The 120,982-nt window shown below is 35.9% G+C and overlaps 2 protein-coding genes across 2 annotated transcripts; one reads left to right on the top strand and one right to left on the bottom strand.

The window, feature by feature from the left end:
- The first annotated feature begins 255 nt into the window (after positions 1-255).
- GTF3C3 (general transcription factor IIIC subunit 3) lies at positions 256-28,043 on the top strand. Its single transcript, XM_081051002.1, has 18 exons — positions 256-507; positions 1,432-1,543; positions 4,517-4,704; positions 5,629-5,752; positions 6,058-6,249; positions 6,741-6,906; positions 10,606-10,753; positions 11,271-11,343; positions 12,348-12,451; positions 13,371-13,542; positions 15,972-16,174; positions 16,503-16,604; positions 17,238-17,373; positions 19,429-19,666; positions 20,237-20,427; positions 22,060-22,184; positions 25,310-25,462; positions 26,740-28,043. The coding sequence occupies exons 1-18, from the start codon at positions 406-408 to the stop codon at positions 26,860-26,862; spliced, it is 2,652 nt and encodes an 883-aa protein (XP_080907128.1). The 5' UTR covers positions 256-405; the 3' UTR covers positions 26,863-28,043.
- Positions 28,044-49,624: 21,581 nt separating this feature from the next.
- On the bottom strand, positions 49,625-117,401 carry CCDC150 (coiled-coil domain containing 150; the record flags this gene model as incomplete). Its single annotated transcript, XM_081051817.1, is given in 28 exon segments — positions 49,625-49,982; positions 50,273-50,392; positions 52,591-52,677; positions 54,306-54,467; positions 54,563-54,631; positions 55,268-55,462; positions 62,389-62,515; positions 63,629-63,798; positions 64,594-64,687; positions 65,791-65,960; positions 66,838-66,966; positions 72,045-72,104; positions 72,548-72,655; positions 73,426-73,509; positions 80,480-80,593; positions 89,478-89,546; positions 90,093-90,270; positions 91,017-91,141; positions 92,983-93,063; positions 93,067-93,090; positions 94,962-95,054; positions 97,905-97,948; positions 100,176-100,305; positions 101,417-101,533; positions 113,380-113,448; positions 115,413-115,591; positions 115,710-115,930; positions 117,244-117,401. Coding segments are annotated over 28 exon segments (3,294 nt in total). The 3' UTR covers positions 49,625-49,865.
- Positions 117,402-120,982: the final 3,581 nt, after the last annotated feature.

The following is a 120,982-nucleotide window of genomic DNA, read 5'->3' as shown; positions in this document are numbered from 1 at the left end:
AAAAAAAAAAAAAAAATCACTACCGCCAAGATCAAATTGATTTACACACACATTCAGAAAAGGAAATGGGTTGGGAGTGAAAATCTTAACGGAGGGTTGAAGGAAATGATCTAAATTAAGGAAAGTCTGTTTAAGGCACATTTTGTTTTTTCACCTTCCCAGTAGGAAGAGGCGAGAGCCGGGCGCGAGGAGGCTCCGCCCCAAGGGTACCGCCCACTCCACCCGGAAGGAGGCCGGGCGGGCGCTCCTGCGGAACCCGAGCGCTGCAGCCGCGGCGCAGGCCGGGCCGGTTTCCCCGGAGGACGCCGGGCTTTGCTCTCGGCTCCCCGGTGCGGGTGTGAGTCTGAGAGGCGCTGTTCTTTCACTGTCTGGGTTCCTGGGGCTACATATCCGGACCCCGCAGACATGTCAGGGTTCAGCCCGGAGCTCATCGACTATCTGGAAGGGAAGATCTCCTTTGAGGAGTTCGAAAGGCGGAGAGAAGAGAGAAAAACCCGCGAGAAGAAAGTGAGGAGATGCTAGGCCCGGATGCCTCTTTCACCCAAATACGCTTAGAAAAATGTGGGGGACCCACCTGCTTCTTCCCCTTGTTACCGAAACTCCAGTTCTTACCTGTCATGCCTGTGCCAGGCTCCTCTTTAAAACATTTCCCCACTAAAAAAGCTTTTGTCTTGGTTGTGACCTCTTCTCTTTTTTTCTTTTGCCAAATTTACTAATTTTTACTTGCAAGTTGCTTAGCGCTGGTGGGTTAAATGGGGAAGTGTGTGTGAGTGTGTGTGTGTGTGTGTGTGTGTGTGTGTGGCCGGGCGTGTCGAATTTGGCGTCAAGAGTATCTGGTTCTAACCTTAGCTTTGCCACTAAGCCTTTTTGTGACTTTGGGTGGACACTCACCTCTCTTTAGTTCTCAGTTTCTCTAGCTAAACTGGGGGATTTGAGCTCCTTTTTTTGAGGAGTCTCCCCATGGTGTGATGTAATCGTCCACAAAATAAGTGAAGTTTCTTGTCTGGTAACAAAATCTTCACTCATACATATTTTTTTCATACTTAGGAAGAAATACTAGAATTTTCCATATGTATACTCGCTTATTTGAAGTCTGATGGAAAATAAAAGTGCACTTTTTGAAATTAGTTGGTGGATTCTTTCCTAATTCATGCGACTAGTACTGCCTTATTTCTTTTCACTTAAAAAACTAGGATACAATGTGTAGGTTAACGAAATCCTCAAGATATTTTTTAGAAATGACTGAGTGCAAAGGATGAGACCTAAGAACTCTGAAATGCTTCGACAGTATTCAAATTTAGATTCCACATACTATATGTGTGGAACGCCAAGTTTTATAGAAATAGAAAGTGAGGCAAATGCCCTCTTCTCAACGGAAGAGAGCTAAATCTACATCAGTTTTCGGACTCATTTATCAATTTTCAATCACAGAGTCTTCAGGAAAAAGGAAAGTTATCAGCTGAAGAAAATCCAAATGACTCTGAAGTTCCATCATCATCAGGAATCGATTCTACCAAGTCCCAGGAAAAAGATGCCAGTGAAGGTATGTTAAGATCATTTGTTACCTGTATGAAATTTTAAGAGTACCTAATAATTTAGTGAAAATGTTGTTTTTTCATTTCAGTGACATTCTGTTGTTGATTATCTGGTTTATTAGGAGCATAGTGCCTAGTATGCAATAGGTACTCAATACATACTTGTTGAGTTATTGAATTTGGTGGTTGTTAGTCTTATGGGTTGTTTTTGTGGAAAAATGTTTCAAATTGACATCAGTATTTGGGAGCCTTTTTAGAGTTATTTTTTAAATTTCTTCTCTCAGTTGGTTACTAATTACTTCCAGACTATATTTCAAAATTGTAATGAATTATATACCTCTGTACAAAGTGGCTTCCAAAACACTGCTTTAGCTATAAGAGATGAGACAGAAATGTCAGAGTGCAAGCCCAGTTGGCTGCCCAGATGGTGCCGCACACACAACATAGGTATCTTGGTATGTTACCTCATTCCAGGATTCAGTCCTTAGCTCTGCCTGTCCAGGTATTAGATTTTGTTAGTGCATCCAGACTAATTAAACTCATCAGAACTTAACTGATGAATTAGTCTGAAGACATTTATTTCCAGTGATCTACGTACTATTTCTAATGATCAGAATACTATTAATAATCCATGTTATCCATTCCCCATATCAAATTTCCTGGGGTAATGAACTGTCAGTTAGAATGCAGCTTCCTGTATAGGGTCTGATTGAGAACTAAATTAAACTTTCTAGTCCTAGAAGGTAGAAAAGGCTGTTTTTCCCCCTCTAACCAAATAAGTCTTTACACAGAGAAAACACACTAGTAGGGTGGACAGAAAACAAACAGGCTTCATCTGTCTCCTTGGACCAAGTTGGGAAGAAATGGCTAAGAGGAGAGAAAATTAGGGTTACTGTTTCTTACCTTGCCCTGCACGTGGGGTGGGAAAGCGTACTGAAATTGTTTTAAGAACCTGTGGGTCCTTCCTTATCTGCTCAGGTCCTTCCTTATTTGCTCTTCCATTATCAGGTCCTTGGAGGTGCAGCCACAGGTGCCTGCTAGTCCTCTTGCTTAAAGCTGCCCCTGACAGGTGGCTGTGAGGACCTCCCAAAAAAGGGGGTAAATTGAATCTTAATTCTAGCTCATCATGAGAGCAGTCAGGCACAGGAGGAATGGATGGCCTCAGCTCAGATAATTCCGTCAGACTGCTTAAGATATAAAACTCCCAATTTCCCAGGATGAAGTTGTTTCAGAACTTTATCAAGACCCTTGGTGAGCCTGGGCATATATTTGGAGCAGAAGAGATAACTTTTGAACAGGCTTATGCAAAGTCAGTTAATTAGATTATATGGCCATTGGCGTCATTTTCCTCCTGTACATTGTTGAATAACACTACTAAATTTTTGCTCTTAAGCACCTTTCCTGAACACCATGTAAATAGGACCTTATTTTAATTATAATTTCAGTTCATTGTTGTTGATATAAAAACTATTGTACAATTAATTTTTGTTTATTGACACTGTATACAGAAACCTTGCTAAGTTCGTGTATTCTGACAGTTTATGTGTAGATTCTTTTGGATCTTCTATGTACATAATCATATCTGTGAATAATGATAGTTTTATTTGTTCCTTACCATCTTTATCCTTTTATTTCTATTCCCTTATTACATTAGCTAGGACTGCCAGTAAAATGTTGAAAGGAGTGGTGATAGCAGGCATACTTGTCTCATTCCCAGTGACTGAATAATTCACCATTAACTGTATTTATGGGGAAAAAAATTATATCCTTTATCAAATTAAAGATATTCCACTGCATTTCTAGTTGACTAAGAATTTTTGTTAGGAATGTGTAGGATTTTATCAAATACTTCTTTGTGTTTGTTGAGATGATCATATGATTTTTCCCTCCTTTTTTCCTGTGACTATAATAAATTTTATTGATTGATAGTGTTTTGTTTTACACATTTCTGTTCATATTTATTTTGGATGTTCAGAATTCTTGAAGATGATTCTTAAGACTTCATAATTTTAATTTCTTATTTGTTGTTCAGAACATGTGGGTTTTTTTAAACTCTGTTCTTTTGTAAACATATTGACTATCTCTTTTATCCAGCATCTTTGGGGTTTGAGGTTTTTCACATAAGTGAATAAGCTTAAGAATTTTTTAACACAAAGATGCATGTATTTTTAAAATTTTAACTATTTTGTTAGAACTCTGTAAAATATGTTACATATCTCTAAAAGAAAATTGGCTTCTAAACTTAACTTTTTTGGTCATTGAAGATTATCATTATGGACTTACAAAAATCATTGTACTGTAGTGGTATCCTTAGATAGAAATGAAGTATATTATTATTTTGTTACTGAAATAATAATAATACTATTTTAATATTAATAACATTAAATTCTTACTACATGTTGGGCATTATTTTAAGTGTATATAAATAAAAACTTATCCTTAGAGTAGCACTATAACACAGACATTATTATTAACCCCTTTTTACAAATGAGGAAACTGAGGTACAGAAAACTACAGTAATGTGCCAAGGTCACGCAGCTAGTGAGAGATGGAGAGGAAGTTTGAAACCAGACAGCTTAGCTTTAGAGGCCTCACTTTAACCACTATGCTATACTACCTGGTTCTGGACCACTAGACTTACTTGATTCTTAGGTCTTCATCTTACAATTTTTAATTTTTTTCCCTCTCTACTCTTAACTGTTTCTGTGTGTACTTCTGACTTCCTATTTAATTTTACCTGTATGTATATCTAGATGAGGATGTATCAGTAATTCCTACAGAGTAAAATACATGGCTTTGCGAAAGCTTTCTTTTTTGGGTTGTTTTTGGAAGTGTTCATTTGTTTCTTTTTTACTTTTGAGTTTGATATTGCTGGGGTAGAAATTTATATGTCAGAAAATACTGGGTTTTTTCTTTTCTTTTGACTACTGAGCACTCTAAAGCTTCCCCTCCACCCCCAATTTCAATGTGTCTTTCTTCAGGAGAAACGTCAGATGGAGTTAGTAAGTCAGTTCACAAAGTCTTTGCTTCCATGCTTGGCGAGAATGAAGATGATGAGGAAGAAGAGGAAGAAGAGGAGGAAGAAGAAGAAACACCTGAGCAACCCACTGCAGGCGATGTGTTTGTATTGGAGATGGTCCTTAATCGTGAAACCAAGAAAATGATGAAAGTAAATTGTTACTTATGTTGGTATTAATAAAGAGAATGTAAAAATGTGACATTGAAAAAGAAATTGGGGACAGCCGGTTAGCTCTGGTGGTTAGAACGCGGTGCTCTTAACAACAACGTTGCTGGTTCGATCCCCACATGGGCCACTGTGAGCTGTGCTATCCACAACTAGATTGAAGTAAAGTAACTACTGGACTTGGAGCTGATGGGTCCTGGAAAAACACACTTAAATAAATAAAACAGTAAATCTTTAAATTATACATATATTTGGAAAGAATTCAAACTGTAAGAAAGGAAATACTATGAGACAACTGTTACTGGTTTCTTATGTCTCATTTTAGAGATTTTTTTAAAACTGTAAAACCTTAATTATTGAGATGTACTATAGTTTTGCTATTAAAAGGTCCATATTGTAACTTGATATTTTTTAACATACTTCATTCTTAGTAGATAAATTTGAAAGGAGGAGGATCTTCAGTAGACTGCGTCATAATAAGTTTCCTGGCATATAAATTCATTTTGAATCATCCAGTTGTATATTTGTTTTTACTCCAATTAGTAACTTACTAATTCCTGACTGCGTTGGTTTACTTTCTTTATATATTTTCCCATGCTTTAAACTCTCTACTATAGGAAATTTTCTCATTTTTCGTCTTAATTTCCTGAGGTGTGCCCTGTTTGGAGAGTTTCATAGATTAATCTCTGTTTCCTATGATTGAGTTTTAGACTTTTTCTTGAAATATGGACTCTAATGTAAATGAGTCAGTTGGAATTGCAGCCATTTAGTCTTTAGTTCTGAATGTAGATCTAAAAGTTTTAAAGAAAAATTTTAGTTTCATTGTGGTCTGTATTTATTAATATAGTTGGAATTGAAATCTCAGACATTACTATATTTTAACCTAAATGTCATTTTTATTCTGTACAGGAAAAAAGGCCTCGGAGTAAACTTCCCAGAGCTCTGAGAGGTCTCATGGGGGAAGCCAACATTCGCTTTGCTCGGGGAGAACATGAAGAAGCAATATTGATGTGCATGGAAATCATAAGACAAGGTGCTTTCTGTTTTATTGACAGTTGCAGGTTAGCATTAGCAAAGGGGGATTTCCATGAGGGGGCGTGGTGTCGAATAGGGGTTTCCATGAAATTACATTTTGTTTAGAGAAGAGAATGCTATAGAAATAATACAATTTAGTGCTTAGTCTAAATTCCATTTAGCAGTTTGTATAATTCTGATAGAGTTATTTAAAGACTTGAAATATTAAAAATGACCCATAGTCTGAGCCATAGGATTGACATCAGTTCAAGCCTCTTCCGTCAACCAATAGAATTTGGTTTGTTTTTTTTAACTTTGTTATAGCTCCGCTGGCTTATGAGCCATTCTCTACGCTTGCCATGATCTATGAGGACCAAGGTGACATGGAGAAATCACTGCAGTTTGAGTTGATTGCTGCACATTTAAATCCCAGTGACACTGAAGAATGGGTTAGATTGGCAGAAATGTCTCTGGAACAAGATAATATTAAACAGGCTATTTTTTGCTACACAAAAGGTAATTAAAATGTTTTTCTCATTTGGTAACATTACATAATAGGTTTTTTGATAACTGTACTTGTGACTTTGGGGTGATGTTAACTGAAATATACTTATTCGTTATATTCTGTTATACCAGAGTTAAGTTTTTGGGGTTCCTCGGTTTTCATGTAAAATCAGCAACTTTACTTGTATTGTGAGATAATGTAGCATAAAAGTAAGAAGAACAACAGTACTTTAATTTTCCCACTGAGGTCAGTGTCAGTTCTAAGCTGTTCCTTGAGGTTTAATATCAGACTAGAGTGATCAAATTAAGATTAATATGATTCAGTTTCTATCTGGTTTTAGATCAAACCTTGTTGAGAATTCCAGTGAAGGTAGATATATTCCTGAATAACCCACTTGGTTTCATAGGAGAATTAGAGTGTTTATTAAATTTTCTGAAGACAACATGGGGCACACCCAGGTACCATGAACTCCTTTTTATGTAAATCTTTTTTTTCTTTTTAGCTCTTAAATATGAACCCACTAATGTCCGTTATCTGTGGGAGCGATCAAGTCTTTACGAACAGATGGGAGATCATAAAATGGCAATGGATGGCTATAGGCGTATTTTAAACCTTTTGTCTCCATCTGATGGGGAACGATTTATGCAATTGGCTAGAGATATGGCAAAGTAAGTTCGGAGTGAAATGTGTACAAATGTTGTTATTAATCATATTTTGGAACTCAAAGCATATTTGAACTAGAATGCACTTTTTATTAAGGTTCAAGGAAGTGTTTTGCTTCCTGTGTTTGTGCTTAAATGTAGAGGTGGGGTTTTTGTTTGTTTGTTTGTTTTAGTACTTTTTTGTTTCCAAGTGAACTGTATGAGTGCTTAGAAAAATTTGTATATACAAATACCTTTCAAGTGCTCAGAAGCTGAAAAATAAATTATACTCTGAAAGGATGACTAGATTCTCAGGTTTCTGTAACTTATTTGAAGTTAGGTACATTTGCAGTAATATTATTATAAACTATTGCAAATATGCGGATGAAATGTTTGGGATCTGGGGTCTTCTGTAATCATTTTATCTTGAGCCAATACTAGAATAACATTTTAAGATGAAAAATTTTCTTTGTAGTTGGCACATGTGACTGACTTTGGTATATATTTTATTCTAAAATATTATGCCCAACTACATTTATTTCTCTGATATACTGTGCAGCAAAACAAAGCAGGAAACATTTTGACTACGTAATGCCTTGCGGTATGCTTTCTATTTTAGAGATATCTGTTAACCGTATTTCAGTCTAGGATTAACCATCTTGATAGAGGTATCTTAGGGTTAACCCTACTAATTCCATGGCCATTGTCATGAAGATGTTTAGCTGTAAACATTGTGCTGCCTAGAATGCGTTACGTAGGATTACTGGAAGCATTTTAGGACATTTGTTGAGGCAAGGCAACCCTAAATTGATCCTTGATGTATATAATGAGCATTGAGGACAGGTTTTTCTGTTAATTAAATCTCTAGTTTTCATAATGGTTAGCCCAGTGATCGTCTACTTTATGAACTACTAGATAGTAAATTTGTTTTCCACTTTATAATTTATAATCTTACTGTGGGGACAGGATAGGGCGGGACAGTTCTGCCACTGCCCCAGAAGTCTTTCCTATATGAAATTCTGTTGCTGTAAATTCTGATTTATTGGGCTTTCTCTTTCCCTCCAGAAATATTTATTGAATAAAAAGTATGTGCTAGGCACTGTACAAGGTACCAGGAGATCCAGTATTGAATGAGTTTTAAAATTCCATGCCCGGTAGAGCTTACATCCTAGTTGGGGGAAGATAGGCAATGAGCAAATGAACAACTGAATATTTAGTATGTCAGATGTTGATAAGTGATATGAAGAAAAATGATCCAGGGAAAGGGGGATAGGAAGTTGAGGAATAGAAGTGTGTCATTTTAAGTACGGTGATTAGAGAAGGACTTAATTCCCTATGTTATGGTCATACCGACCTGAAAGTGAACGGGAAATGGGAGCAGATACCAGAGAAGAGTATCACTGGCAAAGGAAATGGTAAGTGCAAAGGAGTGCTTGAGAAACATCGTGGAAGTTGAAGGTCTAGGGAGCATAGCGGGAATAATGTCGGGTCTGAGGAAAAGATCACTTGGCCCTTCTGGGCCACGGTAAGAGCTTTGGTTTTTACTCTAAATGAGTCGGTAAGCCATTGGAAGATATTGAGTTGAAGTGTCACATAATCTGACTTAAGTTTTAAAAGCATCAATTCTGGCTGCTTTTTTGAGAGCAGATTAAGGAAAAGTAAGGGTAGGAGCAGGGAGAACAGTTAGGAAAGTATTGCAATAATCCATGGAAGGGATAATAATGGTAGCTTAGATCAGGGTAAAAGCAGCAGGACGTGGTGAGAAGTAATCAGATTCTAGATGTATTTTGAAGGCTGAGCTCTCAGTGTTTTCTGATTGGATGTGAGGTGTATTATGAGCATGTGTGTTTGAGAGAAGAGAAGAGGAGAGAAGGAGAGACGGGAAGAATTCTGAGGACTAAACCCTGATGTACAACAGTGTTTAGAAGTCTGGAAGATGAGGAAACAATAGAAAAGCTGAAAGGAAATGGGCAATAAAATAGGAGGAAATGAAAAGAACACAACATTCTAGAATTTTATTGAAGAAAGCACTTCAAAAAAATAACGAAGGCAACAAAAAAAAAAAGAAAGAAAGCACTTCAAGGAGGAGGGATGGTCGTTTGTGTGAAATAGTGTAGATAGATCATGTAAAATTAGGACTGAATATTGACATTGAAGACAGGTGGGGCTTCTGGAGGATAGGCAACTCTGGAGAAATTTATAAAGGGAGCAGAGGAATGGGAAGGTAATTGGAATGGGTTGTAGGGGTAAGAGATAATTTCTAAGTTGGGAAAAATTGCAATATATTTGTATTTCGATAGGAATGATTCACAACTGAGGGACATATTGAAGATTCATGAGAGAGGGTACTATTTGCTTGAGTGATGTCCTTGAATAGATTGGAGGGAATGGGATCTAGTTGGGAATCAGCTATATAACGGAGAAGGGAGAAGATATGGCTGTGGGTATGGGTAAGTAGGTAGATTTAATTCTCTGTAAAATAAGCAAGGGCATTAGGTGAGAGTGAGGATAGGAGAGTGTTGGAGTTTTAGAGAGGAGAACATGTGAAGTAGAGTCTAGATCCGTAGGACCTTGCTACCTCACAGACCAGCAGCATTTGTATCACCTTGGAGCCTCTCACAGTTGTAGAAACTCAACCCTGACCCAGCGCCACTGGATCAGAGTAAGCCTTTTTATAAGATCCCTAGTTGATTCGCACATTCAAGTTTCAAAAGTACTGGACTAGGTAACTGTCACAAGATTGCTGCTCAGCACCGTGGGCCCATTTGAGACTAGTGGCCATTAATTTAGAATGAGTCCAGTCAGTATGGTCAGCTGGGGAGCTGGTCGTGAAGAGTAGGCATATTTGAATTAACTAAGGCTGGAGTTTTATCAGATGATTTTGATAAAGGGAGAGAGGGGCAGGAGAATTGAGGAAGTAATTATAATGTTGGAGCATGGAAAAGGAGGCGAGTGAAAACAGGAAGGGTGCAGAGACAGTGAAAAAGTGGTAGGACCAATGCCTCGTAGATCCTATTGAGGTAGAAGAGTCGTTGCTATTGTGGTACAGAGGGAATGAGCTGGAATACTATGAGGTAGCTCTAGAAGAGTGAGATGCTTTACATTATGACGTTGTTGAATTGACATTGCACATTTTTCTCTGGATAAGCTCTGATTATGATTTTAAAGAAGAATTTCTTCTCTTCCCAAAATTTAAGAAAGTGAAAATCATAGTTAATAGCTAAAGGACCTAAGCAAGGAAATGCATTTTATAATCAGAGTTAAATATGCACTCATCCATTTTGCCACTTACTTTTTTTTTTAATAGCAATAGGAAGATTTTTTAAAAATTAGTTTCAGGTGTACAAAACAATGTAATGGGTAGACATATACACCTCTCAGAAAGTGATAACCCTCCTCCCCCAATCTATTACCCCTCTGACATCGTATATAGCTGCTACAATTCCATTGACTATTCCTTATGCTGTACTCCACATTCCGTGGCTACATATATATTAAATTATAGCTGACATTCAGCCTCTGCTTCAGGTGTACAGTGCAGCGGTCAGGCATCTACACCATCCATGAAGTGGTCTCCCTAATAAGACAAGTGTCCATCTGACACCCTACAAACTTTTTACAACATTTTGATTGTATTGCCTAAACTGTCTTTCATATCTCCGTAGTAATATTGTGACTACCAATTTGTGTTTTTTAATCCCCTCACCTTCCTACTTACTATTTTAGGAGTTACTATGAAGCCAATGATGTTACTTCAGCTATTAACATAATTGAAGAAGCTTTCTCAAAACACCAGGGCCTAGTCTCCATGGAAGATGTTAACATAGCAGCTGAACTATACATTTCTAACAAACAATATGACAAAGCTCTGGAGGTAGGAACACTTATGTCTTTCTCTGTTAGGTTTTAAACACACTTCTGTGTTCTAGAAATTCTTACGAATTAACAATTCCTCATTTTAATTATATATATTAAATTACTTATGTACTAAATTATATATTTAATATTTATATATTTAAAGTCTACATGGAAACATTTCTACATTCTATTGTAATTCCTTGTGAAATATAAAATATAGTATCACATGATAAAACTATCACCATTATCACAGGTGTCAGCCATGTCTGTACTTCAGGGTAGCAGGACTTAGCAGCCAGATTAATTACTACGATTAAATTCTTAATCTGTTGATTAAGCATTAGTTAATATGATATAAAAATGTTGACATATCACAGTGCTTCCTTATTTTAAAGAGACTTACTATTGCTTTTTATAGCCCATTTATATGTTGTAAGGAATATTTGAATTAACTATAGAAATCTTTGCATTATGAAAAAGTTTTTCACATATACCTGTTGTATTATTTTCTCCCCCTCCCCCTGTGCTTTTAGGTAATTACAGATTTTTCTGGAATCGTGCTAGAAAAAAAAACTGCAGAAGAAGGCACTTCAGAAGATAATAAAGGTTGTAGTTTTCCTCTGCAGAGGAAAGTGCATCTAATCCTGTCTTTTTATAGTGTAGTATTTTGAAATTGATAGTTAATGTTTTCATAACAAGTTTTCCCAAGAAGCATTTTTTCCTAAGAGAGATGTCACATCTTTTTGTAATCTTTAAAAAAATTATTTTTCAGTCCCCTTTATTCCTCAATTTGTCCATTTGAAATGGCATTTCTCACTGACCCAGGGTCTTTTTAGTGCTACGTGACAAAAGAATGGATTACTGAACAGTGTATTAAAGCAATTTATTTTTCAAAAAGGACTTAAAATGCTCTCTACTAATTTACTTCAAATTTATGCATTGAAAAAATTCTACTTCAAACTTAAGCATGCACATAAAATGGTCCTTCAAACTTAAGCATAGTATTATTTTATTTCTTTTCAGCCTCTTTGTAGTGAAGACTATCAGAGGCTTGAATTCAAGAAGAGAAACGATGGTGTCATTTTTGTCTTTTTAGTTCTTTGTAGTTTTGATAGAAGGTGTGGGAATTTGTGTAGGTTTTGGGTAAGTAGGTAAGTGTAAGTACCTACCGTGTTTCCCTGAAAGTAAGACCTAGCTGGACCATCAGCTCTAATGCATCTTTTGGAGCAAAAATTAATGTAAGACCTAGTATTTATATAATATTATAATATTATATTATATTATAATATATTTTACATTATAATACAAATATAATTTTTTATATTATAAAATATAATTTTATATTATACCCAGTCTTGTATTATATTAAAATAAGACTGGGTCTTGTATTAATTTTTGCTCCAAAAGATGCGTTAGAGCTGATGGTCCAGCTAGGTCTTATTTTCGGGGAAGCACGGTAGTACTAGAGTTGGCCAAATTAGAATTGACTATGGTATCATTTCCTTTGAATTAAGTAAATGAGATCTTACAAAGAAGATAGTTTACTCCATTTGCCCCACATTCTAAGCTTGCATATATGAACTGCTGTTTGTCTGTCTGCTAACGCACAGCTGGGGAGAATGTTACCTGTGCTATACCTGATGGAGTGCCGATAGATATCACAGTGAAGTTGATGGTCTGCCTTGTACATCTCAACATCCTTGAACCACTTAATGTAAGTGACATTAAGATCTGTACTTGAGATACTTCAGAACAAGTCCACAATATTTTCTTTAGATGACAAGAAGTTGACCCCAGATTTCACATTCCTTAATAACCAGGAAGTTACCATAAGCATCTTTGTGTGAATGTCTTATAAAAGCTAAAAGTATTTTGGAACTGGGCTTGTAATACTTTGTTTTTCTTTTAAAATCAGAACAACCGAGGGATCAGAATTTGAGATTGGGCTTTTAGACAATTGGTAATTTCTCACAGCTAATTCTCTCTTGCCAATTTCCAGTGAAATATTTGATTGAATAAAAAAATGGAGCATTTACTTTGCAGACGTTAGGATAACGTATTTAATAAAATATACAAATCCCTGCCCTGGTGGATCTTGTCCTAATGTAATTAGATAGATAATAAAATAATATGTAAAATATCGGGTGTTCGTTGGTGATAAATGCTCTGGAGAAAAATCAAACAAGGAAGAATAGGGAACATTGGGAATGGGAGGAGTTGCAGTTTCAAATAGGGTGGTAAGGAAAGGTCTTGAAAATGGGGCATTTGAATAATGACTTGAAGGGAATAAGCCATGCTAATATTTGAGGGGAGAGCTTCCAGAAACACTGCAAACACAGAGGCCATGGGAATGTTTGACTTGTTAGAGAAAGGGCACAGAAGAGCAGTGTTGTCTTAGCTTCTGCCATGCCAGCCTTATAACAGGGCTTCAAAAGTAATGTGTTGAATGAGTGAATAACGGCTGAGTTCTTTTAATAGAGATACAAAAAATGAATAGAAAAATTATTTAAAGCTGTTTTTATTAATTTTTAGGTTTGCCCCAGATAACTGATATATATGTTAAAAGAGAAATAGACACAGATGTGCATGTTTGTAATAAATGTTTGACTTCACGCTTTAATTTTGCGGTCTAGCCTCTTTTGACAACACTAGTGGAACAGAATCCTGAAGATATGGGAGACCTCTATTTAGATGTTGCTGAAGCTTTCCTGGATGTTGGTGAATATAATTCTGCACTTCCTCTCCTTAGCGCACTAGTCTGCTCGGAAAGATACAACCTCGCAGTAGTTTGGCTTCGGCATGCAGGTAATACTTTTTTGTGGGAGGGAGAAGTTTTAATCACATATTAGGAGACAGGAATTTAGTTTCACAACATAGTAATAATTATGATAAAATATTAATGTCTTAGAGAAAGTATTTCTGGTTTCAGGGTACTTTTTTGAAGTTTAGTATATGTTTTTAAATTTTTTATTGGGAAATATTGGCGAAGAGTATGTTTCTCCAGGGCCCATCAGCTCCAAGTCATTGTCTGTCAATCTAGTTGTGGAGGGTGCAGCTCAGCTCCACGTTAGTCTCTGTTTTCAATCTTAGTTGAGGGGGTGCAGCTCACCATCCCATGCGGGAATTGGACCTCAACCTTGTTGTTGAGAGCTCGGGCTCTAACCAGCTGAGACATCTGGCTGCCCCTGAAGTTTAGTATTTTTAATTGGTATGTCACTAAATGATTTATCCCTCACTAATGCTTTGGATGAATGATTCATTTAATAGTAGCAGAGTGAAACAGGACCAATGTGTCCCTGTTAAAAATACCTTAAATACCTATCTTTTACCGGTCTTAACCATGGACTCTGGTTTCTTGTAATAAGATTGCCAGACTCGGGATGCAATCTAATTTTTGAAGCGCTTTTATGGATTTATATTTAATATGTTATTTTGGAAAAAAAAGTATTTTCAGTATTCTTTGAGCTAAAAATATGATCAAGATTGGGTTTTTTCTGTCGTTTTATTTCTAAGTCTACAGTAATCTGAAATGAATCATAGAGTAGGAAAAATAGCTTAAGAAAAACGACTACATCTCTCAAAGAAACATATGAAAGCCAAAAATACTCTAATAGGATTTTCTATTGAATCAACATAAAAGATGCATTAAAATTTGAATAGTCTTTAAAATACTACATGATGGTAGAAAGTTCTCTATAACTAGAGAAGCATTGATTGACATTTTGGGATATTTTGAGATGTATCACAGATAAAAAATAGCAAAGAGTGCTTCATGATTAATATAACACTTTGAGTAAATATGAATACAAATGTAATTAATATACCATCCTAAAAAGTTATATTATTTGTGGAATGTGACTTTTAAAGACATGAACAGAGAATTGGAATTATTATTGCCTTCCTAAGGCTGTGATACTGAACCTGCTCCTGTTACTAATAGTAGGTACTTTACAAATCCTGTGTAATTATGATCATGATGCTGATAGATGCTGTTTCCATTTTGAGACTGTGTAGCTTGAGACGAGTGTAAGATAAAACCTTAGAATCATCTCGACATCATAAAGAAATTTGGGATCATGATATGAGAAAGATCATTAGAGGAATTTAATGCTTAGCATAATAAAATATTTTTAAAAGTGAAAAATAAAAAAATATGAGAAATGTCACTGTGATGATCCATCCATATTTAGTAGTCTTCCCTTATTATCACAGTTTAACCTAAACATGATGGTCAGGAAAGATTTGAGAGAGCAATTGGAGGCAAAAGCATCATTTTAGGAGATAATTGCAGTGAAAGAGAAAAGTGATGAAAAGGGCCTAGATTAGTGTTATAGCTATTAGGTTGGATAGAAGAAATGCTTATAGTGATGTTTTCCAGTTCAATAATTGATTAGCATAAAGTTTGAGGAATAGGGCCCAATAACCTCACTTCTGAGAATTTATCCCAAGGAAATAATTGAGTGAGGGGAAGGGAGATAGTTTATACTGGAGATCACAAAACTCAGGAGCCTGGCAGGTAACAAAAATGAGTAAAGTGGGCAAAGCAAATGAGAGGACTGGGGAGGGTGAGAACTGGAGAGCCCTGTCTGAAGGATTCTGCTGTTTCTCAGATGTTCATGTGCCGTGTGGGCATGGGGGACCCACTATTGCCAAGTGCAGATTTTTCAAAAGAATCGAGTAATTTGGATTTCATAAAAATCCTAATTTTAGAAAATGTGGATAATTTATTGTTTTTAACAGCACTGTGACCGAACAAAACACATCGGTGGGTTAAACTGGTCTTCCAATTTGTGAATTCTGGCTTAGATACATGAACATGTTTACTGAAGTATTGTTTATTAGAATGAAAATTTAGAAATAACCTAAATGTCAAAAAATATGTTTAAGTAAATAATCTATTTAATTGGATATTATAACATTCAAAATGCCAATGAAGACATGGAAAAATGTTGAAAGCATAATGCTAAGTGAATAAAGCAGACCCCCAAATTACATTAATATGCAGATTACATCCTGATAGCAATTTGAATTTCGTTAGGGGATTTAATAGAACAATCAATCAATAGATAGAAGTTAGAACCAACAGTTGTTATAAAGTACTGGAAATATGCATACATTTATTTCTTGTTATAATTCTTTTGATATTGCTATAATATGTCTGTAAAAATTGGATAAATAGTTTCGGCACGCTTACACATCTGCAGTTCATATTTGTACTTATTTTACCGTCTTAGACTGTTTAAAGGCCTTAGGCTACATGGAACGTGCTGCTGAAAGCTATGGGAAAGTGGTTGATCTGGCCCCTCTCCATCTGGATGCAAGAATTTCACTTTCTACCCTTCAGCAGCAGCTGGGCCGTCCTGAGAAAGCTCTGGAAGCTCTGGAACCGATGTATGATCCAGACACTTTAGCTCAGGATGCAAATGCCGCACAGCAGGTGGGCGTGTCTTCTGGAAGGAGGTTTCTGTCAGTGGGTCACATTTTAAAACTTTCTCCTCAGTTAAGGATGTCTGTACAGTTTGTATCCAAGTGTTTTATTTTAGTGTATTAAATTCAGTGTTTTTGAAAAATGATTTTGACTGTTAAGCCACTCATTAGACATCATAAATTATAGTTTCTAAAAGATTGGATCTTAATTATAATGAATGACCATAAAACAAATGTGCTTAAACTTTCGTTTCTAAGATAAAACTTTTCTGTTGGAACAAAACAACTTACAGTAAAGGACTCTTGTCACACTGATTATCATGTGCTTATTTATTTAGGAACTGAAGTTATTGCTTCATCGTTCTACTCTATTGTTTTCACAAGGCAAAATGTATGGTTATGTGGACACCCTACTTACCATGCTAGCTATGTTTTTAAAGGTGGGTAATGATCTTTCTTTATATTAACGCCGTCGCTTTTTAAATGTTTAGAATTCTATTTAAACATAGATTGTAGCTATTTTGTGACTGTTTTACTCTATTAAATTCAAACTTTTTAAAGTAAAAGTCAGATACAGGCAAAAGCCTTAGAGATTTTGGTATGTTATTGAAAGTCTACATGAAAATATATAAATTTGACTGTAGATGAAGTGAAATAAAATCCTTGATAGTACATATTTAGAAAAGTAAGAAGCGTCGTTTTATGTTATTGGCCCTGCAGACACTAATAATGTGTCAAAAGTTTTCACTTTGCAAAAATGTTTTCCAGACTATGACATCCTTTCCTAGTCTAGTTTTTTTGCAGGGAGGTGGTTATGTATATGTGTGTGTGTATATGAGTATGTTATAAAATTGATGTGAATTGCCTTCTTTGTGAGTAGTGTAGTGTAACCCAGATTTCTTTGATAAGAAAAAATGTCTATTCAATCTTTTTTAGATGTTCATATACACAGTAATTTGGTCTCTTTTTTCCTTATGTCAGAAGCTTTCAGGCACTACTGTGGTACTTGTGGCCCGTAGACTTTTTAAAAAAAGTTGTATGACTAAAAAACCCTCACTTTATCTTTAATGTAGGTAGCAATGAATAGAGCCCAGGTCTGTTTGATATCCAGTTCCAAATCTGGAGAGAGGCATCTCTACCTTATTAAAGTGTCAAGAGACAAAATATCAGACAACAATGACCAAGAGACAGCAAATTGTGATGCAAAAGGTAACTACTTTTCATTTGCTTTATTATGTAAAACTTGGCTGAGTTAGAAAAAAGACTCAGGAAGTAATTAATACCTGACAGTAATCTAATGGAAACTATACCCTTTTCAAGTAAAATGAAATTTTCTCATCTAAATCCTTCGAGTATAATAAAGTTGATATTTAAAAAAAGAAAAGAAAGGTCATATGTAAATAATTTTTACAAAATTAAGAAAAAAAATCTTCTTGGATCTTTTTTGTGGAAAAAAACCAAAACTTTTAATTTGTACTTTTAAGAAGAAATTACAGTGGTACCTCGGTTTTTTAACGTAATCCACGAGTTCTGAAATGTTCGAAACAGCCGACAGCTAGGCCTCAGGATCTTGCACTCAGCGGAAGGCTTGTGACATGTTCAACTTCTGAGTCGTGTTCGAAAACCGAAGCATTCACTTCTGGGTTTACGGCGTTCATAAACCAAAGTGTTCGTCAATGGAGATGTTTGAAAACCGAGGTACCATTGTATATCTTATTTTAAGGAATTTGTGAAGATTAGATGACAGTACAGATTACCCTATCTGTCCAGTCACTTCAATTACATATATTCCATTCTCTGTTAATTTCATTTTTGACAAATGTAGCAGTAGTCATAGAAACTCTGAAAATAAGTTGATCCGATCCAGTCTCAAGTAATATGACTTTAAAAACCATTTGTTTTTAGTTGGAAAATCATCAAGTGTGCTTAGGTGAGGTTATTACTTAGAGAACTTTAGAAAAGACCTGGGCTATAAACTAGAGAGATCAATCTGGTAGAAAATTATTTTATTGTTAATTCAAGAGACATTTATTAAATCATTGCTATAGGCATTGCACTGTGCAATGGCTAGGGTTTTAGAATGCAGAAGAGCTGAATCTCTATTAGCATGATATAAGGATGTAAGAGATAGGTAAGGTGTGTGGGAAGAGTCAGAGGAAGGGAGTGAATGCTTAGTTGCTCAGTGCACTGATTCTGAGCTCCTCCCAACAGCCTCTGCCTCTGCAGCTTGTATTTGGACTGTTTCCTGAAGTCATATTTATCTCTATATCTGATCCTGTCTGTTTTCTTTTCAGTATTTTCTCATTTTAGCTCCATTGCCGGTTTTTCATAGGCTCATAAGGTGTTTGCCGTTTTGCTTTGTTAGTTAATTTTACCACAGTGAGGATCGCATTATACCAGGACAGGATGAGCTAGGCATCTTTGCCATTACATATGTCTTTGTCCTCCGGTTTTTTTTCACTTAACATTTTCTCATTTTGGTCTATTCTCTTGATAGCTATTATAGTTAAAGAATGTGTAATATTCCATTGGATAGCAGTGCCATAATTTATTTAATCATTCTCTCATTATTTTTTGATATATGGTTGCTTCCAATAGTTTTCTTTTATAAATAATACTGTTGTGAGCATCTTCATGCCTATGGTTTTATCCATATTTTTGACTAGTTGTTTAGAAAAGATTCCCAGAAGGAGAATTACTAGGTCAAAGATTAAAACATTTTTATGGTTTTCAAGGGCTATAAAAGGGAGGCTTCTTACAGACAAATAAGGGAAGATTTTTGAAGGAAAAGAGAACTTTTGAGGCAGACAAAAGAAAACTAAGGTTATAAAAAAGGACAAGAACAATCTGAATCTCAAAGTTTGAAGTTTTTTACTGAGCAAACATTTGAATGCCTTATATGTGCAAAATCCGTATCTGACCTCAGTCATGGAAAGCACACTCATTCTGCCTGGAGGACCATGTATCCCAGCTCTCACTGAGAAACACAAATGAGGTAGCTGGACTTTTTAGAGAACAAATCAGCAGTGAGAATCACCTGGAATTGCAGATTGTTAGGCAGGCAGAGCAGAGGGGTGGTGTTGAAGGAGTGTAAACAGGCAACTACCCCCTTCTTGTCATTGTTAGAAGAGTGTTATTAGGACCATAGTTATTAAGTTTAACCTTAAAATTTAACCTTGAAATCAATTCTGTGAATTTTTCTTTCTAATATTGCTGTTTCTAGAAGTATAGTATCCTAACTGTTTTTCATTGGTCTCATTGTAGCAATATTTGCTGTACTCACCAGTGTTTTGACGAAAGATGACTGGTGGAACCTTCTGTTGAAGGCCATATATTCCTTATGTGACCTATCCCGATTTCAGGAGGCTGAGTTACTTGTGGATTCTTCATTGGAATATTATTCATTTTATGATGACAGACAAAAACGCAAAGAACTAGAATACTTTGGTCTCTCTGCTGCAATTCTGGACAAAAATTTCAGAAAGGCATACAACTATATCAGGTGATTTTCTAATAACTTATTAAGTAGGTTCTCTGATAGAGTATGTATATTTACTTTTACTTTGTCTCTCTTGCTTAAGAATTAATGAAGTATTTTACTTTAGCTCTCCTGCTAGTTACTGATTAATTCAGTTCATTGGTGATTCTCAGAGGTAATATATGAGAGCATGCATTCATATTGTGAGGGCTGAATGAGTTAACATATACAAATCCTTTTAACAATGCCTGACACATGTTATTATTCAGTGTTCATTGTATTGCAGCTATAGTGGGCAGGGAGAAAAGGTAAAATTTAAATCACTTGATTCTGTGTTTTGATTTAAATGTTTTGTTAAAAAGCAGAGACAAGCTGTAGAAATACTAACTACAAAGCAGAATTTTCTGGGAAAAATCTTTCACTGTATAATTGGTTTAAAAATTATAAAAAAGGAAGAAACAATCTGTTCTTCTTTGGTCGGGGATAGTATATTTCAATGTTGATAGGATAGCACTGAAGGGTTTCATTCTTAGAAATCAGGAAGGTTTTCTTTTTACATTATTTTTAACCCCCAACCTCTTTCTGCAATTTCAGGGTAATGGTAATGGAAAATGTCAATAAACCCCAGCTCTGGAACATTTTCAATCAAGTTACTATGCACTCTCAAGATGTACGCCATCATCGCTTCTGTCTCCGTTTAATGCTGAAAAACCCAGACAGTCATGCCCTGTGTGTGTTAAATGGACACAATGCATTCGTGTCTGGTAGTTTCAAACACGCCCTTGGTAAGTTCTGGGACATGACTTTGTCAAGCAGGAACAGTGTGGTGCTTAAGAGCCTGGCCTCTGGATCGGAGAATGCCTGGGTTCAAACAGCAGCTCCAGCATTGCAAATTATCTTACCTCCTTCTGCTTCAGTTGCTTTACCTCTGAAATGGAGATAATAATTGGACCTATCCTGTAGATATTGTGAAAATTAAGTGAGTTAATATAGAGTACTTAATATAGAGCACATATAGTAAGTGGCTGTGTTAGCAATGATGATGATAATTATTTACTTATGAAGCTTTGTTTTCAAAGCTGAAGTAGGTCTTATAATTCATTTTAAAGGTCAACCATTCTCCCTACTTAGGCTTGTGTTTTTAAAAAATAATTTTTATTAATTATGGATGATTTCCTACCTGATTTTAATGTGCTATACAACAAAGGATTTAAGATTTGCTGATAGTTCATTCCTTTAGGAGAAAAGTCTTTATATCAAGATTTATTTACAGAGTGCTTACTAATTCTAATTAAACTCAGGGAAAATTTATTAATCATATAGAACAAAGTTCTGTAATAAGAAATCAGAAACAAACAAGTAGAAAAATACCTAACCAAATGTTTAAACTTAAAGTGTGGTATATGTTTCCTGCTGTCTAGAAGCTAGTGTTGCCAAGTTCACTTCTTTTGAATAAACTGTGATTCGGCTATTTTAATACTTTTGTATTTCTTTGTGTATGCGTGGTGTTTTTAGAATTGTTCAGCCAGTAACCTTGAACATCAGATATTGACACTTTCCTCCACTGTATGTGCTTTTGAAATTATTAATTTATATTAAGAAAATATAAAATGGAGATTTATCGTATTTTTTTATATTAGAAACTTATAGGTCAAAATAGAAAGTCCAAATGGCAGTCTACCATCTATGCTGCTAAAGAGATTTTAGTCCTTTCTGGAATAGAAGCTTTTATCTATATATGATAAATCATAGGTCATTCCTTTGTAAGAAAAATTACTTAAATTCCCCTATCTCATATGGGTAAGCTTTTGACATGAAATGGTTACGAATGCAGAATACATGGAATTCACAAAACTGCAAATTCTTACATTATTATTACATACATTTAACATTTCTAAGGAAAGACATAGTAGCAGTACTTTTGGGGAAATACCCAAAAGTATTTGAAATCTGAAAAACAAAACTGTTTTTCTTTTTTTACCTCCATGATCCATTACATTTGAATTTATAAGACAAATCAATTAATTTTACAAAAGAATTCAACAAAAGACACATCCCTCCATTGTTTTTTAAATAGATTTAAGATCATAAGATTTATGATCACAATTGATAAATTGCTTATTTTGGTAGTAGTATTCTACATGAAAATGACTCGCTGTGCCTAAAAGAATATTACTTTTAGTTATTCATATTTCATCTTCATGGTCAGGATACATTCATGGGTAAATCTTTCTAATTTTGTTGTATGTTATATTTTAAAATTCAAATTTGCAACTGGTTGGTATTTTAGAATGTACACCTTGCATTTGTTAATATCAGTAATGTTTGTTTAGCCTTGAACTATATTTGAATAATTGTTGAGGAAATAAGGAACTATGTTCTTGTCACACCATCTGACATCACTGTTTATTTTTCAGGCCAGTATGTACAAGCCTTTCGCTCCCGTCCCGATGAACCTCTCTATAACCTCTGTATAGGCCTAACCTTTATTCACATGGCATCTCAGAAGTATGTATTAAGGAGACATGCTCTTATTGTGCAGGTATTTCATTTGGATTTCTCATTACTTGATTATCTTTAAAAATGATACATCTGTTATCCTGCTTCAAAAGTAATAACGGCTTAGTACTTGTGTTGGGAATCCCTAATACGTATCCTTATGTTCAGCGCTCGTGGACACGACACCTAGAGTACTCCTGGCTAAGACTTATGCAGCTGTGTAGAAAGGGAACAAAGCCAGATCATAAGGGAAAAAGACTCAGGCAGAATCTCAGGGACTTGTGTGCAGTCTTCCTTATACAATGGACGCTCTAAGCCCTCCAGCCTTGTAGGTCTTCAAGATTGATTTATTTTAAATTAGTTTTTTAAAATACAATAATATATATATATTGAACATGTGAATATGTGAATAATGAATATGTGAATGTGTGACTATTTCCAAACATCATCACCAACAAATTGCTCTTTTAAAGTTTTCCTGGTTCTTATATAGCAATTTGAGATTACCTTTTTGTTTTCTTGTTTACTTTTTATATAAAGTTTCCTCTAATAAGAATACACACTCAAGCGATCAGAGATCTTGTTTGCCACTGTATCATCAACACTTTTATTTTTATGATTGCAGTTTTTATGTTTATATGTTTGATGCATGTATACACATGTTTTGTTAAGTAGAGAAAGAGAGAAAATGTTGGTTGGCTTGAGTGGGATAGTAGGATTTAGTAAAGTATTTTTTAGTTTAAAAAAAAATTTTTAAATTTCAAAAAGAAGAAAAGAATGCCTAAATTAAAATGATGATAATTGTTGTATTGGGATTCATTATAATGTTCTTTTTACTTTTATGTAATTTACAATGTTTATAATAAAAAGTAAAAAACAAAACAAAACAAAAAAACTCCAAACTTGAATTTTTCCTTTTCTTGGGTATTTACTTGTAATATTTTGTCCATATCTTCCTCTAAGCTTGTTTTTCTTCTTTAATGGATACTTTGCTTTATTAAGTAATATAGGATTGTACAAATTAAACAAATATGTACTGAGCACCCACTGTAGCATTACTGGGAACATGGCATTGAGTGAGCACACAGGCAGAATTCCTTGCCCTCATAAAACTTATATTCTGGTAAAAATTGACAGTAAAATTTTGTGGAATAACTTAGGCCTGGTAAGACAAAAATTTACGTGTAGCAGGTCCTTGAATAACATCATATCATTAAACATCATTTCGTTATAACACTGATGAGATGCTGTAGGAATCTAACTCGTGTTTCTGTCAATTAGCTTACAGTAAAATTGGTTTTGTCATATGTCATTTTGCTTAAAGTTGCAGAACCTATCAATGACATTAAGTGAGGACTTACTGTATTTCAGGGTAATTTGGAAGCTAAATTTCAAGTCACTTTGATAGTTAAATAGTAGGTTTTAAATGGTTTGGGCTAGAGATGAAACAAGAGGTGATCAGTAGATGGGAATTTGTCGTACTAGTCTCTTGTGTAGGTTAGACATTTTCCATTGAAAAAGGTTTCTAACAAGTAAGTTTTGTTGTAAATAGCGTGATTCTTAAATTGTTTTAATTTCTCATGAATCTATTTCTTCATGCTACAGGATTATAGTTTTCCTTTGCACTAATTAGAAAAACTAATTTCATATGTTTTACTATCTTTCCTACCTTTATATCATATTTTAAGAGTAAAACCTTACATTTCTTCATTTCTACCTTTATTTATGATTATATAAACAGTATATACTTGAGCGCTTTACTGAGTGATGTGATAAAAATGCTTGAAATGTAACATAGTTAATGTGAAAAGAACGCTCTTCTCTTTTCCATTTAAAGGTTTTTGTCATTTTCTGTAGTTTTATATTTGATGATTCAATCTAAGAGATAAGTGGATGCCTATGTTACCTAGTTTTTTAATCACTGAATATTTGAATAGTCCTTCAATTGTCAGGGAGATTATCCTCCTCAATTTGTTAAAAATTTCTTAAAATACAGCAGATAACTCCTTTTATTGTATCAGAAGACGTACAAGTTCATTTGAGTTGCAACAATTCATCTGGTATTTTCATTCCTTCTTTCTCAGATTTTTATCTTTAAATTTGTCATTTTAAAATATAAAGATTTGATATTTCTCTGAGATTAATAGTTTGTCTTCTATTACTTAACAGAACCATGTTTTTCAGTAGAGTAGAAGTCATATTTACGTACACAAATGGGTTCTTTTATTATGCAGAAGTATGATTTGTTTATTGAACATAACTATTTTTGTCCCTAAAATGCATTAATTCTAAAGAATTTATTAACTTTATTATTTATTTACTTATGAAGAACAATTGTGGCCGTTCATTGTATAGTAGATCACCAGGGAATAATTGCATTTTAAATTTTATACTCACAAATTAGTGGATTTACTCTTAATTCTCAGTGACATATTTACTTATTTCTTAGGACACTTGCACCTTTGCTGTGTGTAACTTTCTGTGGATGATAAAAGTTGCAGCTGCATTAAAGGGGAAAGTGAAATTAAGGGAAGAGGCAGAGGAGCAAGTTGCTTTCGGGATGCTGTGACCCACATGGAGCCTGTATTATGATTATAACCGTGCTCTGAAATAATCATTTTCTCCATAAAGCTTTGGAGTCAGAAGCTTTCAGGGGAACAAAAACCAAGTTTTTTTGGGTTAGAGGTTGTTAAGGTCTGAGAAGTACCATTTACCCAGAAATGTTAGGTATTCTCAAGTGAGTTTGCTCCAGAGGATAAACCTTTCTAAGTTAACATCATAAGGGCTCAGATTTTATATTCCGCTCAAGTTTTCAGACATTTATTTCAAACCAAAAAGTTTACTGGATTCTAATGCCACAAAAGCCAATTTGACACGATAAAAAAATATATCCTGTGTTCTTATAGATTACAGATTTTTGACAGCTAGTTGTAATATTTGACCTTGTTTTCATAAATATTTCTGTCCTTAGCTTAAAAAAAATCTTTAGTTCTCCAGAAGAGCTCTTGACTATACTGTGATATGACACAATAGTAGAGACGCATGTTCTTTTGAGATGGGACCATGTCCCTTTTTTAAATATTGGTATTTCCAGCACCTGGCACATATGGTGGTTCATATTTGCCAAGTGAGTGAAATACTGAATTGTTTATCTTTTTCTTTTGGTAGGGCTTCTCCTTTCTTAATCGATACCTCAGTCTACGTGGGCCTTGCCAGGAATCTTTCTACAATTTGGGCCGTGGCCTTCACCAGCTGGGGCTGATTCATCTCGCTATCCATTATTATCAGAAGGCCCTGGAGCTCCCTCCACTTGTGGTAGAGGTATTGTGTGAATTACTTTGAAAACTGAGGAGTCACTTCATTTCATATATACTCTTAGATAAGTATAGTTAGCTCAGTGTTATGGTCCAGACAGGGAAATAATATCAGCTTATATATTAAAATATATTTTTCCCTTATTGAATGTATTAATGTAATTATGTTCAGCAACAAGTCAATCTTTGACATCTTGGCTTTATGACTAGGTCAGCAACCACGTGGACATACATGACTTGTGGTTATGACCATTTTAATTATTCTAAGATAGCCCCTGTAGTTTACAGGTATGAGCTGGTAGACATGAAGCCTTAGTTTTGAGTAATATAGTAGTCATTGTTCATTTCCAAGTTCAAGTGTAATTAACATACTTCTTTCTAAAGATGAAAGACCAGTATAGATGTAATTTTGTTTGTTTCAAGATAATACAGTATTGGGTAAAGTTTATTTTAATTTCTGAAGAAAAGTATATGTTTTCATTGTTAAATTTTTAAAATTACACTCATAATCCCCACACTCCCTCACAACTGTTTTCTAGTACCCCTGTTTAACTTTAGTTGTTAAGCAAATAAATATATACTTTTATAGTTACTCTAATGAAATACATACACTTTGGTGTTATTTATTTCATAAAATACCTTTACATATTGCTCCTTAAGCTTTACAGGTATCATTTTTCATTGTTGCAGATGTTTTTTCTGTTAACCTCCAAATTTTGGGTAATAACACCCCTAGGGGAATCATAATCAATTTGGTGTGTGCCCTCCTAGACATATTCTGTATATGCCTTTTTGTTATATAGTACATGTATTTTGCCCCCGTCTGGTTGTTTGTGTTGTAATTTACTTATTTTTTTCCATTTTTATGATGTCACAGCTATTAATCTTTCCTTTTATAGTTGCTATTTTTGCCATTATACTAAAAGGGCCTGTCCTATCCAAGATTATATTATATTACCCAACTATATATTTTTCTTTTATGATTTTATTTTTTATTCTTAAATCCTTGAGTCAGCTGTGGCATGTGGGACAGACTTTTTCTTTAACTTATTGGTTACACAATTTTAAACATTTGATGGATACAGTTGCTATAATGATTAACTGAATCAGCATAATCTGATAAAAATTTAGAATCCAGGTCGATGCATAATTTTATAATTTTTTTAGTATTATGAATTTTAATATCTTGAACACTTACGCTTATGATTTAAACTGTTTATTTGCGATAAAATTGTCCTGGTTGTCAGTTTGAAATATAACTTATTTATGTATTTTCCCCTCTAGGGTATAGAAGTTGATCAGATCGACTTACGAAGAGATATTGCCTACAACTTATCTATCATTTATCAGAGCAGCGGGAATATTGCAATGGCACAAAAACTTTTGTATACCTATTGTTCTATATAGGGCACCTCGGCTGAAAAGGAGCACAGAGAAGCTGTTGTGCATGGACCAGTGTTTTCTGTCTCAGGGCTTATTATTAGCCCCAAAATGGAAATGATAATTTCAGAATTATCTAACAGTGTATTTCATATTTGATATGTGATAATCATCTTTTGGTAGATGTGCAAAAATTATCATTCCTATAAGAATTTGTATATTGTTCTGTCATTTTCCTTTGAGTTAGCTTTGAGTCAACTACACTAATTTTTCACTCATACCATTTATTCACCTGTGCATTTAATACTATATATTAAATACCTACTATATACCAGGCACAGTGATAGGTGCTAGGAATACAGTAGTAAGATATATGTGACCTCTCAATACAATTCCTTAAATGCAGGACTTGAGCATATACTTATTTGTAAGAAATATGTGCTGCATTTCTACATCCATCATCATTGTTGTCAGTCATGCATTTCTTAGTGCCCCGTTACTATTGCATGGATAGTTTTTCAAATACATAGAAAATGAGGTTGCTTATTAAAGGAAAGACAAACTGGGACTCTTTCTAATGGTAACACAATTATGTAATTCACTTAGCTTCTAACAAAATTATTTAAAATGGTTATGTGGTTGGAAGACAAATAATTGAGTTACTTTTTTACTTTTCATCTGTATGTATCTTAACTATATGGACTATGACCTGGGAAGCTGGACTTAATTCAAGGACCATGTTCAATACCATGACCTGGATTCCATTTCAAGATCACTAAGAATGTAGGAAGAATGGGGGAATTGTATGTGTGGATGCAGTATTGCTGATAAAAAGAATAGATAAAAGCCTTTTACTTATCTCCAATATTGTATGTTCTTTAATCTAAAATAACAATACTTGTTAATATACTATTGGTTTAATAACAGCATCTTAGTTTCTTTTTAGGGAAAAATGAATGCTATATGTGCATATGGATTGTAAAACCTAGTCCAATTGTGGGAGGTAAGTAGGTATGAGACATAGGATCAAAAAAAAAAATACAATGGGGGCTTTTCAGGAATTCTTACCACTATTTAAATTGTATATATAACTTTGTAATTGAGAAGCAGAATTTGTATGTAATAAGTAAATGTATTGTTTCCTCTGTATGTATGTGTGTTTACATATATGCATAGATATTTAAATAAATTTTATTTTTATAATGAAAGTGAATTGTTTCACGTGCTTGTATATATTTTATTTCGTGCCATTTGCAGGCAATGATAAAGCTAACTGTGATAGAGGAATGAGTGACATTTGTGTCTTGGAATCCTGTGGAATTGAGTATCCTGAGTTCAGAATTTCTCTCTTCCATTAAATTCATGGGATTTGGACTCCAGTATCTGCTGAACAGCCTTGAAGGAAACAATAAATCTTCCTAGCAGTCTTCTAAGAAAAGAAGTTGATATGCAATTGCATGAGTTTGTTTAGCATTTAAAATCATAGCCACCATTTGCTGAGTGTTTGCCATGCTACTATGCGCTAAGTGCAGCGCCAGATACAGATGTGTTAGCTCCGATTCTCAGAGAATCACCTGCAAGGTAGGTGTTATGGGTGTTATTTTTATTGTCTCCATCTTGCATATGAGATTAAACAGCATGTTCAAGATCACTAGCAGGCTACTCCTTACTCAGAGATGTTCCTTCAGGGGAACATACTTGCTCCAGTTCAGAGTAACAACACAAAATTGTGCATACATTTATTTTAGAAAGATGAGGGAGACTTTCAGCCCGTCAGCCTATTAAAAGCCCCTGTAGAAAACATCTTTTGGGGTGTCTTCTAAAAACTGCTATTCCCTTCCGTACCCATCATCCTCAGCCCAGTCACGGATAAGATCCTGACATCCACTTTATACAATGAGATTCTTTTCTACTGGTCACTGTTGATTCAGCAGGGAGTCTGCTCCTGAAACAAGCTGGGCCAATCAAGAGTTGCCTCCCTCCTTCCCTGGGACATTTAAAAGAGAGAGAGAGTCTTTCTGTTGAGCTAGGACTTGAGAGTTATGAGGCCATTTTCTGCTTTCCCTGTGAGCCAGCTAGCACTTAATCTACTCTGTTGGGAAAGAAAAAGAAAACCTATACATTAAGAGAAGCAGAGATGAGAAATGGAGAGAGCACTGCTTGGGTTCCCAGAGATTTTTCCAGTTTTCCATTTCCGTCCTTTCTAAGGCTGCATTCTTACCCATAGGTTCTTCCTATAAGGTATCCCTGATTCTATAATAAATTGCACTTTAAAGTTTACAGTAGCTTGAGTTTTTCTGTTATTTGCACCAAAAACAAAAGTCCTAACTGATCCCCTATCATTCCATCTTCCTTTTCATTTAGCGTCGATGCTTTTTAGCTATTTTCACAAGAAGGAAGGGCACAAGTGAATTCTTCATTTGATTCTCTAAGATAACTGTATCCTTCCCATACATTTCTCTTTCATACATAAGCTAGCATACTGGTTGGTTTTTTTCCCAGGAAGCAAGTGTTGGGTACAAAAGGTGCTTTGGTGACTAACAGGAAAAGAGCAAAACAGGTCTGAGGAAAGCCTCTGAAATGACAGATCCATATAAGCACATGGGTGGGCGTGGGGGCAATCACGGAACAGAACTAATGCGGTAGTAGAAAAGTAAAATGTAATTAATATCCTCAGATGAGAAAATACTGTACACATGAAGAATGCTATGAAAAGGAATATTCAAGTAAGCTTTACGAAATTAAAAATGTAACTGCCACAATTAATGGAAGGGGTGCAGTAACTAGAATTTTAAAAAGACAAAATGGAACATTGTAGAGATGAGAAAATTTCAGATGAGAAAAATGAAAGGTTACAAAATAGTCTAAATTACAATTTCTTTGTGACAGTCTGGTGTGACAGTCACCATACCTTATAAATTAATTTATAGTACTTCAAGGTGTTTGCTTAATTATTAGTAATTCCAGTGGAAGAACAAACTCCTGCCATGAATTCTTTTTATGCAGTAGATGGCAGCACATTTCTGTAAATTTAGAATTGTACTTCAAGTACAGTTATGCCAACTTTTAACATTTTCCTAAAAAATGAACTTAATTTTGGGAGGGATTAAGTTTTTATTTGGATTTATGTGGGCGAGGCATGATACTGCATCTTCATTTCACATGGTCCTCTTATCAGACCAAGGAAGGAGGAGAAAGGTAGTGACTGGCCACTTTTGTTTGTGATGCTAGTTTTTTCAAATAAGACCAACAGTAAGAAATGTGGCTCAGAAAAGGGTAACACATGTGGGCCACACGTGCTGCCCCTCAGGCCTATGTGAGCAGTACACTAGCAGCTTCCAAATGCAAGGCAGGTGTCACCCATTTTTCATTTGGATAGAAAAATTCAGTTTGGAAAATCCTGGGCGTTTGAGCAATAACATATAAAAAGCTCTGTCCCTTTGCACTGATCTCCAATAGCATTGAAAGGACAGCCGGAAATCTAATGTGTGTTTTTTGTCCATTTTTCAGCCTTCACCACATGGTGCACGAAAAGTATCTAATTCCACCCTGAAAATCATACCCGAAATTTACCGTGTGCCGACTCAAGGTAAACAAGCTTAGAGTGACAATTAGCAGGAGCATTTGGCATTTTAGTAAAGACGGGTGTTTATATTTCAGAAAAGAGAGTTCAAACAAGTGAAGAGAGGAAAGAGAGAGCTAAACAGATACCTCCGATTCAGCGACCCACAGCTGCGTATACGTCAATCCTGATAGAGCCAATTCTAAGGGTTCTTCGTTGTTCTAAAGTTAAAGATTCTAATTTCAGGTTCTAGTTTCAGAGGGGTTTGAACACAGCAAAACGAGTGTTTCTTATTTAAGCACACCTACATACATATAGACAGCTGAAAGAAATATTTTCCTAATCTCTTGCTTTCCAGTATTAGTTCTGTCTTGTTTGGATAGAGATGCTTCTTTTACCGTGTTTCCCGGAAAATCAGACCTAGCCAGACCATCAGCTCTCATGTGTCTTTTGGAGCAAAAATTAATATAAGACCTGGTCTTATATAAAATATAATACAATACAATATAATACTGTGTCATAATATAATATAATATAATATAATATAATATAATATAATATAATATAATATAATATAATATAATATAATATAATATATAAATATAATATAATATATAAATACCGGGTCTTAAATATAATAATATAATATATAATATTACCAGGCCTTATGTTAATTTTTGCTCCAAAAGACGCATTGGAGCTGATGGTCCGGCCAGGCCTTATTTCCCAGGACACACGGTAAGGTTGTGAGTGGCTGAGGCATGCTAGTGCAGCTCCGCTACAGATGCTCCTCTCTGAGCAAAGGAAGAGAAAGGTAGTGACTCTGACCACTAGAGGGAGCATGACACGCACAGAATTTCCCAGAGGCCGAAGGGCTTCCAGCTAGGAGCAGCCTGCTCTCCTCATCAGGCCCGCGGAGGCCGGCAAATCCTAGAGCCGCTGGGGTACCCTATAAATAGTGCCTTTTTAGCTGTGTGCCTCACCCCGAAAAAGCTTTGAAAGTACTACCTTCGACTCTTTCTCCAGACACAGAGAACCAGTTTTGGGGTGAGTGAGAAACAATTCACATTGCCTCCGTATTTCCAGGAGAATATCAAAGCCTAAAAATATCCTGCTAACTTCAGCAGTATTAAATGACAGGATGGTTTTTCTTCCCCCTCTCCTTAATCTCTTTTCCCTTCCCCACTTTCTCAGGGTCTCTGGTAAGCTTGAGAAAAGAGATGGGTTGCCATGTTGACACGCTGAAGTTCTATTCTGTCAGTCAATATTAACAACATAAAGGTCTGTTCGTCTTGCATGTGATTCACGCAGAAAGACCTAAAATTTTCCTCCAAGGATGCATGGGAATTGCAGGAACTAATTTAGCCCTAACAGGGGAAAAAGAACTGTGCAAGTCTCTCTGTGTGCAGCAGAGTTAGCGGATTGTAGAGTAGCGGCGTTTTCATGCATACTGCCAAGGTGCCCTCCTGTGGCTGTATCAACGGTGTGGGCATTCCTGCTTCCCCATGCCCACTTCAAACCTGATCTTTTCCCCCCAATTGACAGGTGGAAAATAGTTGTTGCATTTGCATACTAGTAAAGTTGAAATCTATCTTCTCATGTTTAGAAACCCTTTGGATGTTTTTTCTTCTCTGAATTGCTTTTGTCATATCCTTTACCCATTTTTTTTTCTAAAAGTGGGTCCTATTTTTCTGATTGAATTGTAGGCATTCTTTATTTAATCTGGAATTAAGTCTTTGTCTCTTCTTTTTTTCACTTTATTTATGGTCTCTTTTTGTAAAACTCACATTTTGAATTTTGGTATAATCAAATTTGTCAATTTGTCAATCTCCCCCCCTCGCCCCCCTTTTTCTGGTCACCATGAAACCTCAAAAGGAAGTTGGGTTGTGTTTAGGAAAGTAAGGAAGATCCTGGAAGATCTTAGGAAGATCCCAGTGGAAGGTAGAGCAGCCTCATCTCCACCTGGACTGACAGGAAGTAGGAATAAACCTTAGGACCACTGAAATAGCCTGGGCGGAAAGCTAAGGATCTGGAAGCAGAAAGTGGGTCTGAAGGAGGGAAGAGGCAGCTCTAGAACTATGGCTGGACTTCTCGGAAATTGAGGCAGAGGTGGATTTTGAAGCATTTACAAGGCCCTCTTTGAGATGTTGTAAGGACTAAAAATACACGGCCTGTGTGCTTGGCTGCTGCGGGGCCCTTGCAGCGGGCTTCTGGCTCTGCCTTACACACGATTCCAGTCTCATCCTGAAGCCAGAAGTCTTGTCTAGGACGAGTCAAGAACTTACCAAATATGTGTTTAAAGGCAGTGGAGACAGGGAGGAGTCATGTAAGTGCTGGCATCTGCGGGCCAACTTCAGGCAACTCAAGAGGCAAAAAACCCCACAAAACACCCTTGAGATTCTTCTTGTTGATTCTGATGGAAGAAGGGAAAGCTGGAGCTAGAGAATAAGAGAAAACAAAGGGTAGCTCTTCTCAGCTAATACAACCCCTTGAAGCAGTTGAGGCAGAAGTGGCCTTGAAAGGTGTGGGAAGAGTTGTTAACACCTGCGTAGCGTACCAGGCAGTAGAAATCAGAAACCTCACCTGTGGAAGAAAGCTCTGTCTGAGATCCCAGACTGTCCTTTGGCGGGATCCTTACTATTGGTGGCAAACTCTACCTGCCTGGCCGAAGGCGCCTCCCTTGGTACTGGAAGGTGCACAAGGGGTGTCAGGAAGTGGACTGGGGTCCTGACCAATCCACAGAGACTCTGCTCAGTAATCACCTCAATCTCCACTGGACTCCAGGCCGTAAGGCTACTTCAGCCCCTTTTCTACATTGGAGGGATGGTGAAAAGCTGTGTCACCATGCCTAGAGTTGCTGGTCCCAAGTAATTATGTTTTATTAGTCATTCTAGACGTTAATACTTGTAAGGTCTCTGTGGCTTCAAAACAGAAAGTTACTTATAGTTGGCATAGCGTGTGATGAGCCTACACATTTCCAGAGCATGTTGTCGGGTAAGAGAAGAAGCGGACGTGGTACACGGTTGTGCCAGAGATCCTGGCTCACCGCAGTAGGTGAGCCGGTTCCAGCCAGCTCCTGAACCCGCTACTGTTGGCAACAGGCTGAAGAAGGTCACACACACATGCCGATGCACCCTTTGTATAACACAGCCCTCAGTTCTGGCTGAGAGACTGACAGGAAATAGGAATAAACCTTAGGACCACTGAAATAGCCTGGGCGGAAAGCTAAGGATCTGGAAGCAGAAAGTGGGTCTGCCCCTACGCTCAGTGTCTCCAGGGCTCCTGGGAGGGGTGAGGTCAGGGCAGTGCTTGGCACTCCCCAGCATCCACCCGAGAAGGGGAAAGGAGGGGCGTCTGGAGGTTGAGGGCTAGGAACAGGTGTGTTGTCTGCACCTGGGAATAACAGAGTCATAGAAGTGCAGACAGTTAGTGAATGTCGGCAAGAGTATGCTCAGAGGTGCATGACTTAGGTGCCGTCCAATAGAACTTTCTGTGATTGTGTAAATGTCGGTGATATCTAATTTGGTGGGCACTGGCGACGTGTGGCTATTGAGCCTTTGGAACGTGGCTAGTGAGACTGAGGAACGGAATTTTAATTAAATTAAAATTGCCACGTTGGCTCCCATATTGGACTACATAGATTTGAGGGACCACATTAAGGAATTCTTAATTAATGGCATTATAGCTGAGTTTTAAATTCCTTGTGCATTTCCAATAGTCCCCAAGAGGTGGAGGCTGTGTGCGAATCACAGGTCACTGAATACGCGGACTTAGACTGCTCAGTTCACTGCACCCCGAGGCCAGGATGTTCTGGATTGCCCAACGGGGACCGTGTGTTAGAAAGAAGCGGTACCAGATGCTCATGGTGGAGAAGAGAAGACAGCTTACATTTGCCAGCAGGAGGCGTCACTGAAGACCCAGCTGTCTTCAGTCCCTGCGTGGGTAGGGAATGAAGTAAGGTGGTGGTGCTACGGTAGGTAATGATTCAGTGACACTGAAAGGCTTTGAAAGAGCGTGAGAGACAAGTCCCTGAGGTGCTGGCTTTCCTAGAGGAAATGAGGGAAGAAACGTCACTTGATAATTGTCATTTCTCTTGCCCTTGAGAGAAGTATGCGAGACACATCGTTTTTAGTATCGAATTCACATAGATTTTCCCTGGTTCATCAGCTTCTGAGTTCAGTGGGAACTATGGGTGTTTGTCAGAGATGGTCCTGAAATCACCACCTCTTCACCAGTTTGACTCGAGTAACTGGGCAGCACGAGAACCTCTCCTGGGACTAGAAAGCGAATGGTAGCTGCCCTGTGGATGCTACTGGGGGTCGTGCAACGCTCCCCCAATCCCCCGAGTCTTGCTTGCTGCACCATTTTGTTTCAGAAAGATTTTCAGGAAACCCGTGGGATGTGCTAATGGTTGCTCATCTGACAGTGAGGCCTTGTGTGTCCTGTGTGCCTTAGACTGAAGTGGTCTCAGGACGCATGCAGGCTCCGTGCAGGTCTGTCCTGACGGCCACAGGAGCCTTGTGTTTGACCCTTTCCACACGGGCCACAGGTGCAAGGCACAGGAAAGAGGGGGAGAAAACTCGGGTCTGTTGCGTGTCTGTTCAGTTTGTTTGTAACAGTCTTTTTTTCTAGTCTTTATTTTTTCCCTTTAGATTTTCTGCATTTGTTGTCATTCTTAGAAATGTCTCTTTCTCCACAAGATGACAAATCTTTACACTCATATAATCTAGTACTTTTATGGTTTGTTCCCCCCTTTTTAAAATTGTAACGATACGCATCACACGTTACCATTTTAGCCATTTTTAAGTGTACAGTTCCGTGGTATTAAGTACATTCACGTTGTTGTGCTATCATCACCACTGTCATCTCCAGAACTTTTTCATCTTCCCCAGCGGAAACTCTGTATCCTTTATATACTAACTCTCTATTCTTTCTGCCCCTACGCTCTGGCAACCAACATTCTACTTTCTGTATGAATTTAACTACTCAAGTACCTCATAAAGTGGGATCGTACAGTGTTTGTCCTTTCGTGTGTGGCTTAGTTCACATAGCATAATGTCTTCAAGGTTCATCCATGTTGTAGCACATGTCAGAATTTCCTTTGTTAAGGCTGAATCACATTCCTTTCTATGTCTATCCCATATTTTTTTATCCATTCATCCATCAACAAGCATTTGAGTTTTTTCTACCTTTTGGCTACTGTGAATAATGCTATGAACACTGGGGTACAAATATCTGTTCAAGTCCCTCTTTGCAATTCTTTTCGGTGTATACCTGGAAGTGGTGTTTTTCCCCTTAAATATATACTCTAGCTCAGAGGTGTCCAAACTGCGGCCCGTGGGCCAACTGCCGCTCGTGATCCATTTTTAATTGGCCCGCAGCAAATACCAAAAGTATATTCAGTTTACTTAAATAAACCAGGTGAGGCAATACGTACTTCACCTTGAGTGAGTGGCCCGGCTGTTTGTGTATTTTACCGCATATGGCCCTTGGTGAAAACCGTTGAAAAAAGTTTGGACACCCCTGTGAGTTTAGCTGAATATAAAGGTTTGTTTTGTGAGGTAGGATGAGGTGGAAACCCACCTTTGTTTTACCAAAGGCCAACTAGCTTATTGTCTCAATGGACTTCACTGAATGATCTTTTACCCCTGTTCTGAGATGCCATCTGCAGTGTCCAGTCTCCAGTACAGTGAGCTCAGGTTCAGCGGGACACTCACACTCACACGACTAAAAGGCCACACCTGGCGTCAGCCTTGCTTCCTTCTGCTGAAGGATACAGGACAGGAATTACAGTATGTCACCAGAGCAGCATCAGGATCTTACAACAGCCCAGGACTTGGCTTTTGGCCCCCAAGTGACAGCGCAGGTGTAAGGGAACAAGGCCGCACAGGAACCAAGACCATCACAGGAACCAATATTGCCTGCTAAGAGCCCACGAATCGATCACTTCCTGACACCCGCAAGGAAGGTCACGCGTGTCTATGAGAGCTCATGCTGCACGGGGAAGGCTCAGAGCCCTGCTCCCCACCATCGCTGGTGGCCGTTTCTAGTCCTTCAGTCTAAGTGCAATGTCCTCAGCAGAAGTCACTTATGTTAGGCAACGCTGCTTGGTAACACAGCTGACATTCCACCCTATCAGGTTTCCAGGCAAAGAATGCTGGGAGAGGGTAAATCCAAGGTCTTTTCCTCCCGGAAAAAGAGAAAGGGTTTTAATTCTTTATTCACATCATCTTTATCATATACCAAATTATTTTTTTTAATTAAAGTTTATTGAGGTGACAATTGTTAGTGAAATTACATAATTTCAGGTGTACAATTCTGTATTACATCACCTATAAATCCCATTGTGTTCACCACCCAGAGTCAGTTCTCCTTCCATCACCATATATTTGATCCCCCTTACCCTCATCTCCCTCCCCCACCCCCTTTATCCTCTGGTAACCACTAAATTATTGTCTGTGTCTATGAGTTTTTGTTTCTCATTTGTCTTGTTCCTTTGTTGTTTTTGGTTTATATACCACATATCAGTCAAATCATATGGTTCTTGACTTTTTCTGTCTGACTTTTTTCACTTAGCATAATAATCTCAAGATCCATCTATGTTGTTGTAAATGGCACTATTTCATCTTTTCTTGTGGCAGAAAAGTATTCCATTATGTATATATACCACAACTTCTTTATCTAATCATTTACATACCAAATTCTAATGGTGACTATTTCTGGACTTTTTGTTTTGTTTCATTAAAACTGTTTTTGAGCCAGTACCAAATTATTTTAATTATTGTAACTTTATAACACGTTTCTTTTTTAAATGACTGTTTAATGGATGTATAAGTACTTAGGAAAAAGGGCTCAAATCCCGTGTAGGGGCCAGTGACTTATTACAAAGTGAACATAGCCATGAGCTCACCACAGAAATCAAGAAGCAGGTGACCAGCTCCCCTACAGGCCACCCACACCCATTCCTGGATGTATGGCCCTGTGTGGTTTCAACTGTGTCAGTTTGGTTAAGTTGGAACTATGTTTCCTGGAATCCCTTTCCTTCTGTGGTCCCATGTTAGAGATGGCCAGGGGAATCTGCAAGAAATTTAGAACATGGAAGTGAAGCAGAAGCCATTATTCTGTGCTAACCATGGTGGTTAGATGTGGGGACAAATGCAGCGGTGTTGGTGGGTTTCATTTATCCTTGCTCTTCTCGGCCCTGCCTCCAGCTCATTGCCTTCCTGCCAGCTCTGCTGCCCCAAGCCTGCACACACGCCACCGCTTCCCACAGGTGTTTACCAGCTACCCTCTGTGCTCTCACTCTGGCCCCTGGACAGGCCTGACGTTCCAGATTCCCCTGCAAATCACGTCACGGCTTTAGGAAGGCTGGTTAACGACTGCTAGGATCCTCCTACTCCTGGACCTTCACTCCCTCCTACTTCCCCACTGTGTGAAGCCTTATTTCTTATTTAATAAAACTCAGTGCTTTCCTAATAGAACCTCTATAAAAGCTACTGATGTATGTTTGATTTACATCCTACTAGGCACTTACTTCTTTTATTGAGTTGGGTTTACTGTTAATTCCCTAAAGTTTTCCAGGTACACTGTCAAGTCATCTGCAAATAGATCATTTTACTTTTTCGTTATCCATTCTTATGCCTTTGATTTTTCTAATTGCATTGTTTAATACTTCTATTTATACAATGTTAAATAATAATGGAGATAGTGGGCATCCCTGCCTTGGTGTCAGGAATAAGATTTTATATAAAATAAATACATATTTTTATTTATACTTACATATTTGATGTTTTTTTTTTTTTTTTTTATTTGATGTTTTTTTAAAAACCTTTAGTGGTGTTGAATTTCATCAAAGGCTTTTTCAGCATCTATGTAAATAATGATGACTTTCTCCCTTATATTTTAAATACAATTTTTTCCATTACATTTTTTTGAGATATAATTGACGTATTAGTTGCAGGGGTAAAATATTGATTCAGTGTTTGTATATACTGGGAATAATCACCACAAATCTAGTTAACATTCAACACCATACATAGTTACAAAAGTTTTTCTCTTGTGATGAGAATTTTTAAGATTTAGTCTCAGCAATTTTCAAATATGCAACATAGTATTATTAATTATAGTTGCCATGCTGTACATTACATGGCCATGACTTATTCATTTTATAATAGGAAGTTTGTCACTTTTGATACTGTTCAAGCATTTTGCCCAACTTTCACCCCCTGCCTCTTGCAATCACCATCTATTCTCTGTCTCTATAAGCTTGGTTTTTGTTGTTGTTTAGGTTTGGTTTTTAGAATTTACATGTACAGGAGATCATATGGTATTTGTCTCTTATTTCACTTAGCATAATGCTCACAAGGTCAATCTATGCTGTTGCAAATGGCATTTCATTCTTTTTTATGGCCGAATAATATTCCATTATATATACAGAGGGTGCCAAAAAATGTATTCATATTTTAAGAAAGGAAAACTGTATTAAAATTGTAATACTCAATATATACTGATAACAAGAGATGAATACAAGTCACGTTTGAATTCTGCAATTACAAGAGGTGCCCAAAGTGGTTCCCATCAGCGTAAACTGTTCTAACACCAGAGCAGAAGAAGCAGGACTTGTTGTGCGAGGCCTCCTGGATCTTCCCTTGTGCACATCACACTCAGTACCATGCTTCTCAAACTTTCACGAATCCATGCAATTGTTAGGCGTGTTGGAGGTTCTGTTGCATACTCATGCCTGTTGTCGTTGTACTTCCACAACATTCTCGAATTTCAAAATTAGTACTTCAAAATGGTCTTGCGCTCCTCAAATGACAACCATGCTTCCACTATTTTCTTTGTCCTGCCTGTTGCATGGTGATGCTAACATTCATTTGATTAATGCCATCTTTTGAACAAATGTCATACTACATATTGCTACCGTAATTCAATTCAACTTTGAAAAGTAACACATAGATAACATCATTTAAAGTGTGTATACTTTTTTTTGTATACACATTTTATATACCACATTTTATATACCCTGGTTATACTACATCATCTTGATCCATTTATCCATCAATGGACACATAGGTTACTTCCATATCTTGGCTATTATAAATAATGCTTCAATGAAGATTGAGGTGCATATATGTTTTCGAAGTAGTGTTTTCATTTTCTTCAGTTAAATAGTCAGAAGTGGAATTGCTGGGTCATATAGTTCTATTTTTAATTGTTTGAAGAACCTCTGTACTGTTTTTCATAGTGGCTGTACTAATTTACAATCCCAACAGTGTAAATGGTTCCCTTTTCTCCACATCTGCACAACACTTATTTGTTGTCTTTTCCATAATATGACTTCACCAGTGTTAGAATGGCTATCTCAGTGTGGTTTTTTTTTTTTTTTTTGCTTTATGATGCATACTTTATTTTCAGAAATAAAGATCTAAGCACAGACATAACAGTTATTATTTATACACACCAGAATTTCTGGCTTTTTTTTTTTTTTTTTTTTAGTGGAGCTGCTTCACTTTATTTTTTTTATTTTATTTTACTCAAAAATTTTTTTTCCATTCTTCAATTACAGTTGACATACAATATTATGTTAGTTTCAGGTATACAACGTAGTGATTAGACATTTACATAACTTACAAAGTGATCACCCCGATAAGTCTAGTACCCATCTGACACCATACATGGTTATTACAATATTATTGATTATGCAAGGGGGACTTTACGTCCCCTTGACTGTTTTTATAACTGATACTTCGTACTTCTTAATTCCTTCCCCTTTTTCACTGATTCCCCCCAACGCCCTTCCCATCTGGTAGGCATCCATTTGTTCTGTCTCTATGAGTTTGTTTTTCTTTTGTTTGTTCACTTGTTTTGTTTTTTTTTGATTCCACATATAAGTGAAATCATATGATATTTGTCTCTCTCTGACTTATTTCATTTAGCATAATACCTTCTAGGTTCATCCATGTTGTAAATGGTAAGATTTCATTCTTTTTTATGGCTGAGTAATATTCCATTGTATGTACGCATGTACCACTTCTTTATTATTCAATTGTCTACTGATGGACTTAGGTTGATTCCATATCTTGGTTATTGTAAATAGTGCTGCAATAAACATAGGGGTGCATGTATCTTTTTGTATTATTGTTTTGGATTTCAGATAAATACCCAAAAGTGGAATTGTTGGGTCATAAGGTAGTTCTATTTTTAATTTTTTGAGGAACCTCCATACTGGCTACACCAGTTTACAATCTCACCAACAGTGCATGAGGGTTCCCTTTCCTCCACCTCCTCACCAACACTTGTTTGTTCATTAGTTGATGAAAGCCATTCTGACAGGTGTGAGGTCATATCTCATTGTGGTTTTTATTTGCATTTCTCTGATGATTAGTGACGTTGCGCATCTTTTCATATGTCTGTTGGCCATTGGTATGTCCTCTTTGGAGAAAGGTCCTCTGCTGATTTTTAAATCAGATTGTTTTCTTTCTTTTTTTTTGGTGTTAAATTGTATGAGTCCTTATATATTTTGGGTATTAGCCCCTTATCAGATGTATCATTGGTGAATATCTTCTCATTCAGTAGGTTGTCTTTTTGTCTTGTTGACAGTTTCCTTTGTTATGCAAAAATATTTTAGTTTGATGTAGTCACATTTGTTTTTTGTTTTCCTTGCCCAAGGAGATATATTCAGAAATATATTACTGAGTGATGTCACAGAATTTACTGCCTATGCTTTCTTCTAGGAGTTTTATAGTTTCATGTATTACATTTAAGTCTTTAATCTATTTTAAGTTTATTCTTGTATATAGTGTAAAAAAGTGATCCATTTTCATTCTTTTGTAGGTATCTGTCAACTTTTCCTAACACTATTTATTGAAGAAACTGTCTTTACCACATTGTATATTCTTGCCTCCTTTGTCATAGATTGACATATAGGCATGGGTTTATTTCTGGGCTATTCTACTCCATTGATCTATGTGTCTGTTTTTATGCCAGTACCATGCTGTTTTGATTACTAGAACCTTGTAGTTATAGTTTGATATCAGGTAGTGTGATAACCTCCAGCTTTGTTCTTTTTCAAGATTGCTTTGGCTATTCAGGGTCTTTTGTGGTTCCACATAAATTTTAGGATTTTTGTTCTATTTCTGTGAAAAAATGCCATTGGTATTTTCATAGGGCTTTCATTGAATCTATAGATTGCTTCAGGTAGCATGGATATTTTAAAGATGTTAATTCCTATCCATGAACCTGGTATATGCTTTCATTTATTTATATCTTCTTCAGTTTCTTTCTTCAGTGTCTATAGTTTTCCAAGTACAGTTCTTTTACCTCCTTGGTTAAATTTATTCCTAGGTATTTTATTCTTTTAATACAATTATAAGTGGGATTTTTCTTTTCTTTTTTCCCCTTCTTCCACCTCCCCCCACCCCCGCTCTCCCCCACTTTAGATCAAGCCGTTGTTTCTCAGTCTAGTTGTGTAGGACACAGCTTCCTGGCCCAAGCTAGTATGAGCCTTGAGTTCCTCCCGGCTGAGACAGTCACCAGTGTCGTTGGTCAGCAGCTCACAGCAGCTCATGGCAGCTCTCACCGGCTGCCGGCCGCTCATTATGGCTGCCGGCCACTCAAGCTGGTCACTGGCCGCTCATAGCAGCACACGGTAGTCTACCGCAGCACTCAGCAGCCTGCGGCAGCTCACAGCAGCCCAGCTCACAGCAGCCCAGCTCCAGAGAGAGCTGCTCTTCAGTCTTAGCTGTAGAGGGCGCAGCTCACTGGCCTATGTGGGAATCGAACCGGCAACATCGGCGTTAGGAGCACAGCACTCCAACCACCTGAGCCACCAGGCCGGCTGGTGGGATTTTCTTAATTTCTCTGACAGTTCATTATTGAAATATAAAAATGCAACTGATTTCTGAATGTTAATTTTGCATCCTGCTACTTTACTGAATTCATGTATTAGTTCTAATAGTTTTTTGATGGATTCCTTAGGGTTCTCTCTATGTAGTGTCGTGTTATATGCAAATAATGACAATTTTACTTCTTTCATCCCAATTTGGATGCATTGGAATGCATCCTTTGCACTATGGAGGCATGCTTTTAACCTTTGTACTAGCTTTACAGTTGGCTGACCCACTGCTTTCCTGTTTGCCTTTGCAAGTGAGAATTTTTTTCTATATTTTCTTATTCATATTTTTTATCTTTTCTTTTCTACTTAAAGAAGTCCCTTTAAGGCCTGGAGAAGAATCAGGGAGGCTTGGAACAACTGTGAGCAGTTTCAGAGAAACGTCTACTTGCTCCCGTGTAGAAGGGTGGCAAAAAAAAAAGAAAAAAAAAAAAGAAGTCCCTTTAATATTTCTTGTAATACTGGTTTAGTGGTGGTGAACTCCTTTAGCTTTTTCTTGTCTGGAAAGCCCTTTATCTGTCCTTTGATTCTAAATGATAGCCTTGCTGAGTAATCTTGGTTGTACGTCTTTGCTCTTCATAACTTTCAATATGTTGTGCCACTCCCTTCTGGCCTGCAATTTCTGTTAAAAAATCAGCTGATGGTCTTATGGAAGCTTCCTTGTACATGACTTTTGCTACTTTTAAGATTTTCTCTTTGTCTTTAACCTTTGCCATTTTATTTATGGTGTGTCTTCGTGTGGGCCTCTTTGGGTTCATCTTGTTTAGGACACTCTGTACTTACTGGACTTGTTTGTATATCTATTTCCTTCTTCAGATTAGGGAAATTTTCAGCCATTATTTCTTCAGGTAGATTTTCAATGCCTGCTCTCTTTCTTCTTCTGGTACCCCTATGATGTGAGTTTTGGTATGTCCCACAGGTCCTCATGTTTTAAAATTCTTTTTTTCAGTTTGCTGTTCCAATTGTTTTTTTCCCACTAGCTTGTCTTCCAGACTGCTGAGTTGATACTCTACTTTATCTAATCTATTGATTCCCTCTAATATATTCTTCATTTCAGTTATTGTGTTCTTCATTTGTGAGTGGTTCTTCTTTATGGTTTCTATCTCTTTGTTGAATTTCTCATTGAGTTCATCTATTCTTCCCCTAAGTTCATTGAGTATCCTTACACCAGTGTTTTGAAATCTGCATCTGTTAGATTACTTGTCTCCATTTCATTCAATTCCTTCTCTGGAGTTTTGTCCTGTTCTTTCATTTGGGACATGTTTCTTTGTCTCCATGTGTTTGTTCCTATGTATTAGGTATCCTGTGAGGCCCAGTGGCAGAGTCTCCCTATTCACCGGAGCTGGGTGTTCCAGGAGTGTTACTTATGTGGGTTGAGTGTGCCCTTCTACTGTAGTTAAGCCTTGTTGGTACATCAAGGGGTGAGACTGGCCCTCAGGCTGACTGGCTGGGAGGGCTGGCCATGACTGTAACAGACGAGCTGTTGTGCTAGGACTGAACCCAGAGTGGGAATCACTTTAGCAGTGATATGTCGCCAACAAAGTCCACCCTTCGGGTGTGTTATTTGTGGACCTGGTTGGGTGGTGCTGTGGTGTGGTCTGAAGCTGGCCATTGGGTATATGGATTCTGAACCCTCTGGGAGGGGCTCCAGTGCAGGCCAAGGTCAGCCACCATTTGTGCCCATCTTGGAGTTGCCTGATGGTGGCTACAAAGTTGCTGCTTGTGCCGGGCGTGGAGGTGATTGGAGTGGCTATGCTGCAAACAGGCTGGCGGCCACTAGTGCTAGGCTTGGGACCCTTTCGTGGAAACACAATGTGTGCTGAGGCCAGTGACCACTTGTGCCAGGTTTGTGGTCACTTAGTTGAAGCCACATTCCAAGCCAGGACTGGCTGCAGCTTATGACAGGCTTGAGGCCACTTATTAAGAGGTACAGGGCACCCTGAGACCAGCCACTGCTTGTTTGGGGTTTGTGGACCTTTGAGAGATGTTAGGAATATCTGCAGCATGAGCTGAAACAGGCTGCTTATGTCAAATCTCTGACTTCCCCCTTCTGCAACCAACTGGGGGACATGGCTTTTAAAGGGTATGTGTGATTAGGTCAGGCTCACCAGGATAGTGTCCCTTCCTTAAAGTCAATCATGATACATAATCTAATCATGGGAGTAAAATTCCTTATTTTGACAGTCCCAGGGATGATGCAGGCGTGTACACCAGAGGGTGGGCCATCTTGGGGCCAACCTTAGGATTTTGCCTATCACTCTGTTCCATTATCACCTTGCTTAGTGTGTTGGATTTTTAAAAACTGAATATATTTGTCATACAGTGGTATAAATGGAAGGCATACATTTTAACTTAATACGTTTATAGATTGTAATATGATTACCATTGTAGTGACACTTATTACCTATCACCTTGCATAATTATCCTTTTTTAGTGTTGGATAATTAAATTTTAGTCTCTTAACAAGTTTGATGATTGTAGTACAATATTGTTGTCTGTATTCATTATACTCTGCATTACATCTCTATGGTTTATTTACTACTTATTGCAAATTTGTACCCTTAAATAACATAAATCTTATCCCCCATCCCCTGGTATAGTGAGTTGGTTTTTAAATGTCTGATGCCGGTCTCTTTTGCCTTAGTAAGTTACATGATCCTTATACCTGTAGACCTTGAGAATATTTTATTTGCCTTGAAAATCTAATAGTTTTATTAGAATATGTCTCAAAGTTGATCATTTGGTTTTTTCCAGGTACCTCATGAGTCCTTTCAATATGTAGATTCAGATATATATTTTTTTCTATTTTTGGAAAGTGTTCTTGGAATGTAATTTTAAATGTTACCTCTGTTCTTTTTTTCTTCCCCAGGGGCTCCAACAACACAAATATATTATTCCGTCTTTGCCTATCTTCCATTAGTTTTTCTCTGACCTTTTTAAATTCTTCGTCGTTTTCATTTTCTTGGTGGTTTTCCTGCCTTTTTTCAATGACTCTTACTTTCACCTGAATCTATTCTCCCTTGTAACTTATTCTTCTTAGACCCCTCCACTAGCTTCCTTTTTCTGTCTTTCCAGCTTTTTATTTATTTATTTTTTTTGGTCTGCTTTTGCCTGCTACACATCCTTGTATGAGGTGAGGTGAGGTGGGGCAGAAGTGTGAGAGAGCATGCATTGGGATTGGGTAATTTTTGTGCTTTTACTTATTTTGAAGATTTGACATTGTCTACCTCAAGTAATGCTGAGAATGTGGTTTTTGTGTAGAATTTACTTTTCCTTTCTTGTTTCACATTGCTTTTGAAGGAAATATGGGGAGTTACCTAGCTATGTAGTTGCCACTGTCTTTAGTTACCTGGAGTCCCTATTCACAGATTATTAAAGAATCAGTTTTAAAGCTTCTGGAAGAATGTGACAGCTTGTGGCAATTTATGTAAATGCTCTGGAGGAAAAGGAGTGCCAATATAACAGGTACCTAGCATTTAGAGCTCTCTGGCTGCAGTGTTAATGAAATTGAGTTCGTGACCAACTGAGTGTATTTTCTCTACTTACAATGCTTTCACTGCTGTGATGGACATTGGTGGTTTTGATCTGAAACTACCTCGTTGATTTCCTTTGGGGAACCAGTGTGTTTCAGAGATGGTCACATCTCACATCCAGACCTAACCAATCAGTATGTAATCTATCTTTGTGGACATGTGATCAGTCAATCCAATGAGACTCAATCCTGAATCTCTTATTTAGAACTATCAGAAAAGAAAAGCCCTCTTTCTGCTGGGGTTGGTAAGCAGAAAATATTCCATAGTCTGTTCTGGTCTTGTATATATTGTACATTGTTTCTGACCATTTATAGATGGGCTTACATTAGAAAATGACTTACAGAGTCCTTATTGCCTAAAGAAGTCCAAAGTGGAAAACAGGATGATATAGCACAGTGCCAATATAAAGCCATCTTGCTCAATTAAATGAGACTGACCACCAGGAAAGAGCCCATATGAGAAGAGAGATGCCAAATATTATCAAATAGTTAATTTTTTTTAATAGAAATTTTGCTCTTTTTCTCAAACGGTATTCTGGGTAAACCCAGCAGCTAGCTGAAGCAAAAGCCTTGTCCTCTCTTTTTGCTAATGGGCTCAAATCTAACCTAGGGAATTAAATAAGAAAAAGTAAATTGAAATGTGAAACTATTTTAGAAAATATCTATTATGTGGTTAGATGTTTTCAGAGAGGCTTAGAAAGTAAACAGGCTAAGGCTTTGTTTGTAAAACAATTGACCCCTGAGATAAAGCTAGACCAAAGGTCTTGTGTTAAGAACTGGAAGTTTGATGATAAAGAAACCAGGAGATATTGAAAGCAAAAGGGTCACTGAAATAACAATTGTCCAATACTGGCTAAGAAACTGAAGGATAAATATCCAAAATCTGTCTAATGATGCTACTCTGAGGGAGACATTAATCTACAAAAATTTCTTGTCCTTCTAAACTTACAAGTGGAACAATACAGTATGCTTGCTGATATTAATGTTATCTACAATTAATCTGAGTAGTCTAAAACATAATTAAATAATTATGAATTATTGCCACTTCCTCTTTCTATTAACTATACACTGGTATAATACTATTTGATCATACAGAATAGTTATAATAGTTGTTTTAATGTGCTTGTCTCTCAATTCTAACACATGTAAGTGCTGGGGCAATTCTGATTAATTTCTCACTATGGGTGATATTTTCCTGCTTCTTTGCATGCCCAATACATTTGCATTGGATGCTAGACGTGATTTTACCTTGAGAGGTGCCATATATTTTTATATTCTCCTAAATATTCTTAAACTGTTTTGGAACGTAGTTACTTGGAAACTAATCATCTGGGGTCTTGCTTTTAAGATCTGTTAGGTAGGACCAGAGCAGTGTTCACTCTAGGGCCATTGTATACTACTGAGACGAGACCATTTTGTATACTCAACCCAATGCCCTGTTCATGAAGTTTCCAATTCTGCCTGGTGGGCACTGGTACTATGTGTGCGCGCTGGGGACTGTTACCTTGGATGGTTCTTTCTCCAGCCCTTAGGTAGTTTCCTTACATGCGTGTGCTGACCAGTACTCAGATGAATGCTCAGAGGGTTCTCTGGACATCTCTGAAATTCTCTCTCCTTGCAGCCCTCTCCTCTCGGGTACTCTAGCAGCCTTTGTCTCCCTGGACTCTAAGTAAGTTCTGGCTCCTTAACTCAGAGAACCCACCAGGCTCCATCCTGATTTCCTTTTCCCTTCTTTGCACTGTACACTGAAATCTCTCAAGGCTGTAAGCTGGGGCAATAGTACGGCTCACCTCATTTGTTCCCTTCTCTCAGGGATTACTCTTCCTTCTGTTATGATGTCCAGTCTCTTAGAAGCCATTTTTTCATATTTTGCCTGTTTTTTTTTTAATTTTTATATTTTGCCTGGTTTTTGGTTGTTTCAGGTGAAAGTAGAGTCCCACAATAGAAGCTAGTATACTATATAATAGACCCTATAAAAAGACTATAGAAACTTTAAAAATATAGAAATATTTTAGCAAATCATCACATTAAATATAAGCTTTACTAGAAATGATCACCAGTCTAACTCTATAATTCACTTCTCCAAGCTAGTGTTTTTATCCAAAAAATGATATAAAGGTATGTTACACTAACATTACCAATAATGATACCCTTTGAGGACAATACATAAGTGAAGAAAAGTGTCCTTGTCTGGACAAGGAGGATATACATAATTTTATCATGACAACACTCTAGGACAATATCTTTACAACCCATTAAGGTTGATCATCTCTCTTGTGCAGTAACTGAGATCTTTTTTCTTGTGTTGAATTTAGGACCAAGGTTTTCAATGCCAAACCAGGAGCAAGGTTGAGGTCTGGCATGTTCTGTGGGGCTCGTACTTAGGCTGTTTCAGATTATGACTCTCTCAAATCCTCAATTGACTATACCTCCTTATAAAAAGTGCAAAGAGATAAATCACATAGGAGTTAGACAACTTGAGATCTTGAAAAATGTGTTCCCTCACTTTGGTTAACCCAATAAATAGCATAGCCCAAGTCTTGGAGATACAACAAAAAAGTTTAAATTCATTAGCCACAGTAATTATGGGTAATAAAATAGCCATGAATTATCTTTCTCTAGAGAGGTGTCCGCACCAGTGCTAGCACTTTGTATTGTATCAAGATTGACAAAATCATTGTTTGTTCATTCCTGAATGCTTCAACAGAGCCACTGTCCTAACATAATATAAAGACCAAAAGGGGCACAAACAATAAATTGTTCCCACCTTCCCAACAGATGGAACAATAGATGACGGTTCTGAAGGTATGGTAACAAACAGCCATCAGAACCAATTTTAAACTTCTCACTGATCAATGACAACTGATCAATGTTTTTGTGCATGAGCTCTTATAATCCTGCCAGTGAGTCTCTCACTTCTGAAAGATGGGATACACAGGAATGGACATGCTCCAAGAAGCTTGCCTTTGGATGCCAAATAGTCAACAACAGTCTCACCCAAGTAATTACACTTCTACAGGTGTCAACCCATTTAAGCCTTTGCAGTCTTCCAATCCTTAAACCCCATGCTTCCCCAAAACCCTATGTAAAAGCAGCAGTCTGCTCTAATCAAAGATGACTCTGCCTGACCAACACACCTCTTCCTTACCATAGTAAGCAAGAAAGTCAGCTTTGTCTTTTTCTATCAGATATAAAAAGTTGAGTGGTGGGCTCATTAACCTCTGACAGTCTTATATTTGATATTCCCTCCAACTGCTCACTTGATCTAGTTCCCGACAGTATCAGCAGCAGCTACCATTACTTGAGCATCAATTAAGTCAAGTATCATGCCATCCATTTACATACATTTGTCTAGATTACCTAATCCAGCATTCAATATCTGAAATAAAAAGATAAAGCTGACTTTATTGCTAACTATAGTAAGGGAGAGCTAGGTTGGTCAGGCAGAGTCTCTTGGAGCAGAGAAGACTGCTATATTTAATAAACTTTTGTGTTTATAGCTGCCTTGGACATTTACAATCTTTGAGGAGATATCTTATGTTAAGTATAGAGATATTAGTCTTATCAAAATGCACTGGTAATTACCCAGCTTAGAAGGGTATAATTTTACAAGAAAGTGGAAGAGTTTTTACCATTTTCTAGGTGATTCTATTTCCAAGGATTATCTAGTGGATGTGACACTGGGACATTTCATTGAAACCAAGTATTGTATCACTTAGCTGCCATATCATCTAGTACCTCACCAAAGGCTTTTTGGTCAAATGTGCTTAGGAAAATAGCTGCGTATTGTGCAACAGGATCTCCTATCCTACACAAATTAATATAAATTTATTGGGAAGAAAATGGGGAAAGAGACAAAACAGATGGGGTAGTTCTGTATTGATATCAGAGTTAATAAAAGGATAAACTCAGGTTCCAAGTCTTTAGCCCACATCAAATACTTCATGTTCTGATGACTGTGGAAACAGGAGAGCCCTAGCGGCTGGGCTCAAGGAATCAATGGCGGTGTCGCTATAAATGAAGAAGCTCCTCTGTCAAGGACATCACTTTCTCTCTAGTTCAGAACGACACTTCTTGGGCACAAGTCTACCATTCTGTTTACTCTCCCACCGATGTAGAACAGACTGGTTCGACATGACGTCTTGCCTTTTATCTTGGTCCTATTGGAAAGAAATCACACCTAACACTGTTCGAAACTAACGGCAGGAGCTGAGGACCTATTTTGTCTTTATGAATATCATTTATTCATCAAGTTGGTGGTTCCAATCTAGACAGTTGGGGAGAGGTGGAGCTTTTAAGAAAAAAAGTTAGTTCATTGGTTTCCTAGCAATAGTTTAAAGAAATCTAAGGATTAGTAAACAGAGTAGCTGGGTGAAGAACTTCTATAATTAGAAATCTGAGAAGAAACAAACCCAGAATTGTGTAAAACAGCCATGTCTAAATGCCCTACCTCTTCCCGCCACCTGTTTTCCCGGGGAAGCCTCTGCAACCGGTTTTTTGTCATCTCAAGCTGTAGGCCATCAAACCTGCACTTAAACCAGCGGTGAGCTTCTTCCAGGTTAGCTGTTATCTGAACATATAAATGTTATCATTAAAAGTTACAACAGTTTTAAGTCTTTTGCATATTAGTTCTAGAGACTTTTTAGCTACATGTGAAAAGACCCGAATTCTGACTATAAGGTCCTTGCGTCCTGTTTGCACAATACACATCCTACAGATAGATGAGAAAGTAATATCTGAATGCAGAGTTAAAGAATATATGCAAGCCTGCTCCTTTTTATGCATTTGTCAATATGTCCTGGATGTGAACTAAGGTAAGAGAGGACCCAGGAGAAAAATCAGAGAAGAATGAAAATACAGAATGGCACTGAAGATGAATATGGTAATTCAAAGCATATTTTGAATTTTTGAGTTCTCTAAATACTTCTCCAAAGTCCTTAAACTGTAAAGGCTAGATTCTCCTGTTGTGCTTTGTAGTAATAGTAATAGAGAGTAATAGAGTGAATTAGTGAAAAACTGGACCAGTTTAGCGTAAGTTGTATTCTTTTTCCTTTATCATAAAAACCGTGTTTCCCTGAAAATAAGACCGGGTATTATACAGTACTTCTCCAAAAGTAAGACTGGATCTTATATTAATTTTTGCTCCAAAAGATGCATTAGGGTGTATTTTCAGGGGATACCTTATTTTTTCATGTACAACAATCTACATTTATTCAAGTACAGTCATGTCATCTTCTGGAACATCGTCATAATGTACTAAATGCGTCCATCTGGCTGATGATCTTAACTGGGGCTTATTTTCAGGGAAACACGAAATTTATACTTTAGCTCATAAACACAAACTTCCAAATTATCTTTGTTAGACTTGAAAACAGTCCCTCTGATAGTTTGTCTTTGAAGGTGAACTGGAATCAGTATTCATGTATTTGACAAATATTTACTGACTGCCTATATATACCTGCACTTTTCTAAGTATTTGGGATACACTGGTATTTTGCAGGCAGAGCCATCAGACTTTTATTTTATATGAATATCGCTTCAAAACAGCTCCAGAGCACATCCTACTAGAATAATAAGTAAAATGACTTGTTTCATGGAGAGCATTTTCGTTTTTTGAATCGGAAGTCTGAGAGGGCCTCACATCTCCATCCCCTGGTGCCTGCTATATAATACTCAATAAACAATGTGCTACTATGTACTTGTCCTATATTAGGCAGGTCATGGTGTGGGAACAAAAGAGTGAGGTAAGAAAATAGAGTTCTCCTTGTCATTTAACTTTTAGAAAGCTACAAAGCTGAAATATTTTCCAGGTCTGTTTGTGCATCCTGATGACAGTGACACTCCCATCCCCCCCCAAACCAAACCCAACCCAACCCCACCTTTCTCCAGCACTTTTACCAGGAGTGGAGGGAAAGATTCTTGAAATGGCATTGTACATCGTGTCTCCTCTTGTATGGCGAATGAGAAGGCAGTTAACATTTATTGAAACTTACTCTGAGCCATCTATCAGAATAACAGAGTAGTATGTGTTAACTTCCTGACTTTTATGGATGTGGTAAGTGATGAGTTAAAGAAAGTAAATGTAACTTCCTTAAGGCTACAGTTGCCATTCGGACTCAGGTTTGCACAGTCCATATTCTTTCTATATTACCATTTTGACAGTCATATTGTCATGTAACTTAATACCTATAAAAGGGACAAATCATGACCAACTGATAGAAACGTCACTGTGATACCTAAAGCTTAAGAATCTCTGTTTTCTTATCTGGAAAATGAGAGGTGATTGTAGTAGATTCATGATTTCTAAGATTCTTTCCAGCTCTAAAAATGTTTGATTTTAAATATCTTTGAAAAAGCTAAATTTAAAATATTAGAACAGGGAAGGCATATTCACAAATTAATAGGATCTATTTTACACTACTAGTTATTGATTGAACAAAGACCTTCCACTTTCATTAATTCATGTCAAACAATAATGCATTAAAATCCACTCATATGCTGGTCTTCCCTTCTTCTATTAGGTGGGAGGGACTTAAACTTCAGGTTTAATCAATATTTCAGCATTCTAGTATCTCTTGTCAGGACACAGAATCTTCATCTAAAAATGATTTCCTCTTTAAAATAGAGACTATACTTAGTACATTACTGGTTCTTGCCTGTGGTACTCCTGACAACTGTGTTAAGGATTTTACACTGACTTTTGTGTTTCAAGGTAGTTGTGTCTGAGGAAACTTAATGTATGTTTCTGTGTCCATGTCCCTGGCCTACCTGTTCAGATTCCACACTGGCTTCTTTTAGTTTATTCTCTGTTGCCTCTTTACATTTCTTCAGGTGTCTGACAGTTTCTTCCAATTCCTGCAAACATGATACAAAGATTTTTACAAACTCCCAATGTACCATAATGAACAAAAAGTTTTAATATTTGTAATAAATGGGCAACCAAATTATGAAAGTATTACTGGGTACTAACTTCAGGTTCTATCTAAATACAAGATAAAAACTTATTTTCAGTTTCACCTACAGTATTCATATATATATATATACATATATATATATACACATATATACATATACATGTGTGTATATATATATACATATAAATATGTATATATATGTGATTACAGAGTTTGATTTATGGATTCTCCTGAAAAAAATGATTATCATCTTTTCCCAGAAATTGGAGGGATGCTTTCATAGCAGAGAATGTCTGTTGGAAAACAGGAGCTTGATGATCTTCCAGACAAGAAAAAGCTAACGGAGTTCATCACCACTAAACCAGTATTACAAGGAATGTTAGCGGAACTTCATTAAGAAGGAGGAAAAATAAAAAAATATGAATAATAAAATGGCAATAACTACATACCTGTCAATAATTATTTTCAATGTAAGTGGATTAAATGCTCCAATTAAAAGACATAGGGTGGCTGAATGGAGAAGAAAACAAGACCCATACCTATGCTGCCTAGAGACCCATTTCAGATCAAAAGACACCCACAGACTAAAAGAGATGGAAAAACGTATTTCATGCAAATGGAAATTAAAAAAACAAACTGGGGTAGCAATATTTATATCAGACAAAATAGACTTTACAGCAACAGCTATCACAAGTGACAAAGGACATTTCATATATAATAGCCATGACATGGAATTAACTTAAGTGCCTGTCAGTAGACAATTGGATAAAGAAGACGTGGTACTAATAGACAATGGAATATTACTTGGCCATAAAAAGAATGAAATCTTAACATTTGCAATAGCATGAATGGACCTAGAGGGTATTATGCTAAGTGAAATAAGTCAAGACAGAGAAAGACAAATACTATATGATTTCACTTACATGTGGAATCTAAAAAAACAAAATAAATGAAGAATCAAAACAGAAACAGATACAAAGAACAAACTGATGGTTGCCTGATGGTTAGGGAACTAGGTGAAAAAGATAAAGGGATTATATAAATGTCTAACCACTATGCTGTGCACCTGAAATGAATGTAATATTGAATGTCAACTGTAATTGAAAAATTAAAAAAAACCCCACTGGATTCTGAATGATATGGGAATAAGAAAAGAAAAAGCTTGATGCTCTCTTGAAATCCCTTTTCAGTAATGTAATGTTATGCTTGGGTTGGGAATAGCTCAAAGTCCTGTAATAGCAACAGGTGTATCGGAGCTAAGGGTAGAACCGAGGAATATAAAGTTCCTGAAAAACTATGAAATTCAGCTCCGAAGTCTTACATAGTAACTAGTAGTTTGCATATGTGAGTTCTAGCTTTAAAAATGGGTATCATTTTTATTAGTTTGAAAATGGAGAACGTGTTTCATATTCAAAGCTCAGACTGCTTCCTTCATGCTGTGATTCTCAGGACTTAGCTAAGAGGAACAACTTGTCAATATAGAATCTAGATAATCCAGGTGCTCTCATGCTGCGCTTGGCCTATGTTGTTTGCTGATAATCTCTGAGGTGAATCTTAAGAAACCTTTACCTGGCACCGATTCTCTAGTTCCTGCCTTATTCTCTGCTCTGCCTCTAGTCGCAGCTCTTGCTGTTTGTTCCGTGCTGATGTATCATACTGGCTCTTCGCCAGGAGCTGCATCTCCTTCTGTAGGTTGGTCATCTCAGATACAAACTTCTGGATACTCAGTGACTAGTAGGGCACAAGAGGGAGACAGGTGGTGAACTGTCCCAAGTTTGGGATTTTATGTGAATGGGAAACAGTTTTTGTGGAAATCATCTATCTACCTGTTCATAGTTTTTTTTCTGATATTGATCCTTAATCAGCTCCATTTGCCTCAATTCTGTTTCTATTTGCTGAAAGTAAATGTGGAAATAACATAGAAAGATGATCAGTGGAATAACTGGCTTGTTCCTTTTGCCTGTAGGATGACAGAAAGAATCCCTTAGAAGACCCAGTTATCAGTTTCTGCTGGGCTGTCCTTCCCATCCAGCCCAATGACCCCAAAGAGCAAAGTCCTGTAATATCACCATAGAAGAGACTGATGGGTAATCAGAAAGTGACACTGGCAGCTAATGAGAAACCAAACATTTACACAGCAGTATCTTGGCTGGAAAAAGAGATAGTTCCCCCCAAGACAATCTTCCCACTTCCCGGGCATAGCTACAATTCTCAGAACACGGGGTTGTTAGCGCTCTGAGGGACTTCATTAAGAAGAAGGAAAAATGAAAAATATGAATAATAAAATGGCAATAACTACATACCTGTCAATAATTATTTTCAGTGTAAGTGGATTAAATGCTCCAATTAAAAGACATAGGGTGGCTGAATGGAGAAGAAAACAAGACCCATACCTATGCTGCCTACAAGACCGATACCTATGCTGCCTACAAGACCCATACCTATGCTGCCTACCTCTAGGTCCCACTGCCTGCCTGGATCCTCATCAGATACTAAGGAAATAAAGGGACAATTAGGGTTTCTCACACAACCTTCATCCTCTCTATATTCTGAACATTATGTGCTTTAGCCGACAAGTGAAGTTTAATTTGGGACTTTTGATTCTTTATTTTCTCCCGGCTACTGTTCAATAGCTTTTCCAACTCTGTAAGTTTCTGCCGCAGCTCTCGGTTGGTCCGGGATACTTCCACTGATCTGAAGTTGGCTTCATCAAGGGCTTTCTTCAGCTGTGGAACACAAAGGGAAAATTAGAATGTTTTTACCTTCCATTCAGTAAGAGAAAGTGTATGTTTAGCCTTGTCCCTGTATTGTGTTCTCTTTAGACCTTTCTTTTAAACGGGAGGGTAACTAAGACAAATAATGTCTGATTAAGTAGATTTGTGGAGCAATACTCTAGTGTTAAAAATTATGAAAAATCACTTAAAGAACACAATCTTTCTTAGAACAGATAAACAGCGTAAATATAAGTTCATCATTTGCTTTTTAAGAGCGTGGCTTTGGAGTCAGACAGACCTAAGTTCAAATCTTAGCTTCATCACTTACTAGCCAAGTAGTTTCGGATAATCAACTTCCCTAGGACTCAGGTTCAGCACTGGAAAAGTGTGTAAATAGTCTACCTCCTAGGATTCCTATAACAGTTACATGAGATAATGTAGAGCCTGACATCCAGTAACTGCTCAGTTATCGTTACTATGCTTTAAGCTTTTCCTTTCTGCCACTTGTGACCTCATGTCTAGAGAAGTTAAAATAAATTATATAATAATTCATATAAATATTTGTCAGTTACTATCATGCATGTATTTTTATAATACTGGCTTTTATTTTTAAAGATTTTAATAAACTTGTCTAGATTTTAAAGATTTAAAGATTTTAATAAACTTGTCTAGTAGAAAAAGAGATAGTGATTACTGTTAAAAACAAGATAATAAGCCCCAAATTAAGTCACTTATGCTAAGCCCTCTGTCACCAAACCGAGACTTAATTACAGGTCGGCTTTCCCACAAATGGATTCTTAAACCAGTCAATTGGGAATAGCCTGGTCAACGCTAGCTGGGTGATCTGCCTGATCGATGCCTACTATCCCCTAAAGGAAAGTAACTTTGCAGTAATCAATCTTTTTTGGGGGGGCCTGGTTTAACTTCCTTGTTCACTCTGCCTATAAAAGCCTTTCATTTTATATAGCTCTTTGGAGCTCCTTTCTGTCTGCTAGATTGGATGCCGCCTGATTTAAATCGATTTTTGGTCAAATCAGCTCTTAAAATTGTTCATATGCCTTAGCTTATCTTTAAAATTTTTTTTATTAGTTTCAGGTGTACAAAACAATGTAATAGACATTTAAACTCCTCACAAAGTGGTAACTCCCCTCCCCCAATCTGCTACCCCTCTGACATCGTATATAGCTGTTACAGTTAAACTGACTATTCCTTATGCTGTACTCCACTTCCTGTGACCATATATATATATAATAAAAGCTAGTTTATTATATATAGTTAGGTAAATAAAAGCTGGTTTAAGTTTACTTATAGTTTATCTTTTAACAGTTCTGGTATCAGAAGAGGGAACCACAGGAGACCCTAGCAGCCGCCAGGAGCAACGAGTAGCCAGACAAAGGTGCCCGTGAGCTTCCTGCTTTCTTTATGCATCTGGAGGTCACAGGTAACTCCCTCGCAGATCCTAGCACTGCAGCTTCTGCTTTCCGAGCTTTCAGACTTTGTTTGAGCATTTATTTTCTGGACTGTGTCTGGAAACTGGCCAAAGTTGGACTTGGTCTAACTTAAAAGCCACACTGGGTACAGAGTTGGACTAGGTCTGATTTAAGCAGGACTTGGGTCCAGTGTGAGGCCTCGGGTAAATAAAATTTAGTTTTATGGCTGAACAAGCAGGTTAATCTTACCAAAGATAATTTTGAATTCCAGTGGCCACAGTGGAGAACTTTTAACCTAGATAAGCTGACCCATTTACAAGATGCCCTAGAGAAAAAGGGGTCTCAGCCTAGCACCATAAAGGGTAGAAGAAAAATTATTTTTCCTCCTCTACAGTTTCTGGTGACCAGGATGAGACCCACTGGGACATCCCACACACTCCAGAGCCACGGTCAGGATCCTGGGGAAACTGGCAGACACTGGCAAAGGGTGAGAATTCTTAGTGAAGTCAGCTTTCCCATGTCTCTATCTGTAGTGCCTGGTTGAGAGAAGAAAGTAAACTTTCACATTGTCCCTTCTTTCCAAATTTCAGATTGACAGGCAGGCAAAAAACACCTGTAAGAATTAGATCTTTGAATAGTGACTTATGAATTTGCTCTCAGGTATCCATTGGTTGTTAATCCTTTCTCACCCAGGGAAAGCTACTGCTACTTGTCTGTCTGGTTTTGTGTCCTTAGAACATGGCTTGGCAACCATCAGGTTGGGGGCCCCCAAAACATGGCCAGGCAGAAATGGGGGTTGCATCCTGTTTGCTGCTAGGGTCCTACTGACTTGCCAGCTCTCAGGGGGAATTGTCTAAGTCTTTTCTTTTGGTTATCTTTGGGAGTGGCTCTGGATTTTGGGAGAGTGGTATCTTTTGCACCCTCTTTGGGTCTGTCTATCTCCTGTGTCTATGCGGTTGTTCAGCACTGCCAAGAATATTAACTGTTTGCCCTGACTCATATTTGGCAATATATTTCAAAGTTTTTTGATTTTCTTTTTAAAAATAGATCTATGGTCTGAATTGGAACCTGATAGGAGTGTTTTTTTAGGCCTTCTCCTCTAAGCTAAAATTAAACTATGTACGCAGAGGGAAAGAAAAAACATTCTGAAGACCTTTGTGGAAGGATTTACTCAAACATTCCAAAGACACACAGCTCTAAATCTCGAACATAGGAATCTTTTGATTTCCATCTTTGTTGACTATCTTCTCCCTGATATAAAGCAGCAAACTGAAGATATCATAGTTGGATAGATCAGTCTCCATATCAGGTTGCAACCCAATTCTTTGAGAAATTAAAACAAGTGTACTTGTCTTACAAATTTAGTGTTTACAAGAACAGAAATGCAGCTCTAGACACAATTCAAAGCCCACTTATCCTTTTTACCAATCCCATACATCCCTATATTCATCTCAAAAGGCTTGCAGATATTGGAAAAGGTCTGGACTTAAGGAACAAAAGTCCTTCAGGGTGGAACCTGCATTCTTTGTGCCTTTTGAGATATAAATATTCTACCTGGTTTTCTCTAGGAACCAAGGTAATTCTTATCAGAAGGAGAAAAAAAAACAAAAAAAAAATTAAAGACTATTTTGAAAATAGGCCTAAGGAAAAATCTTAAAAGTGTCTTTCACAAATTAGTAACAAACTTTAGCTATCTGAGCATGGAACCTTAACTTATTCCATCTGCCAGAAACACAATTTGGATCCAGCTGTTATTTTATAAACTAATAAGTTTGTATTTACCTCTCATAGCTAAAATTTTTAAGTGAAAACTTATCTCTAATTGTGTCTATCTATGTATGTTATAAATGTCTGACTCTTATTCTACCTCTGGATGGCATTGACAAAATTAATTTGTAAAGAGCTCTGTTTAATTGGCTTAAAAAAATAAGCACTTATATAAATCAAGTATACTCTCAGAAATATAGAAACTAACCCAAATGTTTTTCAAGTTCATGGGATCTAGGATAATCCTTGGTAAATAACAGCTCGTTTAAGTTTGTTTAATTAAAACAGGCATGTCTTCAGAGTTATCAGAATTAAACATATTTTTATTCTACCTAGGTTTATGAAAAGTCAAATTAGTTCATGTTATCTCATACAGAAATTGTCAGTAAGAAAGATGGTTAGCTGTTTAATGTCTCATGAGATTTTCATGAGTAATCTAAACATAACTGTTAAGAACAAGTGAATTAAACAGATATAAAAGTTTGTAAATGAACTTCTCAATAATAATTTATTAGTATGTGTACTTAATTAGTATGTCTAGTTATAGTATGTCTACTTAAAAGTTTCCAAAATCTTTTTTGGTAATGTGAAACCTTAAAATTACACTGAGATCAATACTGAAACATTAACTACTGAACATAGGTTTATATTTTTCACAGAAATAGAACAAAAATTCTCAAATTTGTATGGAACCACAAAAGACTCAAAATTGCCAAAGCAATCTAAGAAAAAGAACACATGGGGGTATCACACTCTCTAATTTCAAACTATACAATATACAATACTACAAATAATAAGGCATGGGCAGAAAAATACACACAAACCAATGGAACAGAATTGAGAGCCCAGAAATAAACCTACAAATACATGGGCAACTAATTTATGACAAAGGAGCCAAGAATATACAATGGAGAAAAGAAAGGCTCTTCAAAAAATGGTGTTGGGAAAACTAGACAGCCATATGCAATAGAATGAAACTGGACCACTACCTTACACCATACAAAAAAATTATTGTAACTCAAAATGGCTTAAAGATTTGAATGTAAGACCTGAAACAATAAAATACATAGAAGAAAAAACAGGCACTAAACTTCTGGACCTTGGTCTCAATGGTGTTTTTGTGATTTTTGACTCCAAAGGCAAGGTAAACAAGAACAATAAGCAAATGGGACTAAATTAAATGAAAAAGTTTCTGCTTAACAAAAGAAACCATCAGCAAAACAAAAAAGCAGCCAACCAAACAGGAGGAATTATTTGCAAAATGATACATTCTATAAGGGGTTAATATACAAAGTACATAAAGAACTCATACAACTCAACAAAAGCAAATAATCCAATGAAAAAATGGGCAGAGGATCTGAACAATTTTCTAAGACATACAGATGGCCAACAAGCATATGAAAAGATGTTTAACGTCACTAAGTATTAGGGAAATGCAAGTCAAACCCACAATGATATATCACCTCACATCTGTTAGAACGGCTACTATCAAAAACACAAGAAATAACAAGAGTTGGAGAGAATGTGGATTAAAGAGACCCATGTGCACTACTGTTGAGGTTGTAAATTGGTACCGCCACTATGGAAAACTATGGAGTTTCCTCAAAAACTTAAAAACAGAATTACCATCTGACCTAGAAATCCCTCTTCTGGGTATTTATCCGAAGAAAATGAAAACACTAATTCAAAAGATATATATCCCTATATTCACTACATTATTTACAATAGCTAAGATATGGAAACAACCTAAGTGTTCATCAATGAATGAATGGATAAAGAAGAAGTGGTACATATAGACAATGGGATACTATTTGGCCATAAAAAAGATGAAATATTGCCATTTGGGACAACATAGATGGATCTTGAGGTTAAGGTTATTAAGCTAAGAGAGATAAATAAGACAGAAAAGGAGAAAACTATGATTTCATTCATATGTGGAATACAAAGCAAAAAAGTAACAAACTAAAACAAAAAGTCATAGATACAGACAACAGACTGGTGGTTATCAAACCAAGACTTAATTACAGTTTTGGCTCTCCCAGAAATGGAAACTTAAACACATCAGGAATCATCTGATTAACACTGGTTAGGCCATCCACCTGGTACACCTTTGACATCCCCTAAGTTAGATTTTTCCACCAATACCTCAATCACAGCTTTGCCTAAAACTATCTAAGCCCTAACAACTATCACTTACTTTGTACTTATTATGTTCAGGCAATGTGATAATTACTTTACGTGTATTTTCCAATTATCCATCAAAAGAAACCTGGAAAGTAGTTATGATTTCCATCTTGTGATTAAGGACACTGACTCTTAAGCCATTTGCACAGATAGTAAATTAGTGCACTGCTAATGAGAGGCAGAGCTGGGACTTAAGCAGCGTGCACTAGACCTTCCCTGCTAACTGCGCACTGAGATCACTGTGTTCTAGTCTCGCAAGTTCACAGTTTTCACTGATCCTTCTTAAAAGGATTTCAATTTAAGTATTTTGAACAACTATCTCTGATTAAAAGTACCTTTAATTTCAGTGTACCTTTTTGTTTTCCTCAGAATTTTCTTTTTATAACATTTAAAAAAATGTATTGGGTTGACAATGGTTTTTATAACATTTTTAATATTTATATAGTGCTTTGCAATTTACAAAGCACTATACAAATAGCTGAATTCAATTTTGTGAATGGTCTCTGTAAATTACAATTGCTAAATGCACCAAATTTGGCAAAATACAGACCAACTACCCCAAGTCTAAGAGTTATTTTAATCCCTCTCCCCCCTTTCCTCAGGATACATTTAGTGTTTGTCTGATATTTCTGTTAAAATGGCTTTTTGATTTACTTATTCTCTATTTTCAACAAAACTACTTTGTTTGCTCTAATCATCTAAAGCCCGAAGCAACTGCCCTAGTTCTCTTGAGCCTCCATGTCTCCAGTTTCTCTCCACTGCTGCCAGACCAGCCTTCCTAAAATGTGCTTATATCATTACCTCCATCCACCTCTTTGCTTCTCAGAAACTTACCGTGTTTCACTTTTGCCTAATAGTTCACATCCAACATGCAGATAGCCAAGGCTAACTCTGGTACCATCTACATGCTAGCCACTCTTTCTGAGACATTTCCCAAAGTCTCTGCTCTTATCAAGAGAGGCAAATCCTTTTCATTTGCTCACATGTCCTATTCATTTTTGTAACTAAGCTTTTTTTTTACATTGGGCCTCCCAGCCCTGTCAGTCTCAATCTAGCTTCCCTTTCTCTTCTATCACCCAACCAGCCTAAAATTTCCCTAACTTTAAATTCCTTCAAAATTGTACACAGCCTCTAGCTATCCAAGGAAGGTGCTCTGCTGTTTTCCCTATTGGTCTCATGTGAAGAGTGGAGATCACAATTAAACAAGTGTCATTTAGCATACCCCAGAGCACGGACCTTGTATTTACTACTGCTTTTATATGTGCCTCTCAGGAGAAGGTAAATGCATGATGGATGCTATCCCTCTCTCCCACCTGGTTATCACTCCCCAGTGGAAAAGCTCTCATCAAGGCTTCCTTCATTGGACAGAGAACTGTGTATCAGAAACTGGTTTTTTGTGTGTGTCCGTTTACAAACTGCACAGAGATGGCTTGACTGCATCTGGCTTACTGGTCAAGAGGCATTAAAAGAGCCAAAGAATAACTGCATCCTTTAGCTGGTTCTCCTCTTAAAAGCATTCAGCTTAGAGAGAAACTTTTTTGTCTCTTTTCTCCATACCTGAGCCATTTCCCGTTGTGCTGCTTTCTTTGCAGTGTCTCTCTCCGTTTGAAACTGCTTTCTTAGAGCTTCTATGCGTTCAGTATGCAGTTCTGCTTCCATTTTGGATTCCTCCGTCATCCGTTCTCTGTTTTTAAAAAGACAAAGATAAATCACCTTTAGAAATTATCTTAGAAGGTAAGAAAGACCTGGAGGGGAATGTGCAACTTCCCAGAAGGTATGTGATTTAGAAAAGGGAAGCAGATCAGTCCCCACCAGGTGAGGCTCACTGAGCTGAGCTCACTAACAGAACTAACGAAAGCATTACCTGTAGCATTTGGAAAAAATCATTCAATATAAAGAGATCCAACCAAAAGAGTGAAACACATACTTTTGTTTTAACCATTAATAAGTAGTCTTGAGCCAACAACATTTCATCAGAATTTAAAATTTGCACAGATCACAAATCCAAAAAATACCTTCTCTGCTTTAGCTTATACCGTGTTTCCCCGAAAATAAGTCCGGGTCTTACATTAATTTTTGCTCCAAAAGATGGATTAGGGCTTATGTTCAGGGGATGTCATCCTGAAAAATCATGCTAGGGCTTATTTTCCGGTTAGGTCTTTTTATCTGGGAATCACAGTGCCTGTCTCGTATGTCAATATGTTCACTACCTGAAAGCAATAAAGAAGTATGTGTACATTGCATTTTCCTTGGGTATAAATTTTCACAGAATGTCACTAATATCTAAATCATATTTACCTAGATACAGCTTAAGACAAAGCTTGAGTGGCTTGACCTGAACTTGATGGTTTGACCCAACTAATCTCAGGCCCAAACTGAAAGCCATTTGAATGGTTAGCATCTGCTTAGATGGAGTCATCCCACTCCTGGATGGGAATAACCCATCTCGGCTTTTGTTATTCCTTTTCCAAGTCATACTTGTAAAGGACACATAAGCTTTTAAAAGAAAAGGCTTGGAAGAAATATGCAAGTGTCCCTTCCAACCAATAATCTTTACATTTTGGTTTAACTTTCATGTGCAGAAGTTTGATACTAGACGAGGGAGGAGCGGAAAATTAGCATGCCCCACCCAGCCAGGTAGTATCTGCTGCTCAAGTGTGCCTGGCTCCTTAACATGGATCTGCTGGGAGTACTAGTTCAAAATAGGAGAAAAGGGTTTAGCTGGTTTATGTGAATGAGCCAAACTTACTCTCCCAGAGGCTCTTCCCTAGTTTCACTGTGACTATACTGCCCTTACTTGAAGGTTTCCAAATTCTGTCGTTCAAGTTCTTTGTTTTCCAATTTCTCTTGGATTTGATCAAGCTTTGTTTGCAGATGATTATTTGTCTGGAGAGCCTGCTCCAGGCTCATAGCCAGTTTCCTGTTGTCTTCTCTAGCCACGTCTAGAGATTTTTGTAGAGGCTCCATCTGAAAGAAAGAGGGTTTTTAATTCCACTGTAACAGATGCAAGAAGTCCATAACACTGTTTATTCACTCCTGACCCTGTATCATCAAGTGCCGCTGAAACAATAATTACTTGGAATCACAACCAGAGATTCCAGATGCTTGGAATACATACAAGGATGTGCGAACTTCCTATGGACGTTGATTTGGAGACTCTTAGAAGGCAATGGGAAGGGTATACCACGATGATCACTTAGAGAACTTTGGAAAATAGAGTCAACTTAATTTATTCTAATTAAAAAATTTTTAAAGTAGTTAAATTATCTTTCCTGATCCTATGGCCTTTGGTCTCATTGCCTAGAGAGATAAGAACTGGCAACTATTCCTTGTATATCCTTCCAGAAAAAGCTTATTTATATAAACTACCCACGTGTATTATGTGTAGATACATATTCCTGTGTGGCTACACCTGTGAGCACACATGAGAGTATGTGTCGCCTTATAAGTAGTGGGAGCACTCTGACTGAGGGTGTAAGTTATTCTCCAAGCCCTTTAACTTCTGCAATCATTTATGCATTAATAAATGAAAAGAATGTGAACCATATAAGACAAAGAGAACTGGCATAATTTTGATCCCAACAAATGACTTCCTGTAAGACTGCAGACCCTTTTCCCGTTTGTAAATATGTCACTGTCCAAAACTCAGACTTGAAGAAAAAAGAAATTTACCTGACTGTTTTACTCCACTTTTCCAACATAGCAACATCCCAATAAAACAAAAAATATGAATGTTATCATCTATAAAACCCTGGCCTCTACCTCACTGTTGTGCTGTGCATCCACGACAAGCATTCTGGCCTGCCACTGGTCCACTTCCGCTTCCAGCTTCTGCACCCTCTGCTGATTTAGAGCCCTAGAAATGGGAAGCACAGAAAGAGTGACTATAGAAAAGAACCATGTAGGAATGATACCACTGGGAGTTACAGGGCACCCTTCTTCCAAGAAGCTCAGACAGCACACATAGTAGGCAGGCTATGGACACTCAGAGTGTCTGTGAGTTGGGAGATGACAATTAGTAGCCTCAGCTTTAGGTTAAGAAATTAAGGCTCCAATGGATTCAAAACTTGTCCCTCTATGATTCAGTTTGGCTTGATACATGAAACTACATAACAACTTACAGGCTGGTAATTTTATTATATATGTATTTTATAAATGTGTATCAGCAGTACAAAAATATATCACCTCTACATGAATTGGCTTGATGTTGAGATTTTTGCTTTTAAATACAGCAGCTACCTTGAATTTTATTGTGAATGGTAAACAATATTTTTAATACCATCCCCTTGAATTTTTTAAGTTTAGAATACACATTCATAATATTTAAAAAACAATAAAGATAAGCACAATGAAGAATATAAAACTCACTTGTTCTCTCACAGAGGCAATAATGCACCACTAACATACACATTACAATATATTTTAGAGGCCTTATTAAACTCAGACCTTTGTTCATTCACCAAAAAGGAAAACTCTTACATAATTTTTGAAACATTTGAATATTTACAAAACATGGCTAGAAGTAGTTCTCAGAATGATTCATCCAAAATAATTATTAATCTTTAAATAGGACACTAATAAATAGATAATTCAAACTAATGTAGGCACTTACCTTCAATTATCTTGACAATTACTATTCTGTAATGGTAAACCTGACCCAAGGGCAGGTTTAAATGGTATAGAAAACAGCAGGGGTGAAATAACAGTATTTGATAAGAATTTCTAGAATACAGACTCCTTTACATCATTATAAAATATGGGCAATGAGAATTTTTGGAAATCATATTAATTTCTAATTCCAGATTTTCCCTAACTGTAGTTCTTTAAACACCATTTTATTAGATTTTCACAAATGAAACAATATAAAGAGACTTGGTTTCTTGACTGCACATGGCTCCTTACTACAGTGTAGCAGAAAAATACAAGTACGTACAAAGGCAGAAAAACAAACTCTAGTACCTTTCTTTCTTGAGGCCTGCAATCTCTGAATCCCTCCGCCCAAGCTCTATTTGTACTTTTTCCAGAGCACCTTGCATCTTACTGTGAGAAGCCAGCACATTCTCCAACATGATTGTAACTTTGCAGTTGTCTTCTTTAGCTTCTGCCAACTGTCGCTGAAAGTTTCCCACCTAATAGGAAATGAAACCAGACAAAGATATTTGATTTGTTTGGGTTATTCTGCTGCTGGTGAGTCCCATTACTTCTTGGAAAGAGTATGGAAGGTAGGCATGGTAGAATGCTAAGAGGAATAATTAAAGTATATTTTACTTTTATTTTGTTCCTTAAGTTATTGTGACTTTGAGAAAAAGAAAACTAGACCCCAGATCCCATGGATCCTATGGAGAACTCTGCAGTGCTTCCCAACTGTTGTCATGTCACAGCACACATACGTAGTAACAGGAAACATGAGGATCAACCATTTCTTGGGTCTAGAAGTGGTCCCAGGCTAGCCTGCTCTGGCCCTGGTCAGCTATCTTATGATCGGGGCAGAAGAGAATACATGTGAAACCCATCAGAATTATCTCAGGAATAAAGACCATAAGAAAAAGTGGAAGCTGCTGAAGAATGATATAACTCATGGCCCTCTTCAGAGAGACAACATCTAGCACCTCCTGTCAAGGAGAAGTTTGAGATGTGACCTGTTTTCTCTAAGCACACACACTGTTAGGTAGAAAGCATTAATTTAACGTGAAATTATAGCAGTTAATATCATGTTAATAAAGCATAAGTAGGCAGGTTATTACCAAGGTCAGATGTGTTTCAACAGAAAAAATTAGGACTTTTGATTATTTTAAGACAGGAAGTTGAAAAAATTGGGAGTTAAATTATGTATATTTAAGGAAGAGATTTTAAAGCTCTTCTAAAGTGATTTTTTTCTTTAGAAAAAATCCTCCTCTGATCAGTCGTCCTTCTTACTAAAGATAACGAGAAATGAATATGGCTTAGGAAAGATTTTGTAAGCTCCACTCCCCAGTAACAGATGTTCAGAAGGGACCAATGACTTACCTTCTTGCTCTCTCTGTCCTCTAAAGCCTCGAGGTCCCCTTTCAACTTCTGACTCTCTTTCAGGGCTGTATCACGGCACCTCACGGCTTGTGAGAGGTCCTCTTCATTCTTTTCAAGAATGGATTTTACCTTAGTAGGAAAAAAAAAGGAACGATAAATGACTTTGCCAAAGCTCAATAAATCAGTAATTAGAATAAGACACAGGAATTTAGAAACCAAACTTAAAATGTTTAATTAAATATGCTTATCTATTATAAATAAAATCAGCTTCATTAGCTGCTTTTCCCTTTAAAGAAAACTATAAAGCAAAAACGAATTTGTGTGAATGAACATGGGCAAACCTAATATGTCCATTTCCATGAAGGTAGTACAGAATAAGAGCACAGGGAGATAAGACTGTGAACATTAACATATAAAATGGGGGAGAAATTGATTATTATGAAGTTCAAAAATACAATATAAATGCACAAATATAATAAAAGCAAAGATAAGTAAGTACCTAATAGTGACACGAAAATAGTGTCACAGAAGAATGAATCCTAATCAGAAGTATATTTTATATCCCTGAAACACTTTTAGGCTATCTACACAATCATTTTAAATGATCTTCATACTATTTTAAATATTACTCTTTAAAAAACATTTTATTTTGAAATAATTACAAACTCACAGGATGTTGCAAAACTAGTTCAAAGAGTCCCATGTACTCTTCATCCTGCTTCTAATGGTGACAGCATCTTACATTGCTGAGGGTTCAACATCAAAACCGTGAAACTGACTTTGGTACATTACTATTAACTAGATTAACCAGACTACAGAATTTAACTTTGTTTTTGCCATTTTTTAAAGCTACATTCATCTCTGTATGTGTGTGTACATGCACATAGGTCTATGCAATTGGAGCTCATGCATGTTATTTGTGTGACCACCACCATCAAGATACAGAACTACTCCATCACTGCAAAAGAATTCACTTGTATTCTTTGTATTCACTACTTCTTTGTATTCACCCCTCCCCCAATCCATTCCTGATTTGACAGCTACTAATTTGTTCTCTATCTCCATAGTTTTGTCATTTCAAGAGTGCTATTTTAAGTATTTTAGTGTAACTTCTGTATATATAATATTCACATTATCCTTTTAATAGCTTTATTGAAGTATAACTGATATACAATAAGCTGATATACAATATATATATACAATATATATATTTACAATGTACAATGTACTGATATACTATATATATATTTAAAATGTACAATTTTGACATATGTAAAAACCCTTGAAACAATAATCAAGATAATGACAGGTTCATCATCCCAAAATTTCCCTTATGCCTTTTTGTAATCTATTCCCCTTCTGTCTCTCCCTGTTCCTACACCTCCACCCAACGCAACCACAAGACAGATCTGTTTTCTGTCACAATAATTTTTATTTTCTAGAATTTTATATAAATGGAATCATATTGTATAATCTCCTTTTTGAATGGCTTCTTTCACTCAGCATAATTATTTTGAGGTTCATTCAATTTTTTGCATATACCAATAGTTAATTCCTTTCTGTTACTGAACAGTATTGTATTATATGGATACATCACAGTTCACCTCCTGAACACTTGATTCATTTCCTGCTTTACACTATTACAAATAGAGCTGTTGTGAACAGTTGTGTATAAGTCTTTGTTAGACATATGCTTTCATTTATCTTTGGTAGGTACTTACAGAGTCAAATGGCTGGGTCATATGGTAGTAGTATGTTTCACTTTGAAGGAAACTACCAAACTATTTTCCAGTGTGGTTATACTGTTTTACATTCCCTTTAGCAGTGTATGAGAGTTCCACGTGCTCCACATCCTAACACTTGGTATGATCAATTTTTCAGTTTTAGACATTCTAATAGGTGTGTGGTAGTATCTCAATGTGGTTTTAATTTACATTTAATTTGCATTTCCCTAATGACTGATGTTTAACATCTATTTAAGTGTGTACTTATATCCATATATCTTTTTCAGTGAACTATCTGTTCAAATACTTTGCCCTTTGTTTTAGAGTTCTGTCTTAATGAGTTTTGAGAGTTTTTAATATATTCTGCAGCCATGGCTTTTATCAGATATGAGATTTGCAAATATTTTCTCCCAGTCTATAGCTATCTCTTCATTCCCTAACAATGTCTTTGAAGAGCATTAACTGTCAATTTATCTTTTTTTTTTTTTCCTTTATGGATCATGCTTTTGATGTCAAATCTAAGAAATCTTTGTGGAATCCAAGATCTCAAAAATTGCCACCTATTTTTCCTTCCACAAGTTTTACAGTTTTAGGTTTTACATTTAGGGCTCTGATCAATTTTGAGTTACTTTTTATACATGGTGTGAGGTAGGGCTCAAAGATTTTATTTGTTTCAAATGTGGGTATCTGATTACTCCATCACCGTCTATTGAAAAGACCATCCTTTCTCTCACTTTTGTTGAAAATTAAATGTTCACAAAATTAATTATTTTGAATAAGTAGCACATCCACTTTATTCTTAAGGTATGAAAGGGTAAAGTGAAATCTCCCAGCCACCCAGTGTCCTTCCAAAAATAATGTTGCCAACTTATGATTCATTTCAGAATATTCTATGCATTACAAGTAAATACATATGCATATACAGTTGACCCTTGAACAATATGGGTTTGAACTGTGTGGTTCATATAATTTGTTTCTCTATCTTCAAGCGTATTCCAAACCATGGATACACCATGATTTATTTAGCCAGTCTCTTACTGATGGAATTTTGGTTGCTTCCAGTCTTTTGCTATTAACAAAGAACATTTCAGTAACTTATAACCATGTTATATGTACAAGCTAGTATATCTGTAGGAAAAAGTCCTAGAATTGCAATTGTGGGGTGAAGTGATAAACATTGCCACACTGCCCTCCACAGGAGTTGTACTACTTTATACTTCCAACAGCAACAAGAATGTCTTTTCCCCATATCTTCCTCAACATTATTATACTTTCTTAAAAGTTTTCACCTGTAACTTAAATACTTAAATACACCTGTAATTTAAAATACTTTAACTTTTTCTGTAAGGATCTAAGAATAGTACAACTTGTAATACACAATTTACAATAGTACAACTTGTAAGAATAGTACAACTAAGAATGCCAACTTGTAAGTTCTGAAAATCTTTTGTTCTAGATTTTGTTCTAGAAAAGTACACAATGATACAGCTGACCTTTGAACAACAGGGGTTTGAACTGTGTGGTTCCACTTACATGCAAATTTTCTTTTATAAATCTTGTACTGTTTTTGATCCACAGTTGGGAGTCTACGGATGTGGAGGGCAGATCATATGCATTGACCTATGCCATTTTATTATATATAGGGGACCTGAGCATCTGTGGATTTTGGTATTCATGGGAATCATGGAACCAATGCCCCACAGATACCAAGGGGCGACAAGTTTTGGGGGAGTCAAAAATTGTACACAGATTTTTGACTGCACAGGGAGGGAGTCGACGTCCTTAACCCTCGTGTTGTTCAAGGGTCAACTGTATAGTTTTTGGAATTTTACCAGTGTTTATAAGAAATATACCGTGTTTCCCCCAAAATAATACCTAGCTGGACAATCAGCTTTAATGCGTCTTTTGGAGCAAACATTAATATAAGACCTGGTCTTATTTTACTATTTTACTATAATATAAGACCGAGTCTTTTATAACATAATATAGTATAATATGATATGATATGATATGATATGATATAATATAATATAATATAATATAAGGTCTTATATTAATTTTTGCTCCAAAATATGCATTAGAGCTGATTGTCTGGCTAGGTCTTATTTTCGGGGAAACACAATATATATATGAAAAGGCCACTAGCAAACATGTTTACAGACAAGCTATAGTACCTTCTAAGTTTAAGTATCAAGCTAAGATGGATGCTCTAAAAAGTTTTCTTTGGAAAATATTTTCCAATATTTTATTAATGTATTTTATTAATGTATTTCTATTTTAAAATTAGGCTTTATCTAAACATTTTACTGCAAACATTAAGATTAGGTAGAAATTTTGAATTAAAAAAATCAAAATAAGATTTAAGAAAACATCAGTGGTTACTGTTAATCCAAATCTGATATTTCTATATCTAAAAACAAAAATTAAGTGAAAACCAAAATGATAGTTTTTGAGCTACATCGTCAGTTTTCCCTAATTTATGAAGAACCTAATTTCCTGTTATTACTCATACCTCCAGACATTATCTTTCTGGATTGTTACTACTTTTCTTCACTGTTGTATAAATCTGAAATTTCCTTATGATTTAATTTGTGGTCTTCACTTACCAAATCCTGTTTAGGAAAATTTGATGACTCATCATTTATTAATGGTCTTGAGGCAAGAACGTCTATTTTACCTTCCAGTCTTCCCTCCATGGTTTTAATAGCATTCAAAAGAGTCTTTAGAGAGATTCTTGAGTCTCCAATCTCCTGAGAAGATCTCACAGAAGTCAGATTAGGTGCAAAGGTCACATGGCGTGCAGAGTTTGGAATAACACTGGGTAAAGCAACTGATGAAGTTCTTTCCTTTATACTGGGTCTACAACTTTCAAGGAATTTTGAAGACGCAGGCCTCTCTGGAGATTTCCTTTTTCTTGGAGGCATCACCAATTAAAACAATAAAATCAACTAAACCTAGAGTAATTTTTCAAAAGAGTGGCCTCTTTACTAAGAGAAACAACACATGTTCTAAATGAAGCTGCGATGGAAAATACGTGAAAATATGTTCCAGAAATCACACTGTAGAGTATGTCCTAGTGAAGAAGTAGACCTTAAATCAAATTCCCTGTCAGAGAGAGGATCTAATGAGACCCCCTTCACCAGTACAATCAGATGGTAGAACCCTAACAGTATTCCATTTGGAGATACATTCTGGTTCCCTGGTTACTAAGGATATACATATACAAATGTTATAGATACAGAAGTTACACAACATGCTTATACTGAGTGTTAGTTTTTGAATTGCATATGTGGTAAATTTGTAAATCATTGAGATGAATCATTTTCTGTAACACATTCTTGGATTATTTTCCTCACAATGTGTTTTATATAACGTGTTTATCTAACTTTCTGTATTCATTTGTTAAAATGTTATGTGACCTACAAAAGGCTTTCAATCTCAGTAGCCACCAGGCTGACAAGTAAGCACCTGCTCTACTAATACCTCTTTCAATTGCGCTGTCTGTTGCAGGCGTGTCTTGTTGATACTGAGCCCTGAGCTTGCCTATAATTCAAAAACCAGAGATACTTGTTTTTTATGTCTGCCAAAAGTTTTAAAAGGGTTCAAATCAAAAAACCACTTCCTCTATGAAAACAGTTTTGAATGCTTCCATCGTAATGTGCTCCCATGAATGTCATAATACAGTCTATTTGTTTCTGAAAGGCATAACTTTCTATTCTACAATAAAGTTTATTGAGCACATTCTTAAGCCTCCAATTAGAGCAGAAGCAAGGTGAATGTCGCAGACCTACTTTAGGCATCTTTATGAATTCCTCTATGGCTTAGCAGAATGGTGTACATAGCGGATATTTAAAAAAATGCTTGTTGAACTGAGTCAAGTGACAGAATATTCATTTTTCTGGGCTTCTAAGATAAGCTGGGAAGAAAGGCATAAATTTCTTAAAGACTAAAATAATTTAACAGCAAGCTGTAGGTATTAATCACACCTGAGTATATTTGCCCTCTAGAGCCTTATTCAACTTGCGTAGATGGTCATTCTGTGAACAAGTTTCAGTAAAAGAATGTAGCTGTTCTTCCAGCTGTTTAACTTTTATCTGGGGAAAAAAACAGAATAATAATAAAAAAAATATGCCTCGTTAATGACATTTATATCTATCTATATTTATCTATATCTATATCTATATCTATATATATTTACGCTTATATACTCCAAAAGGAAAAAAGATGTCATGAGTTTTGCAAAAATCTTTAAAACTTGTAAAAACTAATCCTAAGTTTTTCTAATCATGCAAAGAATGGTATTTCAACTGAAATACGTAGCTATTTCAACAGCTAAAAATAGGCTATATCCATTTACATTTACAGAGCAGAGATAACTCACTTGATTTCTACTGCTTATGGATACTCTAAATTAACATGACTCACGAATATAACAGTGGGACTTTGTGGGTAATAAATTCCAATTTTAAAGGAATTGTAGTATCTAGCATTCAAAGCCTTTTTGAATATAGATAATTAGAATTGTTAATGTGAAAGGAGGAAACAGTCTTGTGTCTTTACTGATAGAATTATAAAAATTGAATAAATAGAATTATTATATGCTGAATTATATTTTTAAACTACCTCATAAAAATGACTACTCACATCTTTGTCTTTAGAGAAAATTATCATTTGGGGATAGGTATAGGAACAGAAGCCACCCAGATTTTAATGTGGTAAACAAACTCATGGAGGTTCAAAGGCTTGTCAAAGTTGTAGAATTAGTAAATGACAGAGCTAGGTCCTCTCAAAATCCGGCAATATTTGGTTTGACAACTGACATTTAAAAATTAGACAACAAAAGTCAGAAAATAAAATCTCATACCTGGAGTTTTCCCTTTTCATAGGCCAGTTTATTTTTACTCTCAGTAATTTTCCCCAAGACCACATCTACCTGCTGCTGGGCGAGCTGATAAAGTAAACACAGGGATCAGTACCTCTAGGCATAGAAGGGAATAATCATTTTCCTTTTTTATTTTCACTTTTTTTAAATTAAAGTTATTGGGGTGACAATGGTTAGTAAAGTTACATAGATTTCAGGTGTACAATTTTGTAATACATCAGCTATATCTCACACTGTGTGCTCACCACCCAGAGTCAGTTCTCTTTCCATCACCATATGTTTGACCCCGTTTACCCTCTTTTACAACCCTTCTCCCCCCTTACCCTCTGGTAACCACTAAACTATTGTCCGTGTCTATAAGTTTTTGTTTCTTTATTTGTTTGTCTTGTTTTTGGTTGTTTACAGTTTTATATACCACATATCAGTGAAATCATATGGTTCTCTACATTTTCTGTCTGACTTATTTCGCTTAGCATAATAATCTCAAGATCCATCCATGTTGTCACAAATGGTACTATTTCATCTTATAGCTGAATAGTATTCCATTGTGTATATATACCACAACTTCTTTATCCAATCATCTATCAAAGGACACTTTGGTTGTTTCCATGTCTTGGCCACCATAAATAAAGCTGCAATGAACCTTGGAGCACATATGTCTTTATGGATAAATGTTTTCAGATTTTTTGGGTAGATACCCAGGAGCAGGATTGCTGGGTCATATGGTAATTCTTTTCTTAATTTTTTGAGGAACCTCCACACTTCCTTCCATAACGGCTGCACCAGTCTGCATTCCCACCAACAGTGTATGAGAGTTCCATTTCCTCCACAGCCTCTCCAACACTTGTTACTATTTGTCTTGTTGATGATAGCCATTCTGACTGGGGTGAGGTGATATCTCACTGTGGTTTTTATTTGCAATTTTCTGATGATTAGTGATGTTGAGCATTTTTTCATATGTGTATTTGCCATTTGTATGTCCTCTTTGGAGAAATGTCATTTCAGGTCCTCTGCCCATTTTTTAATTGGATTGTTTGTTTTTTTGCTGTTAAGTTGTATGAGTTCTTTACATATTTTGGATGTTAACCCCTTATCGGAGGTGTTGTTTACAAAAATCCTCTCCCATTTGGTTGGTTGTCTCTTTATTTTGTCAACGGTTTTTGTTGTGCAGAAGCTTTTTAGTTTGATATAGTCCCCTTCATTTATTTTAGCTTTTACTTCCCTTGCGTTTGGAGTCAAATTTTCCTTTTTAAACAAGTATGTACACCCACCATTTCTATAGTAATGAAACCAGTATTCTCTTTTATTTGCTACCTCTTAGTTTTTCCCTCCTCAATCACAGTGCTAACAGGCAACATGTAGGAAGACTGCTAATGAAACTACAGGTACTTTAAGAGTTCTAGAGTTTGTTCTTCTTTGTTTATTAATTCTGTTTTTGTTATATCAATTATTCCTTTGTGGTTGTGATCCAATCCAGATGTGGGGTGGCTATATCAGTGGTTACAGATATACAGTTTGAGGATTATATACTTTTTGAAGAAAATGGGAGGTACAAATTATCACAACCATTCGGACAGTTGGAGATGCTTGTTATCATAGTAAAAGACAAATTAAAAAATCTCTGAATAATACACATTGGTTGGAAACTCACTGATCAAACACTCAGGACAGTATTTTCTGGGACAAACATTACCAAAGGCTCTATATTTCATGAAATTACATATTTTCATCAAATAGCCTTTACTAATGACATTTCCCTCCCATGTCTTTTTCCTCAAATTTTATCAGAAAAAATAAGAATTAAGACAGTTCTTTTGATTGAATTTTGGGCCTTATTGGTACTTTAAGAACAATATTAGTGATTGAATATGGAAAATTCACCTTCCACAATCAATTTCAGTGTTATATTTTAATAACAGGAAATACTGATATTTGCCATATGTCAAACTCATCTTCACAAACTCAACTGTGGGGATAATACAGACACAAGCAAAATGTGACTGAGAACACAATTTCTTAATCACTCAGGCAGACTAGCTGCACTATGAATAATCTGTAGTGAACATGGAGTTTATATCTTGGTAAATATTGACATAATTCACTATTTCTGGCTTACATTTCCTGTATCTATGAGTAATAGAATAGGGGCCTTTTAATCACTTAAAGCCAAAGAATTTAGACATTTCTTTTATGTTCAACTTTAGGCAAGTTGATAAAGATGAAATCACATATTAGAGATATTAATTTACATGAGCTATCCCTCACTATTTCTGACATCTGTAGTGCACTTTATTTCAAGATTTGTGAAGCCAACACACTTGTTTCCAAGTAAAAGCAAAAACACATTCCAAACTAGATTACTATATAATAACACATAACTCATTTTTTCCTCCGTTCAAAAATATTTTCATGAGAACATATGTTCTACAAGAGGTCATACTAGTCTGGATTGTTTTCTCCTTTGTAGTTTCTTTCACTCAAAGAATTAGGCCATTGTAGATATTCTAGACTTGATAAAAATGTAGGAAAAGCCAGAGAGAATCATTAGTCCTTGTATACCATCTACCCTAAAATTTAGGTATACCATCTACCTAAAATTTAGGTATACCATCTACCCTAAAATTACGTACATTTAATATAGAAATGTATACCCAATATTAGGTATTAGTGTAATGAACTATTACGGCCATCTAAGTATTTGTCTATCAGAGCAATATTTCACACATAATATACATACGCGTACCTTGTTGTTGTTTTTTTAAGATTAAAAAAAAGCTATGTGTTGCTCCCATATAGATATTTTTTAAAGCATGCAGACCAATAAAGTGTTGTTTTCAAAATAGCTTTCGGGAAATGTAGATTGTTATCAAAAACTAGAAGGCTAGAATGGAATGATGTCAGAAACACGGCAGCATGAAGGGTCCCTCTTGATCTCTTCCCCTTGAAGTTACCACAAGTTGAACAGCTATAATTCAAGAAAGGATTCCCTGTCCAACACACAAACACATCTGAGAGATCTGCACATTGAAACATGAAGGTGGACACACTGGGGTGAACAGGGAAGGAAGGAAGGGAGAAGTGCAGAGACAGGAGCTGCCAGTGTGGCCCAGAGATCACTGTAGTCCTGGGAGGGGGGAGGACTGGGACTGCAGGTGCACTCTCTCTGTGGCCCTGAACAATCCTGCCTGAGTGACCAGCATAAAATAAGGCTGAACCCAACGATCAAGGCAGAGGCCTCAGGGCAAAGACCAAGTACAGAAATGCTACAATTGTGGTCTGCTAGGCAGAAAACAAAGCCATGGAGCCTGGCTGCCTCCCCACAACCTCCCAGAGCTCACCTCCCTGTCACCCTCCCAATGTTAGCAGCAGGCGTCAGAAAAAACGATAGCAGTGTCAAATTAAGGAGCAGAATATCAACACTCCTGAGAACTAGAGAGACAGTTCCTGAATTAGCACAGTGTAGCTAATTCCAGTGACAAGGGAGGAGCTATAGGGTTGAGGCAGCTGTGTGTTGCAATTGCCATTACTCAGAGGAGGACAAAGTCTCAAACACACCAACCATCTATCCCAGTCTACCCCAGCCCCATCTCGCAGCTGATCCCAGAACGAGCACATAGGGCTGCTGAGGCACACAGCTCTGCATTTGGCTACAGAGGCAACACTGGATTTCTGAGGTTCAGCACCCCATTGCCCACCACATCCTCCCACAGGGGTGGTGCCCTGAGACGGAGGTGACCTGGTCACAGAGTCGCCCACCTCCCCAGGAAATCTTCCACCACCACATGAAGCTGGAACAGGGCAAGAGAAAATAAAATGCTCCAGTACTACCTACTGGAAAACAAAAGAAAGACCTCTTCATATCAACTTACTGCAGAAATCATTCCATAAATGCCCAAGAAGAGAAATAATTCATCTATTACCATGAATAACCAAGGTAAAAAGGCAGCTCAGAAAGAAAATGAAAAATTTCCAGAAAAGAAACTTAAAGACATGGAAATATGACTTAAATGACAGAAAATTGAAGATTGCAGTTCTGAAAAAACTCAACGAGATGCAAGAAAACTCAGATAGGCAGCTTAATGAACTCAGAAATAAATTCAACAAACAAAATCAATATTTTACCAAAGAGAATAAAATCTTAAAAAAGAACCAAATAGAAATTCTGGAGCTGAAGAACTCAATATAAGAGATAAAGAACTAAATAGTGAGCTTAGGAAATAGAGCTGACCAGATGGAGGAAAAAATTAGTGATATAGAAGATAAAAATCTGGAAATGATGCAGATAGAAGAGAGAGACTTGAGACTTAAGAGAAATGAAAGAACTCTACAAGAACTATCTGACTCCATCAGAAAGAGCAATATAAGAATAATGGGTATACCACAAGGAGAAAAGAGGGAGAAGGGCACAGAGAGTCTGTTTAAACAAATAGTTGACAAGAACTTCCCAAACCTATGGAAAGAACTGGATCCTCGAATCCAAGGAGCAAATAGAACACCTAATTACTTCAATCCCAACAAGCTTTCTCCAAGGCACATTATATGGAAGCTGTCAAAAATTAATGACAAAGGAAGAATTGTCAAAGCAGCCAGGGAAAAGAAGACAGTAGCCTACAAAGGAAAGCCCATTAGGTTATCATCAGATTTTTCAGCAGAAACTTGACAAGGAGGGAGTGGAATCAAATATTAAAACTATTGAAAGAGGGAAATTACCAGCCAAGAATATATCCAGAAAAGTTATCCTTTAGAGATGAAGGAGGAATAAAGACCATCCCAGATATATAGAAGCTGAGGGAATTTTCCACCACAAAGCCTGCATTACAGGAAATACCGAAGGATGTTATTCTACGTGAAAAAAAAAAGACAAAAATGATACAAAACTATGAGTAAAATTACTAACAGACAGGCAGAAGCAGAAGATGGTAATCCCTACACATAGAGCACTATACATTTAAACATCACATAAAGGTAAAGGAGATAAAAACATAAAAAAAAGAAAAAGAGAAGAAGACAATTTGCTACTGTAACTTTTCTCACTGAGGTTCTCAGTGTAAATGGACTCATTGCACCATCATTAAAGGCTGAAATGGCAAAAATAAACCTAGAATTAGGAAGTGTGAGGAAAATAAATAAGAGAATAATATTTATACAGGGATACTGTATGCTAGGCCTTCTGATGGGCACTTTACACACATTATGACATTTAATCCTCAGTCTGGTAAGATGGAGATGACCCTCTTTGTGTTCTACTCAATCAATGTTTCTTAAACTCCCATTGTGCATTAGGCACTATGATAGGCAAGGGAATATAAAGATTAGTAACTACTGTTCTTGCATTAAAAGAGTGAAGGCAGATGCATGATCAGGTCAATTTCTAATTGATGTAGTAATTATTCTGATACAGTTATGCATAGTATGCTGTGGGAACCTCACAGGAAGATCCTTGGCCGTCAAGGCCATAGAAGTTAAGAACCTGCTCAAGTCACACACTAAATGGAGCTAAGGGTTGAAACCAGTTCTGTCTGGGTTCAAATCTGCATGTGGGAGGAAGGAGGGGGCATACACAACACACTCATATGTGTACCTCCAAAAATCAATAAGAGGTAGCTTTTATTGAGAATTTCAAGTGTTAACTCTCATAGAACAAAAATATACTGCCAGCATTGAATGGCAATAGGTTTAATGACATAGCTAAGATTAAAACAAAAAAAATTCTGAAATCTCAACCTCATTCCTGAGACTCCTACAGCCAATTGGAACACTTCTAGGCAAGCTTGGTCAGAGAAGAGTCTATGTGGAAATAGATCTGCAAGCTGGAGCTGAGGTGTGGGCTATCACTAGGAGACCTTAATCAAGAGTTGTAGTCTGCAGGCAAGAATCAACTTTGACCAAATCACTAACAAGACCCGTCAAAGTCAATAATAAGGTAAGGCCACAGGCCTGCTCCCTGGCATTGGGGGCATGAAAGAAATCAGGCAGATTGAGATGTGGTCTTCCAGAAGGACCAAAACCAGGTAGGCGGATGAGCCCAGCTGAGGGCTGACCAACAAGCTAAGGACATGGATGAATCTTTAATCTCAGAGGAGGGAGGGTTGGTCTGAGATAGCACCAGGAATGAATGAGAGCTATACATCTTGTCACTCCAATAGGAACTTAAAGGTTTTTTTCCTGGGTCAGTACAGATACCAAGAATTCAATAAATGTTAGCTACATGTTTAACATGTATTATATTAACTTAATCCTCAAACAACCCAGGAACAATAGTATTATTATCCCCATTTTGACAGATTAAGAAATTGAGGCTCATAAAGATATTAAGGATTGTCCCCAAGAATTATTGAAACCTAGGCAGTCTGGCTTTAAAGCTAAGAAAATGTAAAAGGATTTATACTTTATGTAATTTTTAATTGTTGGAGTAATGAACAGTTTATGACACAGAGAGAATTTAGCTCAGATTAAGATGAACCCACATTAGGGCCTTCCATGGAATTTTCAAAGATTATTTACATGTTACAGAAGCAATAACTAATTTTTTTCAAGTATTCAAAAGGACATAGGAAACTTATTAACAGACCAATCACCTGCTTAACAGACCAATCACCTCTTTAAATCCCCTTCACTTGGAGAAGCTATTTTAAGAACGCTACAATTTATTTGTAATTCATTGACCTTGTTAAATAGTTTTTAGAAATCAAAGTTACATAATGGAGGAAACTCTCAGATAGGGAAAAAAATACAAGTTTTTTCCTCATAATTTATGAGAGAGAAAATGTTTTTAAAACATTAGAAATATTTGTGCTTTTCAGTTTTATAGATCATCTGTGTAGGCAGATGTTTAAGCTGCATTAAATTCTTGTTTTCTTAAATTCTTTATTTTTTGAATGCTGTAGGGATTTCTGCCATATTTAGCCTGAATTATTCAGGACTTATGGTAATTATTAAAATACAAACAAATGAAAATACCCATCTCCTGACTTCTGAATTTTTTTTAACTCATTAGTCATTAATTCCTACCTTAGACTGACCTTTTTATACCCACCCCATGGTAATCAGAAGTCTCTTGTTGAAGTCCTAGGGAAGCCATCTGATCTGCCAGGAGCTTATTCTTTTCCTCTAGGGTCTGCAGGTTGTGAGTTAATACATTTACGTCTGCCTTTGAAAAACAAAAGGAAAAGAGGAATCCATTTATTATCTATAAATAGATAAATATATCTATGCCAGATCTAAAAATATTACCTTATTTAAAAACTGACATTTGTAACTATAAAATAGAAGGCATCTTAAGAACATATTCCTGTCTTTATATTTAGGGATTATCAATCTCATAGCTTTATGATGATTCTTTTCTTTTATATTTTGTCATCTTTTGTAGTTGTCTTCAGCAGGAGGGTTATTATAAATTACACAGTTCACATTTACTAGAAATGGAAGTCCTTTTGGTACTTGACATTTATTTAAATATTAATTCAAGCTTATAAATAGAGATGCAAAAATCTTCCACAAAATATTAGCAAAATGAATCCAGCAATATATAAAAAGGACAACTAATCACGACCAAGTGAAGTTTGTCCCAGTAACACAAAGCTTGTTCAACATTCGAAATCAATTTGCATAATTTACATCAATAGACATGAGGAAAACCACATGAACATCTCACTAGATGCAGAAAAAGCATTTCACAAAATTCATCATTGATTCATGATAAAAACTCAGCAAATTAAAAATGGAAGGGAACCATTTCTAACTGACAAAGTTTATGCATAAAAAACATATAACTAATATCAATCCTAATGGTGAAAGACAATATTTTTCCCCTAAGATTGGCAAAAAGACAAGGATATCTCTCTGCTCTTACCATTCCTAATCAATATCATACAGGAGGCCATAGTTGGTGCAATAAGGCAAGAAAAAGTAATAAAAGACATACAGATTGGAAAGGGAGAAATCAAACTGTCTCTTTACAACGAACATGATTATCTACATAGGAAATCCCAAAGAATCTACAAAAAAAATAAAATAAAATACTAGAATAAGTGTGTTTAGTAAGGTTGAAGGCTACAACATCAAATCAATTGTATTTTTATAAACTAGCAAAAAGCAACTTGAAACTGACATTTCTAAAAAGAACCACTTATAACTACAAAATCCATGAAATGCTTTATACAAATCTAAAATACTCAATATTTTACATGCTGAAAATTACAAAATATTGATGAAATAAAAAAACTAAATAAAATTGAGACAGAATTCATATTCATGTATTAGAAGATTCAGTATTGCTAAAATGTCAATTCTCTTTAATCCCAACCACAATTCTGTGGGGTAATTTACCAGGCTCCACCTTTTGGTGGGGTCTGGACTCTGGGGCTAGAAAATATGCCTTATAAGAAATACTAAAGGGAGTTCTTTAGGATAAAAATAAAAGGGCAGTAGATAATAACTGGAATCCACATTAAGAAATAAAGAAATAAAGAGTAAGGGAAGTAACACAGGTACATGTAAAAGTTATATAAAAATGTTAGGCCATAAAGAAAACTCTTCATAAATTTGAAAGGATTGAAATTATACTAAGTATGTTTGCAACTACAATGGAATAAAATTAGAAATCAATAAAAGAAGGACATTTTGGAGATTCACATATAGAAGATGCCAAAAAAATGTATACACATTTTAAGAAAGGAAAAAACTGTATTAAAATTGTAATACTCAATATATACTGATAACAAAAGATGAATACAAATCATGTGTATACATTTTTTTGGCACCCCCAGTATATGGGAAAAGTAACACACTTCTAAAAAAATCAATGGATCAAAGGAAATTACAAGGGAAATTAAAGAATACTTTGAGATGAATAAAATGAAAATACAACATGACAAAACTTACAGTGTTTAGCTAATACAGTGCTTAGAAGGAATTTTACAGCTATAGACACCTATATTAAAAAAAAACAAATATTGGCCTTCAGAGGAGAAGGCAATGTTAAGAAGATAGAGAGGCTTTGGAATGACCATACACCAAGGGATGTCGGGCAGCCACCAGAATTTGGAAGAGGCAAGAAACAGGTTTTTCCCTAGAGCCTCAAAGGGAGCATAACCCTGCTGACCCCTTGATTTCAGCTAAGTGGAACTTATTTGGACTTCTGGACTTCAGAACTTAAGAAAAATTGAAGCCTGAGAGATGAGCACTGTTGTCAAGTCTCCACAGCTACACAGAAACGCACGTGCTGCGTTCCATCATTCCTTGAATTCAAAATGATACTGATGCATAGCACCTAATCAAGTCCCCAGGTTCCAGTCCCACGCCCAAGGAAGCTACGTCACCTCCATCACGACTGTATTGTCTGCTATGTTGTTTCATGCTGGCTTTTCTCATTCATCATTTTCCTTGTTGAGATAAAGTTCAATAAACTAACCCCCCCCCCAAATATCTCAAATAAGTAACCTAAGCTTCTATCTTAAGAAACTAGAAAAAGAGCAAAATAGACCCAAAGCAAAAGGAAGAAATGAACTAATAAAAATTAGAGCACAAATAGAATAGAGAATAGAAAAATAGAGAAAATCAGTAAAACCAAGTTGGTTCTTTGAAAATATCAGCAAAATTGACAAACCTTTAGCTATACTAGCCAAGAAAAAAATAGAGAAAACACAAGTTACTAATGTTCGGAAAGAAAGAAAGGACATTACTACTGAACTTACAGAAATAAAAGGGGCTTCTATGAACAGGTGTATGCCAATAAATGAGATAACAGATGAAATGGACAAATTCATAGAAACACCTAAATATTGAACTGACTTAAAAAAAAAATCTGAATACACCTATACAAGAAAAGAGATAAATCAATAATAATAAAAAACAAATAAGACAAAACAAAAATTTCCCACAAAGAAAAACCCAGAAGCAGATGGCTTCACTGGTGAATTCTACAAAACATTTAAAGAAAAATTATCACCAATCCCTCACAAACTCTTCCCCAAAATTTTAAGGGGAGGAATCACAAAATCACTTTAAGAGGCCAATATTATATTGATACTAAAACCAGACAAACACATTACAAGAAAACTACAGAACAATATTCCTTATTTATATAGATACAAAAATCCTCTACAAAATGCCCGCAATCCAAATCCAGCCACATAAAAAGGATTATGCACCGAGACCAAGAAAAATTTATTCCAGGAATTAAAGCTTGATTCAACATTTGAAATCACTTGAAGTACTACACCATAGTAACAGAGTAAATGACAAAATCCACAGTATTATTTCAATAGACACAGAAAAAGCATTTGACAAAATTAAACACAGTTTCAGGATAAAAATTCTCAACACACCAGGAATATAAGGTAATTTCCTCATCATCACGATAAAGGGAATTTACAAAAAGCCCTCAGCTAACATCATGCTTAATGATGACAAACTGAAAACTTTCTCTCTAAGATCAGAAACAAGGATGTCTACTCTCACCACTTCAGCATAGTACTGGAAGTTCTAGTCAAGGCAATTACACAAGAAAAAATAAAATAAAAGGCAGCAACGTTGAACAGGAAGAAATAAAACTCTCTATTTATAGATAACACAATTTTTATAAACACAATTTTATGTGGAAAATATATCAAATATTGTATTAAGATTGCAATACTCTCCAAAACAAATTGAATAGAAATCCTATCAAAATTTCACCTGTCCTTTCTTTGCAGACATGAAGAAGCTAATCCTAATTTTTAAATAGAAATGCAAGGATCCAGAATAGCCAAAATAATCTTAAAAACAAAAATTTGGAGGACTTGCACATCTCTATTTCAAATATTAATACAAAGCTATAGTGATCAAAACTGTGTGGTGCTAGCATAAGAACAGACATATATATAGATCAATGCAATATTAGGTTGGTGCAAAAGTAATTGTGGTTAAAAGGTTAAAAATAATTGCAAAAAACACAATTATTTTTGCACCAACCTAATCGAATTAAGAGTCTAGATATAAGCCCATACGTCTATGATTAATTGATTTTGACAATTAATTGATTAATTGTTTACTTAATTGATATTTTTCTATAGAAAGCATAGTATTTTCAACAAATGGTGCTGGGACAACTGGATATCCACAGGCAAATAATGTAGTACTTGAATCTCTACCTCATACATATATAAAATTAACTCAAAATGGACCTAACTATAAAATGTACAACTGTAAGAGTCTCAGAATAAAAAACAGGTATAAATCTTTGACACCTTGGACTAGGCAACAGTTTTCCAGATGTGACACTTAAAGCACAAGCAAAGAAAAAAACTAGGTAAAATGGTTTTTCATATCATAAAAATCTAAAACTTTAAAAAGACAATCCATAGAATGAGAGAAAATATCTGCAAATCATTGATAAGGGTCTACTGTCCAGAATATATAAAGAACTCTTACAACTTAACCCAGTTTAAAAACAGACCAAGGATCTAAACAGACATTTCTCCAAAGAAGATAGACAAATGACCAATAAGCACATAAAAAGATGATCAACATTAATCATTAAGGAAATGCAAATCAAAACCACCATGAGACACCATTTTTGCACCCACGAAGATAGCTATAAACAAAAAATGAAAATTATGTGCTGAGGATGTGGAGTAATTGGAACCCTTGTACATTGCTAGTGTAATGTAATTCCACTCCTAGGAATATATATCAAAGAATTGAAAACAAGTACTTAAACAAATACACACACATACTAATCACCACAGCCAAAAGGATGAAAGAGTGCAAATGTCCATCAATAGATGAAGAGATAAACTGTGGTGTGTATGCAGGGGTTAGAGCACCAATCCCCAGCACAGTTGAAAAACCATGTACTCGTATATCTTTGACTCCCCCCAAAACTTAAGTTGTCCCTCAGTCTCTGCAGGTTATTGGTTCCACGACACCTGCGGATACCAAAATCCACAGGTGCTCAGGTCCCCTAGATAAAATAGCATAGATCAATGCATATCATCGGCCCTCCGCATCTGTGGACTTCCAGCCACAGGTCAAAAAAAGTACAGTATTTATTGAAAAAGATCCATGTATAATTGGACCCATGCAGTTCAAACCCATGTTGTTCAAGAGTCAACTGCATAAATAAAAATCTTAAAAAGAATCAACACTATATATACACAATAAATATTACTCAGCCATTAAAAGGAATGAAGTACTGATACATATAACAATGTGAATGAATCTCAGAAAACATGCCAAGTGAAAGAAGCCAGACACAAAAGTCCACACGTTGTATGATTATATTTGTATGAAATACCCAGAACAGGTACATCTAGAGAGTCAGAATGCAGACTGGTGGTTGTCAGAGGCTGGGGGAAAGAGGGAATGAGGAGTAATTGCTTAAAGAGAGTGAAGTTTCCTTCTGAGGTGATGAAAATATTTTGGAACTAGACAGAAGTGATATTGCACAACATTGAAAATGTACTAAACGCCACTGAACTGCTCACTTTAAAATGGTTGATTTTATATTTTATGTACTGCACCCGAATTGAAAAAAATAGTGAGATACTTCACACCCACTAAGATGGGTAGAATAAATTTTATTTTTCATTTTTTTAATATTCAAGTAAAAATTTCTTGACCTTATTAAGTAAGAATCTTATATATTTAATATTGCTTCAAATTTATCATAGGAGTTACTTCCCAAAAATGTTAATCACAGATGGATTGAAAGAGTATTGAAAATGTGGAAAATTGGGGAAATGTGGTAATGTTTCTATATAAGTATACCACATTGTAAGTCCAGAGTCCAGGTAGGTCCAGAACTTTTTTAGATTCAAAGCAAGTACATCCACATCTCAGTGGTGGGAAGCCCAGTCTTGGAAAATCTTGAAATCATGAACATCCTTTATTTAACATTTTGCTGGAACAAAGCTGAGCTGTAAGGATAGAGACTGCTGTTTGTGTGATAAATTTTTAAAGCAGACAATACCAAGTGTAAGTAAGGATGCGGAGATATTGGAATCCTCACACATTGCCGGTAGGATTGTAAAATGGTACAGTCACTTTTTAAAAGTTTGGAAGTTTCTGATAACAATAAACAGACATCACATGACCCACTAGTTTCACTCCTAGGTGTACAACAAAGAAAATTTAAAACATATGCTCACCAAAAAATCGTGCAAACATTCATTGTGTTGTTTTTAATAGCCAAAAGTATAAACAGTCTGAATGTCTATCAACTGATGAATGGATAAACAAAGTATGATATAGTCATACAACAGAATATTATTCAGCTATAAATAGAAGGAAGTACTGACATATGCTACAATATGGATAAATTTTTTTGAAAGCATCATGCTAAAGTGAAAGAAGCCAGAACTGAAAGGGTACATACTGTTTGATTCTATTTATATGAAATGTCCAGAATGGATAAATCCAGAGACAGAAAGGAAAATAGTAATTGCCAGGGGCTGGCGGTAGGGGCGAATAGGGAGTGACTGCTACTGGGTACTGGGTTTCTTTCCGGAGTGATAAAAAGGTCCTAGAATTAGATAGTGATACTTGCACAAACTTGTGAATATACTAAGAAACCATTGAATTGTATATTTAAAGAAGGTGAATTTATGGTATGTTAATTATATCTCAAAAATAAAAGGAACTAGACCAGTCATTCACCTGACAATAATATGAACCTTGAACTATACTTTGAATGATATACAAAGATTAACTTGAACAGGATCATAGACCTAATGCAAAACCTAAAACTATAAAACTTCTAGAGAAGAACAAAGGAGAAAATCTTTGTGCTTAGGTTAGGTAAAAATTTCTTAGATATAATACAAAAAATATGATCCACAGAATTTTAAAAATTGATAAACTAAACTTCATCAAAATATAAAACTTCTACTCTTTGAAAGAACATGAAAAGATAAAACATGCAATGAAAGAAAATGTATGTAAAACACATACGTGACAAAAGATTTGTTTATATACAAATAGAATATTTTTACTTAAGAATTAATATGATTATATTTTAAAAATCTCTGAAAAATTAACAGTAAGAAAACAAAGTGAATTAAAAATGGTTAAAAGACTTGAAGAGACAATTCAAATTGTGGATGGCAGATAAGCCGATGAAAAGACACTCATTTTCAGTCTTTGGAGAAATGCAAACTAGAGCCACAATGATTATCACTACACACCAGTTAGAACGGCTACAACTAAAGGAACTGACAATACCAAGTGCTGTCGAGAACATAGAGAAACTGGAACTCATATATTACTGATGAAAATGCAAGATGATAGAGATCTTTTGGAAAACAGTTGAGTAGTTTGTTATTATGTCAAACATCTATTTACTATAGGATCCAGAAACTCCTAATATTTACCCAAGAGAAATAAAAATATATGTTTATTTGTGAATATTTACACAGGCTTTATTCATAATTGCCCAAATCTGGAAACAACCCAAATGTCCTCCAATTGGCAAATGGGTAAAGAAACTGGGCTACATCCAGATATTGAACATAAACGATGACACGGCATGGATGAATGCCAAATGCCTTATGCTATATCAAAGAAGCCAGACTTAAAATGCTACGTATTGTATGATTCTATTTACATGATATTCTGGAAAAGGGACAGAAAAACAGATTAGCGGCTGCCAGGGGATGTGGATGGAGGAAGAGATTGATTACAGAGGGGCACAAGGAACTTTCTGGGGTGATAGAAATGTCCTATATTTTGATTGTGGTGGTGGTTACATTATTGCATGTGTTTGTCAGAACTCCTAGAACTGTACACTAAAAAAAGGGTCAATTTCACTGTATGTAAATTATAACTTATAAGGCCTGATTTTAAAGAAACCATAGCTTTACAAAGAATATGCATTTTAAAAAAATATCAATTAGACCAAAAAAGTAGGATTCTATATAAGCATTATCATTTGGCCTAATACAACCTTTCTACTGAGCAAGTATCTTTCAGTCCCATCAACTTACACTCAGACTGCCTTAAAACAACTGAAATCAAACAAGCAAAATAATAATTCTACTTTAAAATCACACACATAACGCATTTGCATTGGCCATGGAACATTCACTAACCTTTTAAAGCAAAAAGCATTAATGAATTTAATAGTAGTCACCAATTTTCCCAAATTTTAAACAACATTATTTGAGGCCAAAGGGACACTAGTAAAGTCCTTGCCACAGGAAGTAGGTTTCATGCAATGATTTTTAGGGTGGACTATTTTCAGTTTACTTGATACGAGTGACTAAACCACAGGGGGCAGCTTGGTGAATGGTATTTGAGCTTGGGCTAAGAATTTAGCTTTCCTCCTGCTCCAATTTTCAAATTAGAAGTTCACATATATATGGTAATACAAATGCTGTTTAGTTGAGCCAGAAGCCAAGAAACAGTCAAGGCTTGATGACTGTATCAACATCTGTTGTTGGATTTATGGTCTGGGGTCGGCTGATTCTCCTTGACGGTCTAGATATATTTTCTAGATAGCAGTGATACATAATCTGAACTCTCTTCAAATTTTGAAACGCAAGTGGCAATGTCTTAAAGAGTGTTTTTTTATTTGATTTGAATAAGAACTGTATTTGTTTTTCTGGCCATTCCATCTTTTTAGAACCCAGAAAAAGGTAACTTGCAGATAAAGTGGCAGGAGCTAATAGGTACTTAGGAAGCCTAAGTTAACTTTTTTTTCAAAAAAAAAACAACAAAAAAAAACCCCATCATGGTCAGCAATCGTGCCTCTGCCTCCCACAGGCCCAGTAGCTCACTCTCAGGGGACTTCTTGGCTAAACTACTCTGTGAACACCAGCGCTGGAGGCAGTGATGACTCACTGGCAAACAGATGCTCAACAAGCCAGTGTCTCCCAGAAGCAGCCTCATTGCTGCAGAGACTGGAGTGCTTTGAGTTGCAGCCAGCTTCGTGGCTTCCCTATTCCCCCATATCTTGGTATTCAACAAAATAACCCCCCCTCCCCCCATTAAGATCAGGTGATACAGAAGGCTGCAATACAAAAGAAATACAGTGAAATAAATCAAACGTGGAATACCTTGCTTTTAGCTAATTCCTTTTCCAAGTTGCGTTTTTCTTGTGCTATTTCTTTCTCTGTTTTATTAACCTGCCCAAGGGGGAAGAAAAAAGAAATGCGTCAATGTTAAAGCAGCTGACAGGCTCTACTATAGCAGACACATCCTGCATATCAATTAATACCTACACTGCAGAGATAGCATATCCTCTCAGAAAAGGGGCCACTCAGGGAGTCTCTGAAGCAGAGCAGACTTCACAAATAGCCCTGAAATTAGAAAGACACGTCTGCATGTCAGACTCTGCTGGTTCCTTCCTAACTAGGAAGGCAGGGCTGTTCCCCCTAAACCTACATTGTTCCACTCCTTCGAGGGAAATCGATTTTTAAAATATGATCCCTTAATGCGGATGTGTGAATTGTTAGTTAACATTCAGTAATGCTGTATAAGGGTATATACTACTAGGCACAGACTAATTTCCCATGCTAAAAGGCATAGATTAGCCATCTAAAGATTTCTTTAATGGGCAACTCAGACAATCTGCCTCTGGGTTGTATTTCTTGTTTTTTGCATTTAAAATACAATTCTAAAACAAGATGACCACCACAACCAGGAGCTAACATAATTCTGTCTCTACCTACCTCTCTCTGATATCTTTCTTTCTCTTCTAGCAGAGACGTCTTCTCTTGCACTGATGCTTCCAATTCACCTCTCAATCTTGCAATAGTTGATTCTAGCAGCTCTTTTTGCATTGCTGTTCTCTTCTCAGCATCCTGTACTTTCTGGATATACTGGTTATGCTCAAGGATTAAGTGGTCCCTGCAGGAAGAGAATAAGGAGACATGAAAGCTAAAAGAGAGCTCTTTAACAGAAAGGCTAAGTGTTCCTATAGAACATATCTCCGGCCTCAGAGCAGTTACCAAAATGTTCTAACAAATGCGATGGCTTGGTGCTATGTTGGAGGGATAGTGGATGGGGGGATGGGGGAGGGGGGTTCACAGTGTGAGGGATATAAATGATGAACGTCTAAGTATTACCTTGTCTTGGGCACCTGAAACTAAAAAAAAAAAAAAAAAAAAGAATAGGGGTTTAAGGTGTTCAGGATGATAAAGGGAGACTCCAGAGGGAGGATAGGCCAATTTTGAGGATATGGTAGGTATAATAGCATATATTCAATTTGGATATATAGACATCAATTCATTTTGGATTCAATTAAATATATATTCACATATATTTGATCATAATTATATAAAGACGTGTCACTTCAATATACGTTGAATTGGTATATAGGACTCTCATCTATTTTAATATCATCTTCTTTACTTTCATGCCCCTTTGTTCCCAATGTCTAACACAGTGCTTGGTGCCATCGTACTTCATAAATATTTGTTAAACTAAAATATGTCTTTCCCAAAAACAAACAAAACAAAACAAAAAAAAACTAGTTAGTTGAGGGCAGGGTCTTTTTGCGCTTGGCCAAGCAAATGCAGAATTAAACGTTTTCCTTAAAGAAATACAAATGCAACAACAAAAGATGCATAAGAAGTTGCCCACAATTTACTTACAGATGTACTTGGAGTCGAGTTTTCTCATTCTGAACAGTCTGTAGCTCACTTGAGATACTGGCATGGGCTGCATCCAGCAGTAAGTTTTGTTCTTGAAATGTCTGTGTCATCATTTTCTGTTCTACCTGTTAGAAGTAATGTTAAAAGCTGAGATGCCAGAAAGTCATTTGATAGGGTATCATTCAAAATACCTGATCTAAGATACTGAATTAGCTTACAAAAGACAAATTACTTCCCTTAAAAAATGTTTATTTTAATGCCCAGCTTTGTCCCCACTCTGACTTGACCACAATGCTATCATTTTATTCCTTTATTCCTAATTTATTCCTAATTAGGCAACAATCAAGATGCATTGTCTACCCAGCTTCCTGCGAAATTTATAAAACTCCTAAAATGAACATACTGTAGATATAAAATTTGTATTAAGAATAATTTTGGTACTTTAATATTTCAATATACATATTTTAAAAAGTAAAACAATATCAATGGATATAAATATAAAGTGAAAAGACCCCCTCCTCTGTATCTCCCTCACCTCTTCTAAATAATCCTACTCCCAAGGACAATCATATTTAATAATTTGCTGTAAATTCTTTCAAGAATATCTGAAAATTGTACTCATACTGTTACAACAATTGTTGTGCACAGTTTATCTTCTCTGGTTCCCCATTTGGAATTATCAGAACAACATTTTTATTCATACCCTCTCTATGTACAATTTATAAAGTTTTTGCAAATATAATACATATTAACAATTACTTCTATAAATGTGTTTTAAATTAACCCTTGTATTTTAACAATATTTGATTGCAAATCAAACCTTCACACTGGTAAAATGAAATCCCACTTGTATAATATCCCAGAGTTTTAAAATGTTTGTGACAACGTTCAGTCTACTTACATATGTGACTTTATTCAGTCTACTAAATTGTAAGTTCCATGAAAGTAGGGATTTTGTATTGTTCACTACTATAATCCAATTTAGACCTATACAGAGAAAGACCTATACATCATACCTGTACAGAATAAACACTAAATGTTTGTTGAATTAATGAAAAATATTTATTGAGTACTCGTTATGTGCAAAACATGCTTAGCATCGTGGAAAATAACAAAGATATAAGACAATGTCCTTCATGAAACTCACAATGTTATACAAGAAATGAGCCATGCACATAAATTACTACTTGGAATACAGAAAAGAGAGGCAGTATAACATATGATTAAAAACACTGACTCTACTGTCAGACCTAGGTTTAAATCCAGCTCTACCCCTTACTAGCTAGATGACTTCCAACAAGTTGATTAACTTCTCTAAATTTCATTATTGGTTAAAATGAAGATAATAAATATCCCTTTACATAATGACTGCTGAAATTAAAGGAGGTAATATATGTAAAATCCTTAACACAATGCTTGGTGGTAAGTATGGTTAAGTACGCTCCAAAAAAATGAGAGCTATTATCATTATTGTCTGTTTACTGTCCCAAGAGCATAAGTTGAAACAGGAAACTGATCCCTTCTGGTTGGAGTGATAAAGCATCCTGATGAAAGTGAGTCTTACAGAATGAATAGGATTCAAAGAGTTGAAGATAGAGTAAAGTTCATTCTCAGCGGAAGGAATGACATAAGTAAAATGGAAAAGCATAGATATTTGGGGAAAAGGTAGATAGTTTAGGGTCATTCATAAATGTTCTTCATGATTCCATAAATAATGGGCAGGTAATTAGTTTTCCTAAAGTAATGCTATTTGAGAAGAAACCATTAAGAAAGTACTTAGTGTAAGGCCAAATGACCCCTCTGATGAAAATTGAAAACCACCAATCAAAAAAAATTTCCGTTAATTTCTTGAAATTAATTGTTAAAATATTTTATTTATCCAGCTGGCCATGTGCATTTCCTGACCTCTTAGCCAAGGAGGTTTCCTGTTGAGTCTACCAGAAACTAACTGGTGTTAAATGAGTATCTGCAGAATGGCTTGATGGTCAGCAATAATTTGGGCATTTTCCATACTAACAGCCTGAAGCATGCTGTTCAGCTCTGAACACTAACTAGTCAGTTGGTCATTCAAACCCTAAGATAACGTATATAGCAAATCCTAGATCTCTCTTATAAATAATTATTTTTACTTATGTAACATCATTTTTGATGGCTGCATAGTATTTCACTAAATATGTGAACCTAATTTATTTAACCTACTCCAATGATATATTATTAAATCATAAAATACTGTCAAATATTTGGAGTCAACACCCAAATAATTCTAAATTAGAAGGAGCAACCAAAGCATTTGGCAGTTTACTGATCTTCTGTTCCTCACATTTTAAACACTGAGCAGAGTGTTTAAATGTTTAGATGTTGTGACAGAGCACAACATCTACAGAATAGAATTAACAATGTAGAAGCTTAGCCAGTAATGTAGAAACCTATTCCTAACATTGGATGGTGACCATTCAGAATTGTTTAGCTGATAACACAAAATATTTAAGCCCCTTTATCACCAATTACATATTCATAAAAAAGTAAAATATAGATGACTGTGCCATTTCACAAGATTAATCTTCCAAAATAAAACGCTAATCTTTTGTGCAACAGATCTATCATACATGTAGTTACTTTATACTTCTCTTGTCCTTTTGCTATTTTGAGATTTGTATTCTTGTGGAAAATATTTATCTTAATTATCAATTATTTTTGCAAAGTATATTTGGCAAGAATCTTATGTTTTAATGAACAAGTTCTTCAAGGATGGGGACAAATAACTGAAGGATTAATAGAATAACATTCAAAAAAGAAATAAGAAAGGAAAGATAAATGAAAGATTATCTGGAAAGCATCATAAGTGGTATGTGTAGTACAGTAGTTAGGAACACATTCAGGGGCATTTTAAAGTTATAACCAGATGTACAAACTGTTCATCAAGGAATACCTGGGAGGTGAGACAGAGGAGAAAAGAACTCTTGCTCCTTGAAAAGAAATAGCTAATTTTCTTTGGAGCCAGACTGCCTGAACCCAAATTCTAACTCTGTCACTTATTAGCTATTATTAATCCTCCTTATCTTTAAAATGAGAATAATAATAGTTTCTATAATAGTTCTGCAAGGATTACAATTTGTTAGTAACATAAGGTGCTTAGAATAGTGCCAGGAATGTATTAGATTGGTGCAAAAGTAATTGAGGTTTAAAAGGTTAAAAATAATTGCAAAAACCACAATTACTTTTGCACCAACCTAATAGAATGGGTGCAGTAAATGTTATTATTAGTATAGTAATAGTAGTAGTTATTGTTATTATTTTATAAAAGAACATATCTATTTTGTATTTGTTGTAGAGTACAGCAAGACTATGATCTTAACATTAAAGTAATCAAATTGTACTAACAAAAAGTTCTTTTAAGTGATAAGTACTATCTCATAGGACCCTACGAAAAATAAAGTTTGTCTGCATGTTTGGTGACTCTTCTCCATACACATGCATATATATAAAACATCAGTTAAATTTGGGAAACACTATCCCATAGAAAATGGTTACACATGACTCCAAAATCCAGCAAGTATTTCTTAGGTTCCTGCTGTGTGGTATGCTATAAAAGATACAAAGAAAGTACAAGATATAGCCCTGGGCACTGAACTGATGATAAGTTTATAGGGGGAAAGAAAAGGTATGTATTTAAGGAATAAATCAGAAAGCAAATAAAGGCAAGATGTAAACTAGCGCATGATTTAGCAGTATATCTCATATACTTATGTGTCATAAGATTTGGAGAGTGAAATGAGAAATGTAGTCAATTTGATAATGTTTCATAGATGAAGATCTTATAGAAATTAAAATTTGGATGATGGCAATGGTATGGATTTATATAATCAGAATTAATCTTGGTTCTTGGTTCCTTAATTGAACAAAATTAAATCATATCTAAAATACTAGAGAAATGGGAAGACTTACTTGTGCTTTTTCTGATGCTTCATGAAGGGATATTATTTCAGATCTCAAATATGCATTTTCTTCATGTTCCTTGTTGAAAGACATCTGCACATTCTATAGGAAAAAAATAATTTCTCTTTTTTATATGTAAGAGCTATTTTACATGTATCTCCATCAAAATATCTGTTCTGTCCCAGACAAGCAAAAAGTTAAAGGACTTCCTCACCATTAAATCAGCTTTATAAGAAATGTTAAAGGGTTTTCTTTAAGTAGAAAAGGAAAGGCCATAACCAGAAATAAGAATATATGAGAAAGGGAAAAACCTTATAGGTAAAGCTAAATATTCAGTAAGCACAGCAAATCACACATTTAAGAAGATACTACAAAGGTTAAAAGAAAAATGTATCAAACTCAACTCAAACTATAAGTAGTTAGGAGACACACAACACAAAAAAGATCTAAAATATGACATCAGTAAGATAAAGGCATGGAGGGGGTAGTAATACTGCAGTCCTTGTAGAATATATTGGAACTTAAACACCTATCAGCTTAAAATAGACTGCTATAGATAAAGAATGTTATACATAAACCTCATGGTAACCGCAAGCCAAAAAGCTACAAAAGATATACAAAAAACAAAGAGAAAGGAAGGAACCTAAACACAACAGTAAAGAGAAACAGGAAATCACAAGGGAAGAAATCAAAAGAACAAAGGAGCAGAAGACAACTATAAAAAAAAAAAACCCTAAAACAATTAACAAAATGGCAATAAGTACATACTTATCTTAATTACTCTATGTAAATGTATTTAATGCTCCAATAAAAAGATATAGGATGGCTGAATGGATAAAAAGATATGACCCTTCTATATGCTGCTTCCAAGAGACTCACTTCAAATCAAGACACATACAGACTGAAAGTGAAGAGATAGAAAAGGATGTTCCATGCAAACAGAAATGAAAAGTCAGCTGGAGGAGCAATACTTATGAGTATATCAGACAAAATAGACTTTAAGTAAAAAAATGTAAAAAAAGACAAAGAAGGACATTACATAATTATAAAGGGGTTAATCCAAGAAGAGGATATAACAATTGCAAATATCTACACAGCCAACAAAGGAGTATGTAAGTATATAAAACAATTATTAATAGACATAAAGGGAGAAATCTACAGTAATGCAATAATAGTAGGGGATTTTAATACCTCACTCACATCAATAGATATATCACCAGACAGAAAATTAATAAGGAAATAATGGCCTTAAATGTCACATTAGATGAGATCAACTTAATGGACATTTATAGAACATTTAACCTAAAAACTGCATACTACACATTTTTTTTTTCAAGTGCACATAGAACATTCTCCAGGACAGAGCATATATTAGTCCACAAAAACACCTCAGTAAATTCAAGAAGAATGAAATCATATCAAACATCTTTTCCAACCATGATAGCATGAAACTAGAAATTAACTACAGGAAGAAAACTGGAAAACACAAATATGTGGAAACTAAACAACATGCTACTAAACAACCAATGGATCAAAGAGGAAATCAAACAAGAAATCAAAAACTATCTTGAAAACAATGATAATAAAAACACAACTTTTCAAAATATATGGGATGCAGCAAAAGCAGTTCTAAGAGTGAAGTTCATAGCTATACAGGCCTACCTCAAGAGACAAGAAAAATCCCAAATAAACAGTATAACTATCCATCTAAAGGAACCAGAAAAAGAATAACAAAAAAACCCCAAAGTAAACAGAAAGAAGGAAATAGTTAGATCTTAGTGGAAATAAATGAAATAGAAATTAAAAAAAACAATAGAAAGGATCAAAAAACTAAGAACTGGTTCTTTGAAAAGATAAATAAAAAAGACAAACCTTTAGCCAAACTCATAAAAAAAAAAAAAAATAAAAGGAGACAGCCCAAATAAATAAAATCACAAATGAAAAAGAAATTACAACTGACACCACAAAGTCATTAAAGAATACTATGAACAATTATACACCAACAAATTCAACAATCTAAATGAAACGCATATATTTCTAGAAGTATATGAGCTTCCAATACCGAACCAGGAAGAACTAGCAATGAAATTAAAGCAGTAATTGAAAAAACTGCCAACAAATAAAAGTCCAGAACCAGATGGCTTTACAGGTGAATTCTACCAAACCTTCAAAGAAGAATTAATACTTATCCTTAAACTATTTCAAAAAATTGAAGAGATAGGAATGCTTCCAAACTCATTTTATGAAGCCAGCATTACTCTGATACCAAAACCAGATATATTACGAAAAAGAAACTTATGGGCCAATATCCTTGAACATAGATACAAAAATTCTCAACAAAATATTAGCAAACCAGATTCAACAATACATTAAAAGGATTATATACCATGATGAAGTGGGATTCATCCTACGAATGCAAGGATGGTTCAACATCCACACATCAACTAATGATATATCACATTAACAAAATAAAGGATAAAACACATATGATCATCTCAGTAGATACTACACAACATATACCATTTTAACCATTTTAAGTGTACAATTCTCTTAAAAATACTTGTGTTACATTTACATGTTAAGTTCAGTGGCATTAAGTACATTCACATTGTACAACCATCACCACCAAAAAATAGTTAATATTTCTATCAGTTCTTTAAAAAGTTTCTTTATAACAATTAATTTGTAATAGGCATATAATGCAAATGAGTATCTGTTTTTGCCAATCCACCTTTTTCAACTAGAATAACTACATGAAAGATTTCTTTCCTAATACCTGGTTGACAACAGTTCTGAATATACAACTCATTTACACTGAAACTTTTTTTAATAAAGATTTTAGGAGAATCAGAAAGACTGTAAACCAACATGTGTGAGGGAATATTACTTAGTGAATATTACTTAGTGAAGAGAGGAAAGGACACCTCTGCACTCTCCAACCTCAAAACTTACCTTATTTTCTTCTACCAACTTGGAAATGAGGTCATCTCTACAAACTAAAAACAAAAAGTCCACATAACTATGATAATAACAATTTAGTACAACTACATTGAAATTGAAAGGTATGTTTTTCTTTGAGAAGCCTTGATTTTTTTGGGGGGGATCTGTATTTTGTGTAAACAAAGAGAATACAAGTATTTCTATCTTATTTTTATAGACTAGAAACTAAGTCAGGGAATTACTAAGAAATTATTTCAGTCACATGCTATGGTAAATGAGGTCCCATTTTCTCTATGCATAGATATTAATGAATCAGAGAAATTTTTAAGCTGGAGAGGCACACGATCAAAAAATTGTTAGAGTCTAACAGAGGTTCAATAAAGACAGGGAGATGAGTTTAGAACTAGAAATGTAAAACAATGAGAGGTGGCTTTACAGTAAAGACAGTGGGGATGCAGAAGAAAAACACAGTCGTGAAATAACAAGCAGGGATAACTGTCAGGACTTGGTGGCTGACTGGTGGGATAAAAGGAATAGATGAGTCAAGGAAAATAATCTGGCCTTCAGACTTGGGCAGTGGAGTGGATGGTGGACTCTTCAACTCAACATGGGAATGGAGGGCAAGGAGCAGGTTTGGAGCATAGAATGAGTAAGAAGGGTTGGAATACTTAAGTTTTCATCGTGTGTTTTGATATCTGCAAGGCATCCAAATATAGATGTTTAGTTAGCAGTAAAACACCACCTGGAGCTCAGGAGGATGATTTTGTATGGAAAAAAAAATTTGAAACTAAACAAAGAGTGAAAATAAAACCAAAGACAGAAACAGAGGAACAGTTTGGCGTTATACTTTAGTAGCCAAAAGATGTAAATTTTTCTGAGTAATGTTTTGACTTCATAGAAAATTCGTAAAAATCTATTAGTTTTGTTTCACTTAAGTATTCTAAAGCCAGAAAATTACAAAACACATAAAAAGGCACATTTTATGTGGGATACACAAGAAAAATTTTACTTGATTAACTATAAGATATGCTTTGAAAATTTCCCTAATCAAAGTAAGAATGAAAGGGAAGTGTTTATCTTACTTGGGAGAACAATTTAATCACTTTAATTAGTGTGTGTGGGAGTGGTTACATGTTTATTGCTAATAAACACAATAAACAATTACATTTTTAAATTAATTGAAGCAAATATCTAAAGGCATCCTTTTTATTAACCTAGTTAGCATAATTATTCGTACCTTAAGTAATAAAACTGTATGCATGTAAAAAGTCTATTAATTAGTATGAAGCACATACATATAGTTAGTATTCAGACAGTCTTCCTTTTCGTCATGTTTGAATTACTGTTATTTTAATCTTTATTTTTCTACTGGTCTTCCATATATTCTTTACAAAATTCAAAAATAAAGCATTAATCCAATGAGAAACTAACATTAAAAAATCACGCAATCAGAAGGTCAAATAATACAATTGAAAGATCTGTGTTTTAGTCCCAGCTATTCTATTTATTGAGTCCTCAGATACAGATCATTTTATTCTTCTTTATCTTTCTCAAAAGGTTATTGTAAGGCTCAAATGAGGTAATGTGGCAGCACCATAAAGTGTAACGTAATTTTACAGCCATGCAATCATAAGAAGACAAAATTATCTTGGGGCATTATCAGTGAGAATTTCAGATAATAATTCACTACTCAACAATAATAACAAAAAAAGAGTAATTTCTGCTAAAATCAGTAAGTGAGAACACTGAATGGATTGCTCTTTGCTCTATGGTTTTTTATAATTTTCATATTCTTTTTGGTATTCCCTGACTCCACTGCAGCCAGAGAGCAGAGAAGGCACATGAGCAAGAACGCTGGGCTTGGAGTTGGAAGATCCAGGTTCAAGCCTCATTTAGCCATTTATTCCTTTTGTAACGGGGAAGTACGAATAGTTTTGCATATTACATGAGATCATTTATATGAAAGCTCTGAGTAAACCATGAAGTGTTACTCATATGTGAGGCACTGCACTGTAATGTTCCCAGGTCCATAAACACTTAAATAAACCAGAAAAAAAAATCTAAACAAAAAATAGTTTTCAATTAAGAGGGTCAAATTCTACTTTATTACCAACATTCTCTTTTCTCAGTGCCACAAATAGAAAGGAAATCAGCAATTTTTTACATTCAGGCTTATGGAAATACTGGTAACACTGGATACTTCAAGAATTTGGGATCTTAAGAGATTTTACACGAAATCTCAAAAAACTAGCAAATGTGTAATTCTAGCATCTATTTTCATACTTAGATCAGACTTTAGCTGTGAGATACCAGTCTCCAACTCTCCTTTTTTTTGTTGCTCCTGTGCCAGTAGTTCTTGGGTGCTCTGCATAGAACTGCGTAGCGCAAAGCAGTTTTGCTGCAAAATTTGCACCTGAAATTGTATAAGAAAAACTCATTTTCTGTAAGGTAAAGATTTTTAACAAACTACCTTATAGCACATGTGTGAGGCAGATTTTCCAATCTTAACATCCCTGAAGGGAGAAGGGCAGTTTATACGTAACAGTTAAAGATCTCAACAAAATACGGAGTCTTATAGCAGTGCTGTCCAGCAGAACTTTCTGGGCACTCACCAACACCACAGTCACCAGTCACAAGTGACGATCGAGCACTTGAAATGTAGCCTGAGTGCAAAATTGAATTTTTAACTTAATTTTAACTACATAGCCATATGTGACTAGTGGATATCTCTATTGGCAGAGCAAGTTATAGCAATAAAGGATCATTTACAGATTCCTTAAGTATAATCCTTTTTATAATTCTACTGTGAAGGACAGCCATTAAAGTAATTAAGTTAAAATAATGGATCAAATAATAGTTATTAATTATTAATTAAATATAATTAAGTTAAAATAAAATTAAGTTAAAATAATAAAGATGATGTAATCCAATTACAGGTATTAGGATTTGGAATTACTAATTGCCTTGGCTACTTAGAATTTAAAATATTCTAAATTACATGTAGGTACTACAAATAACAACTATGATGAAGGCAAATATATTATACTAAAATAAATAATGAACTGAAATGAACTGAAAACAGCCATGTAAACACATCCCCGATTGCTTATTAGTATTCTTTGCTTCAAGTATTAGCTCAGTTTAATCTTTATTTTCTATCCACATCACATACATAATGTAAGATGAGACCAGGGCAATCCCTTCCAAGATCAATCTCTGTAACAGAGATTATATGATGCAGGGGGAAGGATACTGTCCCAGGAGCTAAGTTGTCACCTCTACAAAGCCTGAGGCAAATTAACCTCTCTGGTCCTTAGCTCCCTCGTTCATAAATTGAGAGTGCTACACTAAATGACATCAGATCCTTTCTTATTTTGCACTAAAATATTTACTAAAGAAAAGTAAATAATTTAATAAATCTAGAGGAAATTATCAAAACTATAGATTTATGGATAAAATTATCAGCCTTTCTCTTTCGATTTCACTTCCCTGATATAAATAAGGAGAGAAAAAAATCTTTCTACCTGTTTCCGTTCCACTTCCACTGTTGACCCCATTTCCTGTATTCTGAGTAGCATAGCTGATCCCGATTTCTCAAGGGATTCCCTCAGGTACTTCTCTTGAGACAGCTGTCTCCTTAGCTGCAGAGCAACATTTGCAGTTAGGCATGACCAAGGCAACATCACAGCAGTTTAACAAAGATCCAAGTCACTGTGGGAAGTTTACCAGACATGACATCTAGCCCCAAACATTCTTCATCCGTTTACGACTATTCAGAAGCATGCTTTTGTTTTTCCCTAATGGATAACCTTCTAAGAAACACAGTCAGTTTGTTGCCTTTGTCCTACTGTGTAAGTCTGTTTTCCAAATTGTGGATCAGATCCGTTTAGTAAGTTGCAAGCAGCACTCCAAAAAGGAAAAACAAAAAAGAATAGAAAGAAAATATCTGAGCACATAGCAAATAAGGAAGAGTAAGTATTGCTTTGTGAAATGTCCATATTTACATACCTGTGTACAGTTGTTGCAGTGTAAAACATTTGTCTTACAATGGATTGTTGTGAATAAGTTTGAAAAAAAAAACACTAATATCATACCTTACTATACGTATTTTCTGTCTTTATTTTTTAAAATCTTACTTTCTTATATTTTGATTTCCTTGTCTATATATTTTTTATCCTATAGTATTATAAACATACCTTTGAAAGCTGTTTCAATTTTGTTTTGGAATTTAAAGTTCTAAAGAAATAATGAAGTAACTGTTTTTTTCTTTACTCTTCTATGTCTGGGCATTTTTTTAAAAATAATTTTTTTACTTTTCAGTTACACTTGACATATAATATTAGTTTCAGGTGTATAACGTAGTGATCACATATTTACATAACTTATGACGTGATCATCCCGATAAATCTAGTACCCTCCTGTCACCATCCATAGTTACTACAATATTATTGACTATATTCCCTATGATGTACTTTATATTCTGGTGATTGTTTTGTAACTACCTGCAGTAACTGTTAAATAGCAGAGAAAACTGACACTCAGGAATTGGGGTACACTACCTTATTTATTTCAAGTATAAAATGAGTCAGAAAGAGATAAAGGGAAGAGTATTTTATCATGAGGTAAGGAGATCCTTTTCAACTTAAAATGGGAATTGCAGAACATTATTCCTTTTATGTAGTGATGTTAAATTAAAATAAATTCTATTTTTAAGCCCCAGTGTAGATGACATAAGAGAACACTTTATAAGTTACATGTTTTCTCCATGGATGACATATTTTGTGCTTTAAATGTTTTTAAAAAGTTGAGATTAAAAAACTGTGTAGGAATAGAACTGTTATAAGAGCCCATTTTTGAAATATTCTATGATATTCTTAATCATACCCTAATATTGACATTTAGGTTTTTCTAGTTTTTCACTATTCTAAATACTGTTCTGCTGAACATGCTTGTGAATAAATCTTTCATTGCAGTTCTACTTATATCCTTGGGATAAATTCCCACAGGAGGAATCCATAGGTTAAAGGTATAAACATTTTTTAAACTTTTGATACATATTGTAATTTTACTTCCAAATTTAGCCTATCAGTAGTATCTGAATAAATTTCATCAGAACTATGTATTATCATTTTCTTAAATCTTTGCTAAAGTAGTAAATGAAAAACAACATCTTAACAATTTCTCATTTCGTTGGTTACTAGTGAGATTAAACGTTTTCTAATATGGTTATTAGCTCTTCATGTATCTTTTGAACTGTATTTCTTATTCTTTGCCCACTATTTTTTGTTGTTGTTTGTTTGTTTTCTGGGGGCAATTTCAAGTTCTTTAAAACAGAAGATTATTAATGTTTTCTCTAGTTTTGTTATTTTTTAAAATTAAAAGTTTATTGGGGTGACAATTTTTAGTAAAGTTACATAGATTTCAGGTGTACAATTCTGTATTACATCATCCATAAATCCAATTGTGTGTTCACCACCCAGAGTCAGTTCTCTTTCCATAACCATATATTTGACCCCGTTTACCCACTTCTACAGCCCCCTCCCCGCCTTACCCTCTGGTAACCACTAAACTGTTGTCTATGTCTATAAGTTTTTGTTTCTTCATTTGTTTGTCTTGTTCTTTCGTTGTTTTCAGTTTTATATACCACATATCAGTGAAATCATATGGTTCTCTATTTTTTCTGTCTGACTTATTTCACTTGGCATTATAATCTCAATATCCATTCATATTGTCGCAAATGGTCCTATTTCATCTTTTCTTACCACCGAATAGTATTCCATTGTGTATATATACCACAACTTCCTTTTCCATTAATCTATCAAAGGACACTTTGTTGTTTCCACGTCTTGGCTGCCATAAATAAAGCTGCAATGAACATTGCAGCACATGTGTCTTTATGGATAAATGTTTTCAGATTTTTTGGGTAGATACCCAAAAGAATTGCTGGGTCATATGGGAATTCTATTCTTAATTTTTGGAGGCATCTCCACACTGCCTTCCATAGCGGCTGCACCAGTCTGCATTCCCACCAACAATGTATGAGGGTTCCTTTTCCTCCACAGCCTCTCCAACACTTGTTACTATTTGCCTTGTTCATGATAGCCATTCTAACTTGGATGAGGTGATATCTCACTGTGGTTTTTATTTGCATTTCTCTGATAATTAGTGATGTTGAGCATTTTTTCGTATGTCTATTTGCCATTTGTATGTCCTCTTTGGAGAAATGTCTCTTCAGGTCCTCTACCCATTTAATTGGATTGTTTGTTTTTTGTTGTTAAGTTGTATGAGTTCCTTATATATTTTGGATATTAGCCCCTTATCAGAGGCATTGTTCGCAAAAATCTTCTCCCATTCGGTTGGTTGTCTCTTTATTTTGTCAATAGTTTCTTTTGCTGTGCAGAAGCTTCTTAGTTTGATATAGTCCTGTTCATTTATTTTAGCTTTTACTTCCCTTGACTTTGGAGTCAAATTCATAAAATGCTCTTTGAACCCAAGGTCAATAAGTTTAGTACCTATGTTTTCTTCTATGAAGTTTATTGTTTTAGGTCTTATGTTTATGTCTTTGATCCATTTTGAGTTAATTTTGGTACATGGTGACAGATAGCAGTCTAGTTTCGTTATTTTGCATGTGGCTTTCCAATTCTCCAAGCACCATTTATTGAAGAGGCTGTCCCTTTGTCAAAAATTATCTGTCCATATTTATGTGGGTTTATATCTGTGTTCTCAATTCTATTCCACTGGTCTGTGTGTCTGTTTTTCTGCCAATACCATACTGTTTTGATTATTGTTGCCCTGTAGTGCAAGCTGAAGTCAGAGAGTGTGATACCTCCAGCATTGTTCTTTTTTCTTAGGATTGCTTTGGCTATTCAGGGTCTCTTGTTGTTCCATACAAATCTGATGATTTTTTTGTTCTGTTTTTTTGAAAAACGCCATTGAGATTTTGATAGGGATTGCATGAAATCTGTATATTGCTTTGGGTGACATGGCCATTTTAACTATGTTGATTCTTTCAATCCATGAGCATGGAATGTCTTTCCATTTCTTTGTGTCTTCTTCAATTTCTTTTAAAAATGTCTTACAGTTTTCAATATATAGGTCTTTCACATCCTTGGTTAAGTTTATTCCTAGGTATTTTATTCTTTTTGTTGAAATTGCAAAAGGAATTGTTTTGTTTTTCTGAGATTTGATTGCCAGTATATAGGAATGCAATGGACTTTTTGTACATTGATTTTGTAGCTGGCAACTTTATATATTTATTGTTTCTAATAGGTTTTTGGTGGAGTCTTTAGAGTTTTCTATATATAGATAGCATCATGTCATCTGAAAAAGTGACAATCTAACTTCTTCATTCCCAATTTTGATGCCTTTTCTTTCTTTCGGTTGCCTGATTGCTCTGGCTAGGACTTCCAATACTGTGTTGAAAAGCAGAGGTGATAGGGGACAGCCCCGTCGTGTTCCTGAATGTAGAGCAAAGGTCTTCAGTTTTTCACCATTAATTATGATATTAGCTGAGGGTTTGTCATATATGGTCTTTATTATGTTAAGGTATTTTCCTTCTATACCTATTTTATTAAGTGTTTTAATCATAAATGGATGTTGTAGCTTGTCAAATGCTTTTTCTGCATCTATTGATATAATCATATGATTTTTGTCCTTTATTTTGTTTATGTGGTGTATCATATTGATTGATTTGCGTATGTTGAACCATTCCTTGTGCCCCTGGGATGAATCCCACTTGGTCATGATGAATACTCTTTTTAATGCATTGTTGTATTCGATTTGCTAGTATTTTGTTTAGGATTTTTGCATCTGTACTCATCAGAGATATTGGTCTGTAGTTTTCTTTTTTTGTGATATTCTTACCAGGTTTTGGTATCAGGGTAATGTTGGCCTCATAAAATGAGTTAGGGAGTATTGTCTCTTCAATTTTTTGGAAGAGTTTGAGTAGGACAGCTATTAGATCCTCTTTGAATGTTTGGTAGAATTCACTAGTGAAGCCATCTGGTCCTGGACTTTTGCTTTTGGACAGGTTTTGGATGACTGATTCAATTTCCTTACTGGTGATTGGTCTATTTAAATTTTTCCAGTTCTTCAGATTCAGGCTAGGAAGGCTATATGTTTCTAAGAACTTGTCCATTTCTTCTAGGTTATTGAATTTGTTGGCATATAGTCCTTCATAGTACTCTTGGATGATCTCTTGTGTTTCTGTGGCATCCATGATAACTTCCACTCTTTCATTTTTTATTTTGTTTGTGTGTTTTCTCTTTTTATCTTAGTGAGTCTAGCCAAGGGTTTGTCAATTTTATTAATCTTTTCAAAGAACCCGCTCTTTGTTGCATTAATTCTTTTCTATTTTCTTTTTGTTCTCTATTTCATTTAGTTCTGCCCTGATTTTTATTATATTCTTCCTTCTGCTGACTTTGGGTTTCATTTGTTCTTCTTTTTCTAGTTCTTTAAGGTGTAACATGAGGTTATTTGCATGGGAGTTTGCTTGTTTCTTGAGATAGGCCTGTAATCATATAAATTTCCCTCTAAAAACTGCTTTCGCTGCATCCCCAATATTTTGGTAGGATGTATTTTCATTCTCATTTGTTTCTATGTGTCTTTTGATCTCTCCTCTTATTTCTTCTTTGACCCAGTTGTTCTTTAAAAGTATGTTGTTTAATCTCCACATATTTGTGGTTTTTCGTGCTTTCTTTTTGCAGTTGATATCCAGTTTCAAAGCCTTGTGATCAGAGAATTAGGCTTGGTATGATTTCAATCTTCTTAAACTTGCTGAGGCTGATTTTATGTCCCAATATGGTCTATCCTTGAGAATGTTCCATGTACACTAGAAAAGAATGTATAGTCTGATGTTCTAGGATGAAATGCTCTATAAATGTCAATTATGTCCATTTCATAAATGTGTCATATAGGGCTGATATTTCTTTATTTTCTGTTTGGATGATCGATCCATAGCTGTCAACGATGTAGTTAGGACCCCTACTATAATTGTGTTTTGGTCTATTTCTCCCTTTAGTTCTGTTGGTAGTTGCTTGGTATATTTTGGTGCTCCCTGATTGGGGGCATAAATATTGATAACTGTTATGTCTTCTTGTTGTATAGTCCCCTTTACCATTATGAAATGTCCATCTTTGTCTCTTGTTACCTTTTTCACCCTGAAGTATGTTTCATCTAATATCAGGATGGCTACACCTGATTTTCCCTGGATACCATTTGCTTGGAGTGTCAATTTCCACTCTTTCACTTTGAGTCTATATTTGTCATTGTAGCTGAGATGTGTCTCTTGGAGGCAGCATATGGTTGGGTTTAGTTTTTTGATCCAGTCTGCTACTCTGTGCCTTTTTATTGGTGAGCTCAGTCCATTTACATTTAGGGTGATTATTGATATATGAGGATTTCCTATCATTCTATCTTTGGTTTTCTGGTAAGACTGTGTCTCCATTGTTTCTTTGCCTTTTTGTTGCTATTATTTCTGTGTGGTGGTGTTGTATGATTTTCCCCCAGTTCTTCTTTTATTATATTATATATTTCAGTTCTGGATTTTTTTTTTGAGTGGTTACCATTAAGTTTATGTAAAAGAAAGTTTCATATTTAGAATATTCCATTTTCTTCATCATGCTTGCTTTCTCCATTCCCTTATTCCAGTTCAGGCCTTTACTTTCCCCTCTTTTAGGTTTTTGTTGTCACAAATTATCCCTTTTATGCTGGTCAATTAGCCTCCTTCAGTATTTCTTGTAGTGCAGGTCATGTGTTAGAACATTCCCTCAGCTTCTGTATGTGTGGAAAGGTCTTTATTCTTCTTTCATATCTAGAGGATATTTTTGCTGAATATATTATTGTTGGCTCATAATTTCCCTCTTTTAATAGTTTTTAGAATAGTTTTTAGAATAGAATATTTGATTCCACTCCCTGTTGTCTTGTAGAGTTTCTACTGAAAAATCTGATGATAGTCTAATAGGCTTTCCTTTGTAGGTTACCATTTTCTTTTCCCTGGCTGCCTTGAGGATTCTTTCTTTGTCATTAATTTTTAACAGCTTCAAAACAATGTGCCTTGGAGAAGGCCTGTTGGGATTGAGGTAATTAGGTGTTCCATTTGCTTCCTGGATTCAAGGATCCAGTTCTCTCCACAACTCTGGGAAGTTCTCATTGACTATTTGTTTGAATATACTCTCTGATCGCTTCTTCCTTTGTTCTCCTGTCACGCCCATTATTGTTATATTGCTCTTTCTGATGGAGTCAGAAAATTCTTGTAGAGTGCTTTCATTTCTTTTAAATCTCAATTCTCTCTCTTCCATCTGTGTCATTTTCAGATTTCTGTCTTCGATGTCACTGATTCTTTACTCCATCTGGTCAACTGTACTACCTAACCTGCCTATTTCATTCTTCATTTCTTTTATTGAGTTCTTAATCTCCAGAAATTCTATTTGGTTCATTTTTAAAATTTCAATCTCTTAGGTAAAATATTCATTTTGTTCTTTGTGTTTCTGAGTTCATTAAACTGCCTGTCCGTGTTTTCTTGCATCTCATTGAGTTTTTTAAGAACTGCAATCTTGATTTCTCTGTCACTTAAGTCATATTATCATGTCTTTAAGTTCATTTTAAGACTTTTCATTTTCTTTCTGAGCTGTCTTGTTACCTTGGTTATTCATGGCAATTAATGAATTATTATTTCTCTTTCTAGGCATCTACAGGAGTGGGTTCTGCAACACGTTGATAGAAAGAGGTCTTTGACTTCCAGTAGGTGTTGGTAGAATGTTTTATTTTCTCTCTGACTGCAGCTTTTTATTCTCCCTCACACTGTGGTGTTATATTTTCTCTACACTGTTCCAGCTTCTCACATCATGGGGAGATTCCCTGGAAGGCAGGCTTCTCCTCTGTGAACAGTTTGCCTGGGTCACAGGGCACCACTTCTGTGGGGGGATGTGGAGAGCTTCTGAAGTTCCAAAGCTCTTCCTGCACCAGATTCAGAGCCTGTGTGTTTCAGGGGCTCTGTTTACTGCTGCAGGGATCTGTCTAGATAGATAGGGACAGGGGCAGGGTGGGTTGTGAAAGGTGGCCCAGAACAATGGCGTCAACCACCACCACAGCCAGTCCTGTTTCCACAGCTCCCTCTTCTTTGCCAGAAGTAGTTGGGCTGCAAGTCTGTGGCTGTGGGCCACAGTTCTCAGAATTGCAAATATTCTGTTCTTTTGATCTGACACTGGTACCATTCAGCTTCTAGCCAAAGCTTTCCGTTCTCTGCTCAGCACTGAGGACTTAAACCTCCATTTTCACCCTTCTTCCCTCAGTCTTTGCTCCAAAGGTCTCTGCTGTGCACGTTGGGTTCAGCCGTATTATTATATGCTGATCCCTCAGGAGGGACTGTGGGCCATAAGCAGAGCACTAGCAGTCTGAGTTCTTCCCTCTCCCATGGCTGTGGTAGCTTCAGAATGCAGCGAGTTCAGAGCTGCGAGCTCCTGTGTGTATCCTGTGCCTGACTTCTCGCGTCTCTGCACTTCCTGCTTCCCTCCTCCCCTGCTTACTCAGTTGGCCCACCTTCAGGTGATTTCAGTTGCATGCCTCTTAGTCTTGCCTCTCTGCTGCGCAGGGAGTCCTTTGTGGAATTATAGTTGTTAAATTTGTTGTAAATTCCAAGGGAGATTTCAAGAGGCTCACTTCATGCTGCCATTTTTTTGTTATGTTTTATTAGTTTTGTTTTTTTGCCTTTTTTTTAAATGTAGAAAATTTTAATTCTTATATGGTCTAATCTATTGAAGTTTTAAAAATTCTCTTCCCTCTTTTCAACTTTAGAAATTCCTTTCTCATTCAATGATCAATTAAAATTCCAATCTTATTTAAGAATGAGCCATAGTCTTTGTTTTTGGCTATATTTTATAATCTAATACTAAACTTATCAGATTAGAATTACTTTATAATATAGAGTAACTTAATAGACTTTCTAAGTTCTAAGTCTAATTATATAGTGTAATTTGCTCAAGACTTAATTTAAGTTCTTTATAAAGGAAATCTTTATTTGATAATATACTACTAAGGTATTCATTTCTGAAGAATTGTTAAAAGCAATCAGTCAATCTATTTCATGTTCATCAGAACCAGATTTTATGTATATATTATATACATGTATGTACAAGGTCTGACAATTAAGTTCGAGAACTCATCCTAGAAAATGTGCTATATACTTTATTGCTGAAAATTACTATGGTCACCTTTGAAGTACTCCCCTTGGGAAGTATGCACCCATGCCAGCACCTAGTCTACCTTTAAAAGCAATTTTAGACCTCTTTTTCTGGAATGGCCATCAGCTGTCGTCATATTACTCTTGATGTCCTAAATGTCATCCAAATATCTTCCTTTCAATATTTCCTTTATCTTTGGGTAAAGAAAGAGGTCATGGGGGGCCAGATCAGGTTAGTAGGGAGAGTGTTCCAATACAATTATTTGTTTACTGGCTAAAAAATCCCTCACAGACAGTGTTGTGTGAGCTGGTACATTGCTGTGATTCAAGTGCTCCTTTGGGACCCATTTTTGCACAAACCTTTCTCATGCCAAGATTTTCTGTTAATATTTTCCTAACTGTTTTTCTATTGATGTTTACTTGGTCTGCTATTTTTCTTACAGTCAGCCAATGATGTTGCACACAATTTGATGAATCTTAGCAATGTTTTGGTCAGTTCTGCTCATTACTGGCTGCCCTGACTTCTCTTCATCAGTGATGCGTTCTCTCCCCTCAGAAAAAATGTTTAATCCATTTAGATACTGCTGTTCTCTTCATGGTATTATCCCCATAAACTTGGAATAACATGTACCTGATTTCACTCCCACTCTTGCCAAGTATAACAAGAAATGTAATGTCTCTTTTTTTCTCTAATTCAAGCCCAGACATTCTCGTGATGGCACACAAAAACATGCAACAACAATGATGCAGCAAGACACTGCCACAAGTCAACACGCACACAGCTGTGAGACACCAAGGTTATGAAACCTTACTGAGCTGTTTTTAAAGTGCTGCCAATGTAAGAGCATGGTGGCAAGTTCATGAATTTAATTGTAAGACGGTGTAATGTATCACATATTTTATTTACATATATATGTATCTCTTAGGAAAATATATGCCATATTTATTCTTCCTTTCTTTAGTGCTCTATTATGTACTATATTGTATTCCCCCCAAATTCATATATTGAAATCCTAACCCCCAGCATCTCAAAATGTGACTGCATTTGAAGACAGGGCTGTTAAAGAGATGACTAAGTTATAATGAGGCTGGGCTCCAATCCAACCTGACTGGTAGCCTTATAAGAGGAAGAAATTGGGACACATACAGAGACACCAGGGATGTGAACCAGTAAGAAAAGATCATATAAGGGCACAGTGAGAAGGCAGCCATCTGCAAGCCAAATAAAGAGGCCTCAGGAGAAACAAACCTACAGACATCTTAATCTTTAACTTCAAACCTCCAGAAACATGAAAAATAAGTTTTTGTTGTTTAAGCCATCTGTCTGTCGTACTTTGTTATTGCAGCCCTAGCAAATTCATACATCCTTCCTTCTCTAATGCTCTCAAAATGCCTCTTGACTAGGACAGTCCTTCTGTGGGTCTTTGACAGAGTTCAATGAAAATTCAAGATTTTATCACAGCATTTGGAATTAAAACTTTCCCAATAAAAAAAATGGCAATTAATGATAGCCTTTTAAACAAATGGTATGGAACAACTGGATATCAACACACACAAAGAATCTAGATATAGACCTTATATCTTTCACAAAAATTAATTCAAAATGTATCATAAATGTAAAATGCAAAACTACAAAACTTCTAAAAGATAACATAGGAGAAAAATCTTGGTGACCTTGGGTTTGGTGATGACTTCTCAGGTATGACACCAATAGTACAATCCCTGGAAAAAAAATTGGTAAGCTAGACTTCATTAAAATTAAAAGGTTCTGCTCTGCAAAAGTCACTGTTACAAGAATGCAAAGATAAGCTACAGACAGGAAAAGAAAATCTGCAAAACACATATTTGATAAAGAACTGGTATCCAAAATATGCAAAGAACTCTTAAAACTCAGCATAAGAAAACAAACCCAGTTACAAAATGAGCAAAAGACCTAAGACACTTCACCAAATAAGATGTTCAGGTGGCACAGGTGGCAAACTGCATATAAAAAGATGTTCAATATCATGTCATTAGGAATTTAAAAATAAAACAAGATACCATTACATACCAGTTAGAATGGCAACATTTCAAAACACTGACAACAAATGCTGATGAGGCTGTTGAGCAACAGGAACTCTCATGCATTGCTGGTGTGAATGCAAAATAATACAGCCATTTTATAAGACAGGTTGTCAGTTTCTTACAAAGCTAAACATAAGCTTCCCATATGATCTGGCAATCGTGCTCCTAGGTATTTATCCAAATGAGTTGACAACATGTCCACACAAAAACCTACATATGAATGGTTCCAACCATAACAAAATTGTAGAGATAGTGAAAAGATTGGTGGTTGCCTGCAGGGTGGGATGTATCTATGGAGCACAGAACATTTTTAGGGCAGTGAAACTATTCTGTATGAGACTGTTAATGAACAAAAAATGAATCTTATTATAAACTGTAGACTTTAGTTAATTATGATATATCAATCAATACTGGTTCATAGGATGTAACAAAGGCACCACACTAATGCAGTATGCTAACAACAGGGAAAACTGTGGGCATGGGGAGAGTGGGTTTTGGCAATTCTGTTTTCTGTGTAGTTTTTCTATAAATTTAAAACCTCTCTAAAAAAAGTCTATTACAATATCTAAAAAAATTTAAATGTGCTAAACTCAATAAATTCTAACTATGAACAATCATGCTTTTATTGGTAATTATTGGCAAAGTACATAAGAGAATTTTCCAGAGAGCTATACTTATCACCTAAAACACTAAAATTCATAATATGAAAAATAATTTTGTTATTATTCTGTCAGGGAATATTGAGGGTTTGGGGCCACTGTCAGGATATATATTTTCAGCTGCAAATTTTTAGTCCAACAACTTTAAGCAGCCACCTACTTCACAATTCCCAATCTGTTATCTACTAAAACTTAGGCTGAAATGAAGGTTTTTCAAGGTAAAATTAGATGAGCAAGCTTATGAAAAGCTTTTTACGTTCAACACAACTTTAGTTTAAAAGGTCTTTGTATGAAGGTTCACCTAACTCTAGAATATGGGCAACCATATGAATTTTGTGGTAACTATTTCCTTCCTGGCTCATACAGCATTTTTTTTTCAAATTTTTGATTTTATAGCCGTATTGAGGCAAAAGGAAGTCTTATGCCAATAAGGGCAGGGACTTCCATTTGAATTTCATGTGTCCTATTTTTAAAATGTTCCTACTATACAGTCACATATTTTCTGCTTCAAAGCTTCCTGTTCATTCTTTCTTGACTTCTCCGTAATTTCAACACCCCTTCACTCTCCAGCATCTTTTTATCTTACCTCCTGAATTTTAAGGTTCATTTTGCGTTTTGTGGTCTTCAGTACCTCTTCAACAATAGCTGAATTCTTCTAAAAGTAGAAGGAGAAAAGGTTCTAAATAATCTGAAATGATAGGGAGAAACTGTCGAGACTTTTTAGCTGGCAACCTATAAATGCTATTCTGAATATAGTTATAAATACTTCTTATTGTGACTCTGAAGACACTATTACAATGAAGTATTTTAAAAGGAGTTGTTTTACCATATTTCCCAGAAAATAAGACCTAGCCAGACAATCAGCTCTAATACATTTTTTGGAGCAAAAATTAATATAAGACCCAGTATTATATTTATATTATATTATATTAATTATAAGACCTAGTCTTATAGTAAAATAAGACCGGGTCTTACATTAATTTTTGCTCCAAAAGATGCATTAGAGCTGATTGTCTGTTTAGCTCTTACGGCATTTTGGGGGGAACACAGTAATACTTTGAATCATGACTTCTATCATTTTTCCTTTTAGATCATGAAAAGGGATTAGTCACATTCACTTCCTATGTAAAATTCAATAATCAGAGGAGACATTAGTAATTGATAGAAATTTTTTGACAGGGTATGTTCCTATTTTTTTTAAGTACTATATTTTTTCTAGCATCAAAGGTTATCTATAGTTAGGAGTTGAGGATGAAAAACAGCTTTCACTATTTATTCTCTTTTATATTATTATTAGTGGCACCACAGACGTAAAACCTCAAAATTGTCTTTGCCTTCTTTCTTACCTTCAGCCCCAATCCAGTACCATATTCTAGTATCTCTTTCTTCACAGAATATCCCTCTTTCTTTTTAAAATTCTACATCCTAAGTCAGACCTAATAAGGTGCATGCCTCAAATAATGCAATGGATTCCCAATTCTTTCCCCTGCCTCCAACCTCCTCTCCTAAAATCAATACTCTGCACTACTGCCAGATTAGTTTTTGTGTTTTCATTATGTCACTGCCTTATCAAAAACCTTAATCACGCCACATAGAATCAAGCCCACGTACTGATTATTCTTGATTTTGAGATCCTCTATAATGTGATCCCTAGGTAATTTCTAATGTATTTCTCACAAACAAATCCTCACTCCTGTCAGGTTGGTTTATGCATTTCCCCCAACTGCACCCAGTGGAAAGATCTAGGTTCAACCCTGGCTTACAGGAAGAAGACAGGGGAGTGTGATCCTGGAGAAGTGACTTCTCTCTTGGTCCCAGTATTCTTATCATTAAAACGGGGACAGTAATATCCTATGCCATCAGGTTTTGCAAAGATTAAACAAAATAACATGTTGAACATCTATTATACTGTCTGGCCCATAGCAGGAAAACAGAATTGTTAATTTCTTTTCCTAGTCTTTATTCTTTGCTGCCTCTGTGTGTGCTCCTTGAAATGTCATCACCTCTGTACTTTGTCTTCTAAAGGTCCAGCTCACGTCCTATCTTACTTGAAGCCTACCCTCATCTATTCTAGATAGGGCATACACTCTCTTAAACCCAACCGAACACAAAATACTTACTCTTCAATATTCACTTACTGCCCTGTACTATTCTTTAATATTTGTATGCTCTTATTTTTTTCTCTATTAAGCTTTTCATGCTATGCCTTGTTCTCCCAGCTAGCATACAATCTCTCGAAGAGCACAAACTACTTCATATCTCTGGACCCTGCGAGTTGCATGTAGAGGGTAAGGGCTCTATAAATAATCACTGACATCACACAATGGTTTCTGTTATCAGTGTACATGCATTTCAAATGTCAAGAATCCTCACATCAACATCATCTACGGTGTTTCCCCCAAAATAAGACCGGGTCTTACATTAACGTTTGCTCCAAAAGACACATTAGGGCTTACGCTCAGGGGATGTCATCCTGAAAAATCATGCCAGGACTTATTTTCCGGTTAGCTCTTACTTTTGGGGAAACACGGGATTTTTAAAAATCAGTTTCATGGGTCTATTGCGTCCTCCAGCTAACACATAACCGTGAATTTGTATTTCAGAACTATGGACTCCAACCTTTGTGTCTGAGGCGAACTCCAGAGTGGCAGTCAAGCTTTGCACTTCGTCTTGTGCCTTGTCTTCTTCCTCTTTTACATCTCTTAGTTGCTGGCGCAAATTCATCACTTCGAGATGCAACAACTTCAGATCCTTGGAGTGCTCCTCCTGTATTGTATTCAGTCGATCCTTCAGAAAAGCTACTAGACAGCACAGGAGAGTCATTGAATAGTTGAAAGGTTAGGAAAGGAAAAGAATCATAAACTCATCGAGCTTTCATACAGGACCAAATCGCCGAAGATTCGTTTCTCTCTGTACCTGTTTTCTGTGGATTCAAATCCTTTTCAGTTTGCAGACGAAAGATGCTCATCTTCAAGGACTGGATGAGATTTTCCAGATGGCACATTCGATTTACGAGAAACTCACAGTTCTTCCATAAAATGTCTGTTTTTCCTGAGCAAGTTACTTCATTCTGGATAGGACTAATGAGGTTCTGGTTCACAGGTCCTTCTAAACATTTTGGAGTTTCAAACTGGCCTCTGGACAAAGATCCCAATATAACAATATTATGCCATATAGTGGGTACTATGGTAATCCCAACCACTGAGTCAGTGTAACATTTCCACTAAGAATAAAAATTAGGTTCCTAAGTTAACAAGCAAGTGGTAACCCCTCCAAACTTAAATGTAGAGAGCACTATTAGGTAAAGAGGACGAGACCAATGTGGGATAAAGATCACTGAGTTTTTAATGGCTATTCATTTTAATCTGAATTTTGCATAAGCATTTTTTGTATGTAAAAACAAGTCATGCATGAAACGTGTTAAATACTAATTCTATAATGGTGAACTAAGAATTAAAGTTAGCATGGAGGCAATATAGTCGTATGCTTTTAAAAAATTTTTAAACCAGGCTATAATTAATATTCCTATTTTGTTCCAACATACTCAACATTTGTACAAATTTAATCTTTAACTGCTGAAGAGTTCTTTATTCTATGGATGCTATAATATCAACCATGCTAATTTTAGGTCTTTGTGAGAGACACTCAGGAAATAGAGGCATACCTCAGAGATACAGTAAGTTTATTTCCAGACTACTGCAGTAATGCGAGTATTGCAGTAAAGTGAGTTGTAACTTTATTGCTGGTGGAAGGTCTTACCCCCAATTTGTAAAAAATGCAATATCTATGAAATGCAATAAAATGAGGTATGCCTATATGTAATTTGCCTATACGTAAAAGAAAATCACACCAATAAATTTGATATCAGCTGCTTATGCACCCAGATTTCTCAGGCCATTGATAATCCAACTTTTAATATGCAATGTCTTTAGCAGCAGAAGGGGGGAAAAACAATTCTTTTTTGAGTACCTCATTCTAAATTATGAATTTTTTTAAAGACTTAACACCTCCCTTTTAATTTATGATGAATCTGGGACAAGAAAATGAAGACTATATTAATGGCATGAGTCAAGCTTAGATGTTCACCTTAATATCAAAGTCTATTTTTGATTTAAAAAATAACCAAAACTATTTCTAATCACATAAAAAATTACGTTTGTTTTTAATCAATTGCTGAAGGTAAATAGAACATCAAAGTTTGTGCACCTAATTAATACAATTCAAATATCTATTTAGGGTAATGGTCTAGGTTGTAGCTCTATTACAGGATGACAACTCTTTATCTTGCAGGTATTTTCTAACTAATGTTCAAATGGAAAATGTTATTTCTCAATTCTTTTGTAAATACCTATTTCATCTGCCAAACCATCCACACTGTGACTCCCTATTAATAACCACTGAAGCAAAGTTCTTCAACCTACAGAGATCTGGTTCATTTTACACTTATTACCTTTTTTCACCAAAGTCCAACATTATTAGGTCATCCCTCAGAGAACTGGTCTGTTCCTCAACTATTCTCATCCTTTGCTGAAGTACTGTGTATGTTTCAGAAGCTGTAGCACTGACATGGATTGGAGAGACAACCGGTCTGGACATTGCAGTTTCCATTTGCACCTGAGATTAAAGTCACAATATTAGTATAGTAGGTTCTATTATTGCTCAAAATAGTCACTGCCCCTTCCTGTGGGAGAATTATACATCCCTATCCTGTTGAGCTCAGGAATGCCATGTGTCCTGCTCTGGCCAATTAAAAATGGGTGGAAGCTTTTAAGAGCCAGTTTGTCATTCACCATCTTTTTCTCCTCTCTCCACGAGCTGAGCAACATCCCAGATAGGGCCTGATCCATTTGCCAAGATCCCAAAGTAGAGATGACATGAACCAGACAGAACCATGACCCGTCTATGACATCCAGTGTGAGTGTGCAATAAACTTACGTTGTTATAAGCCACTGAGATTGTTCAGTAGTTTGCTATTGCATCATAATCCAATCTACCCAATCTGTTACTATCAGACACACATTAGGACTTATTACTCAGCTGAGGGAATTATTACATTTGTCATTATCAACCATTTTCATTGTAACATATTCTCAATCCAGTGTTTCTGGAAAAAAAATTCTGTACTTGGACCTCTGAGCAGTTGTCATAAAATAGTTTTACCAACTACACTGAAGTAGTGATTTAAAAAAAATAATTTGCAAACTTCATAGCAAAGACTCTTTTGTAGCTATTGACATCAAATTTCCAGACTCCTCTCCCAAAACCACATATGAGTAAATGGGAGTAGTGAGACTACTCTTTCAGGTATTCATGACAGAAGCAGAACTAGCTTATAAGCAGTCCCAACATTTAAATGAATCGTGTGCCCAAAGTTCAATGACAAGGTCATTGGTGGAAACTTTAAGGATATTTTCCTGCAACTCCATCCTGTACAGACATTTCTATTCTAATCAGACTGGAAACATTAACCACCACTAGCAATCGTGTTCCTATGGGAATGTGCGCACAAAGGTCCCACTTGGGAAATGAGTAACACGCCTATCTTCCCTACTAGCTGTGTAATCATATATCTCCCTTCCTCTTACCTCCCAGGTGGTAGAAGTGTCCACTATCTCAGAATGAAGTCACTGAAGGTGGTCCTCAGAACCCACAGCAGGAATTAAGACTTAAAACTGGTCTTAATTCAGGATTTAAGGGGGCCAGAAGCATGGTGAGGGGCTGCGAAAAGGCTGAGCTTCTTGCTAATATAATACTGCTACAACCACTGGGGACATTTCGTCATTCTGAAACAGCTCTCTGACCACCTTCTATCTTCCCCCACAGGTCTCAGAGAATGACCTTCCTATTTTTCTCTTTACTTTTAAAAAAATTTTATTGAGGAATACTTGACAAATGTAATTGTATAAAGTGTACAATATGATGATTTGATATACATGTGTGTACACTGTAGAATGGTCACCAAGATCAAAGTAATTAACACATCCATTACCTCATAAAGTTAACTCTTTTTTGTGTGTGGTAAGAACACTTAAGATCTACTCTCAGCAACTTTCAAGTACACAATACCATATTATTAACTATAATCACCATGCTGTACATTAGACCTTCAGAACTTATTTGAAAAGGCAACCTACAGAATGGGAGACAATATTCACAAATGATATATCTGATAAGGGGTTGATATCCAAAAATATATAAAGCACTCATACAACTCAACAACAAAAAAACAAACAATCCGATTTAAAAATGGGCAAAGGACCTGAATAGACATTTTTCCAAAGACATACAAATCACCAACATGTACATGAAAAGGTGTTCAACACCACTAATGATCAGGGAATGCAAATCAAAACCACAATGATAAAAAAAAAGACACAATGATAATCACCTCACCCTGTTAGAATAGCTATTATCAAAAAGGCAAGAAATAAATGTTGGTGAAGACGTGGAGAAAGGGAGCAAGCAGTGTATAAGGATACACTGTTAGTGGAAATTTAAATTGGTGCAGCCACCATGGAAAAACAGTATGGCGGTTCCTCCGAACATTTAAAATTGAATTACCATATGATCCAGCAATTCCACGTCTGGGTATATATCCAAAGGAACTGAAATCAGTATCTTGAAGAGGTATCTGCACACCCATGTTCACGGCAGCATTATTCACAATAGCTAAGACATAGGAACAACCGAAATGTCCTTCTAAAGATGAATGAATAAAGATGCGGTACATACATGTACACACACACACACACACACACACACACACACAGGAATATTACTCAGCCACAAAAAAGGAAATCCTGTCATTTGCGACAACATGGGTGAAACTGGAGGGCATTATGCTAAGTGAAATAAGCCAGACAAAGAAAAGTACTGTATGGTATCATGTATATGTAGAATCTAAACAAACAAATCCGAGTTCATAGAAACAGAGAATAGAGTTGTGGTTGACAGGGTCTGGGGGGAGGGGAAATAGGATAACATAGGTCAAAGGGTACAAATTTTCTCTTAATTCTTTCAGTGCTTCTGACCAGGATTTCTCTCTTTTGTGCTCCTCTATAAAACAGAATGCATTTCTGACACACATAATCTTTTTAAATTCTTTAACAGATTTTCTATTAAGAATTTGCTTAAGGACATGGAGTAAAGACGCTCTCTTTTATTAATTCCCTTCCACGTTTCCAATTGTTCCTGAAAGGAAAGACAAAGGCAGATGTAGACAGCTAGTCTTTGTATACACAAAAACGATTTGAAGTAGGAGTCATCTACATTTCTGAAAAGAGCCAGATTTGGAGACTCCTGCTCGTTACCGCATGAGCCAGAATAGTGTTCCTCAGGTAACAGAAGGAAAAGCCTCTAAGACAGAACTTAGACGTTAGGGCTGGTTCTGCTACCATGACACCAGAGCTATGGTGGGGGAGCCACCATTAGTGTGGGGTGGGGAGAATATAGAGAGGTAACAATGGAGAAACACCACATGTGTTTCCCCTCCATTCCATCTTCTGTCCCCTGCTGTCTGGTACTGCTGACCTAGAAATAAACCAGGACTTGAGTGGGAGAAATAGTATGGAAAGGATGTTTAATGGGGTCTGTGGCAGATATAGTTGGCTCCTTTGTTTTCTCTCTAAAAGAAGCTGAAAAGAGGCTGTCCACAGCTTCCCTTGCAGCTGGCAGACCCATGTGACGCATTCTGGCCAATGAAATTTTAGGCAGAAGTTTGCAAGGAGCTTCTGAGCAGACTTTTGTTTTTCTGATAAAAAGGACAGAAATGATGGCACCTGTCCTTTCCTTTCCCTGTATAATGCTCAAAGCTCTGAGAGCTCTTTTTCAGTCAGCCATGCAGTGCCTCACTCATAAAAAGAGCCAGTGATTGCCAGCTTCTGAGAAACACAAATAAAAGGCCAGAGAATCTCAGATTAACCTGACATTTTTATTTTATTTTTTTTGCAAAACTAGTAACTGCTTATTTAAGAAAAATAAACTTTTGGTTTTTTGCTTTAGTCATTTTTTTTCTGTTGCTTGCAACAAAAGCATTCTTAACTGATTCACAATAGTCCCAGGCAATAGTCTGTGGAGAAACAAGTAGTAGGAGGAGATAAAGGAAATGACAAGCAGTACCAGAAGTGGTAGAGGACAATTTCGTGGCAACTTGTTAGGTCCAGGTGTCCAGTTACAATATCAAGGCCTGC

This window comes from Rhinolophus hipposideros, assembly GCF_964194185.1.
Source record: "Rhinolophus hipposideros genome assembly, chromosome: 6".
NCBI lineage: Eukaryota > Metazoa > Chordata > Mammalia > Chiroptera > Rhinolophidae > Rhinolophus > Rhinolophus hipposideros.
This window is presented reverse-complemented; position numbering and strand designations above follow the sequence as displayed.

What these genes read in the sequence shown, in the direction of transcription:
- GTF3C3 (XM_081051002.1), top strand. Translation starts at nt 406, where the DNA reads ATGTCAGGGTTCAGCCCGGAGCTCATCGACTATCTGGAAGGGAAGATC. An exon ending in GGAAAAAGATGCCAGTGAAG is followed by an intron (nt 1,544 to 4,516) that starts GTATGTTAAGAT and finishes GTCTTTCTTCAG; the next exon opens with GAGAAACGTCAGATGGAGTT. An exon ending in ACATCCTTGAACCACTTAAT is followed by an intron (nt 12,452 to 13,370) that starts GTAAGTGACATT and finishes TTTGCGGTCTAG; the next exon opens with CCTCTTTTGACAACACTAGT.